Source organism: Arachis stenosperma, chromosome 1, assembly GCF_014773155.1.
Source record: "Arachis stenosperma cultivar V10309 chromosome 1, arast.V10309.gnm1.PFL2, whole genome shotgun sequence".
NCBI classification, from domain to species: Eukaryota; Viridiplantae; Streptophyta; class Magnoliopsida; order Fabales; family Fabaceae; genus Arachis; species Arachis stenosperma.
Window position 1 is genome coordinate 5,234,702 of NC_080377.1, and position 144,179 is coordinate 5,378,880.

The window sequence follows — 144,179 nt, forward strand, 5'->3', positions numbered from 1 at the left end:
AGGACTGGATTAGAATGTGACTGGATTGGAAGATATTTTTTTTTTTGTTTTTCTATTAGAAATTTGACAAATATAAAAAAAAAATAAAAGAAATATTGAGAACAAGTTTTTTGAAATATAAAAAAATATTTTTTCTAGTATTTTATAAATATATTTAAATAAAAAATATTGAGAACAAGTTTTTTGAGAAAGGCTCGAATCATCTTATCAACTCTTCAATTTCTATTGTTTGAATACAATCTTTAATAAGATTGTAAGACACTTGCAATATAGACCATTGTTACTTCTTTTGAAACAATTACTATTATTATTATTATTTTATATATTATTTTGTTAATAATTGATAAAAGATGTCAATGTTTAATTTCAATTACTATTTTAGGACTATGGCTTCTAAAGAATTGGAAACTACATCGTCATCAACAATATCTAAGGTAAACTAAGTTGGGTTGGTTTAGTGGTTAGCTCACTAGTCTGTTTAAGCAAGGTCGAGAGTTCGAATTCCGCTTTGTACATGCAGCAATCCATTGGCCAGCGAAAAACCCTTAAATGGAGCTCAGTAAAAACCATTGCTTTAGTTCATAAATAAATGGTTATATGTTTTTTTTGTTTGTTTTTTTTACTTTTTTTTCTTTTTAATTCTTGTTTTATTTTATTACCCAGGATGCCATTTACTATGGTCCAGCCGATCCAAAAGCTATTCAGAATGTTGAAAATAACCACGCTGTTTTGGTTAATGGTCGAGAAACAAAAATGATTAAAGATAAATGGGAAGAATATTATATAGTCAAAAATTCATGGGGATCAGAGTGGGCAGACAAAGGATATGGAAAAGTAACTCCGAACAAAGGATATGAAAAAGTAACTCCGAATAAATACACAGTAACGGAGAAAGGTGAAGATAGATAATGTGTGACAAAATATATTAACCTTATAAACGTGTAAGTTCACCAAATTTAGAGCTTATTGGCTTGTAAAAGGATCATGCAGCATTCTCTATTCAATTTGTTCTTCATTCTTGTCTTCAATTCATAGTCTCATTTTTTTTCCTTTCTCCGAGATATGTATATCTGCGATTCCATTTTAGCCAAGAATCTCTCTTATTGTTAAATGAATTCAGACTTCAAAAATAAGAATCTGAATGTTAAAATAGTTTTTCCAAATGAAGTTACAATAAGTGGGCCTTCTATTTGTATGCATTGCTTGCTCATACTCAACATTTTTCAGATAATTTGAGTTCAAATAAAAGACAGATTTGGCAGAACTCCATTACAGCATCCTAGCTTTTTACACCTGATATCAACCTTCCCAGACCCTCTTTCAGATTGGGTGAAAGTGCAGGACAATAAATCAAAACATCATATGACTGAATCACACCCTTCTTGGCAAGTAACTGAAGAGCTGATGATACACCCTTAGCTATGAGAACCTTATTCTCCACCTGAACATCAAAGTTGTCCACAAGATATAACAAGAACTCAAGAAGATTGTGTGTTATGTCAATGTACTTCTGAATAGAATGCACCATCAACAAAATTGCAGGCTCTATGTTCATCACACTGTCAACACTTTCATAAAAATAGAGCCAATCATAAAACAGAGCAAGTTTAACACTTTTCTCAACATAGCTGCTCCTACATGACTTCAAAAGCCAGCCTATAACAGCCCATCGAGGAACGATGTCTGATTGAATGATCTCATTAGGTGGATGGTGTGCACAACATATGAATCTAACTATATCAACTATGATAGTTTCTCTATCTGGTTCATGAAGAAACTTCTGAAAAAACCATATTTGGTGCCTCTTTTGATGTCCCAATTTAACATATGTCATCAAAAACCGCAATCTGGTCTCCATCTCAGGATTGATTCTAAGCAAAACATACTTGCTACAAGTCCTTGTGCGGTACAGCTGCGAAACATTTATAAATCTTGAAGTATTGAACTTTGATGGACAAAGCATCAAATCCTTCCAAATATCTCTAACTCAGGACATGAATCAAATCCTGAATCGAATCCCGATTCTTAAAACAAGTGAAACTCTCACTCACAATCTTCACACAACACAAATGAACTCCAACCTCAAAGTCAAATTTGATCACTCGGCTGTTGGTTCTACAATGATCAGCCAAAACTCTAAGAACACATATAAAGACATGACAAAACATTGGGTCTTCTTCCACAAGCACTGCCACTTGTCAAGAAAAGTGTGGCCTTCAAACAAACCACAAATTCCATCACTGAAATCACCTCCATTGATTTGCCTCAAAAGGGACACCAAAAGCGCATCGAAACCAATCCCCAACACATAAATCATTTCCTCAGCAACCCAAAGTAGCTGGCTTTTCACAGAACCAAGGAGCTTTGGGTATAACTAGTGAACTACTTTGATGAGCAAATTGATGAACATTCGCAACTAGTAAAACTTGTCGATGTTCAATTTTCGGGTCAGTTATCTCATCGAAACAACACAGAAATCTAGTGTTTGTCAATTGATATTTTGAAAGAGAAAATTTTGAAGCACTTCCAGTTCAAAACCACCATTCACAAATTGAAGAAACCATAAACACACAACTAGAACATGAACCTAAACTCAAATTCCACAACTTAGGCCTGAGATGTACCCACTTCCTCAGATGTACCCGCAGCCTCCTGAGATGTACAAGCTTCCTGAGATGTACCAGCTTCCTGGATAATACATTGAAAGAGAATCTCAGCATGTCACATTAACTCCAATGCAAATAATCAATGAGAAAATACTAACCATATGAAATATAAGGAAGAAATGTTTAAATACAATACTTAATTAAAACTATGAAATACTTTATGCCAATTATTAAAAAACATATACAAAGAACATGAAGCTAAAACCAAATAAGATATCTTGACGAGAAAAAAATTGAAGCAATATCATTAATAGTTTGGATGCTTACTCATGCAAAGAACTTAACAATCACAGATAATTATGAGTCACAATCTAAGAACCTTATGATAAAGTAATCACAAAGCAAAACCACATTATCAAAGTAAAAATGCATCCACACACACAACAACAAAGTCATAACTAAAATAAACAAATTAAAATGCCAAGACACACCCTAAATATGGATAAATGATGATGGTACCTGCTTAGTAGCCATTCCACAGAACATGACATCGATGGTACGATCTATTTTTTCCCATACTTCGCCATAAAAGGTTTCAGATGCATTACCACCAGAGCATGCAGTAAAAGTAATGTAAAACATATAGCCAGCAACAACTTGACTATTAACCTTGTCAATCTTATCAAACTCAAAACTCGCCCTCTACATTGTAATAACAACAATAAAAATAATCATTATTGAATGAGATTATAGACATAAATAAAACTCAATAAAGCAAAAACCATCATAGACACAACATTTTGGTCATTGTAGAATTTCAAGCATCGCTTAGCCAAATCGGTCACATGTTGCTTACGATCCTCGTTATACATCTTATAGGGTCCAATTCCGCCCGGTATTAAACCCATACTCCGGAACTTTGAATCCCTGGAAGAAAAAAAAAACTAAATAGTCAAATTATGAGATTATATTAAAAAGCATAAAACAGAAAACAAAGAAAAAAAAAAAATAAAGCGTCAATTTAAAAGCACCTCACTGCTTAAGGACTGTCTATAATAATCATAAAGTTGTTCTTCCGAAATTTCCTCAGTAATTACAACCGTTTTATTCGGTTTATCATCCACATCATCCCTACCTCTTTTATCTCCGACAGAACCCATATTTCTCTCTTAACTGTCAACCTGATTTCAGAATCAATCAAGTAGCATTTGTTTTCGGGGTCAGGACATGGAAACATGGACAATACTTGTTTAAAAAGTGTTTGGAAGCAGAGACATGGACAGTGGACATATTGTCTCCGAAACTATTTTTTATACTTTTGTGTCCATTCTTTCACGAAAGACAATGATGGACACGGGATTTGGAAGAGTAGACACCGAACAATTTTATAAATTTTGTTTTCCTTTTTTTTCACTATTATCCCTTCTTATTTTTTCTATTGCGTTGTTTAGAAATACTTTTTTCTTCCTGTTCTTTCTCTATCTCTTTCTTTTTCAGGTACTCTCTCTTTTCTGTAGAATTTTTTATTAGGAGTAGATAATTCTTTTCTTTGTATCGTTTTACTTCAATACCATTTTAACCTTATATTATATTATTTGATTTGTAATAAAAATAATTAATCTTAAAACTTTTGAAAGATAAATATTATCAAAAGTAAAATTGATCTTTTAAAATGCTAAAAAATAATTTATAAATTGTAATTGATTTTATATAATTTAAAGAAAAATCAGTTTTTAGATAAAAAAATTTAGTTTTTTTTTTAAATAAAAATAAAATTTTATATGCAAAAACTAATTATTTTTTCATATAAAAATAGATTTTTTTAATTAATTTTTTATTTAAAATTAATTTAACTTATTAACTTAAACAAAATTTTTTATTAATCAAACTCAAATTTATTTTTTTTTGTTAATCTTAACTATATGTATTTCCTACATATTAATAATAAATTTTAAAATAAAATAATTATATTTATAAATTTTATTTTAATATAAATACTAATATATTTTTTTATTAAAATTTTTTGCCTTTTCAAATATTTTTTTCAAGTTCCGTCTGTACTCCTACGTACTCTCATTTTTTATTAAATTAATTTGTATTGATGTAGAAAATTTGGAATCACAGGACTATTTTAGTCATTTCATATAATATTTTAGTCTTGTCTATGTGTATCCAAACATAATACTAGACATTACATTAGTATATTGTCCTATTGTCTCCGTTTCAGTGTCATGTTCTGTCCTATCTCTAGAAACAAACGCAGAAGTGTATTGTGTTTGGATACGATATAAAAAATTATATAATAAATGATAAAAAAAAACTCATAAAAATATAACATGAGAAATTAGAACACTACATAAATAATATAAAAATATTTATCATATAAATAAAAAATATAATTAAAAAATATAAGTAAAAAATACAATAAAAAACATAAAAATTAAAATATATAAAAATGAGTATTAAAAATAATAAAAAAATTGAAATATTCAATTTGCTAGTGATTAAAATAAATTTGAACTATTTTAATGAAAAAAAATTTGAAATGAAGAACTATGAAGAAGTAAGAAGAACTACAAAGAATTATTGTGAAAGTAATAGTTATTAGTATCCTTTTATAAAAGAAAATAAAGGGTAAGGTTAGTAAAAAAGAAATAAAATTTCACCTAATTTTCTAAAGACAACAAGCAACCATGAATGTGAAACGCAGAAACTACAAATTTTAAACGTGCGTTTAGAAGCAAAATTAATTTTGCATTCAGAAAGATAAAAATAGCCACAAAAATGTGAAACTTTTAAAAAGGTCAAACATGTTTCTTTTCTTCCCAACATGTTTGCCCAACACACCCGAATTCACGGAGGGCTTTTACGTTGAATTCACGAAAGCGTGTTGTTTATTGGGCTTATACGTTGGGCTTTTTATTGGGAACCTCAACATTTTGAATATGCTTGTTGGGTTTATGTTCATGATTTTTACTACTAGGTAGATGTTCTTGTAGGCTTATACTAAAATTTATTTAATAAAAAAAATATATTATTTGATATATTTAAGTTCATATATTTTTTTATTTATGCAAATAATAAATAAAATTACATAACAAAAATATTTACAAAATAATTAGATGAATTATAAAAAATATAGTATACAATAAATTAATATTTTAATTTTTATGAGAAAATATACGTGCACATTTATTTATAAAATTTTAAAACTTTAGTTTATATCTCTAACATTGATCATTTCACATCTATAGATTATATCTTTAATTCTGTATCAAATAAAATTTAAATATTATTTATATTAAATTTTTATCCAACTACAGAAAAAACTAAATTAAAACAACGTATATGTTCTTAATTATTAATTTAAAAAAATTAACGTATATTATTTATTGTAAAAACTTAAAATCTCTTCTCAATATTGATTTATATTCTACACTTTGACTCTTAAATTAAGTTAACTAAATATCAAATGACGTATATAAAAATGTATCACATTTGTTGAGAGTTGTATGTAATAAATAGAGAATAGGAAGAGTCAAAGGATATATATATATATATATATATATATATATATATATATATATATATATATATATATATATATATATATATATTTTGGTGAAAGGTAAATTTTGATAAACATTGAAAATTGCAATTAAAATTTTAATTCAAAAAGAAATGTGTATTCTATAAGATTTTTTATTTTTGTTAATATTTTTTATTGTGAAACAAGCAATTTTTATTCTATATTCAATTTTATTTTCCACAAAAGCATTAAATTACTGTCCAAAACGAGCGTTGAACATCCATATCTGGAGTTCAACGTCCAAAAAGAACCAACCTCCTAAGTTGAACGCCTAAAACTGGTGTTCAACACCAGCTAAGGAGCAGAGGGCAGCGAACTCACCCCCAAATGGGCATTTAACACCTATTTCTCAAGTTGGACACCAAGCCTTCAACCCAAACACTCACCAAGTGAGTCTCAAAGTAGATTTTTACACTCCTTAATTGATTTTATCTCTTTTTTGTAATTTTTAATTAGAATTAATATCTTTTTAGGTCTAGTAATTATTAGATTAGTATATATAGGAGGAGATCACCCATGTTTAGGATCTTCTTCCGAATCATCACATATTACTTTTCTTTTCTATAAGTCATGAGCAACTAAACCTCCTAGTTAAGGATAGGAGCTCTGCTTATTCCCATGGATTAATATTATTACTTCTCTATTTTAATATATGTTTGATTTCATTCTATGATGTATTGTTGTTCTTCATCTTAATGAATCTGGGGTGAAACGGAAGTATGACCCATTGTTTTACATGAGTTCTTGCGAGTCCCTGACCGGATAGTATTGAATTACAGCTTGAGAATACATCACCTAAACTGAGGGTTACCTGGGCTGATTGGGATAAGTGACATGAAATCCTGTCAGTTTGGGGTAATTAAGGTTTCTGTGGTGCTAAGGCTAGAATACCGAGCTTCATTCTCCGATCTGAAAGATCTAACCTTGTCTGTGGCGTTTTAAGTAGGATTAAGAGAGATTGAATTACGTGAGTTTCATCCTCGTTCAGATTAAATGACCACTGACCTTAGCGTTTGATATAGATTAGAGGAGATTCATTGATTACTGACCCTGGCGTTAATCACTCACAGCTTTGCCATAGAATGAATCATTCATTGTTAAAGTAGTCAGTAAGAAGTACGAATCCGGAAAGATAAGAATCTCCAAGGTCTTAACTATTTTCTTTCTATTGTTTCTACACTAATTCTTTACTGCTTTCTTTATTATTTTGTTTTATGCGCTTACAATAAACACTCCCTTTTCTATCCGCCTGACTAAGTCTAGCAAGATAACTATTGCTTGTTCAATCCAACAATCCTCGTAGGATCGACCTTCACTCACCTGAGGTATTACTTGGACGACCCGGGCACTTTCTGATAAAGTTGTGCGAGTTTTGATTTCGCGCACTAAATTTTTGGCGCTGTTGTCAAGAACTGTTCGTGATTGACAACTATCGGTTGTCTTGCTGCTTAGATTAGGTACTTTTTCTTATTTTTATTTAATTATTGTTCTTCAAAGTTTTTCGAAAATTGATTTTAGTTGCTTTCTTTGTGTTCGAATTATTCTTGCTATTTTTTTTCTTTGATTTCAAAATTTTTAACTTTAATGTCATTTAGTGTTTTTCTTTCAAAATTTTCGAAAACAGTAGCATTTAATTTCAAAAATTTTTAAGTTTGGTGTTTTTTTAGTGTTTTCTTTTTCTTTTTGAATTTAAAAAAATAAATCTTTTGTTTTAATTTTCAAAATTTTAATTTTAAATTCTTGAAATATTTATCCTATCTTTATTTAAATTCAAATTTTAAGTTTGGTGTCTCTTTAGTTTGTTTTATTTTTGAATTTCAAAAATCTTTAAAATCACTTTCCTTTTCAATTTTTAAATTTAAAAAATTTTAAAAAATTAAATCTTGCTTCTTTATTTTAATTTTAATTTCAAATTTTAAGTTTGATGTTTCTTGTTAGTGAATTTTAAATTTTCAATTCATATCTTGTTTATCTTTCTAGATTCTTGATCTTTATCTTACTTATCTTTTAATTTTCAAATCTAACTTTAATTATCTTATTTTTAAATTTCAAATTTCAAATTTGATATTTCTTTATTTATTTAATTCTTTTTCCGAAAAAAATAAAAAGAATATTTTGAATTTTCAAAAATTTTAAATTTCCTTTTTCTTTAACTTTCGAAAATTTTAAAGATACATTCTTGCCTCCTAGTTCGAATTTTTTTAACACTTTTTCATTTTTTTTATTTTATTTCTTTTAAAATATCTCACTGGGAGTTCTCTATACTCTGACATAGAAACTCCCATTCTTTCCTTTTCTTAGTTTTTTTTTTGTTGTTTATGAATAGGAACAGGGATAAAGAACCTCTTCTTGATCTTGATCCTGAACCTAAGAGGACCTTAAGGCGGCGTTTGCAATAAGTTCAAGCTAGCAGAGCTAGAGGAAATCTCACAGAATTCTTTAAGAAGGAAGCTGAAGGTACAACTATGGCAGCTAATCCAGACGCTAGAGGAGACACAAGAAAGGTCATTGGTTCCTACACTGCACCCATATTTGACTTCTATGGGCGTAGCATATCCATACCTGCCATAGGTGCCAACAACTTTGAGCTTAAGCCTCAACTGGTCACTTTGGGACATAAGCTTGTCTTGAGCCAAAATGGCGTCCAGAGTGTCCACCTCCATGACTCCTCTCTTATGAGTAGTCCCAGTGTTCACAGGGTTTCTCTCAGAAGTGTACATATATTGATTGTTGGTAACCATCTCAATGAGCTCCTGTGCCTCTTCAGGTGTCTTCTTCATGTGGAGTAAACCACCAGTAGAGTGGTCCAATGACATCTTGGACATTTCAGAGAGGCCATCATAGAAGATTTTCAACATGGTCCAGTCTGAGATCATGTCCGAAGGGCATCTTCTAATCAACTGCTTGTACCTCTCTTAAACTTCATAGAGAGATTCTCTCTCTTTCTATCTGAAAGTCTGGACTTTCACCCTAAGCTTGCTCAGCTTCTGAGGTAGAAAGAACTTGGTTAGAATTCTAATGACCAACTTCTCCCATGTATCCAGGCTCTCCTTAGGCTGAGAATCTAGCCAAAACCTCACTCTGTCCCTTATAGCAAAGGAGAAGAGCATGAGCTTGTAAATCTCTGGGTTCATTCCATTAGTTTTAACAGTGTCACAGATTTGCAGAAAATCAGATATGAACTTGTTGGGGTCCTCCTATGAGAGTCCATGAAACTGGTAATTCTGTTGCAGGGCAGTAGGACCCGATAATCTCCCAATTGAGGTTTGGAAGGGCCTTGGAGGAAAAAGCATCAATTGATTAACTAAGCTTTTTAATGAGATTTTAAGGTCAAAGAATATACCTGATGAGTGGGGAAAGAGCACCTTGATACCTATCTACAAGAATAAAGGGGATATACAAAGTTGCAAAAACTATAGAGGATCAAACTCATGAGCCATACCATGAAGTTATGGGAAATGGTGATAGAACGAATGTTGAGAAAATAGACATAAATAACAGAGAACCAATTTGGATTTATACCAAGTAGATATACCACTGAAGCGATATACCTGTTAAGAAGGATGATGGAGAGGTATCGTAGTAATAAAAGGGGTCTACATATGGTGAGCGTACGATAGGGTGCCAAGGGAGGTCTTATGGAAGGTTTTAGAAAAGAAGAGAGTAAGGATCGCATATATTCGTGCAATTAAAGACATGTATGATGGGGCCACAACTAGTGTGAAGACTCAAGGTGGTGTGACAGAGAAATTTCTTATTGGTATAGGATTACACAAGGGATCATCCTTAAGTCCATACCTTTTTCACATTAGTCTTGGAAGTACTCACAGAGGACATCCAAGAGCCTGTGCCATGGTGCATGCTTTTTGCCGATGATATCGTTCTTATGGAAGAGTCAAGAGAAGACATAAATAAGAAGTCGGACTTATGGAGATAAGCTCTAGAAGTGTATGGTCTGCGCATAAGCCGTAGTAAGACGGAATATATGGAATGTAAGTTCGGTCTGAGAAGGAAAAACCCTAATATAGAGGTAAAGATTGAAAAAAATATCTTACAAAAAGTTAAAAATTTTAAGTATCTTAGATGATCATACAAGATCATGGAGAGATTGAACAAGATGTAAATCATAGGATCCAAGCAGATTGGTCAAAATGGCGGGGTGCATCTGATTTTATATGTGACAAAAAAGTGTCTTTAAAACTTGAAGGTAACTTCTATCGCACTGCTATAAGACCGATTATGCTTTATGGTACGGAGTGTTGGACGGCCAAAGGGGAGCACGGACATAAGCTAAGTGTGGCAGAGATGATGATGTTGAGATAGATGAGTGGTCATACGCGATTAGATAAAATAAGGAACGAAGATAAAAGAGAGAGAATGGGAGTAGCACCCATTATGGAAAGATGATAGAATCGCTTCTCAGGTGGTTTGGACATGTAAGAAGAAGACCGACAAAATACCCAGTTAGGAGGGTGGATGAGATGGAAGATGGATAAGAGGTGAAAGGCAGAGGAAGACTTAAGAAGACCATCCATGAGGTGGTCAAACGAGATCTACATGTAAACGGTTTCTCTGTAGACATGATACATGACAGAGCTCAATGGCGTCGTTTGATTCATGTAGTCGACCCCACCTAGTGGGATAAGGCTTTGTTGTTGTTTGTAATTATATCTGATTTGCTTGTATTGAAAGTTGTTATTGTGAAATTGTTGCTGAATTTGCGCTAAATTTTTTGAAAAATTAACCATCAAAAATATATTTGATGCAATTCGAAAACTTTTGGAATAAAACTAAAACAAAATAAAACTTAATGAGTATTTTTAAAATTTTTAACAAACTTCAAGAATAAAAATATACATTACCCTGTTATTTTATTTGACTTATAAATAGTCTTGTTAATGATCCTTGAAATTTGACTCTGGACTCAAATTGGGTCTCAATTTTCAAAAGACTCAAATTGAACTCCCAATTTCAAAAATGTACTCATGTTAGCCCTTCCGCTCATCTCCATTAACGGCGTGCTTAGTTGGAATATTAAGTGACACGTATTTACTGTGGTGCTAAAGGACACACTAAAAAAAGCTGCTCTCATAAGTAGAAAGCTAACGACATTGCATGTGCGTTGGCTTGTTGCTGCTGCTGCAGCTGTTGTAGCTAAATTCAAATACCAAAATGGAGCTAACCCAAATGTACCTAATGATGTTGCGGCAGCTGCTGATACATAAATTGTTAATGCTCCTAGTGTGAAACATTTTCAGTTCTAGCTTGATTTGGGTTCTTTGTCAAACTTTCATATGAGTAAGATTTGTTGTAGCTTCCAAAATCTTGGTTGGTACTCTCCAACATTTTCTTCAACATCCAAATGATGATCTCAATTTGAGAATTTGGCTCTCATATTAAAATTTTAAATTTATTAAAAAGGACCAAATTGAGCCTATATCAAATTTTGCTATGTCAAATAGGTATTATCACACTATATGTTATCTAACGTATCACTTATCGTTCCAGCTAAGCACGCTGTTAATGAAAATAAATAGAAGAGTTAATGTGAGTAAACTTTTAAAATTTAGGATTTAATTTGAGTTAATTAAAATTTAAAAATCAATTTAAATTCGTAATTAAACTTCAGAAACTATTTTTAATATTAACTCGAATATTAATATTACAATGACTTTGGTATTGATCTCAATTAAAATATATATAATTCAGATAAAAAACTAGAATTACTAAACCAGTATTCTTAGAATATTTGAAATTCTTCCAAATTTTTAAATGGTACTGTCAATTCAATACATGTGTGAGCATGGAAGATTATATATATATATATATAAGCGGAGCTTAGTTGAGATAAAGAGGGGTTATAGCCCCCAAACTTTTGTTAAATAAATTAGTAATACGTTTTTAAAAAATAAAAAATAGTTTAGTTGGCTCAAATATTTTATTATGACTTAAAATATCAAAGTTCAATATTCATTTCTTGCTTTTATTACACCATAGTTTTTAGTTTTAAACATTCAAACATGTTGGATTTGGAATGAATTGAGTGTATTTGCATTTCGCAGCTCCTCTATTCAATAAGCAACACTCCCTCTACCTTTAAGTTCAAATATAAAAAAATTAGGTATTTTTTATTTATGTAATTTAATATTATTTTATATTTTACTGTTAATTTAATTTAATTTTTTATATGATAAAAAATATTAGAATATTCAATAAGCATTGATATTATTGTATTTGTATAAATTAATAAAAAAATTCAATAAATATTATAAATTTTAAAATTTGTTCTTCTAACTTCTTTTTTACATATTTTACCAGATATATATTCAAATTTTTATATAAAATAATCATGAAAAATCAAAGAATTAATGTATTTTTTAAGAGGAATGCTAATATTAAAAAAGAAGAACATATAACTTTTACAATATCAACACTTGTAGATAGTTCTTCTACTTTAATGAATCACGAAAAAAGTGAGATATAACTTTCAAAAATTCAAAGAGTTGCATCTAATGAGTTTGACCTTAATTCTTTGGAACGAAATCTAGAAAACGGCTTCAAATTTGGTACTATCACCCGAATCAAAGAGATGAGGTTAGACGAGCTTATCTTAAATGGAATTCATATGAAAAACATATTGACAATTATCTTCTATCTAGCCCCCAAAAAATTTTGTTTCAAGTTCCGCCACTATATATATATATATATATATATATATATATATATATATACACACACCAAATCTTATTTTGTCTGATCCAAAAAGTGATGTTGTACAACTAAAATTTAATATTATATAATGTCTTTTTTTTATATAATTATTTTTATATAAATGATATATAATATTTATTAAAGTTACTTTTTAATAGTAAAATTTTATTAATTTATTATATAAAATTTTACACACTAATTATATATCGGGTTTATTTAATTTATATCGGATTAATTTGAGATAAAATTTGAATCTTTAAAATAGAATTAATAAAATATTAAAGTTGAATCTAAATCTAACTAAATTCGGTTGCCCTTATTCATGTACCCTTATTATGTGTATAAAAATAGTAAATAAATAAACAAAACACTAAGAAAGTGGCCATCATCAATTTGACTAATCATATTATAAGAGAGCGGAATATTTATTTACCTACCTATATGTCCACAAAATTTCTTTGTAGAGGAGAACCCTTTCTTTCTCATACATAAATATATGGGGTAGGGTTTGTTTGGGATACCATGGCAATAGAAAACTTGCATCTGGTAATGACATTGATAGGGTCACCGTGTCCTCCGAACTTCAATTTTTATGTAAATTAATTTGTGATAGAAATTTAAAAGATGAAGATCCTCCTAATGGCACCCAAAATTGTAATTTGAGAAAAAGAGCCCAAATAAATAAAAAGTTTGGGTTTGGGTTTGTGTTTGTGTTTGCAAACAAAAATTGGATCGCCTTGATTTTACATAATTTAGTTTAAGAAAACTTTTTTCCCAAAGTACTAAAACAAATTGAACTAAATGTCTGACCAAAAATAGCTTAACTAAATTTGAAAAAGACTATAAACCATAAACAACTTGCTTTGGGTTCAAGTCCAATGGGTTTAGAGCAACTCCAAAATTGAGAACGGTCTAATCCATCTATATATAAAAGAAAAGGATATGTGTTCATAGTCTGACAATCATCAATGACACCAGCCACATGTAAAGGCGGAACTAGAATTTTTTTGGAGGAACCAATATACAAAATATAACTTTAGAAGAGAAAAAAGAAATAAAATGGGAGGGAGGAGAGAGGTCAATATAAAAATTAAGAAATTTTGCCAATGAGCCATAGCTCACACGGTGTTCCGCCTTCTCCGCATCTCAAAGGTCTCGGGTTCGAGTTCTACCAGCCGCAACCGAGAAAAGAAAAATTGGTAAGTATATGAGGAGTGTGTGGGTGTGTATTGTGTACCTAGGATTGGGGTTGTCCAATCCACCGACCAAAAAAATTAAGAAATTTTATGCAAAAAAAGAATTTTAATTGGGAGAGGGGATATGACAATATTTATTCATTATTATTTTAGATGTAATTTACAGTTATCTTACAAATTTTTTAAATAAATGAATTGGTTTTTAGTTTGGAAGAGGAATTGTCCCGTTTAATATAGAAGAAGCTTGTCTCTGACTATGTGCATTAGCATCTAACACTTTGTTAGGGTCAGTAACTTTTGTAATTTATAGTTATTAAGTAGTTATTAACTTTTGTGATTTTGTAAAATTACTCATTTTTATTTTACTGGTTATATACTAGCTAAAATTTATTAAAATTGGTAGCCCTAAACTTTTCCTTAACATTTGATTCAATTATGTAAAAAAAGATATGTCTTATTCAAAATCCTCGTCCAAATAATTCATTAAAATACACTAATTTTTATGGAGGTAATCATGAAAGACGATCATGTTCTTTTTACTTTTTATATATTCACTTTTAAAGAATAACAAAAGAGATTTGCCCATAATTTTTAGTGGGAGATCAAGTTCTTCTGAATCATCAAATGAATATTCCTCAATTCAATTGTGTTATTTGGCCGAACTATTAAACAAGTCATAATTGATGAAGATAATTTTGCAGTGGTAAAGGTACTGCCATCTGTTGACGAAATTAAAAATGTAGTATGGGAGTGTGGGTCAACAAAGACTTCAGATATTGATGGATATAATTTAAATTTCATCAAAAAGTGTTGGAAAGAGATTGGTTAGGAGTTCACTGCAGCTGTGATGAGTTTTTTCCAGACTGTTAGAATACTAACAGATTCAACTGTAACATGGGTGGTATTTGCTCCAAAATTTGTAGGGAGCCAAAGAGATCAAAGACCTTTGGCTGATTAGCGTGGTTGGATGCGTGTATAAAGTAATATCAAAGATACTGGTAAGAAGAATGAGGTTAATAATGTCAGAATTAGTAGGGGAGACACTGAGTGTGTTTGTACAGAAGAGAAAAATACATGATAGAACTTTTATTGCGTGTGAGACGATCAGTGGTTGAAGCAGAAAAAGATGAAAGCGGCGATTATCAAGTTAAATTTTCAGAAAGCTTACAATAGGATTTTCAGATAACTCATACACAGTGTCAATGTTATCCCAAACCTTCTCCAACATGCCGTCCACACTCAGTCCAGAAACGTCTTCCAACCCCCACATACATCATCGGCCACGTCACCGCTAAAATCCTGATGGCTCAACTCCTCATAATCATCACTCTCGCTCCCCCCCCCCCCCGGACAATCACTAGCCCCCTTGTTTAGAGTCACTGCCATATGCCCATATGTAATTCAAGATCATATCCAATGCATCGAGTCTTGGTTTTCTAAAGCAATTATTATACTTGTATTTGTTATTTTTTTACTAAAATTTTTTACCTACCTGTTGGAATAACAAAACTAAATTTAATTACAGGGCACAATAAACCAAACTGTCAGGTTTTCGCAAGTCAAACAGGAAAAGGGATCTGACAAGCTATTATTGTTCATGCTATGCTCGCATTGGATTCTACATTTTACATTAATAATTAGGATAATCATTACATTTTAATTAACACAAGTAATATCTTATCAACATTAATACGATCTACTTGTTAAAAATGATCACAATCAACTTTTCAGCTAAACAAAGGCACTAATCATCACGAATCAGAACATCACCAACTCAAAATAAGCAAACATCAATACAATCAGTATTATTAACCCAGCAATTCAAATTAAACCCAACATTTCAAACTTAAACCCATCTCAGCAGCTCAGAGTTAAACAGCGAAAAATATCTTAAAGATAGAGATGTTACCGGTGGCCACGGAGGAAGGATATTAGTAGAAAGACAGGAGAATGGAAACCACGGCGAGAAAGACAACAAAGTAAGTTTGGACGGGGACAGACAGAGACCTTGAAGAGACGATGCCAGTTCAATGTTTTTACATCCATCCAGTCCAAATATCGAAACAAAAAAATTACATTATTATTAAATTTTATTTATTTTCCTAAACCAAACTCTATTATTTCTTAATCTGCATGTTAATAAAGGAGTCTCACACAATCTTTCTGAACCGTGAGACCCTCGACTGAACTACCTGCCTCCAAGTCTCCAACTGCAGCACCTACAAACATAATTAACACTACAACAAGACACGTGTTATGATACGTACTTCAAATGTTCGAGATGTGAAGAGTTCAAGTATTATTTAAAAGATATTAGTTTACATTTTTAGAATATTTTAATTTAATTTGATGTATTTTGATTTTGTTTATTTAATTACTAGATTGGACCTTATATTTATGAGCTTAGGTTTTTTATATTTTAACCTAATAAGAGGTTATAAATACCTCATAAGTCATAAACTAGGGTAGTCGTAGTATAGAATGATTTAGAAGTTTGAAAACCTTTTTTGGTTTCGTGATGAAACCGGACAATTGAGGTTGAAGAGTCCCTCTCTTGTTGTATCGGGGAATTGAGTAGAAGGTTAAAGAGTCCATTCGATTCAATTCCCAAATTATATCCAATTCCTAAATTATGGCGTTGACAAGTTAGGTTGAGGAGTCCCTTTCTTGTTACGTCAAAAAATTAGGTAAAAAGTAAAATGATTCTCTTTTGTATTCAATTTCAATCTATCTTTTTTATTTCTATTTTCAATTTTAATTTATCTTTTTATTCAATTTAAATCCTTATCTTTTTGTTTATTGTTTATTTCTTTATCATGTTACCTCCACCAAGTGACATGCACTCTTCGCAGCTGGGGAAGGATCTTTCTTTCAGCACCACAGCAGCTCCCTTTAATTTTTTATGTTGTGTATGCATGAGAGTATATATAGATAAAAAAAGACCTCCCCATCAAAACTTCAATTTAATTTTATGAGTAGTCCTTCTTCAGTATCAAGTTACACAGGCTAAGGCCAAACAACTATATTCGAAGTTGTGTTAGGACCACCCTCTTGTGAAGTTTCTTGTCTTCATTCACACAATTTATAAAAAGTAGTGAATAAGAAACACGTGACTATTAATACACTGGTGAAATATGAAGACAATAGTATTCTTATAATCTATATATACAAGTGCTATCTACATCACTGCCTGAAGAAATTTGTCAATGATTTACCGTCCAACTCTTTCTTGAAGAACCTTGTCATAAATTCACTGAACGTGAAGTTTCTATAAAGAGGTGGTTTCTCTGCTGATGTTAGCTCCGGCAAAGGTCCAAAGGTTTTCTCCCTCTCACCCGGATTGAAGAAAATAGCAATTGACACTCGAGGATCTTTTGAGCAATTTGCTAATACCCGATGATCAGCACTCTTATATTCCTCGTTAGAAATTATCTGAGAGCCAAAGTAATGGATATTAGATTAGAAATCCAGGTAACAAGGAATGCAAGAATTGAAGAGCATTGAGATATTTCAAAATGAACGCAAAAATATGTGATCAAATTTTACAACATCAGTCCATTGGCTAATCCGATAGTCCATTTAACTTTGTTATCAGAGAATCTAAATATTGTGCAAGTGGCCTGATGAGAAGATTTTCAAAAAGTATTATTTTTGGCTATTTTTTGAAGTAATATTGCTTAACTAATAAAAACATTAAGGCTGTGTCTCACTGTCTCTACTTTGTGGAGGTATTGACTGAAATTTTGTGTCTCGAAATTGAAATTTTAGTTCTAATCTCTATCCCTAAACACAATACTCAATTCCAATCCCACCATCTCAATTCTAGTCCCATGAAATAAACATAGCCTTAGAGATAGAAACAGAAACTTTTATAATATTTTTTTTCTAAAATTACTCTCATTTAACTTTTCAAATTTCAAATTTATTCTTTAATGACTATATTTATCTTAAACCAAACACATTGAAACATAACCCACTCCAATACATTTTACATCAAAACAATACAAAAACTGAATTCTGGTCTCTGTCTCTCAGAGTCTCAATCTCACCTCCAAATGCAGCATAAATATATCACAACTATCACATTTTTGTCCGCATCAAAGTTCTAGGTCCTTATACGGAAAACAGAACTTCCATGGACTATAAGGCATTTGAAATTTTTTATGTCTAGCCCTGCCTTTAACAAATTTTCAACCTATATGTATCTAAGCCTAATGTATTTGCTATGATTAAGAAGAGAATAAGTAATGTTAGATAGTGAATTTTGTTTAGCCAAGTCATTTTTTTTAAATGATTTATTTATTTTAAATTTTACAACCTAAATCATAAATACTTAATAAGATCTTAAATCAGAAACTCTAAACTTAAAAAATAAAATATAAGTCAGCTAATATTGAAGCCCTAAAAGTTAGTTTCCGGTATTTTCCCATGCAAATATACTCAATTCAATCTGGTTTTCAGAAAAGAACCAAAATAAATTTCTTTAGAAGGATGGCATTATTTGTTTGAAAAAGAGAAACAGAGGGTATTGGAGTTCTAACCTGAAGCAAATCTCCAATATTGAAAACCAAAGCTCCCGGAACAGGCTTCACATCAACCCAGCCATCTTTGCTTCTAACCTGCAACCCACCAACGTGGTCCTGCAAGACCACAGTAAGAGCCCCTGGGTCTGCATGAGAAGTGAGTCCCACCGTCAGATCAGGCTCAGGACAAGGAGGGTAATAATGACCAACCATCACTCTCCCTTGAACCAAACCCATCTCCGGTAACTTCTCCGCACCCAATCCCAACCCCTCACTCAACAAACCAATAACTAACTCCCCAACTCTAACCGCCTCCTTATCCCACGCCCTCACCTCTTCCCTACACACCTCAGGAATCTCCTCTGGATCCGCTGCGATTGGCCCCATCCTAATCTGCAGTGTGTCACGCCAGCTGGCAGCCTTCGAGTTATACAGGTCCACGTTCGATATGTACGATACACCCGTCCCCATTTCCCTACGGTACACCCGCGCCCTCTCCTCCGCTGGTTGCTCGTGGAACTTTTTCATGGCGGCGACGGTTCGCTCGAGAAGCTCCGGCGGGATGCCGTGATTGATCACCTGGAAGAACCCGATTGTGCTCGCGGCGCGCCGGATTTGGTCCACTATGGCGGCGCGGGAGGTTTCCACGGCGGAGAAGTCCACCGTGGGGACCTCTGATTCGGAACCGGGTCGGGGTTTGAGGTCCGATAGGGTTTCGGGCGGGTGAACGAAGAACGGTGGGAGTTTTTGGATGCCGGAGTCGACGAGGCCCTTGACTCCGTGCTTGGTTTCGTCGAAATGTTTGACGGCTTTGGCACGGTCGTAATCCGGAGTGGTGGAGGCGAAAACGGTGATCGGAGGCGGAGAAGGATTGGACGACGTCATGATGATGGTGGATTTGGAGGTCAATGGGAACAAGAGTGGTTGAGACTTGAGAGGTGATGTGAGATTGAACATTTTTTGCACTATATGTAGAGAGAAGAAGGGAAGAGAAGTTACATGTGATGGGTTTGCGTGCAGTGAAGTCAGTCAGAGTGAGCAACACCGACACGCAAGTGATGTGTAAGTTGAAATACAGATGGATGTGGGTCGAACTTGTCCCTACAGAATATTGGACCATATGGTCATATGGATATGGTTCTATTCATAGTAAACAAACTTAGTTTGATAGGTTTAGGAGTTTTCTTTTTTCCCTCTTCTCTGTCTCCTCCCACCGTGTCAGGTAGCCATTCCGAATGTTCGCGGCGCATCTTGCGTGCGTAATCAGACAAGCTTGTTTGCGGGAAATCTGAACCTATTGGGTTTGAGACTTGAGTAATTTGATTTGTGTTCCTGTCTAGAACTTCACTTCGAGGAATAGTTCAACGACACTGGGTGTAACCTTCAGCCCCCGGAGCTCGAGTGACTATCTCTTTGCTCCTTAGAGTTCTGACTCCACGCTCAATCAGATATCAATTTTTAAGAATATACTAAAAATTATTATTTTTTTTAGTCATGCTACATATTGTATAATTTTTCATCTAAGTCTATTTAAGCTGACCTAATATCAAAAAAATCTAATACCATTAAATGAGTGTGTATACACGTATTCAAAGCACCGAAACGTTAACATATTCATTTGCGTTTTGAATATGAAACAATGTTTCTTTTTCAATATTGAAACCGCTACTGGAGAACTTCGAATTTCTCTTAAAATTTCTCAAACTTCACTCGTGTTCTCTACGAAAACCGCTACTGGAAAAGAATTGTAAGAAGATTTCGAAAGGAAGAAGAAAAAACGAACGAAAACAAGAACAGAGACTGCGAAAGGTATGATAAAAACTACTGTTCATATAAAATCTTGTAATCTCGCATTTCTCTTAATTGTATTTTAGGTTTACTGAATTGAGTTACTTCGTTTAGTAGATTTAATTTGATTCTATTTTTTTGGCATAACTAGGGCATAGGCATGGAAATGTGTTCTTATTTTCTTTATGTTCAGTGGAGTTCCTTATTTTCATTCATTTGATTGTTAGTGTGTTTAGTTGAGTCCTTTTGCATGCAGAAATAATTTACTTGATGATTGAATATTTATTACGTTTTATTCAGCACATAATTGGTGTTTGGTTCACTGGTGTTTGTTATTTGATTCACTTAGTTGTTAGTGCGTTCAGTTGAGTTCTCTTGCATGCATAAATGATTTATTTGATGATTGAATGTTTATCACGTTATATTTAGCACATGATTGGTGTTCGGTTCACAGGTGTTTGTCATTTGATTCACCTGATTGTTAGTGCGTTCAGTTGAATTCTTTTGCATGCAGAAATGTTTTTCTTGCTGATTGAATGTTTATCAAGTTTTATTCAGAACATCAATGAAATTTAGTTCAATGGAGCTGGTTATTTTAATTCATTTGATTATTAGTGTGTTTAGTTGAGTACTTTTGCATGCAGAAATGATTTACTTGATGACTGAATGTTTATCACGTTTTATTCAGCACATGATTGGTATTCGGTTTACTGGTGTTTGTCATTTGATTTACCTGATTGTTATGTGTTTAGTTGAATTCTTTTGCATGCAGAAAAATTTTTCTTGATGATTGAATGTTTATCACTTTATTCAGCACATGAATGGTGTTTGGTTTAGTTGGGTTGGCCATTTTGATTCACTTGAATAAAATATGTATGATTGTACTTGTCGGTGTATTGAGTGAAGTATTGACCAAATATTTTTGCCTTCAGGCTCGAATATGGTCCAAATATTCTGTTGCACAAACTGAACAAAATAAGAGACCAAGTGATTTGGGCATCTGAAAAAATAAGACTCCCAAAAATATCAGTTGCCCTATCCAACCCTTATTATAAATTCACATCTGGGGATATAGATAGTAAATAGGATATACTTTGTTTGACTGGTTCTAATTAACACTATTTTGTTTAACTTGTTTAAAAAACCAAACAATGTATATATGTGAATAGTAATGTAAATATTAAATGTATATATCTGATTCAAGATGGATTAGTCCTTGTCCTGTTGGTCTGAGATATATATCTGTTGGAACTGTCTGATTGCTATTTTGTTCCAGGTTGACCGTGAATGGAATCGGAGTATTTATCAAATATTAAGAGCCTTAAAAAAATAAATGAACCGAAATTAATACACAAGGTGAACCGAAAAAGTGCATATATCAATATAGCAGAGAGATAATTTTAAAAAATATTGCTATCAGTATTTAGTTTCAAAAACTCCTAAACTCTTTGGAATAATTTTTGTAGAACTTTCCGCCTTCTTCTAGTGTCTTGAAATTCATCCTGATATTTGGGACAAATTGTTTATCCACAACACACCTGGTCTGCAGAATGAACCGAACATGTTATTATGGTAAAACAATTGTATAGTACTAAATAAATGAAACATTATCCATTATATAAATTCAAATTCAAACAGTTTTCTGCATAATGAACCGAACACATCATTATAGTAAAACAATTATATAGTACTAAATGAATGGAACATTATCTATTATATAAAATTAAATTCAAACAACTTTCTGCATAATGAACCAAACACGTTATTATGGTAAAACAATTGTATAGTACTAAATGAATGAAACATTATCCATTATATAAAATCAAATTCAAACAGCTTTCTGCATAATGAACCGAACACGTTATTAAGGTGAAATAATTGTATAGTACTAAATGACGGAACATTATACATTATATAAAATCAAATTCAAATAACTTTCTGCAAAATAAATCGAACATGTTATTATGGTGAAACAATTGTATAGTACTAAATGAACAAAATATTATCCATTATATAAATTCAAAACACCTGTGTCTACAATTGAGAGATTATCAATTCAATTTAGAACACATGCGTACATTCAATTCAATTCAATTTAACAATTGCATTTCATTCAATTCGATTAAAAAAAATCCAAACCTTGTCTGCTTGATTTGTTTCAGAAGAATAATCCAAAACACTCTCATTCAACTGATTTGAAGTTGATCATTCATTGTTTTGATAAAATATTGAAATTTGAAAATAAAGAAGATAAATCCACAAAATCGAAGAAGAAAACAAAGAAGAATAGGATGAAGAAGGACAAGCAGCAGAAAAAAACAACGAGCAGAAGAGAAGAATGACGAACATCAGAGATTGCAGATCCAAAAATTACAATGCAAATCATTAATGTTGAAGAAGAGAAGAAGAAGAATGTTTACGTTAAAGAAGAGGTTTACGTAAATCTGTTACGTTGATAGGAGGAAGAGGGGGGCGCGCGTGTATTTCACGTAACTTGGGGAGAGGTGGGAGACGCGTTAACAAAAAAGTGCTTGGATGACTTGGATAGGTTTTTTATATGGATGTGGAACATTATGTTATTTTTTGTTAGCTTTTGTATCCGATGCTCTCTATATCTATGATGGCCCTATTTATTATAGCAAGATGAGAACTGAATTATACTGGATCTTTCTGATTTGGTTGTGGTCCACTTGTTAGTTATTCGAACTGATTGTTTGTATGGCCGAGATATACACGGATGCAATACAAGTGCTTTGTAACGATTTCTTCTTTAGGAAGTTTTTAATATTTAAATTTTGATTCCGAGATATAGTGTCATTGACCGAAGTATTTGAGTATAAACTAATTTGAATTAAGTTTTTTAAGTAAGAGTAAACTAATATTTATGTCTGAAAAATGAAGATGTCGATAACTTTATGAAAAAAATTGAAATTATATCTATTAATAATGATGGATTTAGTGTGTCAAAATTACTCAATAGTTAGACTGGCATTAATTCCATTAATAATCCTTTTTACGTGACACGTTAAGACATTATGTGACAAATGTAATCATTATGTGTATGGCATGTGTAGCTGTGTGACCATTATAAGCCACTCTAAAATGCAATTTTTAAATTTTATAACATTCCCCAAAAATTCGTTCTAATTAGAAATCTCAACTTTAAAAATTCTACGCACACAATCAAATGCCAAGACGAAGACTGTTTATCCCAATTCCAAATGGGAGTTAGAGTAGATCTGAGAGTTCAATTTTAAAGAAAAAGCAAGATAAGATATTCGATGAGAGATGCTTTTGTGCATTGGATCTTAGATGTGGTGCTGCTGCAATTTAGAATCTCGAATGAATTTTAAGAGGTGATTTATCTACTGTCCTCAATTGTAGATAAATTCTTGTACACTTTATTCTATTGCAAGTGAATATGTCTCTAAAGTTTCCTTTTTTTTTGGTCTTTGGTAGACGTTAAACTGCAACTATTTGTTGTGGGTAGCCAAAATTGAAAGACAATAGAAAGCTTTTAAAATAAATTTATCTAAAAGAAAGACACGTTAAAATGCTTACGAGGCTAATCCCGAGGTCAATATGCTCACGTAGAGAAGAAAGATTGAAGTTGAAGTTGCGAGACTTAAGGTGTGGATTTTGACTATTTCTTTGCTTGTGATGCTTAGTTTTGTTTATAATGTGTATCTAGTAATGATATGAGTTGTATATTGTTCTATGTATGATATAAAAATTCAATGCAATGACATTATCCCTTTTTGTGTTTAGAATGCTTGTATGATATCATTGTGGTTGATGTTGTATGGGTTTTGTGTAATAACACATGCAAGATGTAAAAATTGTCGAATGATGTCATACAAGATATAAAAGTTGGCCAATATTATCCTGAAAATAGGAGATGTTGTGAACCAATTTTAAGTCCAAAACAATAACAAACAATCTGTTTTAAAACATAACTCAGACACTTATACATGCAATATAATTAACATTAAGAGTAATGTATCTCTTTCAATGTTGTTTTGGTCCAAGTAAAATGGCCGAGCTATAGAGCCTTCCTTCCGGGATGATAGTTGATCTATACGTCGGCCAAGATGAGCACTAAGGGGAGGAGTACTGCAAAAAGCACTCCGACGCTCAAGTTAGAGTGAGTACTAGATAATAGAGATGGTATTCAAAGTGAATAGCGTACCTTTTATGTGCTTAGAGTTTTGTATTTATAGAGTTATTATGCTATAGGTGGTTATTCCGTGGTCCTAGTATTTTGGTAATCACTTCTGTACGTGTTCATATGGTTCCATTATAGCAGAGATTCTCTCTAACTGAAATAGGGACGTTTTATTTATTTTATTCAAATTCCAATTTATAGGTAAATTTTAGGCCAAGGTATAGGTTTCATTGGCCGAGTTATAGGTAATGGATCAAGACTTGCTCTCCAAATAACAAGTGGCAATTACCGAGTAATACGGAATTGACCAAATTATAACGGCCGAATTATAGCTTGTAGTTGCCGAGTTATAGTGACCGGATTATAGCCCCCAAGCTTGACCTATTTATTTTTAAGAGAAGCAGGTTGAGCTTTTATAAAAATTAAGTTATAACTTGGTAGGATATAGAAGATATGTGGTTGTGTTATAATTAAGAGATATGAGGATCAGTCCCCCAAGATCAACTTGATAATCTTGAAAATAAAGTTGGGCACGATTGTCATTGGGAAAGGTGTTGCTTATACCAGTATATTGTTGAACGAGATTGTTTGTTAGACTGGCACCGACTTATAGGTGTCGGTATGCTTGGACTGATTTCGACTTATAATTATTGGTCTGTTTGAAGTGATTCCGACTTATAAGGGTCAAATTGTATGAAATGACTCCAACTTATAGTTTTCGGTTTGTTGGAAATGATTACGACTTATAGTTGTTGATGAGTGATTGAAGGCTGCGTTTGCTCTCAGATTGAAAGATGAATTTGTTCTCGGATTGTTGTAATGATTGATTATATAAAATGATAAACTATGTAAAAATGGAGCAATTTGGATACGTGGAATATATATCTTAAAGAAGTTATGATGTATTCAAATTAATGACATCAGATACCTTCACCAGTCGATGTTGAATTCCCTATTTGTGCTGACATTATAAATGCAAATATTGAATTTATTGGCTACAGTTAAAACTAAGCTCCGTCATTCCGAAAATAGATAACTAAAGAAAATGGAAAAAACATGAATAAGACATATGAGCATTGAGATATTAAAATGCAGTTGAAGAACAAAACAATAATTACTAACAATAACAATATAAACAATAAACAGAAAAGTTTTCAATAATAAATGAAAACAATTGAGAAAAAATAAGAAAACGTGTATCTTATTAACATGTTAATAGGAATACGAGTTGTTTCGCTGAAAATTAATTAGAAAGTGTCGTTACCATTGTAAGTTGCTTGAAATTTTTATTGACAGCAACATAAGATGAGAAAAAGGAATCGACATAAGAATAAATGTGGTGAATACAGCAAAGCAATGTAAAAAATAGGGAATAAAGCAAATACTTATTTATGAGTAATACGTAAATTTAAAATGAACATAAAAAGATTCACTATTACTAAAAGGATAGAATAGATGATAAGTTTCTGAACTAGCACATTGAAATTATGAGATTAGTCGTATTTGATTGTTTGGATCTTATATAATTTTACTCTTGATCATGTACCAAAGATAAGAAAATCATTTTTTTTATCAAATGCTTGTAAATTATACTAATATAATTTCTGATGAAAACATGAAAATTGAGCATGTATTATATGCAACTAGAATTATATAACACTAGATGATATTACCAAAAAATTCGAAAAGATTTGTATTGAGTTGTGGGATCTTGCTCATTGTGCTTAATTGTGAGAAAATCAAGTTTGAATCTTCATCTATGCTTTCATTACAGTGAGTGATGTTCATGCCCATGATTTGACGCTTTATCAAAATTTTAACAATGACTAATGCAGTTTTTGATATATTTTATTAGCTTTCAATAATTGATAATGATAGATATAAAGATAGATCGATCATGTAAAAAAACATAACAGCAAAGAATAGATAATAGCAAAATTGATATATTTTATATCATGTTTATTTTTTCACTAATCAAATTACTTATAAAGACATCATAATTTTTTTAATTTATTGAGAATAAAAAATTATCAAATATTGTGATGTTTTACTAGATAGGGCATAAATAAAATTGAGTAGCAAACATTTCCAGAATATGTAAATTGCAAAAATAATGTATATGTCATCTGAAAATTTGTTAAAAAATATTATAAAAAATGGTTAAATTTGGTTAAAAAATTTGAATATAATTCCAACTTTATGAATATAATTCCTCTTTACTTAGATAAAAATTTGTGTGAACTGTTTCCGCTATATTGGTGTTGGTAACCGAGTTAGGTATGTGGATGATCGTAGATGACAATTTGATTGTGGATTTTTCAGTTAAGTATATTTCGGCAAATAAATTGTTGGGTGTGCTTGAGATGTTAAAGATTAAATCTGATAGAGTGGTAGTGAATAAATAAATATTGAAGATACATACTGCTAAAATATTATTAATTGAAATGTGGGTTGTTTTTGTTGCAGGTGAGAAGGCATCTAATGTAACATCAGCCGGGCTTAGGGCCTGGATGAAGAAAAAAAAGGATGTTGAAAAAGAAGGCTCGACCACCATTCATGAAAAGGATAGTGGAGTGGAGGTTACGCAGCTGAGTACTAAGGCCAAAACAATTATATTAAAAAGAAAGAAAAAAAAAGTTGATATGTCTGGGCATGAAAAACTAGACTCTATGTAAATGAAAGGAAAAGTTGAAGAAGAAAATGTTGGGGAGTCATTATCAATTCAGAAAAGTCAAAAATTGCTACACGGCTACTATGGTGACGAAGATTCTGATTCATTGTGGTGCGAGCATTATCAATTTGGTAGTCTTGCCAATCAAGTGGCTCAATCTGCCGGGGATATTCAACAAGTGGAAGGCGTCGGTGATCCCAATATCGATCACTATCTTAAAGTGTTAGTTGATATTGATGTGTTTGCTGTGGTTGGTTTTCAGATTTGCAGTTTGTAAATGATTTTGTATTTTGGGTTTGCGGGTAATGGGTGCAAGATTCCTAAGAATTGGTCGGACACGGGAGTTAAAACATGCGAAGACTAGAAATAATGATGATGAGCTAAAAAAGGTTACCAATGCAATGCTTTTGAAGGAAGAAAGAAAAGACAATATTTGGGATGGCATAGGCGGTGAAGGAAAACTGATGTTGCATGTTCGGTTTATGCGAATAGGTTTGATTAGTGCATTTTGCTTTTGATAGTAGTTGACTATGAACTTCTACGGAGGCTTTTGGTGTTTGTTTTTTTTATTATTATTAATTAGCTATAATTTGATTGGTATAACTTGAATGTTTGTTAGTTACGTATTCGGGGTTTACCGAGTTGCAAAGTTCTATGATTTCATTTGATTGTTAAATGTGTTATTGTATTTGTAGGTAAGGATATACCATGAGTAATTGCAATGATTAAGTAGATGGTATGGTTTGAGCGTAATTTCAATTTTCATTATTATAATATAGAACTTATGGTATTTGAACTATAAAGATGTAACGAAATGAAAAGAGCTAGACATGAAACAATTAAATGCATGCTATCTATTGACCATTAGTATTTACCATTGTAGGAGGTGTAGGTGGATCTTGTGTCTTTTAGGCTGCATTTGTTTACAGAGACAGGACACTAAGACAGGGACACAGAGACACAAAATTGTATTTGACAGAGGAGACATGGACAGAGACAATGTGTTCAGGGACACTGAATTAGTGTATTTTGTGTCCATCCTGACAGGAAGGACACAGAGACACTAACAAGGGACACAACTTATTTTTTATTTTTTCTTTCATTATTCTTGTTAATTTTTTATAATTATATTTTTTATTATTATATTTTTCATCTCAAATTTTTTGAATGAAAAAAAATGAGAATAAATTAGATTTTCAAAATTTGTTCTAGTTTATCACTAAACAAGATACAAGAACACAAAATTTTGTGTCTCTATCCTTTATGTCTTGTTCTCAGTGTCTTGTCTTGTCCTGTTCTCAGAAACAAACGCATCCTTAGATTATAGGGTGATTGGCTTATCATCGGGTTGTGTTGTTGTTTTCTTTATCACCTCGACTATTCTGTTGTAGAAGCTCGGTCACCCTTTGAATTTCAGCCTTAAGGGACTCATTTATAGCTTTTAGTTTTGCCTGAGAGGAAGTCGGGATGATTGGATTTTGTGGTTCTGTCATTGGTCAAATGTGTGTAAAATGAACGAAAATGAGGGAGAGAGCTAGGCAAAAAAAAGAGAAAGAAATAAGAGCTGAGGTGGGGCAAAGTTAAACTCTTCGGCCCCACGGTGGGCGCCAAATGTTATGGTCCAAGTAATATGGCCGAGCTATAAAGCCTTCCTTCCGAGACGATGGTTGATCTATACGTCGGCCGGGATGAGCACCAAGGTGAGGAGTATCTGCAAAAAGTACTCCGATGCTCAAGTTAGAGTGAGTACCAGATAATAGAGATGGTATTTAGAGTGAATAACGTACCTTTTATGTGCTTAGAGTTTTGTATTTATAGAATTATTATGCTATAGGTGGTTATTCTATGGTCCTAGTATTTTGGTAACCACTTCTGTACGTGTTCATATGGTTCCGTTATAGCCGAAATTCTCTCTAACTGAAATAGGCACGTTTTATTTATTTTATTCAAATTCCGATTTATAGGTAAATTTTAGGCCGAGGTATATGTTTCATTGGCCGAGTTATAGGTAATAGAGCTCTCCGAATAATAGGTGACAATTATCGAGTAATACAAAATGGACCAAGTTGTAACGGCCGAATTATAGCTTGTAGTTGCCGAGTTATAGTGACCAGATCAAATATAATCAATTCAAACAAAATACCAAAACAAGCAAAATAAGGTAAAATCAAGTCAACAAACAGATCCATCAAAATAACCTAAACCACACATAAAGAGTCTATTGTCTCTTCTCAATAAAAAAAATCTAAAAAAACACTGAAATCAATAGCCCTATATACAAAATTGAGAAATCAATAACAAAAGAAGTAAAATTAGAAAAAAAAAATACATACCTACAATTGGCACAGCACTACAAACAACTTCAGAGGTTCCAACAGCAGCTATCTCCTCAGCAGCAAAGAAACTATACCAGTCACGATGGTGGGCTCGCAATCGTCTCCAACTAACTTCTTTTATAGAGTACAAAAATGAGGAACGAAAATGGTGGAGGTCAATAAAAAAGATGGACAACTTAGCTCTTTTAGCTGTGCTCTAGAAACACATCAATTCAAAATCCTTATCTAATTTCCAGGGACAAATTATCTATGTGTATAATGTTTAATAATTATATTTTTAATGCAAATTAAACAAAAATTGCTTTGTGATGCCTTGATGTGCCACATAAAAAGGATTACTAATAGAATTAACGACAAACTAACAGTTAGGTAGTTTTAACATACGGAGCTAATTATTGATGGGTATAAATATAATTTCTTTTTTTTATGGACATAAATGTTAGCATTTTTATTTTTTATAGGAAAAAATAATAATCTACTCTTTAAATAAATATTTAAATTAGTTCTTAAAATTGGAGCGACGCTGAGAATTGTTGGAGCTTTTTCTTATATTGTGTGTTGCTTCATAACTCATCACATATATCTTTTATTTACAATAAACCCTAGTTATAGCATGTGATGAATCTGGTGACCTTCCAATTTCTGATGATGAAATTGACGATGATGGGTATGAAATTGTTGAAGATGAGTTATACAAGCTCTACTACCTAAATTTGAAGACGATGATACGGATGAGGAGGAGGTCCTTGCAAGAAAAGTAAGGAAGAAGGATCTAAATGTAAAAGATGTTTCAAAAAAAAAAGGAGAATATGCAAATTGCAAGGAGTGATGTTATTGGCAGTAATAGCAAAGGTAAAAAGTGTAATGGAATCAAGAATATTAGGACTAGGCCAAAGGTGTACACAGCACAATAACATGACGACTCACCTCATGATGAGAAAGTTGATCATGCACAAATGGAAGTTGAGGATGACCCTTTTGTTGAAGCATTTCATGGAAAAATTTTGCTCTCACAATGAGTTTAGTGAGGAGAATTTATTTGATTATGAATATGAGTACTTTCACATTTCTATTGTGCTGCAATAAAATTTAGAAGGCATTGACCTTAAAGATGCTCAAATGAAAAATTTGAATTACGGAGTTGGTATTCTCCTAACAGTATACATAACTATGATGCATAGACACTAACACGACACGGGATACGTCGACACGCGAATTTTAAAATCTTATAAGACACGGGGACACACATATATATAAAATATAAAGTATTTTTTAAATAAATTGTAATGGTATTTGATATTTTATTGTAATTAAAACATAAATTAATGTTTAATTATTTTTAATGTCTTATTTTAATTATATAAAGTATTTAAAATATTTTTTTGTTTTAATAAATAATAATATATACTATTTCTAAATTTATTTTAAAAATACATGTTAAGAATAAGACTGGACGCACTGACACATGATGGTATTTAGGTATATCCAAGCGTGTCCAAAAAAAATTTTTTTATTTTTTATTAAGACAGGATTGGACACAATACACACGCGTGTCGGACGAGTGTTGGTGAGTATTGTGTCCGAAATGTGTCCAACATACGGACACAGTAACTCAGCGAAGTGTCCAAAGTTTACTTTTATAGATACATAAGCAACTTCGTTAACTTTTATATTTGGAAGTTATGGAAGGACAAACTATGTCCAACGTTTGTAATCTTTGAGAACTTATTTAATAACTTTTATTATTTAAAGACTAATTTATTCAAAATTGGTATTCTAAAAAAATTAATTATCACCTACTCTTTTAATTTTTTCTGATTTGAGTCGCAATATATGAAAAAAGAATAAATGATCATTTATACCCATAAAAGATGATAACGCTGACATATGTATTCATAATAGATCAAAACTGATCTTGTACCCACGAAAGTTGTCTTCTGTGTGACAAAAATACCTTATTTTGGTTAAGTGCTTGCTTCGTTATTATCCGAACCTACATGGTACCCCAACCCTCCAAAACCCTATCCCTCTTCAATTCCATTTCTAATTTCAACCACCTATTCCTCTTTCAAGCCGGTAGCTTCCTCCTTCTCTGTCGTCACTGCTGCTCTTCCATTACTTGGCACTATCGTTTCATCCCCGCGCTTTCCTTCCCAAATCTCAACTCTCCGTCTTTCATCAGCATCGATTGGAGAAGGTGGAGGAAGGGTGTAATTATTGTGCAAAGTGTCATATTTGTTGTGATCCAAACTTGTGTGGAAACCATCATCATAGATTGTAATGATTTTATTGGTCTCAACTATAGCAGTAAGGTTCACGCTTTTGCTATTGTTGCCAAGTTGGATCAATTTTGGTGAAGTAGCATTGAGGAGGCAGCCTTGAATGGGTAACAACCCACACTCAGGATGCTCTGCCATGGTGAATGGGTACCGAAAAGTCCCAAGTTTTCCACAAGTAAAGGAGCTTGGACAGTTTTCATGGTTCCCATTGGCATGAGCAGCAGTAACAATCAGTAGAATGTAAGAAAACAAGAAGGAAAAGAACAAGAAAACGTGTACTTTCGTTTGGTTTCGAAATCCAAAATTAGGTTCACAAAATAAAAGTGGATTCATATAATAAATGTGTTCCACTGGAGTCTGGAGTTCCCATTTATTTGAGGCTTCACTTTCATCAGCATCGAAACCCAAGACCTGAACCCCATGATTGCACAAACCTGCCTGAACATCGAAAACCAAAACTCAGGTCTCGCCAACATCCAAAACGAGCTTGTCAAGATTGGCTCCCAAACCCCACTTCTGTGTTGAGCGCCGCACTCGGTGAGCAAAGTTCACCACGTTCTCCGTGAGCAACCGCGAGCAACTAGACATAGAAGACTGTAAAGAGCTTTTAGACTATTCCGTTTCGGAGCTGGCATGGTCCATGGGAGGGATGAGAAGAATACATGGCGGAGATACAAGGGCGTAATAGGGTTGATAGATGGTGTTGATTTTGTGGAAAGTCGAGCGCCAGTGATGGAGAAGGGTTTGAAAAAGAGGGAGAGTTGGGAAAGAGAGTATGAGGATGAGACGGAGGTGCAAAGGGACGAAAGAGCGGTGGTAGTGGCAAAGGAGGAGGAAGCTGCCGCCATGAAATAGGGATGGGTGGTTAAAATTAGAAATGAAATTGAAGAGGGATAGGATTTTGGAGGGCTAGGTGCCACGTAGGTTCGGATAATAACGAAGCAAGCACTTAACCAAAATAGGGTATTTTTGTCACACGGAGGGCAACTCTCATAGGTACAAGATCAGTTTCGATCTATTATGGGTATATATGTTAGCGTTATCATCTTTTATGGGTACAAATAGTCATTTATTCTATGAAAAAATCACAAATTAGATAATCACAAATTAGATCCATATTAATAGATTGTAACGAAGCCCATATTTAGATTTTTTTCTCCCTAAATGACGGGGTTTTTTATTTAAATAAATAAAATAAAAGCATTAATTACTGAAATAAATAAATTTAAAAATATTTACCTATTTACATTTCCCAGTCATATCTCGTTTACAGTGTAAACGAGATAGACCTTATCTCGTTTACAGTATAAACAAAATAGACTTTATCTCATTTACACTGTAAACGAAATACATGGAGTTATGTCCCACCGGCTATAAAAGGATGTGTAACCCTTGGGATTCTTCACAAACATATCGTATCATATTTCTCTCACAAATACAAGACATTAATGGCCAGTAATAGTCCGTACAATAGTTGTGCTTGTGTATCCCAATTGCCGTATGAGAAACGGCGACAACAGAGTGACATTTGAGTGCGAGGATCCGATATTATTTCGCACTCAGCGTGTGAATACATTGTCGGATTTGAAGAGTTTGATATTGAGCAAGCTCGATGGTACAGAAGCGAGGGAGATCAGAAGGGTGGCGTATAGATTGCTGGCTCCTATGGATAACGGAGTCTTCCGATTTCAACTATTCCGACTTCAAGGGGACGAGCATGTGCGAGTGATGCTCAACATCCATGGGAGGATCATGGTGGAGCAAGTAATGGAGCTGTCTGCAGAGGTGGGACACAGTGGCGGTGGTCCTTCAGTACACTCGACCTATGTGCAGGACGACCGACCCCTCGCACCACTGGCCATTCATGTTGCTGTTCTAGTGGATGAGGCAGAGGAGGGTGAGGAGGAGTCGGACGAGGATTACATGGCGGACAATGGTGATAGCGACTTGTCCGATAGTGGGGATGAGAATGAGTGTGTTCCGGAGATACCCGTTCTGATTGCGGCCCGCCATGTCCTGCCTCTAAATTACTTATGTCGGTAAGCAAATCATAATTAAGTCATACACATCTTACACAAGCAAATATTATTCTAAATTCATCATACAGTCCAACTACTAAAGTATTTTACTCAGTGCTTGTTACTACGAGACTATCCTAACAATGTCCACATACTTAGATTAACCGAACATAACGCAACTAACCTCAAAGTCAGCAGCCCTGGCGTAATGCGAGGTCTCGTTTAGTTTGTTGATGTCCCCGTCGTACTCCGCTTGGCGTGTCATCACCATATCGGACTCAAATATGGTAGGAAACGGTTAAAAGAGGGGAGAAAGAGTTTGACTAGATCAAAGTGGTTCAGGAACAGCCTGTAAACAACTTATACTTACAGGCGTCATTCGGTCTTATCTCGTTTCGTTTACACTTACGGTATAAACGAGATAAGGTCTATCTCATTTACACGGTAAACGAAATAACCACGATGTCACACTATCTCGTTTACAGTGTAAATGAGATATGACTGGAAAACGTAAATCGGTAAATATTTTTAAATTTATTTATTTCGATAATTAATGCTTTTATTTTATTTATTTAAATAAAAAATCCAATTACGCCCAATAACCTAGTTGATATTAATCCTATTTTTTTCCATCCTCCATAAGAAAAGATATAGTAAGGGGAAAAAAGGCGAGAAATGTGTCCGTTGGAAACTAAGGAACGTGACTGTTATGGAAGTCATCAAAATCTGACCGTTAGGATCTCCATATGTGTATGACCTTTTATATTCCTCTAAACTTTGTTTTCTCTATCTCACAAAAGAAATAAAAAAAAACTCTATTTGCATTCTCTATTTCTCTAATCTTCTCTTCTTCTCTTCACGCTCTCTCTTTTCACTTCATTGCAACTAGTTCATTTCTTTTGCATCTTTCTACAAGCTCTGTTTCAATGGCGGAAACAAAGAAAGACACTCACATTGTAGAAATCCCGGTGGACCAAGAACACCAAAACAACCACAAGATCCTCTCATGCATCACCTCCAACATCGCCGAAGCAATCGAAGACCACCCTCTGACCGAGATCTCCGACAGCCCCGGTCACCTCCTTCTCCTGAAGCTCTGGCAGAGACAAGAGACTCTCTTCGCTGCCCGAATTGCCCGAAAGGAAACAAAACTAAGCTCTCTAAAATCCGAACTCTTCACACTCTCCTCATTCTTCTTCATCTTCCACTTCCTCTTCCTAACACTCCTGTTCACATCATCTGCCAATTCACCCCAAAAGAACGGCGCTTCGTGCTGCACCAAGTGGTGGCTACCGTCTACGGTTTCTCTCTGCACTTCAATGGTGTTTCTTGTGATGGTTCATGCGAAATTGCGAAGATACTGGAAGGTGTGGGAGGAATTACAAGGGGAGAGGGGTGATGGGAGGGCACTGAGTAGGTGCATTCAAGAACTGAGGATGAAAGGGGCGAGTTTCGATCTGTCGAAGGAGTCGAGTTGGAATGGGAATGGGGTGAAGAGGATGAAGAGTTCAAGCGTTGAGATCAAGTGGCGGCCGGTTAGTTGGTGTTGCCGGAATTCGCTAACTGTTTGCATTTTTTGTTTTACTGGTTTTGTGTTCCCTGCTTCCAAGCTTCTTCTTTGTGGCTTCTGAGTTCTGGAATCTTCTTATGATGAGTTGGCATTTCAGAAATGAGGTAAGCATGGATGATTCATTTCACTGATTTCTTATTTAATTAGAAGGATCTTTTAATTAGGCATATCAATCAGGAGAATTTATCGTAAATCGTTAGTGGGAAATGGGGAGTGAAGAGTGTGAAGGTTTTTTTTTCTCTTTAATTTTTATTTCTTCAATTTTTACATGTTCATTATTGGTTCGTGCCTGTTTTTCTTCTTTTTTTTTTTTGGCAATTTGTTCTAGCAAATTTCAGGGAATGGAGCATTTTTGGTCCGATTAATTAGGAACAACTTTTCAAATTGAAGGTCGCTATGCTTAGAAGTAGTTCAGAATTATAATGCAACCTTCAAATTCTGGGTAGGGAGCATATGTGATGTGACACACCAGCAAGGCCCAGACATAGGAGACTCTTTGTATGAGGCTCGGTTTCAAGACACCATAATCTGAGCTCCTGTGGTTTTATACCAAGACAAGATATTTGTGTTGCTAAGTACTAGGATTTATTCTGAAGCAAGCAACACCTCTTGTGTGCTGAGTCCCTGAAATCTTTCAATATTGTCAACTTATCTGAGATATGCAGTAAAACTGCAAGCTACTCCAATTTTGCCACATTCTATAGGCCTATTCTTTTTCATACATTATGAATAAATTCATTCATTCGTTCAATTGTAGAACTGATGTTGCTTTGCTAGTTGTTGAATCTACAATCTTGTCAACTCTGTATCTACAGATCATTTCTTTGGAATATCAAAGCTGTTATCACTTCATGAGAATGGACGCAAAAGCATTTTCTAATTTTTTTTTTAAGACATATACTGTTGAAGATAATGCAGACTGCAGAATTATTCTCATAAGGAGTAACCATTGGCTTGTAAAAGATTAACTTTAATGATGGGAGATATTGCCACCAATTGATAATACCCATTTATGTTATTTCCAATTTATTCTCAGCTGAAAAGTTTCTGTTATCACCATGGAAAATAAAATACTAATGAAGATGGAAGATAATTTGAAAAATCAGAGAGGTTGCAATATTACTTGGAAGCTAAAGTGGCAATCTATCTTTAACATTAAAATGATGATATTTGAAAAATAAACTACTCTTTTGTCCCTTGTGTTGCGTTTGTTTATATATACAGATCCTGAAAAATACATAATCATGTCTGACAAATAAAAGACATTAAATTAGTATATTTTTTATTTTTCTTTCTAAATCTTTTGTATAGAAAAAATAAAAATGAATTGAACTTTTAAAATTTATTCTTTTTTATATTTAATTTATCACCAAACAAAATACAAAAACACTAAATTTTATCTTTCTATCTTTTGTATCTTATACTTAATGTGTTATTTTGTCATGTTTTCAAAACCAAACACAGCCTTAGAGACAGTTTCTACACAGTGCCAAGTATCACTCTACTGTTTATAAAGAGTTATAAACAACAAAGCAAAATGTTAAATTCTTCAACAGCTTTCATCCTAATCTTCCATTTTGGTCACAACATTGAATATTTCTCAGTCCGGGTAGAGATTAAAAAAACAAAATAAGACAAATACAGTAAGACCCAATGCTTTCAAGGAATCAAAGATAACACATTGAAAAATTTAGAAGTTAAGCTTTCCGAATATCGAGTTGCTACTCTACATATTTTTCACTTTGGATTACAATACAAATCAGCCTCTATGAGGTTGTTAATCCAGTAATGGAAGTCTTCTCTTGAGTTCATGCCACCCCGTCAACTATTCATCCTCAAATACTAGGTATGAATGTATGATACACCAACATAAATTATGCATTTTCAAAGCCGAAAATTCGGAAAACACCTGCAATCAAAATGCAGATAAGTTAACTGCAGCCTCTTGTTATTTTTGTGTTTCTAATAATTTTTCACAAAAGATATATACCTTCATCAGCCTGATACTTGTTTTTGTCATCACCAGCATAAGCCAGTAAATTATATTTAGGGTTCCACTCAACACTGTTCATGGCAGCTCTACAAGGAATCTGATGCACAGTTCGTCCAGTTTGGACATTCGACTGTTTCATAAGCAACAAAATTCTAATGTAAATCTTCGTTGCAAATAAATTATCAGAAAATTGAAAGAAAAAAAAAACAACAGGTTTTCCAATCACATGATAGTATTAAAAGTTGTGTCACGCATAAACTTACAATATCGATAAATAAGTCTTCACTCGCAGAAGCAATCAAATCCCCAGTATAATTGAAACTGATTGTCCGAACAGGCCATCTAAGAAAGATAAAATTCCATTCCATATTTGTCATAACACGATCTATAAAATCAGTATATATATATTAAAAAGAAGTGCCATATATGCAAGCCAAGAAAACTGACTCGAGCTTTGTGAATGTATGAACACACATCATCTCTGAGATATCCCACAAGCTAACAAGGGAATCAGCACTTCCAACAGCAAAATATCTGCCTCAAGAAAATGAGGTTATTGTTAAAGAAGATCTATTTGTTATGTCCATATATAAACATTTTCATGAAATAAAAAAATATAGAACATAAAAAAATCTAAGACACTAAAATATTACTTTTATGAAGAATCAGATATATGGCTGTGCATTTGTCTCCTTCCTATGTAATAGCAAGACCAGAAATACAAAAATGAGAAGCATACCTTCCTACTGGGTCGATTGCGATGCAATAACAACCAGCTGTATGAGCCATGAGGGTATCAAGAGGTCGAAGAGATGGATAAGACAGTACTTCCACAGTCCCTAATGATGGTGAGAATGTAACAAGAATATTAAAGAGAATTTTTTTATATACTTCATTTGGACCCGATGAAGTGAAATGCACTAGAGTTGGGATTCATATTCGGACTTGGTTAGGGAAAAAAGTACCAACTCAAGCAGTGAGCTCACCATTTCCTGTTGTTAGAAAGAACATCTCTCCTGTCATGTTCCAAGCAATCTCATTTACCTAAGTAAACACAGGAAAAGTACAGGATCATTCAGAATAAAATTAACTCAATATGTTAAGATCATTATGTGAATTATAAAATTAATTTCGTGTCTGTTCTCAACTGTATATCAAGTATCAGCCATATGACCAAACTGCAAGGATGTACAACTTACTACTGGAATTACTTAAAATGGATGAACTTTTAAGAAATCACAAAATCTCAGGTATAAATTCGTCCGTTTGAGTAAAAGCATGAGCTCCAGAACAGCATCATAATTGATAATGTTTCAAAATGGCTAAAAAAAGAAGCAAAAAAAAAGGGATTGCAGAGAGCCAGGAACCAGGAAATACATCAGCGGCTTACTTTGGCCGTAAGCAAAACAAAATCAGATTTCAAGGCAAGGAAGTCAAACAATAATGAAGTCAAACCAAACACATAAATATACAAATCTAGCACCAACTCCGATTTTTGAAACTAGGGTTTATAGCTCTACGCCTCTACCCATTCAGAGCAAATATGGATTTAATTTGTATTTCATTGGACTCCTAAATTCGGCCGTGGTTCCTGAACTTAGCTGGGCAGTTTAAAGGGTATGGAAATCAAACAAACATTAATCATTTAAGGAATTGAAAGGATACACACTAGTACACTACATATGTATATTCACATTTTATGCAAAATTTTCAAGGTTCAGTTTCATTTTCGTAATCTTGAGTTAAGTCTTAACGCATTCTCAGAAACAGAACAGACAGCAAGGGTTAAGTACAAAATATATAAACTAGGGTACTACCTCGTAATTGAACTTCCGCCTATGAATTGGTTTGAACTTCCGGACATCCAATATTGTTAACTCATCATCCTACAAAACATAAATGACAAGGTAAGACGCTGAAAAACAATGAGAGAATCATAAAACATAGTCTATTTAGTAACTAGCAAAGCTGATTGTGTAACAGACCCTATTGCCTACAGCTACATGAGTCCCATCAGGTTTGTAGGTAATATTGATGTTCTCCCCACTAAGTTCTGCCTGTTGTGAGCATTTTCCACCTGCAGAAATCAAATATGAGCAGTTTCACTTCAACATTCAAATACATATTCTTGCTAACATAACCATAAAATGCACTACTAATCTCACAAAATATGAAAGGTCATAGTTATCCACCCTCTAAGGCTTGGTTTGGTAAAGCTTTTTGAAGAGATGCTTGTGCTTTTTAAAAGTTCAAGCTCCTTATTTTGTGTTTGGTAAATCAAAAAGATCATGTGCTTGTGCTTGCAGCTTCTAAAAGATCGAGATACTTTTGAAAGTACCTAGGATAGAGCTTTTCAAAGTTGGCTTGTGCTTTTCAAAATTTAAGAGTCTAATATAACCTCATATGTTAACTAATTTTCAAATTTAATGCTTGCATTTATGTCTATTATAGTATTTTTAAATTTTAAAAGCTATTTTACCAAACACAATTGATGTTGCTTATGTTTATTAAAAGCTATTTTTGATTTGATTTACCAAATATAAATCCTACAACTTTTAAAAAGCCATCTTTTAAAAGGTAACTTTTAAAAGCTACTTTTAAAAGGTAAAAGTTTTACCAAACTAAGCCTAAATATGACAAACCAAAGCAAATTGTACAACTAATGTTCACTTACTACGAGCATCCCACAAACGAACGGTCTTGTCACCCGATGCAGTTGCAATCAGATCAGCATGTTTGGGGTCCCAACATAGCTGATCCACACTATCAGTGTGACCCTTCAATTCGATATCTTTGACCTTACCCTATAACAAGTAAAACCATCCCAGTGCCCGAAAATCAGAACATGATACACAAGAATGAGAAGTCAAATTTCCAACCACAAAAAACAAAATAATCTTTACTAATGACATAAAAAATAGCAGCAAAAACTGAAAGATAATCTCTAAGCTAAAAGGTGCCAAGGAGATATTATTGCCAAAATTACAATTCACCAAATATTTCCTGATTTGATAAGTCCTGATTCTAATAGAAACTTCCTTCCCAAACTCCAATATCATTTTCATTCTGGATGGGAGAAGGAACCAGGGTGGCAACTACTTCATTGTACTTACCAAACTGCAGCTACACCTCAAATAAACTCAACTCTTCTTGAGCTATCAATTTCTAAGAATTAACCATCAGTTGAGTTGCATTCGGAATAGTTATATTAGCATCATAATTGAAAGGATATGTTTACCTAAACCCAAATCCTTTGGTGGTAATCAAGTCAAGCCACATCCAACAAAAGATGAAAAGGGGATAGCTTGAAATTCATTGAAATTTTCATCTTTTTTGAAAGCAACAAACCCTAACCTAGTAAGCAATTTTTGTTAGGGAGAGGGAAGTGGACTGCTTTAATTTTTCCTCAAACAGCATATGTATGCATTTCTTTGTAAGAATACTTTCTCCAATCAAAATGACACCATCTATATGAAGATTAATGTCATTTTCAACCCCCATGAAGCCAAATTGAGGTAGAACTAATTATATACTACCCTAAACCTAAGGCTAATGTAGATGACCTTTTACTCCTCTAATCTATGACATGAAACAGCAAGATGATTCTCATCGTAAACAAAACGAGTCAATTATAAGGAAAACAAAATACTATCAAATAATATGCATCAAGGATCAAGCTTACATGGCCATGTGGCTCAATATGCCAGATTCGAGCAGTTTGATCAACAGAGCCAGAAGCGAGTTTTGTTCCAATGCAGTTCCATGCCACAGAGTGCACCTTTTCTCATACGAAACAAAACTTACCCAGTTTCAGAATTTAATCAGAAATAGTGCCAAGGAACTTGTCTTAACCACAAAATTTGAACATTGAAAACTTGATTACCATGAGAGAGAGAGAGAGAGAGAGAGAGAGAGAGAGAGGTACCTTCTTCTTGTGACCAGAGTACTCCCTGCTATGCAGATTCTTGAAGGGGATTTTTTCGTCCATCGTGCGAACTGCGAAGCGAAGAATCTAAAGCCGTTTTCTCTTCTTTGAGGCTTGAAGGGAAAAGAAAAGATTCTAACACAGTTTATGTGATTGCTGGAAGCTGTATGTGTTAGAGCTAAGGGCGTTCGGCGAGAGCAATTTGAAAATATATATTTGTATTTGTTAAAATACATTTACATAAAATATTGATAATAATTTTAAACAATAAAGATTATTATTTTTAATTAAAGTGTTTAGAATATAATTTTTTTATAAAAATTTATTTACTACTAATTACTTAGATAATTAAATCATTTATCACATATAAAGAGAAATTAAGATTAATTATTTTTTTACAATAATATTATTAAAATTTATAAATTTAAAAATAATTTACTATTAAAAAAATATTAATATTAAAAAAAGTAATAACTTCATGAATAATAATAATACACAATATATAATTTAAGAATAATTTTATTTATAAAATTACTTAATATAAAGAAGAACATAGTTAAATTCTATAGTTAACGCCTTCTGCTTCGTCATCCACACATTTCTGTACGAGGGTTTGAAGTGATAGCTTGTGTGGACCGCACCTTGCAAGACCGGAATATTGACAGACGGGTTGGACTGAATCATGGGCAATATCACTCTACAGATGAGACTACTATCTAACTGACGATGGTCTTAAGACATGGTGGGTGCCAGATAGCTGTGTGGTCCACCAAATCTCCGAACCTCCCTAGTGACAACAACAAAATATATTCTTACACAACATGTCGAACCAAAATAACATATCATACAAAACTACTCAAATTCACAATTAAACTTGAACTTACCAGTATCTAAGATTCTGCGAAGGGCCACACAGAGGCTTCATTGACACCCACTGTCGGCTTGACGACACTGCACATGGTACTTTAACCGGTCAGACTCGATCACTCGGTACTCAACACTCCTGCGAATACTGTAGTTCTTCACACCTTGAAGCACCGCCTCTCGGCTTCTGAACCTATATCCGACCCGAAACTCCACAATGCCGTCTAGGTTGTAATCTACTCCACAGGTGTCAGAAACCGGGATCCTCTCATACATGGCGTCCAGATCTAGACTGTGATAGTGACTTAGCACAGCCGATAGTGTCGGAATCGGGTGAGGTGGAGGCAGCACATGGCGCGGCACAGCCCCTGTAGGTGTCTCCGGCACAAACTCATCTTCATCACCGTCATCAGAAGACTCACTGTCTCTATTGTCTGCCACGTAGTCCTCTCCGACTCCTCCTCACCCTCCTCTACCTCATTCTCCGAAATTGCGACATGAATGGGCGGTGGTGCGAGAGGTCGGTCGTCCTGCACATACGTGTCTTGTGCGGAACTCCCACTACCACCGTGACCCACCTCGGCGGCCAGCTCCATTACCTGTTCACACATGATCCTCCCGTGAATGTCGAACATCAGTCGCACATGCTCATCCCCGTGAAGTCGAAATAGCCGAAACCGGAAGACTCCATTTCCCATAGGTGCCGGCAACCTATACGCCACCCTTCCGATTTCTCTCGCTTGTGTCACCCCAAGCTTGCTTAATATCAAACTCTTCAAATCCGACATTGTCTCCACACGCTGAGTGCGAAACAATATCGAATCCTGACACTCGAATGTCACCCGTTGTCGCCATTTTTCATACGACAATTTGGATAAAGCTCCACAACTATGAATGGATTGTTATTGGTCATTCATCTTTGTTTTTTAGAGAAACGAGATAGAGAAAGAATATGAAAATGTGTGTAAAAAATACCAAAAATTACACATTTTTTTATAAATGTTGAGTAAAGTCTATAATATATATATATATATATATATATATATATATATATATATATATATATATATATATCGTTTACAGTGTAAACAAGATGACACTTTTTAATTTAGATATGGAAGGAGGAATGGTGTAGGACAGAGTTATGGAATGTATGGGTGCTTTACGCAGTTGTGATGTCAAGAGCAAATCGGACCGTCCGATTTGTGTTTAAAAAATTAAAAAAAAATTGCATTACACAAATCGGACCGTCCGATTTGTATTTTAATCAATTAAAACAATTTTAATATTGAAATCGGACCATCCGATTTTTGTTTTCAAAATAAAAAAATTTTTAAAAGTACAAATCGGACCATCCGATTTTTTCTCCCTCACAAATCGGACCATCCGATTTGTGTTCAAAATTTTTTTAACAAAGAAATCGCACAGTCCGATTTCTTCATTTTATAGTTCAAAAAAAATTATCCCACATTCATGTCTAGCACCACCCACCTCCACACCTATGCACAACACACACAGAATCTGCATATCCAACAAAATTAGCCACAAGATGACATTTTTACGTATCTCTCATTTACACTGTAAATGAGATATACACGTTCCAGCTATACTAGTCATATCTTATTTACATTGTAAACGAGATACGTAAAAAATAATTTCGTTTACGATATAAACGAGATATGACACGATTATTTAAAATGGTAAATACTCATAAAAATATTTATTTTATTTATAAAAATAAAAAATCCGTGTTTATGATCAACACAAAGATTGTGATTGTTTTGACTTTGAGGCAAGGTTACGAGAACCGGACCGGTCAATAAACCGGTAAAGTCACTGGTTTAATAGTTCATTGGTTCGACCGGGGTTCAATCGGGATTCAACCGGTTTAATTAAATATTAAATAAAATTATTAAAAAACCTAAAAATAATTTTAAATATATAAATTCAATAATTTCTAACTTAATAAAATTTAAAATTTAACATAATAAATTATCCATAACTTAATATTAGAGATTCACAAACAACTTTAAACATCAAAATTTATAACTAAACAACAACAAAAAACGCACATAATGACAAATCCATAATGTTCTACGTTCAAAAGAAACAATTACTAGTAAGTTTTCAACTAATCAAAGGTGCAACTCATGAAAAGAGAAAAAGAATTGAGCCTTTAATGTACTCATGGATGACAACTTGGAGCCAAGATCAGCCAGAATCTTCTTGGCATCACTGGTAAAGTTCTTATTTGATCCTAATGCCTTCACAATATGTCTTGCTGCGGCTATCAAATTCTCTTCTCTTTCTAGTTCAGGAATCACAGGCTCAGATTCCTCAACAGCCATAAAGAACCAAAAGAAAAAACTCCAAAGGAAACAAGATTGATTGAACCCTAAATACAATACCACTTTCTTCTGTAAAATTCTTTCACCACACAGCTTCAATAGTAGTAGCTCACAATACACACCACACAGAACAACGAATTAGCAGCAGAACCTTATCAGGACCAATCAATAAAGCTCAAAAAACAAAGTTTGCACATGGATATGAAGAAAAACCTCCTTTTTCCTGCATAAACCCCAAAAAGTTACCTTTTTTTAGTCAAAGAGACAGAACAAAACCTATTACTACAATAATCAAGTACTTATATACTACAACCCCAAAAATGAACCATGAACAATACCAAAGTTTGAGGATACGATAAATTAAAGGGTCCATCTAGTGTAAAGATGGATATGTACAGATTTTTGTCATTTTGTGGCTAAAAAAGTGTGTCATTAAAAGTGTTGTTTTAAAGAAAAAGTGTTATCCTTAATCGTTAACTTGGCTCTGATACCAATTTTACTATTACTATTACTAATTCTGATTTCATTTTTATAGTTTTTCAATCTTGTTTTAGTTTATAATATTCTTTTTTGCATGGATTATTATATATAAAATCTTTTATCTGTTTGTCTTTTTCTTTAATATAATTTTTCAAATCCTCAAAAACTTCTTTTATTTCTACACTTTCTGTTGTCTCTAAATATCTTTTTAATTTTTCAACTTCATCCTCCATTTTTTCTTTCAACAGCTTTAATTCTTTTATGTCATAATATGGTATTTCAGGCATTTATATACTTTTTAAGTTTAGCTCCAACTTGTTTATATTTGTTTTTATTTCTATCCTTTTTATTATAAGGTCATTAATTTCGAACTGAAGATTATTTAATTCCCTTTTATACTCTTATTTTACTTTTTAATTTTTCGTCCTTTTTCTTTTTATTTTGTTTTCTGGTCTTTCAATCTTTGTATACTTCATTATTTATCTTAGAATTTCTGCAAATTCTATCATCGATTCATCACTATTTTCTAAAGATTCTATTAATTTTTCTAACTCTTCAACTTCTCTTTTTAATTTGTCATAGATTATTTTTAGAGTTTCAAATGCTCTTTGATTTATTTCGGAAAACTGTAAATAATTCAACCGATTTTCTCTTTCAAAGAGCTCTTGTTTCTTGTCTTGATAAGTTACATATATTTTTTCTTTATTTATTGTCATAATTTAATGTTTAGGGTTTCATTTAATTTTTCAACCTTTTTTGTTAATTCTTTAATTTCAGAATTTTCTTCTTTAATTTTTAACTTGGATAAACTTAAAGGGCTATTAATTTTAGATTTTCTTATTTGAAAATTCGATGAAACTAATTTTTCTAATGGTTCTTTTAATAATAGAACTGGGTTTTCAATAGCTTTATATTTTGGTATTTCTGTTTTTACAATTTTCTGAAATAATTCATCAACATAAATTCTTTCTCTTTTTTTAAATATTATACTATGATGGCTATTTGTTAAAGCATAATTTATTGCATATGTAATTGAAAAAGGTTCATCGTCTTGTTCCATTAGATTCTTCCTATGAAATTTATAAGCCAAACTTATAGATCTTCCAAGGTTTTCAGTTGACAAAGGTATAGCATATCCAAGATGGGCATTGAATTTAACATTTACGTTTGCCAAGTTTCCATGAACAATTCCAATTATTTGATCTATTGGATCATCAGTAATTCTTTTGTCACAGATTGCTAAGCTTATTGGTGAATTAATTCCTTTCATATATGTAGATTTGATTAAGACTTGTATAGTACTAATATGGATCCATTCAATTTTATATCTTTTTTGTTGATCCTTAATTTTCTCAATCTGTTTACTCAATTCTTCATCATTTATCAAAGCTATTTCAAGTTCTCCATTGGCAGATTTTATCTTTATAGGGGCTTCAAGTTGAATTTTTCCATAGTATATTATATTTTTTCTATTAAAAACTTCTTTTAAAAGATTTTGTTTATTAAAATTTTCATTTGATTTGAGATTTAATTCTGTTTTTAGAACAGCTTGTTTTTCATTATCTAATAATGCAGATAATCTATAATAGTCAGATTCTTCCGTTAATTCTAAACTTTCTAAATAATTCATAACTAAGAGATTAGGATAAAGGCGTACCTTTCTGGAGAAAAACTTCTTTTATTTAGAATATTTTACATAAGATGTTTTTATCTCCAGAGGGGAGATTGTAGATACTAACTCCAGAGGGGAGTTTAGAATTGGTTTTTCCTAAGGGAATTCTTCTTCAAACTATAGAATCGCCTCGGCAGCTTCCTCCTTGCTCTCCTAGCATATGAGTACTCTTAGCCTCCTGCTTTCTATGGTTTGATGCTTCTACAATTGCCTAAGCAACCTATTTATAATGGTTGGGTCTGATGGACAATTCCCATCCTTACCCTTCTTATGACGTCATTGCTTACGTCATTGTTTATTATCTTGCACCAGCTACATTGTTGGTGCTCTATGACCTAAGCGCTTACGTCACTATGCAATAATGTTGAGAGATGCTTCAGATGTGCTGTCCTCTTCCTTCATTATGTGGCCTTCAGATGCGTTGTCTCCTTCCTTTATCATGTGGGTTGATTCCGTTTCATTATTGCTTTCTTCAGATAACTCTGAGACACATAGCTGGCACTTGTGGTCTTCTCTGTCTTTTATCAAATAGCAGAGATTCCTTTTTATCCCTTCGGGGAGCTTTCTAAGAGTCCAGATAAGTTGTAGAATGCTGATTCAAATTCCACTAAGAGTCTCATCTCTCTTTCTTCAATTTCATTCCTTTTACTGGACACAAGCAAAGTATTTCTGCTTTTATAATTGATTCTTGTGTGAGATTCCCTTGTTATCTTTTGAGTTCTTTCGAAGACCCTTGCTAGTGTGCTGGCTAGTCTTCCTTCATGACTGTAGATTGTTAAATCTTGAACTTGATCAATTGGTTGAAAATTTTCTGGGAAGACGGACATGAAGATTACTTGATGTGCTGGAACCAAGCATTCTTCTTCTTCATTAAAAATAGGTTGACTATTCGTAAATTTTAGGGATATATCCCTTGGATTTACGTTGTCAATCATATTTTTAAATCTCTTTACTGCATCAATGAATCCTGCAGGAAACTCACTAATAATTTTTAAATCATTAAAAATTAAAATTGTATCAATTAATCCATACTGGAAAAACTGATAGGTGTCAAATGGGGAAGCTTCTGGAAATATAACCAGTTTTGTTAACTGTTCTTTGGCAATAGGATAATATCCCAAGATTGCCCTTTTTTCTTCAGTCCAATTTAGGACTATGTTAAGGGTTTCTCTGAGATTTGATCTACAGACCCTTTTCTTTCCTTGATTTCAGCCCTTGTAGGAATGTTTCTTATTATTCCTGTTCTCTGAGTTTGAATTGGAGCTTTATCTGCTCTTTTTAGGGTTTGCTCTGGATGAAGAGCTTCATATTCCCTGAAAGATTCCTTTGCTTCTTCCAGTGTTAAAAACCCTCCTTTATGAATTATCCTTGATTGATGTGTAAATGGTGCTGCTTTTCCCAGGCATCATATACTCCTTTCATGGGGCCATTATAAATTACATAATATTTTTTATCTTGGGTGGATTTTTTGATAATTTCAGCAATTGTTTTATTTTCTGGAATTTTTTCTTCACCTGATTTGTCCACCACGCTTAGCTGGCTGAACTCTGATGGTTTTGGTTGTTGTGTTGATTTCATTGCTTCGATGGCCTTCTTGAGGGATTGGATCTGTGTCCTTATTTGCTGACAATGCTTGCATTTTTCGAGTTCTTGTTCGTATTTCCGAATTTCTTGATCTAATGCGTTGTAGACGAACTCCATTCTCTTGTTAATGTATCTGCAATAACATTTTTGTCACCCTTAATATATTCAATTTTTATTGGATATTGTAACAAGAATAATTGCCATCTTACCAATCGTCCATGATTATAATCAACTTTTAAATTATATCATACGAAACCTGTTAGATAACTTGAATCTGTCCTTAATGTAAATTCTCTGGGTAGTAAATCAATTTTTCATTTCTTAAGAGATTTAATTGCTGCTAGAGTTTCCTTTGGGGAATATTTAGAATCTAGTGATTCTTTTTCTTGTTCCAAACTTTTTATAGCTTTCTTAGCTTTTAGACATCCTGACCAGGTTATGTCTGAAGCATCTGTTTCTACTATTAAGTAGTCATTTTCTTCTGGAATATAAAATTCTGGAAGTTTTTCACATAATTCTTTAATCCTTTGAATTTGCATACTATCTTTTTCATCCCATTTCCATTCTTTTTTAGTACTTATTTTTGGAAATAAGCTTTTAGTGTATTCTGTTATATTCTTTAAAATCCTTGATCCGAAATATAATTTATACATCCTAAAAATCTTTGTAATTGTTTTCTATCTTCTATTTTATTGGGAAATAAATTTACCTTTTCTAAGACATTTGGCTGAAGTTTTAGCTTTCCTTGAGTGGATAGAATTAATCCAAGGAACTCTATTTCTTGTTTTGCTATTCTTGCTTTCTTTTTGCTAAGAACTAGTCCTTTTTCTTTACATCTTTCTAAAACTATTAATAATTTTTGAAGATGATCTTCTTTATCCTGTTTTGTAAAAATTAGTATATCATCAATGTACACTAAAACAAATTCATTTAATTCTTTTAGATTTTCTTCCATAAATCTTTGATAAATACCTGGAGCTTGTTTTAATCCGAATGGTAATACATTCCATTCATAGAGTAACACACTTGTTGATTCTTTTGTTGGGCAAGTAAAAGCAGTTAATTTCTTTGTTTCTTCGTCTAAACGAAGTTGCCAATATCCTGATTTTGCATCAAGAGATGAAAACCAAGTCGCTCCTTTTATTTTTTCTAAAATAGAATCTTTTCTTGGAAGTTTATGAGCATCACCAATAGTTGCTTCATTCATCTTCTTATAGTTAATAACCATTCTTCGTTTTCCCCTTTTAATTTCATTATTGTTTTCAACATAAAAGGCTGGAGCCGCATGAGGACTTTTACTTAATCTTATAATTCCTTTTTCCAAAAGATCTCTACATTCTAAAGAGAACTCTTCTCTATCTCTTGCGGAATAAGGAATTTTATTTGGAACATTTATCTCTTTTGTAGGATCTTTTAATTTAATGCTTACTAATTCGTTATTTGTATTTTTAATATCTAAAGGATTTTCAGCACAAATTTTATCCAAAAGTTCCTCTATCTTTATTTCAAGATTATTTTTTGGAATGTTTATTTGAAAGTATAAATTTAAATAACATGTTTCTAATATAGAAAATATTTTAAATTTTAAGATCTTGTCTATAGTAGTAGTTGGTATTTTTATACGTTTTGATTTTTGATTTACTGAAGAATCATGTGGAGCTTTTAAAACTATGTATGTTAATTCTTGAATGAATGGATGATATAGTTTTAAAAAGTTATTTCCTATGATAAAATCCATTCCAGAATCTAACATATATATAGATGGAACAATAAACCTATAATTTTGAATAAAAATTTCAGTCATCTCTATTTTTTGGTCAATTTTATGTATTGATTTGTCAGCTATTCTAACTCTTAATGGTTTCTTTAATTTTTTCCAATCAAGTTTTATATTTGAACTAGCAAAGTATTGTGTTGCTCCAGAATCTATAAAAGCATTTATAAATTTTTCTGCTATTTTTATAGTAATAAATGTGGCATTATTACTCAGTCTCTGAGTCTGTTTCTGAGACATATTCAAAAATATAGTCTAGGTTATCATCAGATTCCTCTAAAGGTTCCATAAAATAAGACTTAGCAATTTCTATTTGTTTAGTAAGATCTTTTTATCTTTCTTTTTCGGACATTCATTTGCATAGTGTCCTTCTTCTTGGCAATACCAACACTTACAGTTTTCTTTTTTATTTGGGCAATAGTCACTTTTTTGCCTTTTGTTTTTATTGTTATTGCTTGTTCTAAAATACCTCTTTTTTCTCCAGTTTGGATAGTATTTTCTTTTTCTAAATTGATATTTTCTCTTTCTCAGAAAATTTTTATTAAGCCCATATTTTTGGGGTATCTCTTCATTATCCTGACAGCAGATTCTAATTATATTTGCAAATCTTTTTTGAGTTGCTTCTTGCATACAACGTTCTTTTATTTCCTCTCTTATTGCAGCGGTTGCTCCACCAAAATTATTTTCAATTGTCCCTCTATTTATTTCTCTTATAAATCTTCCTATTATAAATTCATTAGCAGGATATGGAAGTTTTGTTATATACATACTAAGATAATGATTTTTATCTTCTTCTTTTAATTTGTAATAATGTATTCTATATTCACATATATAAGATTCCACATTACATAGATCATATATCTGGATATTAGCTAAATGATTTTTTGCTTCTTGATATTCTTTATTATAGACTTCTTGTTTATGATCTATAATATTTTTTCCAAAAAATTCTTTATATAGAATCATCATTATATATAATATCTTATCATAAGCTGTTATTTTTGTTGCTAAATCTTCTATTATTTGGTTTTCTATTGATGTCATATAGTCTCTTATAGTTCCTTTAGTATGAAATCCTATGTAATTCCAAATATCTCTTCCAGACAATTCACTAAGCTTTGGGTTAGTAAAAGCTTCTAATAAAAAAGAATTTAACCAATTTTCGAAAATTTCTTTTTCATTCTTTTTACAGTCTAAATCAAGCATTCTTTCTCCTTCCATTTCTTGGATTTTAGGAACGTACTTTGATGGTATTTTTGTATATTTTGAATCTTTATTTATAAACCCCTTTTTAAAAGCATAATTATCAAAACCTGTTTCCCATTTATATTGAGATTGGTTATCTTTAGATGTTCCAGCTTCATTTTTTACTTGTATTGGAATTGCTGGTTCTTCGTCACTTGAATAATCTAGGATGTGTTCTTCATTTTCTATATTTTCAGAATTTACTAATTCTTCTTCTATTTGAAATCCTTGTTCCATAATATTATTTTCTTGAGCCATTTTTAATTGTTTAAAAAGCATTGTAACTTCTTCTAACTTTTCTTCAATATTCATAATTTTAGTGGTGGTTTTACTTTTAGATCTGTTATGTTGATTATATTTTGAAATTTTTCTTCTTTGGGATCCTCTTTTTCTTTATTTCTTTGAAATTTTATGGATACTAATATTTCTTCAAGCATATCTACTATAGAATTTAATTGTGGGTTAAAAGTATGATAAAGATGTGGGGAATCATTTCCATGATAACATTTCTTAGAAATTCCGTGTGAAAAATAAGTTTTTTCAGGTTTTTGAAGTCCTTCAATAAAACTTATAGTAAAATAAAGATTTTGAGAAAAATCATTTTGTATTGATTTTAAGAATTCGGTGTCATTACAGTTAACATTAGTTAAAATCATTAATTTTTGGTCTATTAATTTTGATAACTTGATTATTTCTTCTCTTAAATCTTCTAATTTACTTTTTTCCATTAGGTGACGCTTTTCTTTGTGAAGAGTTACGATTTAAAGTGTGGCTTTAGAAAGTGTGGTGTAGACAAATCTTTAAATCTGTACCAACTTTGATCTGTATACTAAAATTCTCCTAAATTAAAACATCGAAAATAAGATATATAATTTAGTAGTATTTTTATATTTTACTTGGTGATAAAATAAAATTATTAGAAAGAGATTAAAATATATTAGAGTTAATTAATATTTATAAATACTCTTATATTCTATACACTTGAGTACTCACAAACCCTAACAGCCACTCCCTCTCTCTCTCTCCCTCTCCCTCTCCCTCTCCCTCTCCGAGCTCTACCCCAGCCAGCGTCCAGCGCCGCTGTCGCCGACTCTTCTCCTCAGCCAGTGTCCAGCCCCGCCGTCGCTGATCCTCTTCTCCTGGATCCCTTCTCCTCACGTCGCCAGGTCTGCTCGGAGCTGCTATTGGCGTCGCCGCCTCTGTCCTACTTGTCGTCGGCCGCCGTGAACTCGTGTCTCTGTCCTCTACGTCGAGCCCCCCTCTCTCTCTCTGTCAGAGTTCACTTTCCTTCCTCCCTCACCGTCACTTCCCTTCCTCCCTCTGCCGTCGCCAGCAAACTCTGCTGCCGGCACCGCAACGAACACCGCTTCCTTCAGAAACTTAACTGGAACATAGGACATGTGAAGTCCAAAGCAGCTGGACAAAGAAAGTGTAGCTGACTAAACCAACGCTTCAAATTCCGTAACCGCCATTTTCTTACAACAAAATCCTTCGTTTTACTGCACCCTTCAACTGGGGCGATGTCTTTGTCAAAAGAAGCAGAGCCAACGTTAGGTTACCTCACGCATAAGGACACTGAGGTGAAGCTTCCACGGCCAACGAGGGTCAAGAACAAGACACCTGCTCTGATTCAAATCACAGCGGAGCAGATTCTACGGGAGGCTCGGGAGCGGCAAGAGGCTGAGATCCGCCCGCCAAAGCAGAAGATCACCGACCCCACTGAGCTTGGCGAGTACCGCCTCCGCAAGCGCAAAGAGTTTGAGGATCTAATTCGGCGGGTGAGATGGAACATCGGCGTGTGGATTAAGTATGCAGAGTGGGAAGAGTCTCAGAAGGACTTGAAGCGAGCACGCTCCGTTTGGGAGAGAGCACTGGAAGTTGACTACAAGAACCACACCCTTTGGCTCAAGTATGCAGAGATGGAGATGAAGAACAAGTTCATCAACCATGCACGCAATGTGTGGGACCGTGCTGTCACCCTCCTACCGAGGGTCGACCAGTTATGGTACAAGTATATACATATGGAGGAGATGCTCGGCAATGTCGCTGGCGCCAGACAGGTTTTCGAGCGGTGGATGAAGTATGTGGCATTTGAGAAGCAGTATGGTGATAGGGAAGGGATTGAAGATGCTATTGTTGGCAAAAGAAGGTTTCAGTATGAAGATGAAGTAAGGAAAAATCCCTTGAACTATGATTCATGGTTTGATTATATAAGATTGGAGGAGAGTGTGGGCAATAAGGAAAGGATCAGGGAGGTTTATGAGAGAGCTATAGCCAATGTTCCTCCTGCAGAGGTGAAGCGATTCTGGCAGCGATACATCTATTTGTGGATTAATTATGCACTCTACGAAGAGCTTGATGCTGAAGATGTGGATCCAACAAGAGATGTATACAGGAAGTGTCTCAACTTGATACCACACAGCAAGTTTTCATTTGCAAAGATATGGCTTCTAGCGGCCCAGTTTGAAATACGTCAGCTGAATCTCAAGGGTGCTCGACAGATATTAGGAAATGCCATTGGAAAGGCTCCAAAAGACAAGATTTTCAACAAGTATATAGAGATAGAACTGCAGCTTGGTAACATAGATAGATGCAGAAAACTATATGAAAAGTATCTTGAGTGGTCGCCTCAAAATTGCTATGCTTGGAGCAAGTATGCAGAATTGGAGAGATCTCTATCTGAGACTGATAGAGCTAGAGCAATATTCGAGCTTGCAATCGCTCAACCAGCATTGGATATGCCTGAGCTATTGTGGAAGGCATATATTGACTTTGAGACTGCAGAAGGGGAATTTGAGAGAGCAAGAGTGCTTTATGAAAGGCTTCTTAATAGAACAAAGCACTTGAAGGTATGGATAAGCTATGCAGAATTTGAGGCACAGAACAGTTTAGACTTGAGAGAAGAAGAGCAAAAGAGGGAATGCCTTCAGCGTGCTAGAAGGGTGTTTGAGGAGGAAAGGGAAATGTTATTGGAGAAATGGCTCAACATGGAGGCTGCTTCTGGGGAGGTTGGTGATGTTAACTTAGTCCAGTCTAAGCTGCCCAAGAAGCTCAAGAAGAGAAGACAAGTTACTAGTGAAGATGGTTCTGCCAGAATTGAAGAATTCATAGACTATTTGTTCCCTGAAGAAATTCAGACGACTAATCTTAAGATCTTAGAAGCTTTTTCATCTTTTGTCTTGTTTGTCACATGTATATATGTGTTCAAGTGATTACGGATGGGTCATTGACTTATTGTTAAAATCGAAACTGTTGAATACAATTATTGTAACTACAACTTAGCCAGTTATGTCTTTATAACATTCACTGTTTTATCTAAGGCCGACAAATGTTAATCTACATTTGAAAATATAATTTATTCTTTTTTTATTTAAAAAAATTTAAAAACAAATATGATTATAAAAAAATATAATTATAAAAAATTAACAAAAAATAAAAAATAAATTATATCTTTTGTTAATATTTTTATATTTTTTATTGACATAAAATATACTAATTTATGTTTTATTTATTAAACACAATTTTATATCTCTATATCTTTATTTTAGTATTCTATCCATGAAAACAAATGTAGCCTTTAATATCTTTCCGGCAATGTTTACACATGAATTTCAAATTGATTGAAACAAACCAAATGAAAAACTAAATATAGGAGCACAAATAAACTCATGATAAAATCTTATCCGAAGTAATATATATATATATATATATATATATATATATATATAAAATAGCTCACTATAAAATTCGTTCCACTTTTATATATGAATAGTAAAAGATTGAATCTTAATTTATTTTTGTAAGTATTCTTTCTTTTTTTTATTTGTCCTTATAATTATTAAATTTAACAAATAAAATAACATTTTTAAAATTTATATAATTATTATCACATATATAATATAAATAAAAATAAAAATTAAAAAAATAATATAATATTATTAATTATTTTACATATATTATATATATTATATATTATAAATATACCAGGACAATTAAAGACTAATATTACTTAAATTTGACCCCATCCCATACCAAAATAGATAATTATATGCTCCGAACAGATAAGAACAAAATGAATATCCGTAAATTCAAATAATATTATCATTCCTACTTCTACTTAGAAAAAAAAAAAAAAAAAACCTTACACTCATATTTAATGGTTATTTTTGCCATACTATTTGATTGTTTGTTAACAATAGGAGAGCAACAAAACCTCTAAATTTACAAACTTATACAAGACAAATTGAAAAATATTAGTTATCAACATTTTTTGTTACATTTATCCTATATATATATAGGAACTTTCAAGGATGAATGTTTAAATTCTATACACATATGTGCCTAGTCTTGGAAGGGTCATGGTGAACCATCGATTGATGGTTTAATTACAGTATAAAATAGTGTATTGTAAAATATAGTTAAGAGAACTAGACCACCAGCCACGCTTGTAAGTAACGAATCTGTGATTTCAAGCTTCTGATCCATCTCATTCACTTCTTCTTTGCTGATCTTCATATCTGAAACTGCAAAAATGGTTGAAAATAATCAAAATCAAAACACATTGAGAAAGAGAAATTATATGTTTATATAACTTTAACATTTTACCACTTCATCAAAATTGTCATGATGAGAAACGAGAATGAATATATTATACACCACACATAATCACTTATTATACTTCCATTTTGAACATGAAAAATACTAATATAGTGATGTTATACGTATAATTTTTTTGTATATTTCTTATTTTAAATATTAAAAGTAATTGATAAAAAGTAAGAAAAGGTAAAAAAAAAATAATGATTGAGAAAACCTTAACAAAATAAGCGCTATTAAGATTTTTAAGTTTTGGATTAATGAATAACTTTAGCCATTATTTAAGTAGTTTTTTTTTAATAGAATATCTTAATAATTTTAGTATTAAAGGTCCTTTTTAATAATTAAAGCTTTTTAACGGTCCTTTAGAATAATTTTTCCTATAATTAACTCTTGTCAAAAACTCTATCGGTCAATAATTCTAAAAAAAATTAACTATTTATTTTCTTCTTTTCTTTATTAAATAATATTTGAATCTACAATAATTTCATACATATTACTCAAATTTCTCGTCACACAAGCTATTCTAAATGGATTTAGATCCTCTAAATTTTAAATTTCACTTTAGAAAATAAAGTATGATCTATCACCATTTATTTTATGAGTGAGATCAAGAAAAAACATGAGAAAAAAACATTCAATATAAGAGATCTCACTTTATCTTTTAAAATAAAAATATAAAATTTAGAAGATCTAAATTCATTCTAAATGGCTTTAGAGAGGCAGAAACTAACATCTGAATCATGTTAAATAATTAATATTTTTATAGCTAATACAAAAAAAAAATACAAACATACAAATTAACTGAACAAATATGTTCTCCCTCTTAAAAATAGCATTATTGATTACATATCTTCTAAATAATTATTAATGGATTAGATTTTCTATTAAACCTTTACATTATTAACTTAGTTATATAAATTACCAAGTGATGTTCTATACATAAAAAACAAAAGATACAACCAAGAAAAGAGAGAATAACATACCCCTGACTTTTGGAGAAGAGATTGGTTTATTGGAGAGAGATTGGATTTCTTGATCAAGCTTTTGTAATGCTTCTCTAGCCTTATCTGGGTCTACTTCATATTGTTGTGAATCCTCCTTCACTGCATGAACTATGAAATAATTAGAAGGATTTGATATTAGCCTCTTATCCTTCAATAACAAGCTGTTGTTATGGTCACTGTGCACTAAGTTTTCACATAGTGGTGGCTGCTTATAGAAGCAGAGAAGCTGAAGAGAAGAGAGCATTATTTCAAGTATAATGGGAACTAATGAAGCAGCTCAATTTTTTTTTTGTCACACAATTTGAATCTCATCCAATTATACAACACAAGCGAAGGAGTTGAAGATAATGTTGTGTATCTTCAGGCTAGAGTGTGAAATAATGAAAGTGACCTTCTTTGATATTTTGCATTCTGTTTGTTTGGTAATGCGTGTTAGACTTGGTGCAAATTTCTTGTCCCAATGTTTAGGGCATTCTAGTCATTTCAGCCAAATTTACAAAGTATCGCATAGATATACTTTTTTTATTTTTTATTTTTTTAATAAAAATTACGAGTAAAAAGTGGCGTTAAATATACCACATGCTCAAAGGGCATAAAATTTCACATAAAATTAGACCATGCAAAAAGTGGTCTAAACTCTAAAGAATGCCTAATAATAAAACCACAGGTCACTACATGATTGCGAGTATAATCAAGTCTTTGCAATTGTCGCAGTATCCAAGTTTAGTTAATTGCAAAATTAAAAAAAAAAATAAAATCAATCAGTTCCAGTGTTAGCATAAAGTTCAAATTAGACTATTAGAAATAAATGCTATATCATATATGTTATGTGAGTTGCTGGTGACGTTAACAAACTGTGCTAGCTCCTAATCTAGATATCTATTGTAAAATTCTTAAAACTTAGAGTTGGTGAAGATAATAAACAAGTTTCTAGTTATGTTTTTCAAAATTTTCAAGTTTCAGCAGTTAAGATTATGAGAGATTTATATTATCATACTGTAAAATAAATAAATAAATAAATGAGATCAGATGAATCTGAAACAAAAATATCCTCAAATTAGACAATTTGGAAAGCTGGAAGGTTTGGGGGTTAGGTACATTATATTAGTACAAGAGTGTGTGTGTGTATGAAACATGAGCAAAATCACCATATCCTATGCTTCTGAATCTGACTCTTCATCCTCGTCCTCGTACTCGCCATCACTTAATATCTCTGTCTCAGCCAGCCATTTCAACCTATCATTGTCATGGTCTCCGTTGCTCACGCCTTTCTTTTGTCTTGGAGCCGTAAACCTCCTCAAGTTTTCCATCACAGTTTGGAGGTTCTCTGGGAAAGAAGGAGGCTCTTGGTCCCCAACATCAATAGCATCACCTGTTTCAGAGATGTCTAGCAACTTACCCCATAACGAATGTGGCGGCTCCAATAATGATGCTGGAGGTCCGGAAGGAGGCTCTTGGTCCCTAACATCAATAACACGATGACGTACACGAGGACGTACTTCACACTCGTCTACAAAAGTAAGATATGAACGTGGCGGCTTCGATAATGATGCTGGAGGTCCAAAGAGGCACTCTTGAATTCGTCCTCTGACCTTAAAACCAAGAAGTTTCTTGAAAGCTGACAAAACGGCTGAGAAGCAGCAGCTGCAAGAGTCAGCATAAGGAATTGAATCAAGTATCTTGACACTTTTCGAGTGTGATGCTTCTTTCTCTTGTACAATAGTATCCAATTCTTCCACATGACTTGAGGAATCTGTTCCTGTTGCGCTTCCTTCCTCCACCCCATCTCTTAATACCCTTATCATGTTCAAGTTTAAACCCATAAACGATTGAGATCCTAAGGTAGCTGGATATGGACATGAGAATTGGATATCATCCATGTTTGTTTCTTTCTTATATACATGAACCCCCCAGTCTTTCAGGATGATGTCTGGTTCACACTTCACCTGCATGGACTTCCAACAATTATCATGCTGGAAACGAGCATCAAGCCTCTTCCACTCATCATCTCTGAATAAAACACGCAGATCGCACAACAGCACATGATCTTCTGCTACATTGAAAATATGATGTTGTTGGCTTTGAACATTTACATGCTCATTGTCAATGAATAAGTGCAGGTTAACAGCTTGATAGTTTATTTTGTCGAACACAAAGGCCAAAGCCACAACAGGGAACTTGCCACGACCCCAGAAAATGGGAACCTCACCATGGCCATGATAGTCCAACCATTCTGGAATCTCTGTTTTGGGCATCACAACTTCTAATCTATCAATCTCTGTGGGCACCTGTGACATCCATGGAGAATTGGAGAAATGGTTTAGCGCAATCTTTTATTTGTCATTTTTTTCTTTCAATTTTAATTTTGCTAAATGAAATCAAATGAATGTGAGGAAGTAGTGAACCTGTGACCATAGCATACTTGATGACTCAGCTGTTAAGGAATTGCAGTGTCTTGCATCTACTTTTTGAACAGTAGAGGGCAGTTCTGGAATTTGCTGTAGCTTCAGGCAATAACTCACATCAAGAGTTGTCAAGTTAATAGATTCCTTAATGTACGTTGGGATTGATACAAAATAGTTTGATGAAACATTTAATTCTCTCAGCTTTGGAAAACTATGTACAATCACATAAAGATCTTCATCTGATAGACTGGCATTGCAGAAATGCAAAGTCTCTAGATTTGGCCAGCACTCTGCTCTAGAATCGCATCCTTTGAACTGTGTAAATGATTCCCGAAGTTGAGGGCACTCTCCAATTTTTAATGTGACAAAATTTGGCAACACAAATAGCTTACTTGGTAGATTTTGTAGTTGCTTACAACTTGACATATCCAAGTAGCCAAGTCCACTAAGATTGGCAAAGGAAGGTGGAAGCTCTCTAATAGCAGTATCTTTCATACAAATTTTTAATGGCTTATCCATTGTTCCCACTATGTCTGGAAAGAATGCAAGTCTTCTACACATTTCAAAGGAAAGGAATTCAAGAGACGGCAAAAAGATTCTTGGCAGAAAACTTCTTAGTTGAATGCATCCAGAAGCACTTAAGTGAACAAGCTTACGGAGAAAGCCGGCCGATTCATCAACGTTTACCAGTTTCTTACATTTATTAAGTATCAATTCTTTTAAATTTTTGGCTCCAGAAACATCAGGAATTCTAGTGATGGATTGACAATAGGAGAAATTCATGTAGGTCAAATGCTCAAATTTCTGCAAAGCAAAAACCAATTGATCAATAACAGCGGCATCATAGCTAAATTGAATAAATTTTGAGGACTGCAAGTAACTAGCATCACCAACTTTACCTGAAATGGTTTTTCCAATACAAGAGGACTCCAACGTAAGTTGAAGGCAGCAATTTTCTTGGGATAAAAATCTGGTGGGAAAGATTTTGAAGGGAAACCCTTCCATTCAAGCAGCCTTAACTGGTTTGGTAGATGAATAGGTCCGAATGAGAAGCTTGTGTTCCGTACGATGAGAATTCTAAGCTTCTTCATCTCCTCAAAGGATCTAGAAATCAAATTTTCTTCCAGGCAATCAAGCTTTATCCCTTCAATTTTGCTACTTCCCTTTAACACAAGTATATGTAAGATTAATCACTTATTGCTTGAAGGGTGTAGTTTGGGTTGGTGTTTTGGGGGGGGGGGGGGGGGGGGGTGGCGGGGGAATTCAAAATAAGATTCTGCTGAAGTGCTGATGACTATGATAAATGAATTGGATAGTTTGCATGTTATAAATAGAAAATCTTACTCTATTTTCAGTTAGTACTTGAAGGACATCTTCTCTAAGCCATAATCTACTACGTTCAGCGGCATCTTTTGGCGCCTCCTGCTTTACAACATCTCTACCCATGTCCTGTATTAGATCATGCATCCTCAAGTAACCATCTTCAACTGTTATGAGAGATCTATCAATAAGTATTCTAAGACCATCTTCCGTGTAGAACTCACACCCGTCAAATATTCTTTTCACATATTCCAACCTCTGCCCATTGAAGAAGCACGCGATGTCAAGAAAAATGTCCTTCTCATTGCTTTCTAAACTATCATAGCTTATTCTTAAAATGCTTTGAATATCTCTATGAGGATTCCGCTTATATTTCTCCAATGCAGACTTCCACTCATTTAAATCTTTGCCGATCAAATTAGAGCCTATAACTTTTAAAGCCAATGGAAGCCCTTTGGCATACCCTATTGCTCTAATGGAAAGGCCATCATAGTTTGCTGCAGGACTACTCATTTTGAATGCATTCAGACAAAAGAGCTCAAGAGATTCGTAGACATTTAACACTTTCATCTCATAAATGCTCTTGACCTGATGAGCTATTAGTAAATATTTATTCCTTGTTGTTATAATAATCCTGCTCCCGGAACCAAACCAACCACATTTTCCTGCCAATGCTCTTAATTGTTCCATGTTGTCAACATCATCAAGGACTACAAGGACTTTTTTTCCAGCAAGTCTGTCTTTCAATACAGAGATCCCTTTTTCTACGCTGCTAAACTTGATTTTTCCCTCCTCCAACAGTTCCAACAAGATAGTTTGTTGCAGATGCACTTGCCCCTTGTCTTGATTTGAAGTTTTTCTGACATCGAAGAGAAAACAAGCACCTTCAAACTGGTTGCAGATGGTGTTATACAAAGCTTTCGCAAGTGTTGTTTTGCCAATACCACCAATTCCATAAATCCCCACCATGGAAGTGCTGTCACTAGACTTGAGATCTAGAAGTGACTTCACTTCCTCAACTCTAAACTGCAGCCCGACCATGTCCTCATCAATGTGTAACTGTTTCGAAGATAGTAATTTAGCATCGGCCTTGCAAACAATATCTTGAATGAACTTGTATTCATACCTGCATAGATAATATGCAAATTCTTCTGGAATCATGATGTTGATCATGAAGAATTTTATTTTATTTTGATTAATGAGGATCTATTTCATCAAAAGAAAGACAAAATAAGCTGCGTCAACCTGTAGAAATACATACATAACACAAGATAATCAACTCAAAACAACTGAATAATGTAAAAAATAGTGTATAATATAAAAATACTTTTAAGAAAACATAAGTTACATCAATAGAATTCTTATTTGGCAATTGACATTTCTGTATATCTGAATTGTTTCACTTTATTTGGTCTGTTTTCAATTTGAAGAAAATTGCTCATTTGATTTTGGGAGAGGATAGTTGTTAGTTAAGACTTAAGACTCAAATCAGGGCTGTTTCACATGTATTAATAGCCACCAAAAAGCAAAAGCCTTTATAAATGAGAAAGTAATGTTTCAATGACAAGTTACACTCGCGCTTTAATCGGGTCCTCAGTTTCCATTCACTCAATTTGGTCCCTAACTTGGCATGTATGACTCATGTTAGTCCCTTATCTTATTTTCGTCACACAACCGTTAATGTCGTGCTGAGATAAATTGTCGGCAGTCATGCTGCACTCCTAATGGCCATCTCAGGTTAAACTCTAAACTCTTCATAACCTTCCCTCTCACACTTAGAAAATGTTAAATTTGTTAGAGTACCAACAATTGAGAGAAAACATAATATTTATTACCTTTTATATAATACAATAAACAAAAAAAATTATACCTCCATGATTAAATAATCCTTAAGACAAGGTTCGACTAGTATTTACTTACCCCTCTCTCAAAACATGTCCTGAGATTTGGGATACATCAAACAATGCTGACCTCCATTTCTTCACCTTCTCAGAGCCACAACCATACCTAAGTTCGTGAGCAGCCATGGCTTTTTCATAACTGTTTCTCTGATACCGTACATCAGAGGGAGCTACTTTGTAGAAGATTGGAAACAAGAGCATATTCTTCTCGTTCCGGCACTCGAGGATCTTCACGAGTTCATCAAGGCACCACTTGGAAGCAGCATAATTTTCAGAGAAAACAACAATCGAAATCCTTGAATGTTCAATTGCTTTAAGAAGATTAGGTCCAATAGAGTCCCCTATCCTCAGATTCTCATTGTCCATGAAGGTTTTGATTCCCTTGCGGCACAAAGCTTCGTAGAGATAACCTGTGAAGGTGTGACGCGTGTCCTCACCCCTAAAGCTCAAGAAAATGGCGTAGTTACTCTTGTTGGTTTCAGAAGATTCACCTGCATCTGCATTTGCCATCTCTGTTATGAGGAGAAGAGCACTACAAGCAAAAGAGTGTACTTGTAAGTTGTAATGGTGTGCTTCGTGAAATGATTTGGAATCTGAAATTCTTAACTGAATTGCGTTTTACAGAGCATGGATTGACTCATTGACCAACGAAAGTTTACTTGCAGTCATATTCTGATATTCGACGAACTTTCGTGCTGGACTGCTGGCCACTAGGGCTGGCAATGGGTAGAGTAGGGTAGGGTACCCTAACTCTATTTGTGAATTGAAAATTTTATTAAAATTTTATTATATTTTATTTGTGGGTTCAGAATCTCTCAACCCTAATCCTACTCGTATTCTTAAAGTTCTAAATCCTACCCTACCTGCAGAAATATCAAATTTTTTCAAAATAAATATAAAATTTAATTATTTCAAATTTTATACATATTAACAACATAAAAAATAACAAACTAATGCTCTAAATTACTAAATTAACTAACTAATTTAGTAGTTGTATTACATAAGAGAGGTTGTGTGTTTAACTCTCACTTCTTTCACTATATACCTAATTTTTATGAAATATGTTATATTTGAGATACGGGTAGGATAGGATAGGGTACACCATAAACCCGTACCCTACCCTACCCGCATACATACCTGGACTGTACCCTACTCTACCCGCAGCGGGTCGGATAGCCTACCCTACTCGAACGGGTTAGACCAGATTGAGTACCCGCGGATAGGGTATGATTTGCCAGCCTTACGGGCCATGAACGGTAGGGGTGTTCATGGCCCGGCCCGGCCCCGAACCTTTTAGGGACTAATTTGGTGTGATTTCATCGGGTCTAGGGTCAGGTAAGGGTCTCAAAAATAGACCCGTCATTCTTTCGGGTCGAGTCCGGGCCATAACTCGGGTCACCCGAAATCAGCCCGGTGGCCCGGTCATCGTACACAATTAATATTTTGTGTTATTAGTGATGGATGATGACTATTCTTATGTGAAATTTAAGTATTGTAAATCTTAATATTTTGTGTTATTAGTCATTATAAGAGTATAAGTTAATGTTTTATGTTTAAAATGCATAAGACTTTAGACTAATACATAATATTGTGTTATTGGTATTGATTTAAATATTTGGTATTATTAGACCATATTAGTATTGATTGTGGTTATGCTTTAATTTTAGAGAATGGTTGGTTCTTGTTATATTTTTCTAAGTGAATTTTACTATGTGAATTGTGAAATTATGGTTGAAGATTAGGTGATTTTTACATGCTAAAGACCCGATTTTCACCTGGTTTTTACCCGATTTTCACCCGGCCCGAAGGTGCATAGGTTTCATTGGGTTTAGAGTCGGGTTAGGGTATAAAAATTAGACCCGATCTATATTTCGGGTCGGATCTGGGTTAGGTCAAACCCGGTGTGGTCCGGCCCATGTACACCCCCTAATGAACGGCTTTGACTTCCGAGTTCCGACTTAGACATTAGCATTTATATTTTGGATAAATTAATTTTTTTTTAAAATATTAATAAATTTTTTTAAAATAATAAATATAAATTTATTATTTTTTTAATTAATTTTATAATTAAAATAAAAAAATCTTAATTTAGATTAATTTGTCCATATTTATTATTTTAATAAATTTTATTGATATGTTTAAAAATTAATATATTTAAAATATAATTTTATAAAAATTTATTTACCACCTAATTCTTTAACTTTTTTTTTTGGTGACTACCTAATTCTTTAACTTAATATTCATATGTTGGCTTTTTAGTAGTTATTGTTTTTTCTTGAACATCAAGGCTTGCTACACGACCATCAAGACTGAGTAGAGAACATGGATGCAAAATTTGAAGAGCAAACTAGAGAAACGTGGGACTTAAAAATTAAGAAAGACGTGAATGTCAAAATTTGGAGATAAGGATTCTACATAGTCAAGACAAGGTCATGGCTGAGGAAAAAGAAGAGGTAAGATAGTGGACAACATACTCCATGACAACTCTATTTCCATGGTTTATAAATAGTAAAAACTCAAAAGAGTTCGAGAACTTCAATCAAGAACACTAAATCATCACATAAACTCATAAGATTCTCAGTCTCTGCGATGCAACGGAAGAACATGAAGTGCAAGTGTATATGAGTGTTAGAAGTCAATTTTTAGCTTGTTTGCTTTTGCTTATTTGATTATTTTCGCTTATTTTCTTTGAAGTTTTGTTATTATTTTTCTTTTATCAATATTTTATATTTAATTATTTATTCTTTAGTTGTTTTTTTAAATAATTCTGTCACTAGTAATTTTAACATAAAATTGATTTGACGTCATAATCAAGTAATTCCTAAGTCGAATTTACTTTTTTTTGGAAGAGTCGTATGCTCATCAATACTTGAGATTTTGATTAAAGCTCATTTCGACACTACATGCGAATTCAACCAAAAAATGAGTGAAACAATTTTAAATGTTAAAAATGATTGATAAAAAATAAGAAAAAGTAAAATTGTTTGTATTTGGTTTGTGCTTGTAAGCCGAGTTAATACAAAGGATCACTTAAATAGATTGAACATCATTGAACGCAGCGACAATGTCTGTGTTATGTGTAATAAGAAAATTGAAATTGTGCAACACTTGTTTGTAACATGTGAGTATACTTGACAAGTGTGGTGCACATGGATTACTTATGTGAGTCGTGTATGGAATATCTTAGGCTCCATAAAAGAGCATTTTGAGAGCTAGAGGTCGATGCCATTGAGAAAAAATGTGCAAAAAATATGGTTAATTGGATTCTTCTCAGTTATATGGAATATCTGGTTGTGTAGAAATGAGTTCATTTTTCAGAGTAGGAAAACAAATGTAGCAGATTGTGTTGTTAGGTCGTTTGGTTGTTATAGAAAATGGTGCAAAGTAAACTCATGGTGTTGATGACTATGTCGGAGATAAATTACGAGTTGCTTAATTTCATAATATGTTACGTTCCATTGAGTGTGTTGAGCTTGTTTTTTTCAAAAAAAAAAAAAGAAAAGTAAAAAGATAATGGTTGAAAAAACCTTAACAAAGTATCTGCTATGGTAGTTCTTTTAGGTTTTGGATTAATGAATATCTTTGAGCCATTATTTAAGTAGTTTTATTAATAGAATATAATTAACTCTTAGTCTCTTAACATTCTATCGGTCAATAATTCTAAAAAAATTAAGTAATAACTATATATTTTCTTTTTTTTTATTAAATAATATTTGAATCTACAATAATTTCATACATATATATTACTCAAATTTCTCGTCACACAAGCTATTCTAAGCAGTTTTAGGGAGGGAGAAACTAACACCTGAATCATGTTAAAAATTTAATATTTTCATAGCTAATACTAAAAAAAATGAAAAAAAAAAACAAATTAACTGAACAAATATGTTCTTCCTCTTGAAAATAGAATTATTTATTACATATATTCTAAATAATTATTAATGGATTAGATTTTCTATTAAACCTTTACATTATCAACTTAGTTATATAAAGGGTAAAGTACTAAATTGGTCCCCTAAGTTTAGGCGTTATTCTGTTTTGACTCTTAAGGTTTAAAGTGTTCTATTTAAATCCAAAAAAGTTTCATTTAGCATCAATTTAGTCCCACAGTAAGGTCAAAATTAAATAATTAACAAAATGTCCTACATAACAACAGTACAAGAACAAAATCGATAATTTGGAGAACAAGTACAAGCTCCAGAGGCATAAAATCAACCATTGATGCATCAATACATTTATTTATTATTTTTTTATAATATAAATAAAATATTTTCTATAAAACTAAAAAAATGATAAATAAATGTATTGATGCATCAATTGTTGATTTTGTGCCTCTGGAGCTTGTACTTGTTCTCCAGATTATCGATTTTGTTCTTGAACTGTTGTTATGTAGGACATTTTGTTAATTATTTAATTGTAACCTTACTGTGAGACTAAATTGATGTTAAATGAAACTTTTTTAGATTCAAATAGAACACTTTAAATCTTAAGGATCAAAACAGAATTATACCTAAACCTAGGGGACCAATTTAATAGTTTACCCTTATATAAATTACCAAGTCATGTTCTATAAAAGAACAAAAGATATAATCAAGAAAAAAGAAATAACATATCCCTGACTTTTAGAAAAGAAGAAATTGATTTATTGGAAAGATATTGGATTTCTTGATCAAGCTTTTGTAATGCTTCTCTAGTCTTATCGGAATCTCTCATATTGCTGTAAATTCTCCTTCACCTTATGAACTATAAAATAATTAGAAGGATTTGATATTAGCCTCTTATTCTTTAATAATATGTCATTATTATGTTTATTGTACACTAAGTTTTCACATAGTGGTGGCTGCTTATAGAAGCAGAGAAGCTGAAGAGAAGAGAGCATTATTTCAAGTATAATGAGAACTAATGAAGGAGTTCAATTCTTTCTTTTTTCACTCAATTTCAATCTCATCCAATTATACAACACAAGCAAAGGAGTTTTTTTTTTTTTTTGGATGGGGACCCGGGCCAACAGACTAGCCCAGATCCAGAACAGAGATCCATATCCCATAAACCGACCCGTTATTTCCCGAACCGACCCATTATCCAATGAAGAATCCTTCGATTGCCGGGCAGTGTAAGATTCTGTTTTACTCCTACTCCTTCGTGGTTCCTTCACAGCAGATAGCCGGCGACCTTATCTGACCTTGCATGGTTGTTGATGCCCCCGGAATCAAGACGACGTGGACTCTTCCCATCTGATCTGTCGTCGCACCATCTTATCTCCGAAGCAGTCCATCATCGCCTGGCCAAGCTCCATCACACCGTCTTCCTTCCGGAATTCGGAGCAGAAAGTTCTATAATTACAATTCCCAACTCTCTTACAAAGGCATGATCTTGTGGCCGATAAAAGAAAGTTCCATAATTACAAAGCCCAACAAAGTCCAACATCTCTAGCCATTTACTTTTCTTACCCTCTTCTCCTGTAAAACATGTGAGTTTTGCTAGAGATTATCAATTTATCATTTACCGTAGTTTAGACTCCACAGCCTCCTTAGATCTCAGCCCATGATCCGCACTGTGTCTCCCCTGCCTCATAGTCCCGCAGCCGCAACTTTAAAATAGCCATGTCTTGGGTTGCATGTAGATCTTCTGTCTCAGATCACTGACGATCTGGATGAAATCCTGATTTTCCTGTCTCGTTGCCTGGTTCGTGCCTTTCCAATTCTGCCTAATCTCCACCTTCCTTTTGTTCTTTTATAATTGTTGATTCACATTTGGACATCTTCTCTAATAATGCTTTGTATGTCTGCAGGTGGTTTGATGCTCCAACTCACTCGTAGTGTTTCTGCTTCTGCTGCTTTCGCCGCCGCATGGGCTAGACGATTTCCGTTTCTGGGGGTCCAAGTTATTCCCTTTTCAGGTGAAGTCTCCATTAGGATTTGAATGTCTTGAATTATTGCCGAAACCTCTCCCAAATCTGTCTTGGATTTAATTACTTGTACTAGCTTTAAATTGTCAGATTCAATTAGAGTTCTGCCCATTTGTAAATTGTTTACTATGATTATTACTTGCCTTATTGCCTGAGCTTCTGCCATGGTACTTGATCTAGCTTGAATTTTACCTGAGAATCCTAACGTGATCCTTCCCCTGTGATCTCTTATAACTACAGCTATTGCTCCTGTTCCGGTGTCCTTCTTAAAGGCTGCATCAACATTTGCTTTTAGCCAGTTCTCAGGGGGAGGTCTCCATTTCACCAGGTTAGTTTTCCTTCTATTTGTTTCTGTTTTGTGTGTTTGCTGTTTTTCTTCTAGCCGCTAGTGCTGTTGCCCTGCAAATTGTCCATCTAGGATTAACCTCCTGTTGTTGAAACAGCTTATTATTCCTAGTTTTCCATATCTCCCACATGAGAAATCCTAGTTTGCTAACTCTCTTTTCCTGGTCTTCTCCACCCCCTGCTCTCAACCTCTTTATGCTTTCGACCATCCACTTCCCGATTGAAAAGCATAGTAGTAAAGCATGTTCTACCGTCTCTGAACTTTTTAAGCATATTTTGCATACTGGATCTGATGCCATCTTTCTTTTATATAAATTAGACCCTACTGGTAATATATCATGACATGCTTTCTATAAGAACATTTTGATCTTCTGAGGGACTTCCATTCTCCACACCTCCTTCCATATCTCCCTTTTATCCTCACTTGTTGATGGATTTCCATATTTTCAGTTTTGCCCAATTCTTCTCGCTGCATAATATCCTGTTCTTATTGAGTAATTTCCATCTTCCCTCCATGGCCAATATAAGTGGTCCTCTTTGTTCATCACACTAACAGGGGTTCTAAGAATCTCTTTGCAAATATCTTGGGAAAACATGCTTTCGATCTTCCTTTTATTCCACCCTTCCCCATTTACAATAAGATCCTTAACCCTTGAGTCATCTGTGCTGTTTATATTGAGAGGCCCACTCCTCCCAGCTATCCAATTATCTTTCCAAATTCTGACTTTAGAGCCATCTCCTATGCTCCACTTTGCACTCTCCTTTAATAGCTCTCTTCCCTGTAATATGCTTCTCCAGATCCATGACGCACCCTTTTTGCCCGTTGCTGTCCAGAAGTTACCGTCCGAAAAGTAGATCAATTTCAAAGTTTGCACCCAGATTGCATTTGGGTTCTTCAATGCTCTCCATGCTTGTTTTGCAAGGTGGGCTGAATTTTGATTTTCAAGATCTTTAAACCCCAGTCCCCCATTTCTCTTGCTCTCTGTAATGCTTTCCCATTTCTTCCAATGGATGCTTCGTTCCTTCCCCGATGCTGCCCACCAGAATCTTGCAACCTTAGCGCAAATTCTTTTCAGGCTTGAGTGTGGAATAGTGAAAGTGACTCTCTTTTGATATTTTGCATTCTTTTTTTGGTAATATTTGTTTGGACACTATTAAATTCATAAAATAAAATTTTAGTGTGTTTGACAAATTTTTAATAATAAAAGTAAAAGCACTATAAAAACAAAAAAATATTCTTTTAAAAAGCTACAATTCATATTTTTTTAAAGAATCTTTTTTTAAAATATTTTTTATATAATAAATAAACAAAAAAATACTTTTATCTTATTTTACTTAAACATAATTGATAAATAAAAAAATTTACATAAAATATCTAAATATAAAATTTTTTTATTTTTATAAAAAATTATTAAAAAAATATTTTATGAAAATGGCGTTCAAACAGACTCTCAGCGCAAATTCCTTCTCCCAATGATTAGGCATTCTAGTCATTTCATCAAATTTACAAAGCATTGCCTACAATTATTCTTTTTATTTCTCTTTTTTTTTTATCTTTCACTTTTCGTGTTCAATTTTCAAGTTTCAGCAGTTAAGATTATGAGAGATTTATATTATCATACTGTAAAATAAATAAATAAATGAGATCAGATGAATCTGAAACAAAAATATCCTCAAATTAGACAATTTGGAAAGCTGGAAGGTTTAGGGGTTTGGTACATTATATTAGTACAAGGGTGTGTGTATGAAACATGAGCAAAATCTCCATATCCTATGCTTCTGAATCTGACTCTTCATCCTCGTCCTCGTACTCGCCATCACTTAATATCTCTGTCTCAGCCAGCCATTTCAACCTATCATTGTCATGGTCTCTGTTGCTCACGCATTTCTTTTGTCTTGGAGCCGTAAACCTCCTCAAGTTTTCCATCACAGTTTGGAGGTTCTCTGAGAAGGAAAGAGGCTCTTGGTTCCTAAAATCAATATCATCAAGATCATAATCTTCCGGACATGAACTGATCATATTTATTGACAATCGTCTTCTGCCCTTAAAACCAAGAAGTTTCTTGAAAGATGACGATCCGGCTGAGAAGCAGCAGCTGCAAGAGTCAGCACAAGGACTTGAATTGTCAAGTACCATGACACTTTTTGAGCATGATGCTTCTTTTACTTGTAAAATAGTATCCAATTCTTCCACATCACTTGAGGAATCTGTTCCTGTTGCACTTCCTTCCTCCACCCAATCTCTTGGTACCCATATTATGTTCAAGTTTAAACCCATAAACGATCCAGATCCTAAGGTAGCTGGATATGGACATGAGAATTGGATATCAGCCATGTTTGTTTCTTTCTTATATACATGAACCCCCCAGTCTTTCAGGATGATGTCTGGTTCACACTTCACCTGGATGGACTTCCAACAATTATCATGTCGGAAACGAGCATCAAGCCTCTTCCACTCCTCAACTCTGAATAAAACACGCAGGTCGCACAACAGCACATGATCTTCTGCTATATTGAAAATAAGATGTTGGCTTTGAACATTTATATACTCATTGTCAATGAACAAGTGCATTTTAACAGCTTGATAGTTTATTTTGTCGAACACAAAGGCCAAAGCCACAACAGGGAACTTGCCACGAGCCCAGAAAATGGGAGTCTCACGATGGCCATGATAGTCCAACCATTCTGGAATCTTTGTTTCGGGCATCACAACTTCTAATCTATTAATCTCTGTAAACACCTGTGACATCCATGGAGAAATGGTTTAGCACAATCTTTTTGTTGTCATTTTTTTCTTTCGATTTTGATTTTGCTAAATAAAATGAAATGAATGTGAGGAAGTAGTGAACCTGTGACCATAGCATACTTGATGACTCAGCTGTTAAGGAATCGCAGTGTCTTGCATCTACTTTCTGAACAGTAGAGGGCAGTTCTGGAATTTGCTGTAGCTTCAGGCAATAACTCACATCAAGAGTTGTCAAGTTAATAGATTCCTTAATGTACGCTGGGATTGATACAAAACAGTTCGATGACACATTTAATTCTCTCAGCTTTGGGAAACTATGTACAATCACATAAAGATCTTCATCTGATAGACTGGCATTGCAGAAATGCAAAGTCTCTAGATTTGGCCAGCACTCTGCTCTAGAATCGCATCCTTTGAACTGCGTAAATGATTCCCGAAGTTGAGGGCACCCTCCAATTTTTAATGTGACAAAATTTGGCAACACAAATAGCTTACTTGGTAGATTTTGGAGTTGCTTACAACTTGACATATCCAAGTAACCAAGTCCACTAAGATTGGCAAAGGAAGGTGGAAGCTCTCTAATAGCAGTATCTTTCATACAAATTTTTAATGGCTTATCCATTGTTCCCACTATGTCTGGAAAGAATGCAAGTCTTCTACACATGTCAAAGGAAAGGAATTCAAGAGACGGCAAAAAGATTCTTGGCAGAAAGCTTCTTAGTTGAATGCATCCGGAAGCACTTAAGTAAACAAGGTTAGGGAGAAAACCGACCGATTCATCAACCTTTACCAGTTTCTTGCATTTATTAAGTATCAATTCTGTTAAATTTTTTGCTCCAGAAACATCAGGAATTCTAGTGATGGATTGACAATAGGAGAAATTCATGTAGGTCAAATGCTCAAATTTCTGCAAAGCAAAAACCAATTGATCAATAACAGCGGCATCATAGCTAAATTGAATAAATTTTAAGGACTGCAAGTAACTAGCATCACCAACTTTACCTGAAATGGTTTTTTCAATACAAGAGGACTGCAACGTAAGTTGAAGGCAGCAATTTTCTTGGGATAAAAATCTGGTGGGAAAGATTTTGAAGGGAAACCCTTCCATTCAAGCAGCCTTAACTGGTTTGGTAGATGAATAGGTCCGAATGAGAAGCTTGTGTTCCGTACGATGAGAATTCTAAGCTTCTTCATCTCCTCAAAGGATCTAGAAATCAAATTTTCTTCCAGGCAATCAAGCTTTATCCCTTCAATTTTGCTACTTCCCTTTAACACAAGTATATGTAAGATTAATCACTTATTGCTTGAAGGGTGTAGTTTGGGTTGGTGTTTTGGGGGGGGGGGGGGGGGGGGTGGCGGGGGAATTCAAAATAAGATTCTGCTGAAGTGCTGATGACTATGATAAATGAATTGGATAGTTTGCATGTTATAAATAGAAAATCTTACTCTATTTTCAGTTAGTACTTGAAGGACATCGTCTCTAAGCCATAATCTACTACGTTCAGCGGCATCTTTTGGCGCCTCCTGCTTTACAACATCTCTACCCATGTCCTGTATTAGATCATGCATCCTCAAGTAACCATCTTCAACTGTTATGAGAGATCTATCAATAAGTATTCTAAGACCATCTTCCGTGTAGAACTCACACCCGTCAAATATTCTTTTCACATATTCCAACCTCTGCCCATTGAAGAAGCACGCGATGCCAAGAAAAATGTCCTTCTCATTGCTTTCTAAACTATCATAGCTTATTCTTAAAATGCTTTGAATATCTCTATGAGGATTCCGCTTATATTTCTTCAATGCAGACTTCCACTCATTTAAATCTTTGCCGATCAAATTAGAGCCTATAACTTTTAAAGCCAATGGAAGCCCTTTGGCATACCCTATTGCTCTAATGGAAAGGTCATCATAGTTTGTTGCAGGACTACTCATTTTGAATGCATTCAGACAAAAGAGCTCAAGAGATTCGTAGACATTTAACAATTTCATCTCATAAATGCTCTTGACCTGATGAGCTATTAGTAAATATTTATTCCTTGTTGTTATAATAATCCTGCTCCCGGAACCAAACCAACCACATTTTCCTGCCAATGCTCTTAATTGTTCCATGTTGTCAACATCATCAAGGACTACAAGGACTTTTTTTCCAGCAAGTCTGTCTTTCAATATAGAGATCCCTTTTTCTACGCTGCTAAACTTGATTTTTCCCTCCTCCAACAGTTCCAACAAGAGAGTTTGTTGCAGATGCACTTGCCCCTTCTCTTGATTTGAAGTTTTTCTGACATCGAAGAGAAAACAAGCTCCTTCAAACTGGTTGCAGATGGTGTTATACAAAGCTTTCGCAAGTGTTGTTTTGCCAATACCACCAATTCCATAAATCCCCACCATGGAAGTGCTGTCACTAGACTTGAGATCTAGAAGTGACTTCACTTCCTCAACTCTAAACTGCAGCCCAACCATGTCCTCATCAAAGTGTAACTGTTTCGAAGATAGTAATTTAGCATCGGCCTTGCAAACAATATCTTGAATGAACTTGTATTCATACCTGCATATATAATATGCAAATTGTTCTGGAATCATGATGTTGATCATGAAGAATTTTATTTTATTTTGATTAATGAGGATCTATTTCATCAAAAGAAAGACAAAATAAGCTGCGTCAACCTGTAGAAATACATACATAACACAAGATAATCAACTCAAAACAACTGAATAATGTAAAAAATAGTGGGAAATATAAAAATAATTTTAAGAAAACATAAGGTACATCAATAGACTTCTTATTTGGCAATTAACATTTCTGTATATCTGAATTGTTTCACTTTATTTGGTCTGTTTTCAATTTTAAGAAAATTGCTAATTTGATTTTGGGAGAGGATAGTTGTTAGTTAAGACTTAAGAATCAAATCAGGGCTGTTTCACATGTATTAATAGCCACCAAAATGCAAAAGCCTTTATAAATGAGAAAGTAATGTTTCAATGACAGGTGAAGTTACACTTGCGCCTTAATCTAGTCCTCAGTTTCCATTTACTCAATTTGGTCCCCAACTTGGCATCCATGACTCATGTTATTCCTTATCTTGTTTTGGTCACACAACCGTTAATGACCTGCTGAGAAAAATTGCCGGCAGCCATGCTGCACTCCTAATGGCCATCTCAGGTGTCTCTCTAGAACCATAAACCCTAAACTCTAAACTCTTCAATGACATTCCTTCTCACACTTAGAAAATCTTAAATTTGTTAGTGTACCAACAATTGAGAGAAAACATAATATTTATTAATTATTACCTTGTATATAATACAATAAATAAAAAAAAATTATACCTCCATGATTAAATAATCCTTAAGACAAGGTTCGACTAGTACTTACTTACCCCTCTCTCAAAACATGTCCTGAAATTTGGGATACATCAAACAATGCTGACCTCCATTTCTTCACCTTCTCAGAGCCACAACCATACCTAAGTTCGTGAGCAGCCATGGCTTTTTCATAACTGTTTCTCTGATACCGTACATCAGAGGGAGCTACTTTGTAGAAGATTGGAAACAAGAGCATATTCTTCTCGTTCCGGCACTCGAGGATCTTCACGAGTTCATCAAGGCACCACTTGGAAGCAGCATAATTTTCAGAGAAAACAACAATCGAAATCCTTGAATGTTCAATTGCTTTAAGAAGATTAGGTCCAATAGAGTCCCCTATCCTCAGATTCTCATTGTCCATGAAGGTTTTGATTCCCTTGCGGCACAAAGCTTCGTAGAGATAACCTGTGAAGGTGTGACGCGTGTCCTCACCCCTAAAGCTCAAGAAAATGTCGTAGTTACTCTTGTTGGTTTTAGAAGATTCACCTGCATCTGCATTTGCCATCTCTGTTATGAGGAGAAGAGCACTGCAAGCAAAAGAGTGTACTTGTAAGTTGTAATGGTGTGCTTCATAAAATGATTCGGAATCTGAAATTGTGAACTGAATTCCTTTTACAGAGCATGGATTGACTCATTAATCAACGATAGTTTACTTGCAATCATATTCTGATATTCGACAAACTTTAGTGGTGGGCCATGAACCACTTTGTGTATTTGGATTACCGTTTTCGGGATGGAGTTCGCATAAAATTGATTTTATAAATTTGATTTTGACAAAAAAATAAATTTATGTGATTGTGATTTATATTTGATAATTTTTATATTAAAATAAATTATAAAAATAAATATTATTTAAATTATATTATTTAAAATTATTTTTAAATAAAAATTATTAAAATAAATATCATTTTAAATAATTTTTGTATGTTATTTTATTATTTTAATTTAAATATTTAAATAAATTTTATTAATAAATTAATATTTATTTATTAAAATAAAATAATATAAAAATAAATAAAATATATTTTTAATTAAAATTAAAAAATATAAATTTTAGAAAATATTAAAAATAATAAAAAAATTAAATATTTATCTTAGTAGTAATTGAAATAAATAAAAAAAATTATTATATTTTTTATATAATATATTTTTAGTATGTTATAATTTTTTATTAGTATTATTAACAATTAATTTTTTGTTTAATTTACTTTATCTAATGAGATCAATAAATTATATTATAAACAAATAATACATAAAAGTCACAATTATAAAAGTGTATAATGTTAAATAAATAGTTAATAAAAAATAAAAATAATAAATAATAGAAAAAAAGAGTTCATATAAACAGAAGTAATAAGAATTTTATAAATAATACAATAACATGCATAAAAAATAAAGTTGGTAAAAAATAAATAAAGGTTTAGTGTTGATGACTAAAAGGCCGTTAGTAAAATGCAAAAATTAAAAATTGTTTGTTTCTTGTAAACGTGATTTTGAGGGCACTTCTGCATTCATGAATAAAATAGTTTGTCAAATAAAAAATTGAAACTTTTAAGAAGTTTAAACGTGCTTCTTTCCTTCCAATGTGTTTGTCAAACACATCCTTTGACTTTCGATTATATATTTCAGATAAATTAGTTTTAAAAAAAATAAAATAAAGAATAAAAGACAAATAGGTTCCTGACTTTTTTAAACGCAGACATTTTAATCCCTTAGACCCTCAAAATTAAAAAATATATTTAAACCCTCACCTTATAAAATGCGTGACAGTTATACCCCTCCGTGGAGTTGGGATTCAAAATGGCAACGAAAAATGCTGACCTGGAAGTAACGATGATGAGATGTCCGTTTTTGTAGATGGTGAACAAATTATTGATGGACAAATCCATCCTTATGCATCAAAACGATACCGTCACAATCCCAACGGTTCACACCCATGAAAACTTCGGGAAGTTCTAGAACCTTCCACAAAGGGATTAGAACATTTTTCCTCAACAGATCGCAGACTCTATAAGCATAATACGCCTCCTCGATTCCTTTATATTCAGGGTTACAATTGCAAGGGAATATACTCTTGGCAATAGTCTCGCACAACAACGTTGATCGGTCAAAAGAAGAATCAACCGAAGGGCACCACTTTGTTGTAAGACTGATCTTGGTCAACACACCAGAATTCAGAATATGGAGATCATTTTTTAAATAATTGTCGAAGTGATCCGAGATACTATCGTGGAGGAGCCAAAAATTCTCATCACTGTTGTAACGATCGAAGAGTTTCTTGGCCATGGCAAGCTTCCTCTCTTCCCTCAAAGCATGGGCCTTCTCTTTCTCTGCCACATGGTCCGAAATCTTCTTTAAGAGCTTTGATTTGAATGGCCTCCTCTTTAATCTGTTTCTCGTGCTGGATCGTTTAACGCTAAGCCACTGCAGCTTCTGATTCTTGCGGACATCAGAACCTTCTAGAAGCCTGTAGAATATTTCAGAGAGGTCTTTAAAATATCCAAAATCGGCGAAGGAGGGGACGTTGCCTGTGAGTGTCTTAGGGTGGTTAGAGAATAACCACGTGGCAACAGCGTAAAAGCCATCGCGATTGGACCTGCCGGTGCCACGCCTGTGCCACGTGGAGCCTCTCTCTGACGGAGTCTAGGGGAGTGTCGAGAACGACGTGGAAGAAGAAGTCGAGGCATGGGTTGCCAGATGGCAAGAATGTTTCGGAGAAATTTTCGGTGAATCCCATTGGTGGTTGTGGTTGGATGGTGGTTATGGTGTTGAATTTTGAAACCATTATGTCAATGAAACGATCAGAGAATGCGATTAGGGTTATGGTGGTGGCGGCATTGTCGGCGGCAGTGGCGGTAGAGGTGGGGGTCAGGAAGGATTGTGGTTTAGGATTATAGATTTTAGGTGGGCCTAGGAGAGTGACCATGATAAAATTCGGGCTTGTTGCTGCTGTGTGGGTTGAATTGAAATGGTGACGAAGACAAACGAGAAGCCACCGTCGATGCAAAACTTGGAAAACTGAGTGAAAATGGTAGGATAGTTGTTTTGAGCGAAGAGGTTTGGTGTAATTTTATAGGAAAAATTAGAGGACGGAGATAGGGGAGGCAAGCCTTCCACAGAATAGCAACCTAAGCAAGAAAGGTGGGGGATTGTGACGGCGTTGTTCTAATGCATAAGGATGGATTTGTCCATCAATAATTTGCTCACCATCCACATCATCAACGTTACCTTCAGGTTAGCATTTTTCGTTGCCGTTTTGAACCCCAGCTCTACGTAGGGGTATAATTGTCACGCGTTTTATAAGATGGGAGATTTAAATGTATTTTTCAATCTTGAAGGATTAAAATGTACGCGTTTAAAAAGGTTAGGAACTTATTTATCTTTCACTCTAAAATAAAAGTTTTTAGAAGAGTAGATATAAATATATTATTTTTAAATTAATTTTTATAATTAAAAAATAATTTAAATTAATTTTTCTATATTTATTAATTTAGAAAATTTTATTAATATTTTTTTAGAAATTAATATATTTAAAATGCAAATTTTTAAAGATTTATTTGCCACCTTATTCTTTAACTTAATATTCATATTTCGATTTTTTATTTTTGTGGGTACAGAAAATATTTTTTTCTCGACAAGAGGACGTTTCAACTACCAAAGGTTTCGACTACAAAAATAGAGATGGATAAGTTGAAATCGAAGAAAGATGGTACAAAAAGCGTCGAACTCAAAAAGTAGTTATTTTCTTTCCTTGAACATCAAAGCTTACTATTCGACCATCAAGACTGAATAGAGAACATGGGTATCAAAACCTAAAGATCAAGATTCTTCATGGTCAAGGCAAGTTCATGATTGAAAAAAATGAAGAAGTAAAATAATAGATAACATGCTCCATGGTAAGTTTATTTCCATGATCTATAAATTGTAGAAACTTAAAAAAAGTTTGGGGATTTCAATGAATAACACTAGATCATTACATAAACTCATAAGATTCCCAGTTTTCATGACGGGATGGAAGAACATGGAGTGCAAGTGCATGTGAGTATTAGAAGTCAATTTTTAGCTTGTTTGCTTTTGTTTATTTGATTCATTTTCGTTTATTTTCTTTAAAGTTTGGTTATTAATTTCCTTTGATCAATATTTTACATTTTTATTGTCTTCTTTATTTAATTATTTATTCTTTTATTTTTTTTAAATAATTCTGCCACTGGTAATTTCAACATAAAATTCTTTTGACACCATAATCAAGTAATTTTTGGGTCGAATTCACTCTTTTTAAAAAAAATTGTATCTGCTTTTCGATACATGAGATCTTGATACAAGTTCGTTTCGATATTACTTGTCGTAGTCGACCAAAAAATAAGTGAAACAATTTTAAATATTAAAAATGATTGATAAAAAAAATAAAGAGATGATTGAAAAAAACCTTAACAAAGTATCTGCTATCATAGTTTAAATTTTGGATTAATGAATATCTTTGAGCCATTATTTAAGTAGTTTTATTAACATGATATTTTTTTGAAAGGAGAAATACGCTTAACACACTAAGTGGATTGTACAAAAGACATAACATAAAATTTAGCAACTCCAATGTCATCTCCGACATAACAATCAACAACATGGGTTAACTTTTGCACCATTTCCTAGAACAACCAAACGACCTAGCAACATAATTCACCACATATGTTGTCTTATTCTGAAAGAATTTAGATTCTCTAAATTTTGAATTCTCACTTTAGAGGGTAAAGTGTGATCTCTCACCATTTATTTCATAGATGGGACCAAGAGAAAATATGAGAGAGAAACTATTCAAGGGTGAAAGATTAAACTTTACCCTCTAAAGTAAAATTTAAAATTTAGAGAATCCAAATCCATTATGAAAAATGAACTCATTTCTACATAACCAGATATTACATATAAGTAAGAAGAATCTCACTAACCATGTTTTTTGCACGTCTTTTCTTAGTGGCATCGTCCTCCAGCTCTCAAAGAGCTCTTTTATGGAACTTAGGATGCTTCATACACGACCCACATAAGTCATTTATGCGTACTACACCTGCCAAGCATACTCACATGTAACAAACAAATGTTGCACAGTTTCAATTTTCTTGTGACATATAACATAGACATTATCACTTCGTTCAATGATGTCCAATCTACTCAAGCGATCCTTTGTATTAACTCGGCCTACAAGCACAAACCAAGTAAATAACTCTACTCGAGGGGGTACTAGTCCTTTCCAGATTCTATTCGTGAACTTATAGCTGAGTATATCATATGTCAAAGTCTGTACTTGCAAAACCTGCACAAATGAGTTAGTAGTATAAATGCCTTCTTTATCAAATTTTCACACTACTATATCTTGTGCGTCTTCTATCAATCTCACAGCTTGCAAGATATCAAGCAATTGGTTCAAACTGTCAGTCTCCCATTAGCGGAGTTTCCTTCTCCACTGGAAGTTTTATACCCACTCTATCCTATCCCAAAATTCACAGTCCCCAATCACGGATCCTTTATTATTTAAAATCAAGTAGAGCCTCGAAAAGGAGTCTTTCAGCTTCCCCAACTGTAACAATGTATCTTTCCAAAATCTGGTTGATCTACCATCACCTACCTCTATAGCCAGACCGTTAATCATCTTTTGTCCGACATATTGCTCTTTTATTTGCAAGTGGCATATATCTTTCCACGGACCCCTTTTTGCTAGTATAGCTTGAGTAGACAATAACTGCCCAGGGTTTAGATTATTTCAAGAGCATACAACCTTCTTCCATAAAAGACAATCTTCCTTAGAAAATCTCCACCACCACTTGAACAATAATGCGGTATTACGAATCATCGCATCTCCCACACCTAGCCCTCCTAACTTCTTTGGTGCCTGTATCAACTCCCACTTTACAAGAATCAGCCCAGGTCATCCATCGTCCTTCTTCCAAAAGAACCTCCTTTGCAATGAGATTACTTTTTTTGCCACTATCACCGGCATTTTATATAAACTCAAATAGTAAGTAGGCATACTATTAATCACCGACTTGATGATAACTAGCTTTTCTGCTTTACTGAACACTTTTGCTTTCCACAAACTAAGTTTCTCCTCTACCTTATCTATTACTGGCTTCCATGTTTTAACTAACCTCGAGTTTGCTCCTAGATTAATACCCAGGTACTTCATTGGTAGACTCGCCGCATGGCACCCTAATAATCGGCACATCCGACCAACCCACTCCTGACTACAATTCACCGATATCAAACTAGACTTGTCGAAGTTAATACTCAATCCGGACATCACTTCAAAATACCTCAGAAGACTCTTGTAATTTCTCACTATCTCCTCCCTCGGTGGACAGAACACTATAGTGTTATCAGCAAATTGAATGTTTGATAACTCTATATTATCTCTACCGACTAAAAGACGGATTATTTTCCTATTTCTTACCGCTTCCTTGGTCATCCTATTCAACGCATCTATAACAAGTATGAACAGAAATGGTGATAACAGGTCACCTTGCCGAAGTTCCCTTTCCATCTTAAATGTTTTCGATTATCCCCTGTTAACCAATGGAGACGAATGCTAATCTAATACACTCTATAATCCATTCCCTCCATCTTCTACCAAATCCCAGCTTTTCTAGCACAATATCAACAAAATTTCATTTGATTCTGTCATAAGCTTTCTGGAAGTCCAGTTTGATGATTGTTTATGCCTTCTTCTTCAGTTTTAGCCATTGTACAGTTTCACATGCTATTAACGCTCCATCATGTATCCTCCTGCCCTTTACAAATACAGTCTGTGATTCTCCCACTAACCCTAGCATTACACTCCTTATTCTTCTTGTCAACACTTTTGATATGACCTTATAAACGCCCCCAACTATACTAATCGATCTAAGATCCTTTATCTCCTTCGCACCCACAAACTTAGGAGCCAGTGCTACCCAAGTAACATTGGACTCTGCTGGTAGCCTCGCCGTCTCAAAGAAACTCATCACAACTTTAGTGAATTCCACTTCAATCTCCTCCCAGTACCTTTTTATAAAGTTCATGTTATATTCATCACTCCCCGGAGCCTTAGATGATTCACAGTCCCAAACTGCATCCTTTAGTTCCTCCTCCGAAGGTAACACCTCTAGTGCTTGAGTTTCCTTCATCTCCAACCGATTGACTAGATCATCTCGAAAGCTAATATTTGGCGACTCTTCCTGGTGGTATAAGTTCCTGTAGAAATCTCTAATGGCGACCTTAATTCTTGTATGATTCCTCACCAACCTTCCATTAATCACTAAAGACTCAATCCGATTGTTTCTTCTTCTTGCTGATGCAATATTGTGGAAGTATTTAGTATTCCTGTCCATCTCCTTGGCCTGTCGAGATCTAGACATTTGCTTCCAGTGTATATCTTGTCTCGTATACCATACCTCACAATATCTTACCAACGCCTTTGTTCTTGCTTCTACTGTACCATCATACACTCTGTTGCTAACCATATCATCCACTTTCTTGATCTCGTCCTCAAACTTTTGTATCTTATCAGGTATATTCCCAAAGTACTGCTTATGCCATCTACCCAGTGGTTTTGATAGTGCATTTAATTTATCCAAAAATTGTACATCGCCCAATCTCCTTCATTCTTCCTTTATCATCCTTAAGAAGCCTTTATGTGTGAACCACGAGTCTAAACTACAGAATGGTCTTGGACCCTGGATTATTCTTCTATCTTCCACTATTAAAGGACAATGATATGGTAAGTCTCTCGATCCTCCTCTTATACGAGTGTCTGGGTATGCATCTAACCATTCCAAAATGACCATGCATCTATCAATACGACTGTAGGACTGACCTCTAAATCATGTATACTTGCAATCATTAAGTGCCAAGTCCACCAACTCCATATCATTAATCCATGCTCTGAATTCTTCAGCAGAAGCTGGCAAGCTGGTTGCCCCTTTTCTTTCCTCTATATGCACAATTTTATTGACATCTCCCATGTAGCAAAACGGAATTTGACACAATCCTATAATATAGCTTAATTCCTCCCACATTAAGAAATTTTCATCTCTCACATGCGGCCCATATACCAAACAAATCACACAATGAAAAATATCTTTAGACATCACTCCTTCTATACATAACTACCTATCTCCTTTATAGCAATTTAACAAATTAAATACAGATTCATCCCATATTAACAGTAAATCTCTGGAGCCTCCAGTAGAATTAACACACTTCCAACTAGCGCTATCATTATCCCAAATTCTAGCTACATCATATTTATTCACCACCTTTTTTTCTGTTTCTATCAAACCTAACATATCTAACCTAAACTTATTTTTGCAGTTTTTTTTATCATATTCAATTTCGCAACACCTCCCAACCCCCTAACATTTTAAGAGTTCAAAATCATTTATAAATTTTATTACACACCTGCTTCCGTGTTTTTGGGCGAATTTTTTTTATTTTCTCCTTTTATTTACTTCGACTGTCTTCGTTTTATAACTATTACTTTATTTTGCTCTTGGAAAATTGCCGTAATATCCTAACTCTACTGCCAGTTTTCATGCCTCTTTATTCTCTGCCATTTTCTCTTTCCAATTCCGGATTTGGTTGTCTCTGTACATCATCGCATCTCCGTGCATATCCACCTCTGTGCTAGTCTCTTTTACTACATGGTCTTTATGTTCATTTTCTTCCTCATCTCCAGATCCTTCTCCCAAACCCACCACTGATGTCTCCCCTGCTTTTGACTTCCTGCATTTTGTACCACTCGATACCCGTTTCGCTTCTTGTGCGCCTAAATTTACTATTTTGGTTCTACCATCATACTGTTTTTGTATATCTCCAATCAGCTCTCTTCCTTCCACTTCCCCTGTTTCGGATTCCTCCTCCTCTGGTCAGTCATTTTAAAAAAAATTAAGTAATAACTATATATTTTTTTTAATTAAATAATATTTGAATCTACAATAATTTCATACATATATATTACTCAAATTTTTCGTCACAAAAGCTATTCTAAGCGGCTTTATTAGGGATGGAAAAACTAACACCTGAATCATGTTAAACAATTAATATTTTTATAGCTAATACTAAAAAAAAACAACAAACAAACAAATTAACTGAACAAGTATGTTCTTTCTCTTGAAAATAGAATTATTGATTACATATATTCTAAATAATTATTAATGGATTAGATTTTCTATTAAACCTTTACATTATCAACTTAGTTATATAAATTACCAAGTCATGTTCTATACATAAAAAACAAGATATAATCAAGAAAAAAGAGAATAACATATCCCTGACTTTTAGAAAAGAAGAAATTGATTTATTGGAAAGAGATTGGATTTCTTGATCAAGCTTTTGTAATGCTTCTCTAGTCTTATCGGAATCTCATATTGCTGTAAATTCTCCTTCACTGTATGAACTATAATTAGAAGGATTTGATATTAGCCTCTTATTCTTTAATAATATGTCATTATTATGTTTGTTGTACACTAAATTTTCACATAGTGATGGCTGCTTATAAAAGCAGAGAAGCTGGAGAGAAGAGAGCATTATAAAGTATAGTGAGAACTAATGAAGGAGCTCAATTCTTTTTCTTTTTTCACTCAATTTCAATCTCATCCAATTATACAACACAAGCCCAGGAGTTGAAGATATGAAGATGATGTTGTGTATCACTGTATCTTCAGGCTTGAGTGTGAAATAGTGAAAGTGACCGTCTTTTTGATATTTTGCATTCTGTTTCTTTGGTAATGCGTGTTAGTGTAAATTCTTTGTCTCAACTCTCAATATAAAGAGTTGAGTCCAGCATTTTTATTAAATTTTGACTAAAATTTGACCAATAAAAAAAGCAAATAATTATATATTATTAGATATAATTTTACATCATTAAAAATATTAATAATGACTAATTAATAATTATAAATTATAAAATCTGTTAGTTTCTAATACTTCTTATTCTAATATTTAGATTTTAGACATTCTAGTCATTTCATCAAATTTACAAAGCATAGCCTGCCATTATTCTTTTTATTTCTTTTTTTTTTATCTTTCACTTTTCCTGCTCAATTATTGAATGTAGATTGTCGAAATTAATAAAATAAAAATTACAAGTAAAAGGTGGCGTTAAATATATACCACATGCTCAAAGGGCATAAAATTTCACATAAAATTAGACCATGTAAAAAGCGGTCTTAAAAGTACCTATAATAAAATAAAAATATTATGTGTATATAAAAAAATTATTTATTAAATTAATTATTATATAAAAATTTATATTTTATTTAATTTATTTTTAATATATAATTTATATTCTAATATATATTTTATATAAATAACTGATTATCTAATTTAGTAATTGATATTATATATATATATATATATATAATGATATAAAGATGTGAGCTTTTAATTTGAATATGGAACCAAAAGAAGTGTTAAACTCGAGTATGGAGAAGAGGGGTGCTTTACCTCGTTGTGGGATCAGAGGAAGCAGAACTCGAATCCTGCGAGTTGTGTCCCTCCGGATGTAAAAAAAAAATACCCAGAACAAAGAAAACGGAGGGTCCGAATTCCATGTTTCAAATTTCAAATTCTATCAGCTGCAAATCGGACCATGCGATTTGTGAAGCAAAATTTCATGACCAAAGAACTCGCATGGTCCGAGTTGTGTACTCTGAGTTTTTTCAATTTTTTAACACAAATCGGACCGTCCGATTTGTGTACTCTGAAATTTTTTTTAACTTTTTCAACACAAATCGGAGGGTCCGATTTGTGTACTCCCACAATTTTAAAAAACACCAAAAATTACCATGTTAAAGTATATCACTTATTTTACTTCCATATCAAAATTTTTTTGCCTAAAGATGTTTCATCACGAGAACTTGAATGATCAAGTACCTAGACACGTTTCAAGTATGATGCCTCTTTCTCTTGTACAATAAGATCTGGACATTTAGGTACTGAAAGATTTCTTTTTGATAAGTTAATTGTTTTTTATATTAATATTAAAAATATTAATAAAATAAAAATTAATCTCAAATTAATAACATCAATGATGCAGAGCAAAAATAAATTTTTCTTAGAACATACAAGAAATTTTTAAAAATATGTAATATCTCTTTCTTTGTAGAATTTTGTAAAAAGAAATTCACATCAATTAAATAAAAAATATCCTTGTCATCTCAAGATTTAATTAGCATTGGATTCATCTTAAAGTGTTTTTCTACCTATTTTCTCATAATATAACAGTATCATGTTTTAAACATTAAAATAGATTAAGAGTCTCCAAATCCTTTACATAAACTGTAGCATCTCTAAGTTAAATAAACCACAAAATAAAGTGTCTTTTTGTTTCAGCTATACGTTACAGTTGCATTGCCTCTTGTATACATTTAAGTTTTAACTGCTAACTAAATAGATTTTAATTCTACTTAAGGAGGTTAACTATTTAACTTATTTAATCTAAGGAGTTAGTAATTTTACTTTAGAGATTTTCTGAGAGATGTTTAATACAGAATGATTATCATATTGAAAATTCAAAAGTTTAAATTTTCAATATTTTTTTGTAATATATTTATTAAAAAAAATCAAACTCTCTTTTCTATAAATAACTTTAACAAGTGCATTTTAATAAAATCTTTTATTTTAAGGTGTTTATATGATCCAGCCAATTATTAAATAATAAGCATACGTGAACTTTGGTTTATGGATAAATTCTTTATATTACATAAATAAGTTTTTTATTATGATTACATAAGTTACTTGTTAACTTCAGAAAAAAAGGTAACTTACATATTTAAAACTAAATTTAACATATTATCAGTATAATGAAATTTATATATTATCATATCAGAGAAATAAAACTTAAATTTTACACGCACTATTTGAATTATTATGAAAAATAAAAATGAATAGACATAATTTAAAACATTTTAAACCATTTACCAATTAAGAATTATGACAATGATATAAATGGATTTTTTAAAATAAATAATTTAATTATTTTAATTACCAAAATAAATAATTTGTAGCGTACTTACCAATTTACATCACATTTATTTATCTCGTTATAAACGAGATAAATAAATGTGATGTAAATTGGTAAGTACGCTACAAATTATTTATTTAAAAAAATTCTGATAATAATTAAAAAGAAATTTGTTTTCATACTGACTAAATGAATTATAAAATAAAATGTATTTTAACAGCAAAAAATCAAACAACTAGATTTTACCTAAATCTAAACTGATTTATAGTATTTAAATAATTAAATAAAAATATAAAATAAAATAAAATCGAAGATTTTTTTTCTTAGCCAGATTGCATATGTCCCACACATGGACAATTGGACCCTTGATTCTCATGATGAAATTTCTACCTTTGGAAAAAAATGCATTATTGCAACATTTTCTTTTGCACTAAGGCAAAAGTTTACCATAATCTTCTCATTCACATTTCACTCAATAAAAATCTTTGCAACAAGAAAAGAGAAAAATAAAAAATAAAAATAAACAGCAGAGAGAGAAAAAGAGAGAAAGAGAAAGAGAGAGAAAAAGCGTTGGGGGTGCTGAGTGCGGTGCGGTGCGCGAGGGTAAACAGAAAACTGAAAAAAAAAAAAAGAAAAAAAATGAAGAAATCGTCAGGAAGCGCTGCAGAGAAGAAGAGAGTGCGACGTTCCTCCGCCGCACCAGATCCCAGCTCCGACGCCCCTCTTAGGGTTTATCTCTTCTCCCATTTCCTTCCTAATCTAGGGTTCCATTTTTCCAATTCCAACTTTTATTTTTATTTTTATTTTTTTTAATAATCATGGTTGTAGGATTATGAATTTATGACTTCTTAGAAGATGACATTCTCATAATTTCTTTTAATTGCGAATATTATTATTTTCTTTTGGGATTTTAGGCTGGAACTCATGGGTTTTGTGCTTATGCATCTGAATTTCATGGCTTTTTGTTTTTTTTGTTTTTATTATTGTTGATTGAGAAATTTGTGTTGGTTATGTACAGTCATTTAGTTACTTACAGTGAAGGGTGTGCTTGCACTTGGTTGAAACATTATGGATCGAATTTTATTTATTTGTTATTTATACTCTTTTTCTTGGAGTTTGGATTTCAGTAATGTACTGATTAATGTTGTTGTAGTCGTTCTAGGTCAGTTGGTCAAATGAAGCAGTTGTTTAAGATAGAGTTTTTGATTTAGTTGTCAATGTCTCTCTTTTAGTTTCATCTGTATTTTTCTTAGGATATGAAATTTTTGGTGAAATTAGAAGCTCTAATGTAGTTCTTAATTCTTATTGACATTTAATCTGGTGTGTATTTGAACTTATGTGTTGATCTAGACTTCATGTCAATTTCTGATTTTCTGGAACTATTTTCATTCCTAGATAGTTTTACAGGGTATATTTAGTGGTTCTCCATTTTTTTTTTCGGCCCCCCATTTTGTACAGCAAGTTAAAATTGTTTCTGTCATCTTTTGCATTTGTGTTGAGGCTATTTTGTTTTTCAGAAACAAGCTGCCAAGAAAGATGTGTTTCAAGTGTTTGCTGAGAAGGTTAGGGACCATAAGGATTTGGTTTCTAGGTGGGCCATTCTACAGGAGACACGTGTTGAATATTTTAGAGGGAAGGATTTTGTGAGCTTCATGAAAAATCATCCAGAACTCAAAGATGTTCTCGAATCGGACAAGAACTTAGAAACAGAAGATATTGCTAACACTCTACTTGCCAAAAATCTTCTAGTGCGCTGTGATCGCGTAGTAAAAACTGTTCGCCCCGGGAAGAAAAAGCTGTCTACTTGGCCTGCACATTTAGAAATTTTCCCTGTACGTACATTTTATTTTGGCGCGAGCTTCTTTATTGCAGTAATTGAATTGCAATGGTTATGATAGAAAGTTTAACCTACACGTAATTTTTAGAATTCTTCATCCACTGCATTGCTGCTCTGTTTAAATATTATATTCATTTTTGGTCCTTATTGCTTATCGGTTGTCTTGTTTCTTCTTTCTCTGGTTTTTGCACGCCTTTTTTATGTAACTTATTACAGATGTATCTAGGGTAAGTATAGAACAATGTTTGGACTCTAGGGAGTAATAATAATAAATTGATGATGGGTTTTAAGTGAATGCTAGAACTGGCTGAAGTTGTACCTAAAATTTAAAAAGAATCTATCGTCACCATTAATGGACATATGTGTCTGCTTTACATGGTTACTTGTGCTATGCTAGGAAATGAATAACCTGATGGTTTAATCCATGCATGTCATCTTATTCTTGGGTTTATCTTTCATAGGTATGGTTTCAATTTACTGTATGAACTGCAGTAATCAGTAGCCGATGCATTTTTAGACTGGTGCGCTTTTGTCCTATCTGTATTTCATTGATGTATCTGTGGTTATATTGAGATATATTTACATTTATCTTCTATATTTTGGCGGTCAGGGTTTTTTATGTCTTTAAAAAGAACAAAATAAATAATATTTTGCTATTTTTTTTAGAAGATTTATATACAAGCATTGTAAACTGTATATAAATTTTAAATGCATATTCGTTCATATCATCTTAGCGTCCAGTTTTATCTTTGCATTAGACTGAAGTGATTTGATTTCTTTGGTTTTGAATCTGACAGAATTAAATTGTCTTTGGCAGGAGCAAGTATTTTCTGAAAATGATGCTTTTTTTGCATGGACATTTGTAAAACGCCATCCACTTTGGCAGACACTCCTCTCATTCTTCTGGCCTGTGTTAACATTGGCTATTTGCTTGTTTCCTGTGTATCCTCATCGCTGCAAGCTACTAATACTTTACTCGTGTGCTGGGATCCTTTTTCTAATTCTCTCTCTACTTCTGAGTAAGTTCTGTTTTTCTTTAAAATTTGATTGTTTTCCTACTTTCTTAACTTTTCTTGGAGTTTTGATTGTGGCTTTACTGTTTTAGATTCTTGTTACCAATTTTCACTTCTGAAGTAAATATTATTATAGCCCTGGAGTGGTTAATGTTCATATATAATATTTATGAAAATATAACAATTAAAGACTATTTTTTTTGCTATATACCTAAACGCTGGATTTTTATGATTTGTCAATTCTATTCTATGTTTCATCAATGCATTCCAAACACACTTAAGAGTTTAAACCCATGAAATACATATGGAAATGTTGTGACATTATAATGAGTGTTTATGGGTATGTTTATACCTGATATTAGTATTCTGCTTGCAGTTCTCCTAGAACACCTAGTTGTATGATGACCATTTTGTTTTTTCAATTTCCTGGTCATTACTTCATAAAGTGAAGTTGTCTTCAGTGGCTTTTTCCAAGAGTGGACTCAATCTATAAATGTCTTAGGTTAAATGGTCAAGTAACCATCTCATCATATTCCTCTATCAAGATATGTATTTTTTGAATTTCCCTTATCATTGTCGTGATCTAAGATGACCCCCTCCTCCCCTTTCTTCCTTGATTAACTGTTTTAATTTTCCCAATACATTTGCATTTATAAGTTTTGGTTAGAAGTGGTTCTGTGATTTATGCTTGAATAGTGACCTTAGTCTGCTTTAGTTATTCATAGGGGACTAATGTCTATTCTTTATATTGTAGTAAGAGCTGCAATGTTTGGTGTACTCTATATTATACTTGGAAAGAGGGTATGGTTTTTCCCTAATATCCTTGCCGAGGAAGCAACACTGCGAGAGTTGTTTAGATTTTGGCCCAAGAAAGATGAAGAGGAAAGACCTAAGTGGACAACTAGGATTTTCTATGCCATACTGGCTGTGCTGTTCATATTGTTGCTGAGGCATCATGCACCTGATGAAGCCGCCAGAGCAAGGTGTGTTCCTTGACTTGATGGAAACTATTTACTGTTCTTTCTATCGCTTACTACCTCGTTGCATTGTACAAGTCATGGTTTCTTTTATGGCATGCTTGAATGAAGTTTTTATATATATTTTTTAAACTTTCTACAGGTATCAGAAGAGGGTATCTAACATCATTGATGATGTTCTTGAATGGTCACCAAGTTTAGCCCTGTCTGGAATGATGGATAAGCAACAAAATGTGTCTAATGCCACAGGATCCCCTGATCCTGCCTCACAGCCAAACAGAACTGCTGGTGAGCATAGCGCTCCACCTGATGGTGATGAAGATGATATAAATACTTCTGCGGAACAGTATAATACTGAAGTAATTGATAACAACATAGATGATGCAAGTGAAGATGATAAACATCAGCATGATTAAAAGTGAAAAAAAAAAACTAAATTAAATATCTCTAGTCACTAGAACACAATTTTCCTTTTGCTTTAAGAGTGTAAAAGTACCATGTATGAAATAATATAACAGTAAAGTCCTTCCTTCTTGAATCTATGCTTTGTAGAGGATTATATATGGCGTAATGTGAGTTTTTCAACGCGATTAATAGGGTGGAAGATCACACAATTGTTTTATAGTTAAGATGGAAATACATATTAGCTGATACACAAGTTGATAACAAATTTATTTATGGTAATTGAACTACCTCTAGTAGAGAGGTATCAACAAGATTTTGGTCAGATCGCTGCAAAGAAATATGTTTCAGTGCCATTATATTTTCATTTTGCGAAAATTTTTTGTATATACTTCTTTGATGTTTGTAATTAAAACAAAGGATCATAGATCTGCCACAGCAGGTTTGCGATGGAAGTGGAGAAATTCGGCTAATTTTTTTTTGTTATGGAAGTAAAAGTGGTGATATACTTTAACATTGTAATTTTTTGTGTTTTTTAAAACTGTAGAAAGTACACAAATCTCTGGGTCTGATTTCTATACTTAAAATTTTTTAGTCCGATTTGTGTACCTTTCAAAAATCGGACGGTCTAATTTCTGTACCTCTACAAATCGGACGATCTGATTTCTGTTTCTCTAGTTAAACGATTTCACATTTGAGTATAACACCCCAACAATCCACATTAAAAAAAAACACTACTATCACTCCAATATTAAAAATAAAAAGTTCAAGAAATTATTTCACCTGCCTTGACGTAACCAGTTTGATGTATGTCGTTTTATGATTTTTTTATTATAATAAAATTATGAAGGATTTATTTGTCAAATAGTCTATTAAAATGTTTATTAAAACTTTGTTTAGTAAAACGATATAGTAAATACCTTTGATTACACGATAGTATTAAATGAATTTGGTGATATTCTTTGGTTAAAATTTTTTTATTAAATATATTAATATTGATTTTATATAGCAAAAAGTATAACAGTGAAATAATTAAAATGATTATATAAATAAATTATCCGAAATCGATAATCACATTCTAATTTAATATGTAGTTTTGTTATAAATGTACTTTGTATTACGTGTAATATGTTCAAATTTGAGAGTAGCAAATCTGATGTGTCTATTGACATTCATAATTTTTATATAGTCTGATATAAACTCTTGGTTAAAATATGTATTTTTAACATAATATATAGTAAGACAAATTATATTTTTTTTTAGAATTGCTTTTATAGCCAATTCAATATGTATTATACTTTTTTTTTTCAATATGTATTATACCTAACTATACAAAATGTTATTGTGACACCTAGTTAAACATAATAGGTTGTTATAAAACAAACAGTTCTACTTTAGTTTGAAAAAAAAAATACTCTTCCATTCAGGCTATATAACCTTGGTAACTCTATGAAATAAAATTACAGTTTTAGACCGAAGAACATCACTATATACACCAAATACTGTTATATGCTCAATTATATTTACCGTTCTACCAAAATTTCAACAAAAATTTTTAATATACATAATAAACAAATTAAGTCCCTAACATCGATCACAAAAAAAAATCCTTATAAGAAAACCCTTCAAAAAGTCATTTTGTAGTTCTGATTTCTAAAATAAGTAATAATGTATGAAGATTAAATCGAACATCAGTTCAATTGAATTAATCGAAAACTGATTATTATACTAATTCGGTTTAAATAAAAAACCAAGTGGTAATGAACTGATAAAAAATCGGTCAAACCGACATATTTTTTAATTATTAATCGATCTAAAATAATAAAACACAAAAAAAAATTTCTAAAAAAACATATGCAACCTTCAAAATAACTTTGTTAGACCTTGTCTTTCCCGTCAAAATATAGTATTTTTACTATTGGATAAACTACCAAAAATATATTTGAATAATTTTTTCACTAACAAAAATATCCCAAAATTTATTATCAACAAAAATATCCTCAAATAATTTTAAAATGCGACGAAAATGTAAAAAAAAAAACTATTTTTTTGTATGTGACAAACGATTTTTGTATTTAACAAACCGTTTTTGCATTTGAACCAAAATTCTATATAAATATTTAGATAACTGTTTAAAAAATACACACAAAAGATCGATCTCTATTTTTATTTTATTTTTTAAAAGTATTATTAATTGTTAAAAAACATAAAATATATACTAAATGAAAAATTATTAAATTTTAAAAATAAAATACTTCATTTTTTAATTATATTTGCAAAAAATTATATCAAAATTCAATCTCTAAAATAATTTTTTAGAATATATATTTATTATTGAATATTTTTATCATATTTTAAAATTATTTGAAGACATTTTTTCAATAACAAAATTTAAATGCATTTTTCATGGTTTAAAATTTTCAAAATCATAGAAACCTATTTGTCCCAGTCTCCAAAACTTGACATGTCATTGTGACAGGCACTCAGCTATTTTTCAGGCGTTAACGAATCAAAGCAATAGAAAAAACCAATCCGTTTAAGATTAATTTTTAGAAATGACATCACAAAAAAAATTCCTTCTTTGAATAATTAGTTACATACCTGAGTTGTATTGCTAGTGACGGATTAAACACCAAGTTAATTGATTTCTGTTACCGTATTGCTGATAAAAAAGTTACTGATCTACCACTGAAGAATACACCCAAAACTTTCATTTAACTCCTACTCAACTATAGAAAAGATATAAACTACATGAATAAAATAATAATAATCATAACTAATGCCAATATTTTGTTATTTACACTACTATATTTGCACTATTAAAATCTAAATATCTTCCAATTTGTGCACTTGTAAATTTTCTACTCTGTAATTATCCTCCATAACTAACTTCACCAAAGCACTGCTAAAACTTTATAACACAAGCCCAACAAATAATGTTATGTGACCAGATTCATGAGTCAAATTGTCCTATGATGTCTCATCACGTTAACATTAAACAACCGGTGAGGTTACACAAGCTAAGAAAACCAGTCAAACTGAGAGTTGGTACATCAATAGTTTTGTTCCCATCAAAGTCTTCTGATCTGACCATCCATCTCGGCTTGAGCTCTCACTAACACTATTCACTCTGTACAAAATGCAAAAAGAATGAGAAAAGAATGGAGGATTGATTTTTGACTTCAACAGAAATCACATACCCCAATCACCATCATTCTTTCCCCAAACATCATTTCACACCATAAACAGAAACAAAGCCAAGAATGATTTGCCGCTTGGCATGTATATTTGCCAAGAATGTTTTACAGATAACCAAGGTATTCACCCAATATATGACACTAGGATACAAACCAACCTTGGCATCTATACCCCCGCATGCAGGGGTCTACTGAATAGCAAGGCGCCTCGCCGATGCGTGCTCGTTGGTGATGCTTCCCCGTTGCTGACCCGAACAGTCCCCTTCGTCCACTCTGTCACCAGAATGCAAATGATAAGATTGCAAACCATTATGACTGTGGTAGGAGCCACTGCCATTTTCGTATTTGTCGTGCACTCTCGATCCCCTTGCATTTAGTTGCACATTGGGAGAGTTCCAAGTTTGATTGGAATCGCAAGGCAAAGGTTCAGAACCAGATGAACTGATTGACTGTGATGACAGGACTGGACCTGAACCATCCTTTTCCTTGCCCTTGTTTGAGCCCTCAACTTCAGATTTCTTTGCAAAACGCCCTCCGGTACCCCTTGCCCTTCTCATAGCATGCTGATGCCGAGATTCATGAAGATATGGCTGAGCAGAACAGATGTTAACACAGTGTGAAGGAGGATGCCAGATGTGAATGTAGAATACATAAAAGCATGACCATAGAACTAGTAAAACCAAATTCTACATGTTCTTCAAAACATACTTGAATGGTTCATGAGCAGAGTTTATCGAATATAAGCTCTTAACTCTATAATTGCTTTCATCGCTTTTTAAGTCCATATACAGGTGACTTCTAATGATGTCAGAATTCTATTTGCAATCACAACCATGGTTCAGGAAAAAGCTACAAGAGTATTTTGAAAAACCAATTAGCAAAGAACAAATCACAATGACAAACCTATTGCACTCACAGATTAAGTCAGTGGAGTGCAAATTATGGCAAACTCATTTTTTAGGATTCAAACAAATGTTGAAGATTTGAGGTGAAGGAGCTTTACACTAGGTTCTCTTATTTTAACCTTGTTTAATGGCCAGCAATTACTAGGCTTCCTTTCTACTTATCTTGTGCTATGCCAGACATTCTCAGATAAATTGAAATCCCTTCATGTCCTAACAAAAAGTTTTTAGCCAAACAAAGTGCAATATGAGGTTTAGTGTTGTAGAAGGCAACATAGCAACACTAAATTCTCACACTTGAAAACTGTGATTAGGTAGCACTTATACAATACAAAGGCAGTACCACAAAGATAAGAATAGCAAATATGCACAAAGGCAATACCTTTCTGGATTTTATTAGCTTCTTTTCAAGTTCTGCTTTTGCTCGAGCCTGTCTTCGCCTCAGAATTCCTTGGTATTGCTTAGCATTCACATAAACAGGCTCTTGTGCCATCTCAAGAGGCAATGGCATTCTGGCATGGGGCATTCCTATAAAAGGAGCAAATCCCTGATGGTAAAAATAAATAAAATATGGTTACTTATCTCACTGTTACCTGCATATTACCATTGCTTTAAAGAAACAGACAAATCAACGAGACATGAGATTACTATGAACAAAAACAAATCATGATGCTAGTTATCACCTGCACATGAAGTAACATTTAATCACATGTACCAACAATGATAAACAACACATACCAATTGCTGGGGTCCATAAGCTGCCATCATGCCCCCATAGTACGGATCTTGATAAGGATTTGTAGCACATGCCTGCATTGAAAGAATTTAAACAAAGTTAGGAGTTCCATTCTTCCTAAAACAGAAAAGCCCACATCTATAAATTCCAAAATAACAAAATCTCCATAAAAGAGATATGTAATAGGCACATATTTATGCCATTGAAACAAGTCATTGATATTTACAACATCCATGTTTTATATCTTTATAACAAAAAAGGAAAGTACATACAATTGAATGACCAACGAGTTCCAGCTGTGGAGCCTGAGCGAGGCCTTCTTCGCGCATTGAAGGTGCAGAATGCTGCATCCCTTGGTTTTCTTGTCCATAATTTCCTATGGAAAAGACGCATGATATTTAATCTTACATATATTTGCATAACTTCATGAAAAAAGTGCATGATTATAATTTTAAGTGCCAATTCATCTTTTTTATCTTCTCTTAGTTTAACGTTTGTAAATAGCTAGAAATACCCTCAAAGCACCTGATTGATTAGGATCGGCAGGTTGTGAATCCTTGGCAGCATCATCATCTTCCTCATTCATCCCACTATTGGATAAGGACTGACCTTCCTCATTGGATTCTGATTCACCATTAGGGCATTCAAGAGAGGAGGAATTGGATGCATTTGCACCAGGCATTGCTTGAGGGATAGCACTGTAGCCACCACCATGCCACCAAGGCTCAGAACAAACACCACTAGGTTGAAAGGAATGTGGATCCGACCTCAGTCGATTTGCAGTTTCAGACTTGGACTGCATATCTTTAGATCACACAACTTATACCAATTACATAAATTCCATTCCTCATACTAAATCAAAGCTGAATAATACTAGAAACAACAAGAAAGAAATCATTGGGATAACACAGATTTTATTTTCTACAGAATGTTATACAAGAAACTTGACAACCCAGTGAAATAAATTATGATTCACTATGAAATAGCAAATTATAAATCCTTGGCCAGCACAAATCAATAAACTTATTCATATTAACCTTAGAACAACATCAACCAACAGCTTCAGTAAAAGATATAAACAAAAGGAGCATAATTCTGGACTATGTTACAAATCCTGTTAGTCATATTCAGTGAGTTAACCAAACAGAACCACAAGACATGCCAACGCATGCAACCTAACTGTCTGCCAGACAACGCAACACACTCCCCACGAAGCACCTAGAATTTCCCCAATTTTCCCACCTAATTACACTACCTTAATAGACCCAATTTCACCTTGTTCCCCCAAATTCCCACCCAACCCTAGCTCACATAAATCCTTAATCCGCCATAGCAAACAAAAAATAGTCGTTTCATGATTCCTCACAATAATTCTCACAGCACAAGCCATGCAGCTACAGAATTATTCAACCCGGATTGAAAAGACCTTAAACGCACAAATTTCACCCCCTCAAGTACAAACGCAATCCCCAACCAAAGAAACGAATCAACAAGACAAAATCAAACCAAATTCACCTAATCAATCAATAATTTTCAAAAGGGAACAACAAAACAACGGAAATTGAGCCAAAATCAAAGCAATCGACTCACCCGGGAAGAACCACAACCAGAAAACCCTAGATTTTGGGTCCTCAGAATCTGACAGAAAATTCAAAAGCGCTAATCTGATTCCCCTCTCTCTCTCTCTCTCACACGCACCCGCACTCGCACTCTCTCTCTCTCTTCTCCTCTCAGTTACTCTCAATTTAGCAGAAGAAAAATATTAATACAAATAATTAAAAGAGAACATAAAAGGATAAGAAAATAAATAAAATAATAATTTGTAACCCTCAAAAAGTCTTGGTCTTTTAAAAGTCTCTAGTCCCCTTCCTCTTCTTCTAAAGTGCACGTTGCGTTACTTAAATCTTTCTTAGTAAGTGACAAAGGTAATGATGACGTCACCTAAATGTGGGGTCCATGAGGTTCTACTGCTGGGGGGCACGTGGCGCTTAGCGGGAGAAGGGGGACCGAGTGAGCCGGTGGAAGAGCGAAGCGTTTGGTGTGCGAGAAGCTGTGAAGTGCAAGGGGGAACCGGCGATAGCGGGTTGGAGAGTGGGTGAGGGGACTGATGACTGCGGGTAAGGGTATCAGGGCCCCTTCTATGAAAGGAAATTGTGGCCCACGTGACACGCACTTGACTAGCAGGAATCCGCGAAACGCGTGGCCTCTATGGGGGGACCACATCGTCCCAAACTTGACAGCAACCTTGACCACGTGTCCTCTTCTTGAGCTGCAAAAATGTCTTTCTTTTCTTTGTTTTTTATTTCTTTATAATTATAAAATGTAGTATTAAATTAATTTTCTTGGAAGCCATTATTGATTGAATTTTTTCCGTTTATATTGAATTTTTTAAATAAATATTTCTTTTTTTATTTCCCAATATACGTATTTACAAGTAAATTATTAATTTAAGTACTATTATTTATCTCATTTATATTATAAACGAGTTAATAATATACGATAAACGAAATAAAATACGTAATTGATAAACGTGTCACGGGGTGTACACGTATTCTGAGAATGCGCTTATGTAAACGAGATAAGCGCAAATAACGTTTATATATGTAATTCGTTCACAACAAATAAGTTGGATTGTATGAGAGATATGATGACACTATAAATAAAATTATTATTCAATTATCGATGATCTTAAGACATACTAGAGCTAAATAAATATGCGATTCTCCAAATTTATGCACCTCCCTCTCAAATTAAGATAAAATGAGATCGTTATTTCGTTATACCTCCATCACAAACCAGCCATAAAAAGCAATAAAAGTGTAACTTCATTACTTCAAACATCATAAATTGACTTACAAATACTAAAGATTTTGACGGGTGTAATACAGAGACTCCAAATACATCTTGATGCGGTTTGCCTGCAATGTACGTGGTATTTTGCTCGATAAGACTCAACAACTCTATACTCAGCATTCCTCTTAATACTGTAATTCTTTATACCCAGCATGATAGCCTCCATGTTTTTTAATCTGTGCGTAATGTAAAATTCTACACCATTGTCTGTGTTATAATCATCTCCCCCGTATTAAAAAATGAAATATCCTCATGTATCGCGCCAAGATTCAACGTGTGAGAGTGGCTAGGTACAATAGATAACTCCAAAATTGGCTTCAGGACAGGTAGAAGATACCGAATTGTTCCACCGATCGAGGTCTCTAGTACAATTTCCTCATCATTCCAAAAAAAAAAACACTTTCGTTGCTCTCGACAACGTATTCTTCATCCGACTCCTCACTATCCACCTCCATGTGTTCCACTAAACTAGCACAATATAGAGGTGGTGGTGCAAGAGGTGAGTTGTCTTGGACAAAAGTCGACTATCCGGAACTACCACCTATGGCACCAACCTCCGCAGCAAGCTTCATCACTTGTTGGACCATGATTCTCCTATGAACATCAAACATCAATCGCACATGCTCATCGTTATCCAACCAAAAAACACGAAATCAAAATACTCTATTTTCCATCGGTGCTAATAGCTTATACCCAATTTTTTCAATCTCATTTATTCTATTAGCACCCAAATTCGTCAATATTAGGCTCTTCAACTCAAAAAAAAAAAAAAAAACCTAGTCGACGAGTGTCCAGTAGGTTAGGATTTTCACTCTCAAAAGCAATTCCGTCGTCACCCATGCTCATGTGACAATTAGAATATACACTCACAAAAAATATATTCAAACATTCTTACTAAACCTTTTGAGAGAACAAAGAAGAAAAAAGAGTAAGAAGAAGTGATTTGCTTGTAGCCAATACCACTACTTGCAGATTATTTTATAGCTGAATTATATTTGTCGTATTATATCTCGTTTACAGTATAAATGACTTTAGTATAACTTTATCTCGTTTACGGTATAAACGAGTTAGTAATACACGTATCTCGTTTACATTGTAAATGAGATACGTTGAAACTCAACTCCGACATTTGTCTCATGTGCACCCAATTTCTTTGGATAAATTATGAGTCTTATCTCGTATAAATGAGATATGTAAATTACCAACTCATTTATACCGTAAGTGAGATAAGTAAGAATGCTTAAATTGGTAATTTATCTGTAAATTATGTATATCGATAAATAAAAGAAATAAAATATTTATTTAAAAAAATTGTTTTATTCCATCACCATTTTTTACTATTTTAAAAGGTGTAGTCCAATGGGGTTGGTAATAGAGTAAAATAAAATTTAGACTCTATCTCAACTCTGTTTACAAATTTAAAATTTTTTAAAACCCAATTTTACTCTACTCTTGATTTTACGCAGTGTTTGGTTCAAAAGAATATGGGGGGAAAAAAAACACAGGAAAAGAAATTGGGTAAAAAATTAATTTTTTCTCTGTTTGGATCCCCCAAAGAAAATGAAGAGAAAATGAAAAGAGTGGAGTGTCGTACAGCATAATATTTTCTTTTCTCCTATGAGATGAAAACGGATAAAAAAGAACAAATAAAAACACAATTATGTATTTGCCCTTTTAGTAAACAGAGAATTAAAATTTTTCAATTCATTTTCATCCAAATCTGAAAACCTATCTCATGTCTTCACTCCATTTTCTGACCAGCGCCACCGAAGTCTCATCGTCGTCATCCACAACGCCACCGCGGCATTATCATCGTCATCACAGATCCATCGCAACTACATCTCTTCCTACTCAAGATGAAGGTGAATTTTCCGTCGTTTTCTTCGTTTCTCCCAAATTTTCTTCGAATCGATGCTTTGCTTCTTCAGCTGAAGTTGTAGAGGTTTTTTATCCATTTTATGGGTTCTGTAATTATGGATTCTTCTTTAATTTGAGTTAGCTTAGATGGATCGTCGTAGAAAGCGGTCATGCAAGCACGTTTTTGTTTTTTTGGAACGCAATTTTTCTATTTTCTTTGAGTTGGTTCATTGTTTTTTACGTGTGTGAGAGAGGTCTATGTTAAGTTTAATTCATGCTGCAACTGATTTTGGGTGTAAATAAATTCTCCCAATGATGTGAAATATGGCAAATTGGTTATGGTTGTATACAATGCTGCAGTGGTTGTTCCATGATTGAACTAATTCATTATTAAATTAATTGATTATACATACTAATGATTACTTTGGATGATGTTAGACTATTTGCTATATCTGACGCAATAAGTTTATGATAATATATGTGAATTATTTGAGTGATTTGTGGTTGGATTACTATGTGGAGTAATGCAGAGATTTTTTATTTCATATGAGTATGCCTAAATGTGAAAGTGACCAAAAATGGTGATTTATTAATTCTGAGTATTTGGGGCTGATTTAATATTTTCAACAAATCACAATAGGTAAAAGAAAATTAGAATGCAAGATTAGAGTGAGTAAAAAGTTAGGAATCAAATTTTGTTCTCTCAAAATCCGAAGTTACATGTTGCAGTCTTGTAGAATTATGCAGTTTCGGACAACACTTTGTGAACAAAATTGGGAGCAATCTAGCTACTTAAAACGAGGGAAATTATTTTTCTATGAAACCTTCAGATGTCTATATTGTTCTCCTAAAATTTCAGAATTTTTTGATATGTAGTTTGGGAGATATGATTTTTAGAAAATGGACATTTTCTTCAAAAATAATGTTGTTCAAATTCTGAAACAGCAACTTCAAAATCACATATCTCGAGACTCTGAAACTGTTCATATCCGGGGTCGAGCTGTCCGATCCGAAATGTTCTACAGACAAAGCGACCGACCTGTTCAGGTCAGGACAAACTGACCTCTTCTCAAAGAGCTCGGCCAAATCACGGGAAAGCCCAAAAAAGGGCCCAAATAGAGGAACATGCCCCAAATCCTAAGGCAGCCCAAGCCTATACAGAGAAGGGCGGTTCCCTCGAAGATAAGATAAAGATAAGATAAGATAACTAACTTATCTTACCTAAGAAGGTCACTCTACGCCATTATAAATACACTGGAGCACCCAGGTATAACTCATACTCTAATTATACTCAATACTTGCTTAATACCCTTGCTAACTTAAGCATCGGAGTCCCTTGCAGATACCCCCCACCCTCCGAAAATGAAAGAATCAGCACCTCCATCAAGTCCTACAAATCGGGTACCTCCGTTCCGACCAGTACAGAAGATCTCATCCGAGATCGACCTACAGTTTCAGGTAACCCCCGGAACAGAAACTCTTTTGAGGGGCAACCAAAGAGGACTGAAATATTAAAATGTGTAGTATTTGATATCCAAATTTCAGGGCAATTCGAGTTTTGTAGAGAAAGGTGTGTCTTTTGGAAGCAGGGTTGTTCACTGCTATGACAACACCCTTTCCTTAAAATAAAATAATATTTGGAGAGGCATAACTTTTTCTAGAGACATGAAAATGCTCAAGGACTTAAAATGGATAACATATTGGTAAGTGTAGTTCAACCACACCAAAATTTAGGAGAATCCAACCAAAGATGAATTTTATATGATTTTTTTAAATTGGTTACTGCTTGCTATTTTTTTGAAGTGTACTAAATTAGTAGCTGATTTTCAAAAAATCATATGAAATTAAATTCTTAGAATGCAGTTGCGAAACGAAAACAAAATAAACTTTAGGATTCCTATTTGAAATAAATAATAATATATTTGGATTTTCTTTTTCCCCTTTATTTTATATGTATATTACATTAGGTACATGTATAATATGTTATACCTCTTATATTTACATATATGTGTAATAATATATTAAGTATATGTATAATATGTTATATCCTTTTTGTCACTTTTTGAGTGCTTTTATTATTGATATGTCCACTCTGAAAATTATATTTTCATAGATGGATACTAAAAATTTTTAAGATAAGAATTTTAAAGATAGAACGAACGTCATACATGAAACAGACTTTTAAGTAAATCAAATCACTTCTATTGACCAATATCATTTTGAACCAATACAAAACTTAACTCGTGTTAGCGAAGAGTTAGAAAAGAGACTACATATCTGTGTCATATCTGTTTCATGTGTTACCGCGCATGCATTGTATACTATGGAATTATTGTCACAATATAGGCCTAGGCAAATTAATGACAACAACTTGAAAAGAGAAATTAGGCGTACTCAGCTATTGACACGGTTATTGAAATCTGAAAAATGCCGAGATGTCACACGTATGGGCCCTAAAGCATTTAGGCAGTTGTGTCAAAAATTAAGAGAAACTGGTAGAGTAAAGGATTCTACTCGTTCTACGGTTGAAGAGCAAGTAGCTAAATTCCAACATATTATAGGGCACAATGTGAAAACTAGAACAATGTCTTTCTTCTTTCACCGTTCAGGAGAGACAATTAGTCGTCACTTTCACAACGTCCTACATGCTATTCCATCATTAGAGGGAGACTTCTTCAAGCAACCATCTAGTGAGGGTGTTCCTTATGAAATATTTCATAATAGTCGATTCTATCCGTTTTTCACAGTACTAAATCTTTTAATTTACTTACTAAATTTTATGTAACTGTCAAATAAATAAGTATAAAATTGTTACATTAATATGTTAACATACTTTCTGAAAAAGGACTGCATTGGAGTCATAGATGGTACTCATAGTCGTGTGAAGGTACTAAGGGTGGAAGCCCCTCGTTTTTACGGAAGAAAAGATCACCCAACACAAAATGTGTTAGCTGCCTGCGGGTTTGATATGAAATTCACTTATGTGTTGTCTGGTTGGGAAGGAATTGCCTCTGACTCGAGAATTTTGAAAGATGCTCTAAGTAGGGAATATCCACTTCGAATCTCCGAAGTTCTGTGATAGTGTAATTTATAAAATTGTCTACATAAATTCAAATTCATAGACACAGTATGTTATACTTTAATTTGTGTATGCAACTGTTGTAGGAAAATTTTATCTAGAAAATGCTGAATTTATGCTAAAGCCTGTGATATTTACACCATATAGAGGTGTTCGGTATCACCTAAAAAAGTATTCAGTATGTGAGCCCCAAAATCCGAAAGAACTATTCAACCATCGCCATTCTTCATTACAAAATGTCATTGAAAGAAGTTTTGGAGTTCTAAAGAAAAGATTTCCAATTATAGCTGGCGACACTGAACCTTATTATTCATTTGAAACTATGAGAGATTTTTTTAACATGTATATTGCATAACTTTTTTATGGATGTGGATGTTGATCAATTTATAATTGATGCAGTTGACCGAGAATTGCTACAAGAATGCAACATAAATAGATCACAATCAAATCAACAACGTGATGAGGAATATAGATATGCAGCAATGTTACGAGATAATATTGCAGCTGAAATGTGGAATATGCATCAAATTTTATGAGTGATTATATGTTTCATATATATAAATGTGTATATATATGTATTTTACAGTCAGAATTGTTTAATTAGATTTTTTTAAGAATTTGTTTACAGGTTAAATAATGCCAAATAAAGAAAATAAAACAATAGAAGCTAATCAACCTTCTAAAGACAACTTAAGATGGTCTGATGAGATGGATGAAGTTCTACTGAATACATTAGCAGAAGAAGCATTGAAAGATAATAGACACGATGGTTCATGGACAACTGAAGCATATGACAATGTTGTGAAGACTTTGAGCATAGCAATAGGCCCAAACATAACAAAGAACTACATTAAGAATAGAATGAAGACATTGAAAGATCATTTTGCTGAGACATATGACTTATTTCATCACTTAAGTGGATTTGCATGGAATCCTGTTACTAGAAAATTTGAAGCTGAAAAAAAAGTGTGGCAAAACTTTATTAAGGTATCTTATACTTTTTTATTACTTATACGAATGATCAAGTTAGTCACAAAATAATTTTAACATTTATTTATGCAGGAGAAATCACATGCAAAAAAATGAAAGAAAATACAAATTAAGCATTATGATACTTTGAAGGAGTTGTTCGAAGCTGATAGAGCTATCGGTAAAGGGGCTGCTACTTCACGAGAAAGAATTCAACAACTTGATAGAGATCCCATTGATTTGAATGACTCATTTGAAAATATTGAATTTTCTGACAAAGATGTTAATATGGGATATGATACTCCTCCGTTTTCTGCTAATTTAGATTCACTAAGTGCTCCTCATAGTCAGCCAAATCAATTAGGTGGGACTTCGACGTTAAGAGGAACAAAGCATAAGTCTCCTATAAATGATTTTTTGGAGGCACAATATGAGAAAGTTATTTTGGGAATTACTACCATGGCCGATGCTGTCAAAGAGGGTAGTTATCCGTTTAGCAAGCTACATGACGTGGCTCAAAGGCAGGTTGAATCAACTGAGAGACAAGCTTCTGTGGCTGAGAGGCAAATTTCGGTTGCTGAAAAATAAGTCTCATTAGTTGAAAGACAAGTTGCGATTGCTGAAAAAAGTTGGCTATTATGCAACAAAGTAGGCCTCGCCTTTATAGCGAATCAGATGTATGGGATATATTGACTAAATTGGGTCTGATAGGTTCACCTCGGATGCAGTGTTATCAGTTTTTATGAGAAAATGAGCAGAAAAAGCGCCAAATTTTTGGAATCCCACCTGAAATGCGATTGGATGCTCTTTTTCATTTCATGACAGCTACTGGTGTTTACTTAGGAGATATGGTACTTTAAGAAAACATTCACCATTACAGGTATAACTTTTATACACACTTAATTTTTGGTTAATTTGAGATTATTGTTTTCATTAATTGATTATGTGTTTCTGAGTGTCGTATACTATGGGCATATCTTCATGTATTTAAAAAAGATATCAGTTTCTGTTTTATTTATGTTAACTATGGTTGGAAATCACTTAATGTATATATACTTTGAGATTGATTGATTGTTTAAATAGAAAGATATGGATAAAATAGATTATCATGATCAACTCTATTTTTGAATTAATTTGTCTTTGTTGTATATGCTCGTGCAGGAATCATAATACTTGAAAATGTTTGGAAACAACGAGACACTGCTTAGTACAAGTAGAAATCGATTATGTGTTAATATCTTTAACTCGGAAAAACTTTATTTTTTTGAAGTAGATGGGTACAAATGGCTCAAGTTATGTAGAATTGATTTTTTGGAAGTAGGCGATGACTCTGACCATGAAGAATTACCCTTTTGAAAAGTATTGTGTGGTGATTAAATATTACTCTCTAGAAGTCCTGGTCGTTGTTACTTTTTTAGCGTTTTGTTATATGTTTATAAAAATTGTATGCGATTTTTTGTCGCACGTAATAAGAAAGAAATGCTACCCATTTTTAATAATATTTTATTTTGTAAATACAATTTAGTGAAATTTTATCTTAAATATGCTTAAGGAGATTAATGATATAAAATATGAGTAGTTTTTATTATTCTTTTACGAAATTATTTATTTTATATATTTTTAAAAAGAATAATATATATTTTAATTTATGACATTAAAAGATAATAAAAAATAATAAATTCAAAAAATATTATTGTTAATAAAAATAACACGTTAAGATTATGAAATATAATTGAGATATTTTTTATTAAAAAAATAATTTAAATACATTAATATATTATAATTTATATATAATATAAGGAAGGGTATTTATATAATTTTACTTGATTATGATTTTCTCTTTTCTTATTTTTTTTTTTATCAAAACAAAAGAAATTTTTTTTCTATTTTCTTTTTATTTATTTTCTCTTCATTTAAACAATATAAAAAAATCAATTTTTTCTTTTATTTTTTTCTTCCATTTTCTTTTCTCTCATTTTTCATTTTCCATCCAAACGAAGTATTAAGATATCTCGATTTTAACTTTATTAAAATTTTCTATTGGATCGTACTTACAATGAAATCAATTTGTTTTAATTAAATATAATATTTAATTCTTCTATATTTTATACTAATAAATCAAAAATATAAAATTGAGTGTATATAAAAATTAAAAGCAATAAAATTATAAAAAAGAGAACATATAGATTTCATTCTCATCAATTTCATGATACATGTATAATAATTTTTAATTATATACTATAATATTTTAGGAGTACAAATAAATTGAATAAAGTTAGACTTAAACTCGCATTCAATCTTACTCGTAATTTAACCTGTTTAGCTTTTAACCTGATCCAATGCGAGGATCGAGTTGCCAACCATATCTAAATAAACTTGATCAAGTTTAAATATTCTTATATAGGATTAATATTAAAAGTCCTAATCTGTCACACTAAAAATAACGCAATTTTATTTGTTTTTTAAAAAAGAATGACATTTTCTTATCTTGTTATTTTAGACAATACAATTGTTTTATTAAAACTTTCGTCAAATACTAATAAAAATCAATCTAGTAGTATTTTTTTTTGTAACAAAAGAATTAACCACTACCACTTCTTATCTTATACTTATCATTGTAATTTTTATCTCTACTATTTTATTATAGCATTGTGCAACTATCACTATTTTTTATATCACCACCAATATCATTACTATAGTTATAGTGGTGTTCGCAGTATTGTTTGGATCAATTTTAACAAATATATATATAATTTGTTGTAATTTGAATTTTATCGGTTAATTTTATTTTTAAATCCAATCCAATTCAAAATTTTATATTTAGGATTGGATCGATTTATTCATCTTTTAAATTATAAAATTTTAAGATTTCATTATAAAAAAAAAGAGGTAAGTTTAAGTTGGCAAAATAAATGAATTAATAAATGTTATTATATATTCACAAAATACTCACTAAATAATAATAATATATGAATAAAATTAAAAAATATAATAAACTAAAGATATTATATGTAAAAAAGTTTAAATATAATAATAAATAATAATATTATATTATATTATATTTTACTATTTAAATTAGATTAATTGAGTTTTAAAAAATTGATTTGAAATTCAATTCATATATTTTTGTCAAAAATAGGATCTAATCTAATCTAAATTATTAATGCGATTTTGATTAATTTTTGTTTGAATTAAATTGAATGAATGATTTTATTTAATTATTTTAAATTTCTCCTAACCATAATTATGTCCCTTTTTTCCATTCATTTTCTCCTTTCTTCAGTCTCCACAGAGAAAATATCATCATTTTGTTGCTCCAATTTTCATCTGACACTATTTTTTTTGGTTCGTCTTTGTCTTGTACTTGCTTTTTTTTCCTTGCAGAATTACTTTTAATAATGGTCTTTTTTAAGAGCATAAGTCAAGAGGAAGACACTTAAGTAAGTTAAGATTCCAGCTAACTTTTTTTTTCCTTCTATCCTATGGTTGACCGTTGACATATTCCCACATACATGGGGAAATTTACTGCATCATGCGTGCTCCAAAAGTATCTATAGTTACTATGTTATGTAATTACATTTTACTTTTACATAATATATTAAGAAACCATGTAAAAAAAATTAAAATAAGCAATAATATTGTATCCCAAAGCCTCATAGAGAGAGAACAATTCCAATAACAGTAATGCAAAGTCATTTACAAAGACCAAAGGCGGCGTTTGTTTACAGATAAGACAGAAGTCAAAAATATAAAATTATATTTGATAAAAAAAATATAAATAAAAATAATGTATTTAGAGATATTAAATTAATATATTTTATATTTATTTTAATAAAAAATATAAAAATATTAATAAAAAATATAATTTATTTTTTATTATTTTTATTAATTTTTAAATAAAATAATAAAAAAATAATTTTTTATAATTTATTATTAAATAAAATATAAAACACAAAATTTTATATTTTTATTTTTAATATCTTATTTTATTTTATTTTTAGTGTCTTTGTCTTTTTTTTTTTTCGTAAACAAACGCAGCAAAAGAAAACCCTACTTCGAAGTTCGACTCGAAATAAAAGTCAACTTGAATGAGGTCTGAATTCTGAGATCATGTGGACAGGTGTCATCTGGGGACTAGGAATAGGAATATCCGGCTACCACAAATGCCAACCCAAACAAACATGAATACTTATCCACCTTTATTCCAATACAATAATACCTTCAAATATTCAACAACTAACAAAATTTATTATTTTTGTTTTTATTTTTAATTATTAATTTAATTTTTTAATTTTAATAATTTAATAATATATTTTTAACATATATTTTTATACATTAATAATTAATTATTAATTAAAAATAATAAATTTTATTGATTCTCTAAATTTTTAAATTAGAAGTATACATATCTTATAGTTACAAAAAAAAAAAATTTACTTCCCCAAATTTAATTTTACATCTAATCCAAATAGAGTCACCATTGTGCAATTTCTTCCCCAAGTAATTACGCGTTGTTTCTCGAGTATTCATATGCTAAAAACCAACGGCCTATCATCATTTTAGAAATTCATCTTTCCGTAAATTTACTCACAATCTTTTATAATACTATAATTAAAATGTTTGGAATTTGATCTTGATTAATTTAAAAAAATATAAATTTTATAAATTTACAAAAATTAAACAAAAGAGATTTTTATATGAAAAGATTCATATGATATAATTATTTAGGTTATGTTTAGAAAAAACACTAAAATTAAAAGATAGAAACGAGAAGATAAATAAAGAGATAAAAATTAAATTAAATCTTTGTGTTGTGATTGATATAAAATGTACATTATTGAATTATATCTCAATATTTTATTTAGTTTAAAATAAATATAAAAAATAAAATAATTTAAATTATTTAAATACTCTTTTTAATTAAAAAATAAAAACAAAATAAATTCTAATCCCTCTTCATCATCGTCAGAATTAGTCTCACCTTCATAAATACAATATCAATCTTATTCTCTCACTCTCATTTTCAGTGCCAAAAAAAACAACCTTATTTATTTCTCTATTTATTTATTTTTTTGGACAAAATATTTCTCTATTTATTTTCGAATAAATAGTTTGATGACAAATTTCTTCTTAGGTGGGAGGAAACCAGAATCACTGGGTCACATGCTGGCTGGTGAGGTTTCTTTATTCCAGTTTGGATTTGTGTACCGATCTATAATGTTAGACACGTCATGAGTGATTGGTGCCATGATTTTTTTTTCTTTGGAGCTGAAAAAAATATTCGAGATTCTCTTAGGATAATTTGTCATCTTAATTTTATTTTTAAGCCCAGAAATGAAATTCTGATTAAGGAATCATGATATTGATTAAATTATTTTAAAATATTCACCAAATGATTATTTTAAAAATTGTCCATTGCTGATTCCTCATGATATGCTCATAGTTTACAATATTATATCGCAGTTCAAGACATGAATTCAGATATGAACTCCACGTGTTACTAAAGATGGGATCAAAATAGCATAGTCCTTTTATTTTATTCATCGTAGTTGCCTAGTTGGGACTGTGCTTTGTGGTTATGTGAGGATCTTCTCGACATTATTGCTAATTGATTTCACTAATATATTATACTTTACTGCACAAGTTAAAACATGAAAGAATTATTAAAAAAAATGAATGCATCAATTGTATGAATTATGATGGATGCATATACAATCTACCATTTTATATGATGCAAGCAACCAAGATTGTCAAACTCAAACACGCATGTTTTGATTTATTTATTTATTTATTTTCACACGTCCATTCATATTGCGAAGATACTTTATAAGATAATAAAGAAAAATACTATAATTTTGGCCAGAGCTTTTGAATAAATACACTATTTCTAAAATAATTTATTCCTACTAACTTAAATCATTTAACTACTACAGTAAACAATACCAATTAAAAATAGAAAAAAAACTACTACAAGTAAATGATAAATTCAGGCATAATAGGGGGTTTCTACCCATCAAATGAACTTGAATTGCAACATTCCTCTTCTAAAAGTGATGTTTTAATACCATCACCTCACCTAACATTGATGAAGATGATATTAACTGGACAAGAAATGTTTCCACAAAACCAAAACATTCTGTTGTTCTTTCACCATAATTTGAGAGGTTTGATGAGAATACATAACCTAACTAATTCTAATGCTGACAGCAATATTGGATCCACTATTTGTGCATTATTTACAACTTGGTATCAAATTACATATTTGAAAGTTTAAGGTGTAAATTTTACATGGACTGTAATTTAGGGGGCTTAATTATATTTTTCTTGATAAATAATGGAACAAATTTTGAATAGGAGAAGTTGCACTAAGATATCAATAAAGATTAACTGGCAAGCTTGAAGGCATCAATGAAGAGACCATAAGTGAAACCCATTTTGAAATTGTTCAGAAGAGCAATAGGAAAAGTAACTTTAGGCCTGCTGTAATAGAACTTAGTCACATACTCTGTAAGAAGAACACAAAGCACTGCTGCAATGACATCATTGACTCCTAGAGCTCCAAATGATAGGGAGATTGTCTGTGCAACATAGAATCCACCCAGCAAGGAGATTCCACCGAATAGAGTCCTGCGAGAAGGGCTCTTGAAGTAATTCCTTGAGAGTTCAGGCACGAGTCGAATGATGTCAACTAGTCTCCGTGATCCGCCATTATCTTGGACAGCTCGAACACGAAGCCCTGCTGAAGATCTGGACATAAAGCTTCCAGAGACCCCAACTTTGGGTTTAGTACTCAGGTGAAAGTTGAGACCAATATGGATCAGGTTCATTGACAGAGCCATTGTTCTCTTGATCAGAAATCAGTAAGTTTGAACCAGAAAGATAGCCAGCCTAGGAAAGTTAGTAGATGCAGAATGTTATATAACAGATAATCACATATTCAGTCCAGCAAGAATAACACCAATACAAAAAATAAAGCGAAAAGATATCAAATAAGTAGAACAGAATTAGTAATACCAGGGATTTAATGTGGACTAAAATTTGACTGTAATATTTTCAGCTACACGTGGTTCTTAAATTTTAATCTTAATTTCTACATATTTGCATTAGATTAGCACATAGATCATAGGTGCAGATCATCCACTGTAAAATTTCCTCAAGCATCTAAAACTTAAAGTAGACGTTTCAAAGCAACACAAGTATTTAAATAGGACGGGTCTATAGCAATATTCAGATGAATAATATGAGCTAAGGTGAAAAAACAGCGCAGAAGTTTAAAGACATGAGTGCTTCCTTTCAAATGAAAATTCTATCTTACAGATAACTTCACTTAGAAAACCTGCTAGTAGGTCAGATTATCACAGCCTCACAAATCACAACACAACAGAAGCAACATTTTTATAGAAACAATATATGTGTGTAAGTTTGAAAATCATTGAGGCATTATATCAAACACTTCATGAGCATCTTCTACCACACTGTTTGCAACGAAGATACCCAATAAAGTTTCTTTGGGCCATCATATGAAAAAGTTCTCCAGCATCGCTAATCCTACCAGTATCATCAAATCATGAACACAAATATCATGGATTTGTTTATTTCTGTTTCTTGAGCACTTCATAGAAATTGGAACTACAAACAGAATTTCAAACTTTATTATTATTATTATTATTAGTTTATAAATTTGAATTAGTTAAGAGGGCAAGCAAGAAAAGGAATGTGTAAATATTAAATAATGATTGAATGAATATGAAATAATGACTTTGAGAGTTGATAGTGCGCTTCACTGACCTAAATCGAGGAAAAAGAATAAGCTTTCTGCTATTCTGTGGACTCTGGAAACTAGAGACCCCAACACCAAACTCAGAATGTTTTTTCCTTCCATTTTTGGGCTCAAGAAAATTTTTGTTTAGGTTTCTGTGAATATGCCATGGGCTATACCTTTTGGACCCTTAAATTAGTTTGTAAATAGTAAGCAACTCTAATAAAATATTTTTAGAATATTTTTAAGAAGTAAATAAATTTATAATTAAAATTTGTATTGAAATTGATAAATAAAATAAGACCAAATTTATTTTATAAAGATGATATCATCTTAATAAAAAATTAATACATTATTTTAATAAAATAATATAAAATTTTAATTGAATTAAGATCAAATATTAAAATAATAAATCATACTTTTAATTTTAAATCATTATTTATGACATATGATCTCAAAAATATTAATTTATTATTTTATAAAATTTAAAATTAACATTAGTGATATCCTAAAAAATTAATTTATGTTCAAGAATATTCAATCTCTTATAGAAAGGTGAATTTAGAAAGGACTACTTATTTGTTTTCGGTTTATAGCTTTACAAGTAGTGAAAAAAAAAATTGTGTTGAGAAAAAATAAAAGAGATTTATTTTTAATAACTTTTTTAATAATAAAGACAAATATTTCAAACTAACAAAAAAAACTCAATTTTAAACTGAACAAATTATTAAAATATAAAAAATTTTAGTCTAAAATTAATATTTTAGACCAAAAATTAATTTTTTAATTAAATTTTTTATTTAAACAAAATATAAAAAATAATAAATAAATGAACCTATCCATTTAGTTCGATAGACTTCCTCTAAATATTTTACACTTTTTAATTTGAAATTTTGAAGACTCATATATATTTAATATATAATTTACTCCCCTCTTTAAATATGTACAAATAAAAGTTCTTTAAAATGTTATATTATATTATAACAACGTATTTGTTAGACTTGTTACACTCCATTTTGTGCTTATAAGACTAGACTAAAATTTACATAAACAATGACATCTGGTCATTCTTCTATATTATACTCTAATACTTCAAAACAAAATCTAGATATGAAAATGAATCAGCTAATAAATGTTTCAAAAGCATTGGTTAATAAATAAAGTAAAATATTTTATTTATTTTAATGTATTAAAATTTTAATATTTTTTTATATTTTTATTAAATTTTTTTATATAGTATAGTAATAGTAGTATAATAGTATTAGGGATTTTAACCAATAAAAAGGGACCCTAGCATTCGAGCAAAACCAAACGAAATAACGACGTTAACAGCACAAAGAAAAAGTACTAAGTCACGAAAACTGAACAGAAGAGAATAGAAATTTTTTTTTTTTTGCCCTATCTTCAAAACTTAGCTCCAAACTAATAAGATTCACCTTCGTTGCTTCAAATTCTTCATACAATGTTCTACAGAGGGTAACAACACTTTATCTACCTCTTTGTTTTCTTATTTCAATTCTTTCTTTCTTTCCGTTGTTCTTATTATTACCTAATTAGGATTGGGGATTTTTCCCCCTTTTCTATCTTATGCAAAGCGTGGCTTAATTTCTTAATTCTATTGAATTTTCTTTTCTTTTTTTCCCCTCTTTTTATTATGATTGTGTTGAAATGTTTTTAAATTGTCAAAATTTCAGCGACCCGTAATGGTAATTGGTTGATTTCTTTTACGAAATTTTGAACTATCTTCCTTTTGCTCTCAAATTCGGAACAAATTATATTTAATTATAGGTGAATACTGAATAGTGATGAATGATGAGTTACTTACAAGCGTTGTCTCAATAAAGTAATGCAAAAACGTATGAGGGGGAATGCTCGAGTTATAGGTTTTCAGATGAATGATATGATTGCAATTATAGCTGTAATGTATTCCTTGCATTATGATAAAGCTGTTGCTGCATAAAACTGAATGCTGGGAAGATCAAACCCTTTACTCTTACTAATTATTTGTTTTGGAATGAAATTTTATTCAATGTGTTATAAGTAACCAAGGGGAGAATTTCAAAGTCATAATAACTCTTATGAATTAGGAAGGCATGGAGGGGTGTATGCAGAATAGTTTGCAGCTTATGGGGTTTCTCTATAAGTTTAGGTCTTCCTTAAGTTCTAGTTTTTAATGCATGAAATAGTAGAGGTCCACCTTTTTATTACTAAGTTCTTTCTGCAATATTACTATTTTTAAAGAATTCAAGATATTCTAATTGATTGTCATTTTACTCAACACAAATAGAATTTCTGATACCATTATTATCTTTGCTTTCCTTGCATTCATTTTGTTGCCACGTATTTTAGTGACAGTGATCAGTGATATGATGTGTAAATTTCTCTTTTCTACTTGGTATTTTAGTCATTTAGATCTAGAGCACTCTTATATTTTCTTAATCCTAGTGCATAACCTTAAAAGACTAACATTGTGAACTAGAGAGACTAATAGAAATGTTTCTTGAAATGCCTCAACTTTACCATCACAAATTACTTAACAGGCATAATTCAGAATGCAAGTGATTCAATAGTTAAAACATTTGGCCGCATCCTAATGTAAGGTGTTATACACAGACTTCATATTTAATATTTTTCATAGTTATTCAACAATGTGATTATGGACTATTGCATTTCTTAAGTTCTTATGGACTATTGTTTTCCTGATTGTTTGTTATGGATTATTGGCTGTACTAGATGAGAATATGGTGACTACTGTGGTCTTTTGTCTTTTTTGCTTGATGATATTATGCATAATATTGGGATCCTCCATCTCTTCCCTCACACACATATAACAGGTTCACTTAAGAAACCTGAAGGGATAGTATCAACTGGCATACTGCTTCTTGTGACTAAATATTGATTAATTTGTCAATTTGTTTGTAGTCATTGCTGATGGCTCATCATGCATTTCTATTAGTCCATCTGCTTATCACTATCTGAGTAATTAAGTCAAAGAGCAGTTTGTTTAAAGATGCTGTCTTGCATTGGTGTTCAGTCATTTGTTTGTGTATGCTTCATGTTCAGAGCTTCCTGTTCAATGAAAATAAGTGAACTTTTTTCATTAATAACTAAATAAATAATGAAAACAAGTTCTCTTTGTTTAAGGTATTTCTGCACCTTTTGTGTTGAACTTAAGAGATTGTTTGTGCTTCGGTATTGTTATTTGTTATGAAAAAATGCTTAATGACATGATTAAGCTGATCCTCTAATTTAGATGTGTCAAGTGGTAGCGTAGTAGGTAGTAACCAAGCATTTATTAGGTTCCCTTTGAATGAGATTTTAGACCCAAACTTTAGATTAAGAATTAAGAACACTATCAAAAGTCTAAGTTGAACCACGTGAGAAGTAATTTGTTATTTGTGCTGTCTTTTGCTCTTTTGTTCATGGCAACTGTGGTTTATGATATCCTTTATTTATGATATATCTATAATCTATGTCTTCTATAGGATTATTGGTTGTCATTCTTCTTTTTACCCTTTTGCACCAAAAAGTAGCATGCCAATGTAAAAGGAATTTGTTTATGCAAGTTTATTCTGCTTTCTTTATCAGTAACTTGCTTTATAGAAAAATTCCTCTATAGCCTTCTGATTTCTTGTTTTATGATTTAAGTACATCCCAAGAACTTCAAGGATGGATTCCATCTCACTTAGGCATCCGTCATTGATAATTTCATTTGAGGATTGAGCCATTTATGGGGTTCGTCCGTCCATTTTCAGTAGGTTTAAATCTTAATAGGCGACTGACTTGTCTGCCTTATTTATTTATTGATGTTGACATGGCTTCCTTCTGTTGCTACTTGATGCCATGTAAAAGTCTAGAGGCATGGATTTGAAACATCAAAAAAGTTGGGAGGAAGAGCGAAAATGATTTCTGCCTAATGTGGCAGAGAGAGGGTAAAAATGAAGAGGGGGAGGGGCAGTGGGAGAGAGAGGATTATGATTGCCTTATAGAAGAAGGAACAAGATGGTTTATAATGTTATAGAATAGAAAGGCAAGAGTGAAGTTATATGAGACTTATTAACATTCACAACATGATGCAGTTTCTTGGTTTGGCAATGAGCATGTTTGATTTTGGTATTAATTTTCTGCATTCATTTTCAGATTTTTTTTATTAAGAAAGATGTGAAAAACGGTGAAAACAACAAATTTGATCTCTGTTTTCATTTCCGTTCTCCCTTTTTCCATCACAAATGCTAAAAACGTAAAAACATTGAAAAAGAAATTAGAAAAGAAAATAGAAACCAGAAGTAAGATTTTGATATCTCCTTATAATTATTCAAGACCTAATGTTTATACTAGAGTGGATTATGTTTGAAGGATTAAAACAGTCACGTATCTTTTGAGGACTAGTTTGAAGTTTACACTATTTTACCATAGTGTATATTTGTTAACTAATAACGAGCTTCTCAATTTCTGTTATGGTTATGGATCAAAATTGCAGTAAATATGCTGATGGTGGCGATGGGCGTGAAATGGCTGCAAAGCGTCAGCGGACTGTAGATCCGGGATCTTCATTCTATGGTACTTCCCCTGGTTCCAGTTTTATGTACAATCCAACTCCATATGGATATGTCAGCCAACCACCACCACCTCCACCTTTTCCTGTTGTTCGATTGCGTGGCCTCCCATTCGATTGCACCGAAACTGATGTTGCCGAGTTCTTCCATGGCCTTGACATAGTTGATGTTCTTTTTGTTCACAAAGGTGGAAAGTTCACTGGTGAAGCCTTCTGCGTTCTGGGTTATCCTCTTCAAGTCGACTTTGCTCTTCAAAGAAACAGGCAGAACATAGGTAGAAGATATGTCGAGGTTTTCAGAAGCAAGAGGCAGGAATACTACAAGGCAATTGCAAATGAGGTTTCAGATACTCAAGGTAGTTCACCCCGTCGAAGTGCACCTCGGGCTAAATCATACGATGATGGGAAAGACTCAGCTGAGCATACCGGGGTGTTGCGGCTGAGGGGATTGCCCTTTTCTGCTAGCAAGGATGACATAATGGACTTCTTCAAGGATTTTGTGCTGTCCGAAGATTCTGTTCATATTGTAATGAATTCCGAAGGCAGGCCATCCGGGGAGGCTTACGTCGAATTCACAAATGCCGAAGATTCTAAAGCGGCAATGGCAAAGGATAGGATGACCCTCGGAAGTCGCTATATAGAGTTATTTCCTTCATCACACGGTGAGATGGAAGATGCAGTTTCAAGAGGACGGTGATTCCCTGTTGACTCTCTCCCTTTCTCCTTTGTAGTTGTAATTGTTAGCTTGATCTTTTATATGATTTAAGATTTTGTTTAAATAGACATTGCTTTACTATATTTGTTTTAGGATATATATATGGATATGCTTTTCAATATGCTGATTAAAATATGAGCATTTGCCTGGATTGTGAATTATGTGGATTATTTTTCTGGTCACCTGCCACCAGATTCTTGTGACTAGTTCGGTTTAGTCTACATAGAAGCTTTGAAATTGGATTGTAGATGGTAAAATTCAGTCATTTTAAAGGCCGAGTTTGGAAATTAAGGAGCAGAAGAAGGGGATAATTTTTCAAGGAACTTTTATTCTAAGTTTTCTTATTGGTTTTTGGAGCTGAAAATTTCCTTTTTTTTTGGGTGGATTTTTTCCAACGGGCACATGGGCTGAATATTGCTTGAACAAGTTTTTTTAGGCAATAAGGGAAACAAAAACCAAGACACACAATGCTTACATGTGCTTTTTATAATATGTAGAATGTTCTGTTTCTTATTTTTTGTTATTATTGCTGCTTGAAAGATTATTCAACGATGCCAATTGCCAAAGGAAATGGGATTAAATTATAGTTCGAGTTTGGTGGATCAACATGAAAATTAGTTTACTTTACAACAAAACATCAATTTGTCACTAGTGTATCAAATCATATGATGCAGTGATTTGTCGTTCGACATTAATTAATCACTTCCTAAAAGAGAAATGATTTTGCCCATATTTTTTTTATTCATCGAGTTGCTAGTTCTTCTTAATTATTGATTGGTGCAGAAATGAATATATTTCTTATTTCTTAAGTCAACTCGATATAAAAAAATTGAGACTATAAATAACAAAACTCATCATATCAAATGTCAAATGGACTGGCCTTTAATAGCCCTTTATATTTTAGTTTGCTCATTTCAAACCGAGCAAGTAAGTTGAGTTTCAACTTGTTGAGTTTCCAATTGAGTTTGAAATAACTCATGATTTAGTATAAACTCTAAACTAAAATTGTCAAGTGTTGTAATTTCCAGGTAGCAAGCACATCTAACTACCAAAATTTGTTGTGTACCACATATTGCACATAAAATCTCTCCAATAATTGCAAATAAAATTCTTTGCCAAATTAAATGCTTTTATTTAATAAATGTATATTGACATGTGTATGTATCATAAGTATATCAAACCGGAAATAGATCCTCTCCATTTTTTTTGTCACCGGAGAGAATAAAGTGTAATCTCCCACCTTTAATTTTACAAGTGGGACCAGCAATAAATGAGAGAGAAAATGTATTGAATGGTGAGATCTTTCACTGGATACCATCCAGTTTTTTTTCCACTGGAGAGGATCCACTCCCTAGGAATATTTTTTTAATAATGCAAATTAAAGTAGTACTATTATAATATTATGATTTAACTTATATTCTCATTCTCTATGCTTCAAATGGTGAATTCCTTGCAGCATGGAATTTTTCTTTCATCATTATTGCAGCTGAATGAAACTGGTAATTTGGCACGTGAATTTTAGGGCTCTCTTGTGCATGGTTATCGGTTACCACCCATAACAAATCAACCTTGTTTTCAACTCAAAGATTTTGTCAGTCCGAAAACTCAGACATATGCAAGCCTGACATTATTTGCATGGAAAATTAAATGAGCACCTTAAATAGTCGAACCGGGTTAACAGGAACCGATAATTTACTATTTGGTTCGATAAAACATCGGTTGAACCAATCAAAATTGGTTAAACCGCATTGAATCGTGGCATTTTTAACCATTAATTGGTTCAAAAAATTATAAAATAAAAAAAAATATTTAGAAAAAGAATATTTATGTGCATTTTATTTTAAGATATATTTTTGCTGGAAATATATGTCAGCTATGATAATCTATTTTCTATTTTGCAATTTTTTTAAACAACAAAAAAGTACACATAAATAGGAAAATAGTTTGAAGAAAATTGTAAAAGAAAATTACATAATTGAAAAAGATAAGGTAAGAACATTACATAAAGGTTAACTTGTAAAGTATTTAGCGATGTTCCAAGGTCAACCACCTCCTCTTTGCTAACAATTTCATCTTATTTTGTAAGGTTAATCCTGAAGTATGTTTAAACATCTTACATTTATTGAATTCTTATGAAAGTATCAGTGGTCAGAGGGTAAATCTAAATAAATCTGCTGTATTTTTTAGCCACAAAACTTCCTCCATTATTCGTACATTACTGGCTAACTTTATGAATATTAATCATATTGGGGCTCAGGATAGATACTTTGGTTTGCCTTCTACAGTCTCTAAATCGAAAAAGGTTTCTTTTAGTATGATTAAAGAGAAGGTTCGGAAAAGAATCCAAGGGTGGAAGTGCAATCTTCTATCGTCAGGTGGTAGACAGATATTGCTTAAGCCAGTGGGAGAAGCTTTTCCTATTTATACATTGTCTTGCTTCAAATTGCTTGATGGTTTAATTTCGGAAATTCACTCTCTACTTTCTCAATTCTGGTGGGGACAAAAAGATTCTGAAAGGCGGATGGCTTGGATTAGTTGAAACACTATGACTCGTCCACGAAGAGAAGGAAGCCTCGAATTTAAAGATCTTAGAATCCAAAATCTGGCGCTTTTAGGCAAACAGTTTTGGCGACTCGTAACACAGCCTACTTCCCTACTATCCAAAAGCCTAAGAGGTAAATACTTTAGCAATGGTAATGCTATAACGGCAGAAATTGGAGTCTTACCTTCTTGGGGATGGAAGAGCATACTGGAAGGTCGAAAGATTGTTGAAAAGGGTCTTAACTGGACTGTGGGTACTGGAGAGAATATCCGAACCTTTGAGGATCCTGGCTGCCTCCTCCGTATCCTTTAATGATTTCTGACATGTCAAACAGACAGGCTATTTCTGAGTTGGTTCCAAGAGTTAAAGATCTAATTACTGAAGATAGGAATTGGAATCAGAATCTCATTTAAGAATTATTTTTCCAAGACGTTGCTGACAGAATTTTGTCAATTAAAATTCAGCATAGTAGGGACAAGTTGCAATGGAATTTGAACAAATCCAAATAATATGATACAATTTTAGATTACAGAATTGGCTATTTGTTTTACCATCTGCCTCTGGAGCTTTGCCTTAATTATATGCAACAGAAAAAGCCGTCGATTGATCTATGGAAGTTAAACTTGCCTCACAAAATTAAGCTTTTTATTTGAAAAGCTCTCCATGGCCGGCTTCTGGTGCTTGTTCAGATTCATCACCGCATCCCACCTATATCGCCAATATGCCCCTGCTCCTGCTGTCATGAAGCAACAGAAACAGTCACTCATTGTTTGATCGATTGCTCTAGAATTAAAGAAGTATGGTCTCAAAGTTATCTTCGTGACTGTCTTCCCCCTCAAAGTCCTAACGACTTTTGGACATGGTGGACTGCATTAATAGAGATGTTTAACCCGTTGAAGAATGCTGACCGTAATCCTCAATTGCTTGCCATCATTTGTTGGAACTGCTAGAAACCTCACAACCAGTTAACTTTTGAAGGTTCTACTTCAATGCCGTCTGCCATTCTAGCAAACTCTGTCAAGTTGCTCCGTAATATTCAAAGAACTTTCAATTTAGATCGTCATCTCCATGAGGCAAACTCTTAATTTTATTCAAATTGATTTACCATTCTTTCTTCTTTAAGATTTTTCTTCGTTTTTTGACCATACACCGTTGGATGAATACCTTCAGAGTATTGTTTTAAAAAATCTCTACTTTTTATTATGCTGTCCTTTTTTTGGACATCTTTATATTTTATTTTTCAATAATTAATGAAATATAACCCTACTATCTCTGAAAAAAAAATTTCAACCTTTTAATAGTATAAAAATAATTTACTTTTATCTACTGTTAATGTAAAAAAAATTATATATAAATTTAATTAAATAATTGTATAAAATTTTTTATATTATTAATATATTAAAATTAAACTTTTCATCATCCCTTTTAACACATTTTTTTTTTCAATACAGAAAAAAAAAACTAGTGTCCAAAATCTTATAATTCTTTTTCAAATATTAAACTCAATGTAGGACACACAACGTATTAACCCTCCATCGTAGTTATCATTTTTTTTTCAACTTCAATAATAATTTTCTTATGTATGCTCTCAAACATTCTCACATATATCTATCTTCAGTTCTTACTCGTTCCTACACATATTTTACTATAAACCAATTAATTAAGGGGATTGTTACCTTAACTATGCTCCTCCTCATCATCATCATCATTATTCTCCTAAAAAAATTCTATATATATATATATATATATATATATATATATATATATTTCTCGGTTGGTTCAAAGTTTGGCGTAAATAATTGTCATTAGCAACCTATCACACTCTTTTGACTTGTATATGTTTATCCTATTATTAATATATATAGTACTAGCTAAGATTCCAACTTCAAAATATTCTTTGGTGGTAAAATGTGCATGCATGAATAAATTACTCTATTTCATTTTGCATTACACGAGTGAATGAATAATAATATAAATAAATAATATATTGATGTAATAGCCTGAGTGAAAAACAGAGCAAATTAAAATAAATAAAGAGTGAATACTCAACTCCACTTTGATAATTCTTTTGCAGAACTACGAAGTTTTTAAACAATTTTTTTTGTTTTTTAATATTTAATTTAATTAATTTTTCTGTTAATAATTTTTTTAAAAATATATTTATATGACATGTTAATTATTAATATATTTTAAATTTAATTTTTATAAATAAAAATAATTTAAAAATCATTAATATTTCTTAATTTTACATGATAAATTTAGTTAATGTATTTAAAAAATAATAAAAATTAAATAACTTTGATAATTATTTTTAAAAGGCAACGAAATTCCAATAAAAAAAATTTGTTATTTTTAGTTAATTTTTAATAGATAAATTAATAGTTTAACATGTTATGTATATTTATTTTATTAATATCAATAAAAAATATTAATAAAAAAATTAATTAATTTTATAAAAATAAAAATCAAAAACAAAAAATAATATTTTTTAAAATAATTATCAAGTATCGTTTAAGATTTTTTCTGGTAAATAAAAAAGGAAAGGATCATGTAGCTATAGGGAACAGAGTTTCTAGGATCCTATGAGGACACTATACAAAAATGAATTTCGTTCATCAGGGGTCTGATCCTGATAAGATCATGTGAAGCTATGATTTTGGGCTAAAAGACAAAACAGTGGGACTATTAAAAGACAAGAGACTCTGAGAAATTGAGAACCCCTCCTTCGATTTTTCAACTCCCTAATAAATAATAAATTAAATAATTAATTACCAAACAAACACATCAATTAGTGGCCGCACAAATAATAATACTTTTATAGATTATATTGAGAGAATCTTAACTATTAGTACCTCTTCCTCGGGCACCGCTACTACAAAAATATTAACAAGTATATAACATAGGTTTCAATCAAGCAATTTTGGTAGTATATTAGTATGTATAATTGTGGCATTATGGATAAATTATGACTATGCAAAACGTCGTTCCATATTTATAATATATACAAATTAAAACTGTATATTTGTGCTCATATATATCTCATAAGTTAACTAGAACTCAATTTAATTATATTAAATAGGCTTGAGCTTATATTAACTCTCGACCTTTTAGAATACAATAATACTTCACCGAAAAACCCAATTAAACAACTACTTGAAATAAACTAACCCAAAAAAAAGGAAGAAAAGATTGTATTAGAATAGATGAAATAATAACTACTATTTTTATAGTTGTTTAATTAAATTGTTGATGTAGCATTAGCCTTAAGAATATCATTCATATATATTTTTTATTTTATTTTTAAATTTTTCAAAATAATCTATGAATTTTTATTTTATGAATAATACTATACATCTAAATCCTTTTATTAATTAAGTTCAATCAAGTTGATTTAATATATATAATAAAAATCAGTTATAACTAGTATTATTCTAAGTTTTATATTATTTAATTTAGCTAGACTTAATTCATAAAAAAATTTAAATAATACTACACACACACATTAAAAAGCTTATGTAGGCTTAATTTTGTTAATTTAAATATGGGACATTTATTGATGTATTCTATATATTCACCTTTATTCTCTTTAAATTGTGTGTTTTTTATTTTGTCAAATGAATTAAAAGGAAGATAGTATTATATATTAGGAGGTAATTACCTCTTAATTGATAATGCTATTTTCTCATTATATGTTATTCTTAAATTACAATTTCTATAGAAAATAAAATATGGGGATAAGTGATAATTTGAAAAAATCACACGGTTAAAAGGTGAGTGGCAACTGCCAATATCAAATTCGAGAGTCACAATATCACTCTTTTAGTATATGATATTGAACTCATTACTTTGTTAGAAATTATTGTTTGATTATTTAAGATCAGAGTATCTACCTTAAATTATTAAGAAATAAATTTAAAGATAAAAAACATATCCAAATTCATAAATATAAATAAAATTTGGGACTTTCAAATGTTCACTTACAATAATTACTTGATCTTGAATAGTAGTGACTTAAACTAATCTCAATTAATTCTATATTTATTTAAAAAATAGAAATCTATTTTAAATACATTTTAATTAAATAATATTATTTAAATTAAAAAACTGACTAAAAATTAAAATTTAAAGAACAAGTAGCATTTTTGAATTGCAAAAAAGTGATTGATCGTAACTTTTTTTGAGATGTTGTGGAGTCATTCGATATTTTCATATATGTAGTGGCATATATAGTGGCTATAAAGGTTGATTTTATGGAGTTTCATACTCTTTAATTTACATAAATAACTTATTTAGGTTTATTAAAAATTTCTTTGTTTAGTGGTAACGATAATAAAAGAGCAATAAAATTATCCATACATACTACATGTCCCTACTTATTTGAATTTTATTTTGGTGAAGCGAAAATTTGAACATTAGAAGGCATGTAACAATAAGGTAACACATTATATAAATATTATGTGGGTGATTAAAACTTGAAACAAAAGAAGATTCTGTATGATTTTAATTAACTAGTAGTAGGTCTCCTTTATATGCTTTTGGCAATTGATGAAATCCCAAAAATTGAAGTCATGATCCATGAATAAAGCTTTAATAACTTCTGGGTCCCAAATATTTGAATGAGCCACTCTCTCCCTCCCTTTGACTGGTAGCTATTGGGGCAGCCCTGCCCGCTGCCCGTCATATTTATCTAGCTTCCAATATATATTGCCCTAAGAATTTTTTGCACACGAGTGTCAAAATTCCATTCCCTCTTTAATTTCTCCTCTCTCACTACCTAGGGTTTATTATTACAAAAGAAAAAGTATAAAAAATTAAATTTTAGTTTGTTAATATTAATTATTTATAAAATTTAAGATTAAATATTTATGATTAAAAATTTAAAATTTAATATAAATAAAATAATTTTAAAAAAATTATTTATTTATTTATTATTATTATTATTATTATTATTTTGATGCATTTAGTCACTTATAATATAAATCGTTTTATACGGTTGTTTAATTGTATTTATTTTTTTTGGATGATCATTAAAATATAATTTTTTTTACCGATGTAATGTTACATAATTAAATACATGTATAAAATTGTATTTTATATTGACGGTGTATTAAAATTAAATTAAATTATTATTAGTTGAAAAAATTAGGAAAGCTATTTGGTAACCTTGGTTGTGTTTGTTTAAAGAGACAGGATACTGAGACATAAAATCATGTTTGACAGAGGAGACATGAACAGAGACAATGTATCCAGACTCCAGAGACACTGAATTAGTGTATTTTGTGTCCATCCTGATAAAAAGGATATGGAGACACCAATAAATTACATAATTTATTTTTTATTTTTTCTTTTATTATTTTTGTTAATTTTTTATAATTATATTTTTTATTATTATATTTTTTATCTCAAATTTTTTAAATAAAAAAATAAAAAAATTTTTATAATTTATTTTAATTTATTACAAAATAAAATATAAAAATATAAAATTTTGTATCTTTATTTATTAATATTTTATCTTATCTTATTTTTAGTGTCATTGTGATGTCTAAAAACAAAAGCAGCGCTTGTGATAGAGATTGTTACTTGCACTGAAAGAGTTTTGGTATTTTAGTGTGGAAGCAGTATTATTATTACAAGAGTTTCTTTTGAGCATTTCAAAGTCCAATAGGATAAGGCTTTGTGTGTTGTGTTGTGTCATCTCAAAATCTCTCTTCTTCTCTCTATAACCCTCTCAATTTCAACAACCTTCTTCTTCATACCAAACCTTGCTTCTCTCTCATGGCACCTTCTGGAAGCACAATAACAACATCAGAACCAACAAAACCAAAGACAAAGAAAAGAAGAAACTTGAAGAAGCAACAAAAAAGAGAGAACAAGAAAAGGAAAGAAGAAGAAGTTGATGAGGTCATTGATGACGTAAGCGGTAGTTGTTGTTCAACACCAAAAGGAGAGAAATTTAGAATACCAGAGATTTCAACGTGTCCTCCAGCACCAAAGAAGCAAAGGGTAATTTCGTCATCTTCAAATTGCTCTTTGCGTAGGTCACCACTCTCATTCTTTTCTCCCCCTGATTTGGACCTCTTCTTCTTCATCGCTCTTTCCAGAACAGATGTCTCTGTTTGATTTTCTTTTTCTTTTTCTTTTTATGTGTGTTCATAGATACCATATATTATATATTAATAATAATATAATAAGATCATATATCACACTACTTTAGAGGATCCACTACTTTTGGAGTGCTTTTTTATATTCTATATTTTTTGTTTTTTTTTTTCTCTCTTCATATATAGCAAAATTTGAGCTACATATATATATGATTTGAGAAATTTAGATTTTTGGTGTGGTTGATCTTAGGAGAATAGGTAGTTATTATTATTGCTTTCCTTTCTTTTTATTTCCACTAATTTTATTTAGGAGAGATATATATATGTGTTCTGACTTTTTTGGTGTAAGTTTAAAGTGTGGTGAGTGCAAATGTAATGGGTTTGGTTTTGAGAGTTTGTGAGTGTTCAAGCTTGCAATTAACTCTCTACAGAAGCTTTCACTTGTTAATTCTTAATTATTAGTCAAACTTTAATTTCAGAGAGAAAGTAAAGTCATCTATGTACTTCTCTCTTCTCTATTTATTTTAAGGTGAGTTTTATAGTGTCTTTGTTATGGTGTTTATATTGTCTAACTTTTTTTTAAAGTAAAAAATAAAATGTTTAAAGTAAAAAACAAATTATATAAAATTTATTAAATATTATTTATTTACTTTTTTTAATAACTTAAATATAAAGTAACAGGTACTATAGCATTCACCTTATTTTAATTTCTTTCCTACTACTATCTCTCTTAATGCCCCCACTACATAATAAGGATTACAATAATGTTTGGAGACTAAAAAAAATTAGTCAAAACAACTAATAAAATTTGTATTAATAATAGTTATAATTAATAAGTGTTAAATAAGACAAATTAAATTTAAACTGTTTTTATTTTTTTTGTTCTCTAATATTAGCGTAATAATTATATGATTTAATTAGTTTGGGAATGTGTTAAAAATTGCATGTATTAAAGTTAAAGGTAGTGTTAATCAATGAATCCTTAGATGTCTTAATTAAGGTGGGTTCAAGCCATGTAAATAATAAGTTGCGTTAACACTAATAAAGAACTTTGTCCTCCAAATAGTTCTATTTGATTCGAGTAAGATTGCCTCAAATTAGAGCCACTTGTTTTGACCGGGAAAAAAAATTATCTATCATATACCCACCCTTAAAGTACATATTAAAATTATAAAATAATTTTTTTATTAAAAATATAAAAAATTTAAATTTTTAATATATTTATTAAATAAAAATATTTAAAATTTTTTGTTAATAATAAATTTATTATGTACGCTAAAAACACATATTTAGCTAATTAAACTCTATTTAATATTTATTAATTGTTAATTCAATATATACTCTTTTTACATGCACCGCACTTTCCATGCATACAAACATGTATGGTATAATAAATGCAAAACGCATAGTAGTAGCATCTTTTATTTAAGTTGACATTATTAAACGGGGAATTGATTAAGAGTTTGATTTTAATTGAGCAATTAGTATTTAGTAGTAGTTGTTGGTAGGCCTAAACCCCACTAATCATAACACTGCGGCACTATGTTTGGTCTACAACATTAATTAAATGAACCAAGCTAGTGTATAACTGTATATTATAGTCAAACTTTGGGTCCACCGTCTCCCTTATACCCCTGCTATAATAAGGTCACTTCTCATAAATTTTTCTTAACAAAAATAATTAAGGGGGAATATATATATATATATATATATATATATATATATATATATATATATATATATATATATATATATATATAACACTTACATTTTCATAGAAGGCTTTCTAACTTTTGCTAGCTATTGCCCTTATTTGGATCCAACGAGGATGTGTAATGTATAAATTCTACATTACAGATAGGATATTATATATGGGAATGAATCTTTCTTCTTTTTTTTTATGTAAATTATATTCATATTAATATTGTTGCTATATGTTATTTTTATCATTAATTGGAAAGAAATACCAAATATCAGATCCAAAAAAATTCGATTTATAGTATACTAAAATCAGCTATTAGTATAAAATATATATTAAAATATAAATATATATATTTATATAACAAATATATTAATGACTGATTTTAATGACAAATTTTAGTGTACGAATAATATTTTTAAAAAAAATTATATATAATAACATCAGAATAATTAAGAGGGAATATAATATAAAAAAAAACACACTTACATTTTCATAGAAGGCGGCTTTCTAACTTTTGCTAGCTATTACCCTTATTTGGATTCAATGAGGTTGTATAAATTCTATATTAGAGATATATATGATATTATATATGGGGATGAATCTTTTTCTTTTTTTTTATGTAAATTATATTCATATCAATATTGTTGCCATATGTTATCTTTTTATCATTAATTGAAAAGAGAATACTAAATATCAGATAAAAAAATTACATATAATAACATCATCATAAAACCATAATTTAGTTTTCAAAAATTGAAATATTGACAATTTAGTCTTTAAAATCAACTAAGCAATCACGTGACACACTCAAAAAATAAAAATTTTTCACTAAACATAATCAAAATCTTAATTTTGCTAATGTAGTACTTAGATAAGTTTAGAAATTTTTATCATGCAAACTATTTTTTTAGTTTCACAAAAATATGTTTTATTTTTTTTCGAAAACTAAATATATTGTACTATTTTAATCCTCGCACATCGCACATCTAGATTTATGAAATATGGGAGATAGTGGTTGCAAATATTGGAAGAAGCCCTGAAGAAAATTCTCAAGTGGAAGTAGCAAAGACAGGGTTGTTAGGACAATTTTGGCTTTTTCTGTCCAAGTGGGAACACAAGAGATCATGGGTATATTTGGTTTTTTCTTCTCAACATCATTATTTCTAAGATCTTACTAACAAATAAAAATTTAATTTTGATGCACTGCCGGAGAAAAATAATTTTATATATTTATTTAATTATGTAATATTACATCAGTTAAAATAATTATTTTTTATATTTATTACGTTAATTGTTATTTAAAAAGATAAATATAATTATATAATTGTATAATTTTATATTGTTAATATATTAAAATTAAATTCAAAAAATAAATAGAAAATTTTAATAAAAAATAAAAAATTAATTTTGATATATTAACAGTGTAAAATATTTTACACTGTCGTGTAATCATATCCGTTTTTTGGATTATCATTCACGTGATCGATCAATATAAAATGTATAGTTATTTTTACTATTATGACATTGCGTAATTAGATACACGTTTAAAACTACAACGCATCAAAATTAAATTTAAAAATAAAATCTTAAAATTTCTTAAACCTTTCATATATTTAATTTACTGGGAAACATTTTTTAATTTTGTTAAGTAATATTTTTAGGATAGATTGTTATTGTTATTTGCAATGGAAGTATTAATAAGGTTAAGGTTAAGGAGTGATGGATGGAAAATAATAAGTTGTCAGAAATGTGGGAGTGTCGTGGCAGAGGGCGGCATCTGTGACTGAGAGAGAATCCAATGAAGCCACTCTCGTGCGGCTCTGTCACTTTCACATTACAGAATCTCAAGAAAATTTCTCATCATGTTTTTCATATACTTTTTCTCCTTCATCATTATTCACTGCTCACTGCTCCCCATCCTATTAATTCAACTTTTATTCACAAAACTTACACATAAGATAAATGCCAAATTACTCTAAATCAAATTTTGATATTATATACATATATATAAAAAATATTATATACATACAAAAATATCACTAAATTAATTATTATATATTTATATATAAATATATCATTTAATTTATTTTTAATATATAAATAATTAATTTAATAACTAAATTTTAATCTGCAAATAACTTGATATATATAATTTTAGTAGGTAAGTGAGCGTTAGATTTGTTCATAGAACCCACACTAGGACGATTTAGTAACACAAATTATTCTAAACTTACCTCACTAATTTTTTTATTTTAGTCCAACAATATGTATTTCATAAATAACTGAAAAAAATTGTGTATTTTGATACTGAATTTTTTTTTCAAGAAATCTATGCGTGGTTTTGGACAAAAATAAAAAATGAATTTTAATCAATCATATAATGTTTTATATATTAAAATGACATTAAAATAATATATTTATATATTCCAAAATTCATTAGTATCAAATTATTGTAAAAAAATTATATAATTAAAATTAAAATTTAAAACATTTATAAAAGTACTTGTATAATATGTAAAAAAAATTAAAGAAATTAGTGAATTTAAAAATGTAAAGAATTTTAAATTTATAAAGAAAAATAAGATAAAACTATTGTATAGATCAATTTAGCTCAAGATATTTAATTTTAAAGATTAAAATGAGTCACTTAACACAAAAATAGAAATCAATTAATACAATTAGATATTTTTTAAATATTGTCCTTTATTCGATCTTTAGAGGAGAGAAAAAATAAAAAACAGATAATTTTTTTAATTTTTTAAATAACTAGTACGTACAAGTGGATATTCAAATTAATTAAATAATAATAAATCTTTAAAAAGATTAATCAAATGCTTAATTTTAAATGTTAAGTAGTATTTTTTGAGACCAATTTGGTGCATCTTCAATTATTACATGATGAATGATACATAGATGAATAGTATTACCACATGTGGCATAACCGTCCACACTTGTATGTAAGCATGTCACGTATCATTATCAATGCGTCATTATATCATTATACGTGGCTAAATCATGACATGACATATATTACTATAGATCCACGTCTTTACAAATAACGTTGCAATACGTGACATAACCGTACATGTAAGCATGTCACATATTATTACTGTTCAACGCGTTATCATATCATTATGAACTCCGTTAAGGAGACAATAAGGAATCTTAACAATTTGTACAATGAGCTGGTAATTTATCCCAAATACATATAAAAAATAATATATTCTTTTGTACAATGAGCTGGTAATTTTAATTATATATTCTTTTATATTAGCTTATGTTCTCCAACTTGGAGATTAAACTATTTTGAAGGTTAATAGCTCATTTTTTACATCTAATTAGAGGTAGAAAGTGAGTTAGTCCATCTCACTCCATTATATTTATTAAAGTGGTTCTAAATTTTTATTTTGTCTCGTTTGATGGTAGATTGGTAGACTAAATTAGTTAGATTTTTTTATTTTTAAATAAAAATATTAAATTATTAAATATTAAAAAGAATATATAATTTCACAAATATTTTAATAAATTTATAATTTCTAAAGACATAAAAAAATATAATTTTTAAATTTATAAATACTAAAATCTTTATAATTTTAAATATCTGATAAACATAATCATCAACTAAGTTTTTTAAAATAAAATAACGAAACAAACATCGTTTAAAGTAAAACAAGTATTATCCAAAGAAAATTTCTAATTAATCAAACATAGTTTAAATTATAGCTTAAAGTAAAACGAACAAACATTCTAAATACAAACACAAAATAGCGTTTCAAATTCAATTATAAAATTAAAAAAATCCGTAAAATAAGCCCGCCCCGCTCCACCGAAATATGCAAAAAATCCGTGGATTAGGCACTGGTTCAAATTTTTAGTTCAGCTTATTTTTTTGGCCAATTACACATACAAGTCGTCTGGTAGATTTTAACTTGTTTGCCACCTCTATTAATAATGCTAAAAAAAATCTAAACTTGTCTTATTTAATATTTATTAATTATTATTAAAATTAATAAATATTAAATAAAGTAAATTCTGACAATTTTTAAGTTAATTTTTATTGCTAAACATTTTTTTTTTACATTTCACAACTTCTTTATAGGCTTATGGTCTCCAACTTTGAGACTAAGCTATTTTGAAGGTTAATAGCTCATTTTTTACATTTCACAACTTCTTTTCTCTTCATCCAAAAATGGGTGAAAAGAGACATAATGAATGAGATTAGTTAAAAAGATAATAATTCTGACCCTGTTTTAGGTGTTATGAAATCTGAACTACGGCCAATGAATTTGGGATAGAGGTTTTATTATTGGCATCAAAAGTAGGATCTCTTGATTTGATTTAATTCCAAGAAAATTGGATTATTTTTATACTGAAAATCTAATTAATAAACCACTTCACCAAGCTAAGGTAGTTCTTATTCTCTTTCTAACCATGCTTGAGCAATAAAAATCATACTTAAATATATATCCGAAGATATATATATATATATATATATATATATATATATATATATATATATATATATATATATATCTTGTCTTCGGATCATAAGACAGCTTTAAAATTGAATGTTCCATTTTGAAATTTCTTAAAATTTGTTTATGGAAAAAGTATAAAATGAAAAAGTTATCGAAGAGAATAACCTGTTACTTAAAAGTTTCGAATATTTCATTTTTCATTCTTTTAAAGTTTCTAAATTAGATAAAAACAAAGTTTGAAGCTCTTTCAATTATTCTTATCTCCATGATTCACTTGAACTACTTTGCTCTCTGCACTTCTTTGTTTCTTTTTCCATACTAACAAAATATTTGGCTGCTAAGGTTCAACTTATATTCCTTATTCCTCCTGAATTATTCAAAATAAAAGGTGATGAAAAATGTAATTTAAAACTTGAAAGTCATAAAGTTAAAATTGTATATTCTATACGTGATTTCATTTGTATCCTTGTTGTTAGTCTTAATGGTGTGGTTTAATGATTACTAAAACCTAAAATTTTATTTATATATATGCCTTTATATAATATATTATCAACACAAATAATCATGATTTCAACATATTATTAATACAATTAATCATATAAACATAGTTTATTAAAAAAAAAGAAAAAAGCGGCTTCAATTCACAGGTGGGAAAAGTGTCTGATAGCCCACTAATAAGTAAAGATAAAATAAAGGTGAAAACTCAGGTGAAGTCGACTTCACATGAAGTTAATATCTCATAATCGTTAAATAAAAATTTAGTCAAATCAGTCAAATTATCTAACGGCTCTCAAGTATCAACTTCACGTAAAGTCGACTACATTTAAGTTTCCACCTAAAATAAACAATATGAATAACAAATAGCTATATGGATATAGGATACAATACCATACAAAATATGCAAACACAACAATTATTAAAATATAAAATATTTTTTAAATAAATTGTAATACTATTTCAGATTTTATTAATATTAAAATATAAACTAATTTTTAAAATAGTTTACTTTTCTAATTATATAAATCATTCAAAAATATTAATAAATATATAATAATAATATATATCATAAACTCATTTATTTTAAAAATATAAATTAAAAATAAAGTTCGATACATTAGTATGGAAAATATTTGAGTGTATCTTAATGTGTTTAGAATAATATTTTTTATTAATATATATACAATTTGACACCAAAAAAAAAAAAGACATGTATATCAAATAAATCTTAGATAGATTTTTAGTTCATTTTTTTTTTTTCATGAAAAGGAAAAGTGAACACATTCATTAAAATCACTCAGGATTATTATAATATGAAGATCACTTTGAAATAATTTTATTCCTTTATTTTGCCATAGAGTAGTGAATATTGGTGAGATATGATAAAACTGATTGAAATGATGATGAGAGGACAATGGCATAAAGGATAATGATAAATCTTTGGTTAAAGCATATACCTTTGAGTGTTACAATATCTTTTGCACATTTTGGAATATACATATATAATTGAAGAGAGTGAAGAAGGACATTTTGCACTCATCATTATTATTTATTAGAAGCCCTCCTTTGATATGTTGTATGTGATGCTTCCCTTTTCTTTCTCGCCAACCTTTCTTTACTTTCCTTTTCTTCCACACGGCTTTGTGGTCCCTAATTTGTTCACTAATCTTCATCATCATCCTACACTTATCTCATCTTATTAGCTTTCATATATATAAGTCTCATAGCGATTGAAGAGTAGTCGAACAAAACATGATTTATAAAAATGTGGATATTTTTTTTATTATAGACGTATTTTGATAGGTGAATATAAAATAACGAGGAGTGTTATGAGACTAGTAAATTTTGTGACTTGTAGTTATTAGTTAGTTATCATTAGTATTTTTAATGGTGTGAGATTTCATCTAATAATGTGGAATTACTCACTTTTCTTTTGCTGGTTAAGTGCTAACCAAATTTTAATAAAAATGCTGGCCCTTAGATTTTTTCTAAAAAAATTTGTCATCACTTATATAGAATAAAATTGTAAAACTAGTGTAACAAAGTAGATAATAACTATAAATGTGTGGACTGAACTATTATAGATAGTATTAGAGTTCAAATCAATGGAAGAGAGGAGTAAAATATCTTATAAAAATATAGAGACTTATCTCTTCTTTCTGAACGTATTTTGGGTGAGTGTAAGAAGATTTATCATCATTTCTATCATTAAGAATAAAATTTTGAGGACAGAATGACAAAGCAAAAAATATCTACAAATGAGTGAACTAAATTGTTCTATATAGTATTAAAGTTTATATCGATTAGAGAGAGGAATGAAATATTTTTTTCGAGAATGTAAAAGTTTTGTTTTGTATATATATTTTGATGTGTAAACTTAAATATTTTTATCATTATTTTTTGTTCAAATTTTGACTCAAAAATATATAATCAAGCCCAATATGGATAAAGGTCTATCCAAAAAAGGTGGCCTCATTCACTGCACGATAAGAATGGTTTAACTTTATTTATCTGAATAAGTAATCACTTTTTAAAATATCTCATATTATCTTTACTTTATCTAGAAGGGAGATCTCAATAAACTCCCAAAATAAAAGAAATAGTTATCCATCCATAAAAGTTAAATTACTCTAAAAAAATAATTATTTTTCTATTATAAATACACTGACACACTCATATATATTTAGGACCCAATATACCAAAAATTTGTTTAAAACTCTTACTAATTTAAACATCGGAAACTCAGAATTTCTTGCAGATATCACCCCACCTCCTCACAAAAAATTCGGACAGCGGCACCTCGACATTAGAACAAGTTTAACGCTATCTCAAAAGAGGTATAAATCTCAAGTTCAAACCCAAATTATCGTTTTAAGTAATCCTCGAAACATTTTCTATCATCAAAAACAAAATCTTGAGACCTCAAAACAAATAATATTTACAAGTGAATGGACTTGGGTGTTACAAACCCAATTCTGAATTTCTTATTTCTCAATAAGGCTGCAAATTAAAAATCAATCTATATTGAACCTAGATGATGTATATAATGTTGCTTAATCACAAAACACTTATTAAAAGAAACTCATATATAGCCAAGACCAACTCTTCTATGATGTAATGTCTTAATTAGCAAATCATGTTTGTTATTAACTTATTATAATAACTAAAATTAATAATGAGCTAGCAACCAACAATTATTTCCTTTCAGGAGATATATTAGTTAAACATGCATTTTTTTTGCAAGTTCTATTTTAAGATTTTACTACATCAACAATCATTTAATTTGCATGTGAGTATTTAACTGCAACATGTGCAGTGTTAGCTAGAAAACAGAAACTGTACATTTATTTTTCTTTTTTTTTATTTGTACTAAAAATGGATGTTAATTATTGAAAAAATATTAATATTAAAATAATATCTATAATAAAAAACTGTAGACACAAAGTAAAAGAAACAAAAATATTAATTAAGGCATACAATAAAAATTTAGTTAAATATACACACAAAAGTTGGCGACGGTTACTAATTCTTCGCAAAATAAACAATAAAGTTTTAAGCCTGTTGACATTTTCCGAATATAGCAACCGATATAACTGTCGCTAAAAAATTGGCAGTAAAATTTAATTTATAATGGTTATTTTAGTAGTTTTTGAAAAAATCACCGCTAAAAATTTAGCAATAAAACAATTTGAAAACCACCGTTATCTGATTCAAAAACTGTCGCAATCTGCCAAGATTCTTGTATTGTTAGATCAATTTGTATTTTACTATTCCTTCAAAAAACTTCTATTCTAAAAGAAAAATGAATTCAGTGCTTATAATGGTTGAAAAATAAAAAAAAAATCTAAAGAAAAGAATACTCATAAAAGAGGTGGTCGAAACTGACAAAACAGATATACATGGAAAGACAAAAACAAAATTAGACACGTTGGAATGAGGGAAGACAAAACCCAAGGTCTTTTTAATTTTTTATTTCTTTCGGTATTTTTTAACTTCAGTATATTAAGAATTAATTTATTATAAATTAAAATTTTATTTAAAAATTTATTATTAATTAATAAATTATTACACATATAAAATAATATTCAAATTTTTTATATTTATTTATTAAATAAATTAAGAAATTAATCATAGATCAACTCAAATTAATTAAAAGTCTTTTTAATTAATAATTTTGGTAAGGATCCAATTCTATGATCTACTTATATTGAATTAAGATCTTTTAAAATAAAAAAATTAATAAAATATAAAAATATAAAAATGAACTATTTTTAAATTAAAATAATAAGACACATATTTTATAGAATATATAAACTCAATAATAATTAAATATTCGATCATTTTATCATTTTATTAATTTTTTATTATTTATTAGAGTATCTAAATTCACTTATATTGTGTATAGATGAGACACGACGTTATACTTATTATATTTGATTAAATGCCAAACCTTTTCATAGAATCCTAGGTTGGTCATGAACAGAATCCTTCACACATAAAGTAGAAATTAAAGCTTATTAGACTTGCATGTTTATATCAACTTTTTGTATTAACAGCAACGAACTTAATATATTTACCCTAATAGTCATAATTTAACTTTATGCTTCATTTACATAGCAATCATAATAACTTACTTGCTTTGTCTTGTCAACTATTATGACACACCTTATTTTGGACATGTCCCCATATAAATTTAATAAGATAGTGTTTAATTTGAAGGACTTCAATTCAAGGCATCCCTCATGATAGTAATTAATGGACAAACGCGCTTTGGATTATATTTTTGCATGTCACCAATCAAGGGCAAATAATATTTTCTTTTCAACTCTCATCATTATATTGTTTGCTAATTAATAATGCTGCTTCCCCCCTTACATTTAGGAGAGCAATGGATCTTATTAATTTTCATGTAAAATTTTTTATCATGATATATATATATGATGAGACCCAAAAAAACATCCAATTAATAATAAAGGTGTACACACAATACAAATTACACGAAATTCTTACACGATAATTTATTCTAAATATAAGAGTTTACATGATGAAAAATGATTCATCATTACAATAGATTCTATAAATATTTCATCACAAAGGGAATTTTTTAAAAAGACTAAGAAATTATCCTGTTTTGTATATATGTACTAAACTTATCCACCATATTCATTATTTATATAAAAAAAATAATATGTGTATATATACACGAATCTATAATTTCAACAACCAAATTAAGACATTATAGTACACACACAGAAAAAAGCCCACTGCTGGGAGCACTCGCACACCTTGATGCATATGCATACCAATGTGCATACATATACAGGAACAATTATGCATGCTGCTGGGAGCACTCGCACCACTTGGTGTGTACGATTCTCTTTGATTATTACGTAAGTGTGTGCACGCACACATGTGTGCACGCACACATGTGTGCGTACGCACACACCCTGTTTCTCAGCACATGTATTTTTGTGATTTCAAAATAATTTTAAACTTCTAAATCTCTATCTTCATTCTTCTAGTCATAAATAATAGTATTAAGCCTAATAATCAGCTGAAATTAGAAAATAGAGATAACTTGGAGGTGAAGTAAAACTGAAAAAGTGATGAATTGAATATAAAATGTTATAAATGATTATGTATAATACTTGGCTTAAACAATCAAATTATTTGAGATACGAAATTTTTTGGGTAAAGTACCGTGGTTTGTCACCACGTGTACCAGGTCAAAACTCGATACTCTATTGACTCTACGTCGTAAGGATGACCGGACACGTATAAATTCCCAGGAATGACACCCCCCATTGAGCAATTGATATTTATATATGAGAAAAAGTTATGCATAGACTCTTGGGGCTGCACGATGAGGGACAGTCCAAGGGTTTAACAAACAATTATTGTCAAATTGGCTTGATAACCGACAGATGAGACTCATCAGCCATAGGACAGGCATGCATCATGTGCATATTACTTGAATTATTTATTTGTGCATTAACTGGGTGTGCCTAAATGTACTTACTACGTTAAATGTATATTTGTTACCTGCAGTACTTGTAACCTTCTTGTGCTTGCCTTTATCTACTTATTTGTTTGTGATATGTTGTTGGAAATGGAGTTATGGAGGAAAGGCGGTAAGATTTAGAGTTAAGACTAAGTTAAGTTAGATTTAGATACTTTTAGAAAACTACTTTTTATGATTTCTATTTAATACTTTAAGCTTTATAATCTAAGTTTCGGAGTTCTAGGATTGCCTCTGGCATTCCCAGGACCTTATATCTTATGTGCATGGCACCTTTACCATTTTGAGAACCTCTGGTTCTCATCCCATACCATGTTGTTATTTTTTTCAGATACAAGTCGAGAGGCACATCGCTAGGCGTCTGGACTTTTGAAGCGAAGTGGTTTCTAGGTTTCTTTTTATTGTATAGTTTCTGTGTATTTAGCCTTAACTTTCTCTCTCAACAACTTGTTATTTTGTCCCTCTTAGAGGTTTAAGGAGAGTTAGATTTTTTTCTATGTATTTTGGATTTTTGGGATATGTATATATGTATGTAAATATTTTCCGGCCAGCCTTAACTTCGCAGATTGAGTTAGGAGCTTGTTATTTTGTACTTTTGACCTTCTGTTTCTACTTTTGTTTAATTACTCTTATGAAATTTAGTCTTCTTCTCACGCAAGTAATCCTTATTTCTGAGCGTTGCGTTTTTAATTTTGCAACTTTGCCTTACTTATTCTTCAAGACTCCTAGAATACTCCATTCGTTCAATTAATATACATAGTACATTTTATTTTAGAGCACATAATATTATGCTACTTCTATTTTACGACTTAAGCGTAAAACTCTGTGCAGTAGGGTGTTACACAGCATGCTGCCACCAACTAGACCGCTGCCACCAATAGCGACGCTGCCACCAGCAGGGATGATGCTAGTGGTGCACGTCTGAGTCTGGTACACATCCATCTGAGTCTCGATCCGTTCAAACTGCTCCAGCTGCTCCCTCCATCCTAACCTGAGGTCATCTTTATCCATCACGCGAGCGAGGATCTTCTGATACCTCTTTCGATAATCTGTCAGCTTCTGAACCTGCTGGTGAAGACCGTGGGTAAGCTCCTGCACCTGTAGCCTCAAATCAATGCCTTCCTCGAGGTCAATGGCTTGACTGGTTGCAGAGACGGACGATGGTCTCAATGTGAAGGTGCGGAGGCTGCTAGTGAAAAATGACCCCAACTCGTATACGTGGTTCTTATAAGGCGCTGAGACGGTCTCGCGCCAAACCGCATCGGGATCGACGACTGAAGTAGCAGAGCCATTACAGTGTCTTTCCTACTTTGCTGAGATTGCTGAGTCGCAACCTCTAGTCACTTGTAACCTCAAATCAATGCCTTCCTCGAGGTCAACGGCTTGACTGGTTGCAAAGGTGGACGATGGTCTCAATGTGGAGGTGCGGAGGCTGCTAGCGAAAAATGACCCCAACCCGTATACGTGGTTCTTATACGGTGCTGAGACGGTTTCGCGCCAAACCGCATCGGGATCGATGACTGAAGTAGCAGAGCCACAGTGTCTTTCCTACTTTGCTGTGATTGTTGAATCGCGGCATCTAGTCTCTACATGTAGGACTCCTATGTAACACATGTTATAATGATTACTACGACAGCTATATAGTTAATCTCTAATTTATATCACAAGATCAGATGTTTACTCACATAATGATCCTGAGATCGCTGATTAGCAAATCTCTTTTTGTTCTCCTTCAAAGTGTGGGTGTACTTGAACGTCTCCGCCAATGTTGCATTGCGATCCAACGACTTCAGCTACACATGTTGCATTGAAATAATATGATTAGGATAACCAGTAATGATATATACGTAAAAGAATATAACTAAGTTAATAACAACATTAAAGAAATTACATACTAGCCTGACCTTAGTCATCATGAAGATCGCTAAGCTACTGGTATACTTGGATGAATGCCAACAATTAACTTAAATAACACCGAATGTCAACATCAATGAACAACAGGAAATAATCAAGAATCAATATCCATAAATCCACAAAACTAGAATCAGTAGTCAAACACTTTCAACAATTCAATAATTAGAAAATATGAAACACTTCCAACAATTCAAACATACAACCCTAAATCCACTAAAACTAGATTCAACTATCAAGAATCACTAATCACGATATATCAATAACGTTCATTAGTTCAAACCTACAACCCTAAATCCACTAAACTAGAATCAATAGACAGACACTTCAGCATATAGAAGACTTAAAGTGATATTTACCTCATTATGCCATCAAACCAAATCGTCAATCGTATGATGGGAGGTGGTGGAGGTGTATCAGCTGGCTCATTTTCGTGAGAGGATTCTAGGGATGCGGTATTCGTCGCTGGAGGTAACATCACCATAGCATTGGGCTGCTAAGCGGATGGAAGCGGCGTCGTTGCCGTAGACAGATGGATGTAATTGGGGTTAGGGACCATGATGAATGGTTGGTCCAATAAACCCACAACCTGTGACATCATCCGGGTAGTTAAAATAGAAGGAGATGATACAGAATTCTCGAGATCATCGGAAGAAACTCTCCCTCTACCATGACCACGACTATGACCACGACCAGTGATGCAGGACAATAGATGAAACAGAGGAGAAGGAAAAGAGGGGTTGCAACTGCACTATGTCATTGCCGAAGCGAGAATCCACGAACGTTGATCGCCGAAGGCTAGGGAACTCACTAGGAGACTGGGACAAGGGATTCACTGTTCTGCTGCACTGAAGGATGGACTCACGGCGAAGATGGACAGCGGTGGCGCGATGATGATAGGGATAATGGTGGCTTGATGGCTTGCCGATGGTGGCTTTATGGTGCAGCTCAATGGTTCCGAGAAAGGAGAAGATTAACGGTGAAATAGCAACGAGAGAAAAAGGAGACAAAGAAGAAAGGAAGGGTCTTGGTGGTAGGTTGACAGTGACGGAGAGGGGGCTGTGATGGTGGTAATTTCGGTGGCGGCAAATGGTGGTGTTGGGGAGAGGGGTGGAAACGAATGAGTGAGAGAGAGAGTGAAATCCGAATGAGGGGAAGAATGTTCGCATTTTGAATTCCTACGGCCCTTTAGGGTCGGATTTATCATCGGAAAAATCTGATAGTAAATAATTGCGAGTCACCAAAACGTAACGTTTCACTAAGTGGGTCTACTGTCGGATTTTTCTGACGATAAATCCAATCCTAAAGACGCGCCAATTTATTTTTGTTTTCCTCCAAATATTATTAACGAATTTATCATCAGAAACCAAAATCCGCCGATAATTACTTAACCTTACGAATTCGACGCTGTTACTATCGATAAATCTACCACTATTCTACGAGGTTAAATCTAATAGTATTCATTGTTTTTTTTTTTTGGTAGTAATAACAAACCTATTCTTTAATTAGTTGGCTCTAATTGACTATATTTTTAGTTAATTGACTTAATTCCCTAATGAAACCGGTAAGTTTTTTAATACAAATGATCCATCCATATTTTCCAAGCACCTATTGCTTGTAACGTCCCTTAAATTTTTGCCCACTACTCTCTTTGCTTTGTGTGGAAGCTCATTTTAGTTAGCACATTTTTTTATCTCTTATCTTCTTCTGCTGATCGATCTCATAGTATTGTACCTCAATCTTGGTCTTTAAGAGGTTATTGGTATTAATCTCTAATTCTTTTTGACATGTGCTAGTTTTTTCATTTGTATCACTTTGGCTGTTTTTTTTTTTTTGGTCGATATGCATTTTTTACGAGTGGCTGATTTTAATATTTTTTAGATGTGTTAATATTTTTTTTGTTATTTTTATCATTGTACAAAAATTTTCTCTTGAATAGATAGATTCGTATTAATCAAAAAGACTTTGACCACACTCAAATAATTATTGATTCAATTTGTATCAAAACGTTATGAGCAGTTGAGCACATGTGTTTTGGACTCTTGGAATATTATATATAAATCTTTTAATTTGTTTTCAATCGGCTGCTCAAGTCATGCTTTCGTCCTCTTGTGTTTTTTGTCCAATATCATCCCACTTCCTCTTCTACTTTGTGATAAGAAATTAAAATGTCAATAATCACATTTTATAATAAATTTAAGATTTAATTACTTTATTGGTCTCTATAATTTCGCGAAATTTTTAATTAGGTTCTTATACTTTTTTTTCTTTTAATTGAGTTCTTGCACCAAATTTTTTTTTAATTGGATCCTTATATTTTTTTTCTTTTTTTTAGGTCCCTGTACTAATTTTTTTTTAATTTGACCTCTATAAAATTAAGCTGATTACTGCTAAGAGGATCTAATTGAAAAAAAAAATTGGTGCAGAGACCCAATTAAAGGAAAACAAGTATAGAAACCTAATTGAAAATTTCGCAAAACTATAGGGACCAATGGAGTAATTAAACCTAAATTTAAACAAGTGCTTTAAATTTTATTAATTAAATTGGATTATTGTTTCAAAAATTATATTTACAATTTTTGGATTATATGAAAATTAAAATATAAATTTAAAAATAATATTTTGAAAAACTGAAAAAACTATCTATAATTCTAGGGAGTTTACATCAAAATTGTCTAATAATAAATTTTTCCTTGAATAATTTTGAGTAAATGCCCTTTTTGAACATTTTTAATTATTTTTTAACCATCTAAATAATTGATTTAATTAAGTGGCTTCTATAAATAATAGTGACCTAATGATGCGTTAAAAATTATTTAGAACTAACTACTTAGATGACTATAAATCAATTAAAAATTTTTAAATTATATAAAAAAATACTTTGTCATTTTCACAGAGAAAAAAATATTTACTCAATAATCTTTATTCCCGTTCCAACTCACCCCGAATAATGAACTAAATTAGAGAATCCTATGAGTAATGCAAAAAAAAAAAAAAAAAAAAAAAACTCATCAGCTGCTCATGCAAGTCACTCGCTAACAAAAGAAAATCAAATACAAAGCTGATTACAAAAATTCATATATATTTGAATTAAAAAAAAAAAGCAAACTAAAATTGATTTTTATGCAGATTGAGCTGTTGACGGCATAGAAGACGGAATCGAATAAAAGTAGAATCCTATGCGCCATATTATATTCTAACGATGCATACTTATTATTATTAATAATAATATATATCAGTGATTGTTATTAGCATTTTGTTAATCCATTTCTTTTGCACACTTATAAACAAATTAAAGGGTTTGTGAAAAGGTTTTTCTAATGTATGTTGAAATTACAGGAGTCAAATCCCATTAAATCCAGAATATATAGGTATCACTATATATGCTGACTTATTGACTCTATGCTTTATTTATTTATTTATTTTCCTCCATTGCTTCCTTATCTTCCACTAGTCTATTTTATTATTTTTTTTTTTTCAAAGGTACTAATTAAGAAGGGTTTGATAATTTTAGTCATTTCTTTTGCAACAGTTAATGATAGGTCACAAATCATAATTAACAATAATGCTGATGACACCCACATTTTTAAAAGAAAATTATGTGCTTTTCATACACAGAGAGTTCTATTTAAATATCTAATTGTTTACTTAACAAAATTATTAA

General features: G+C 31.9%; 15 protein-coding genes and 1 pseudogene across 30 annotated transcripts; 7 read left to right on the plus strand and 9 right to left on the minus strand.

Annotated features, from left to right (window-relative positions):
• Positions 1–1,279: 1,279 nt before the first annotated feature.
• On the minus strand, positions 1,280–3,575 carry LOC130974054 (uncharacterized; annotated as a pseudogene).
• A 13,578-nt stretch (positions 3,576–17,153) lies between these two features.
• Positions 17,154–20,019, minus strand: LOC130935711 (1-aminocyclopropane-1-carboxylate oxidase homolog 4-like). Its single transcript, XM_057865589.1, has 2 exons — positions 18,644–20,019; positions 17,154–17,534 (listed from the first exon to the last, which is right to left on the minus strand). Exons 1-2 carry the CDS (start codon positions 19,580–19,582, stop codon positions 17,286–17,288), a joined length of 1,188 nt encoding a protein of 395 aa, XP_057721572.1. The 5' UTR covers positions 19,583–20,019; the 3' UTR covers positions 17,154–17,285.
• Positions 20,020–34,695: 14,676 nt separating this feature from the next.
• On the plus strand, positions 34,696–36,277 carry LOC130944428 (uncharacterized). Of its 3 annotated transcripts, none has more exons than XM_057872761.1 (2): positions 34,696–35,556; positions 35,781–36,277. In XM_057872761.1, exon 1 carries the CDS (start codon positions 34,809–34,811, stop codon positions 35,511–35,513), a length of 705 nt encoding a protein of 234 aa, XP_057728744.1. In that variant the 5' UTR covers positions 34,696–34,808; the 3' UTR covers positions 35,514–35,556; positions 35,781–36,277. The 3 variants fall into 3 exon arrangements, with proteins under 3 accessions (XP_057728744.1, XP_057728737.1, XP_057728750.1); XM_057872754.1 differs by having other exon boundaries at positions 35,791–36,277; XM_057872767.1 differs by having other exon boundaries at positions 35,899–36,277.
• A 651-nt stretch (positions 36,278–36,928) lies between these two features.
• LOC130972701 (THO complex subunit 3) lies at positions 36,929–41,555 on the minus strand. Its single transcript, XM_057897192.1, has 11 exons — positions 41,371–41,555; positions 41,128–41,223; positions 40,120–40,249; positions 39,431–39,522; positions 39,263–39,331; positions 38,432–38,489; positions 38,185–38,284; positions 37,893–37,979; positions 37,709–37,787; positions 37,443–37,575; positions 36,929–37,361 (listed from the first exon to the last, which is right to left on the minus strand). The coding sequence occupies exons 1-11, from the start codon at positions 41,431–41,433 to the stop codon at positions 37,327–37,329; spliced, it is 942 nt and encodes a 313-aa protein (XP_057753175.1). The 5' UTR covers positions 41,434–41,555; the 3' UTR covers positions 36,929–37,326.
• Positions 41,556–42,291: 736 nt separating this feature from the next.
• Positions 42,292–43,022, minus strand: LOC130974060 (uncharacterized). Its single transcript, XM_057898809.1, has 2 exons — positions 42,701–43,022; positions 42,292–42,629 (listed from the first exon to the last, which is right to left on the minus strand). Exons 1-2 carry the CDS (start codon positions 43,020–43,022, stop codon positions 42,292–42,294), a joined length of 660 nt encoding a protein of 219 aa, XP_057754792.1.
• A 9,346-nt stretch (positions 43,023–52,368) lies between these two features.
• Positions 52,369–54,640, plus strand: LOC130960156 (uncharacterized). Its single transcript, XM_057885498.1, has one exon. The coding sequence runs from the start codon at positions 52,858–52,860 to the stop codon at positions 54,547–54,549; it is 1,692 nt and encodes a 563-aa protein (XP_057741481.1). The 5' UTR covers positions 52,369–52,857; the 3' UTR covers positions 54,550–54,640.
• A 940-nt stretch (positions 54,641–55,580) lies between these two features.
• LOC130942995 (uncharacterized) lies at positions 55,581–57,271 on the minus strand. Its single transcript, XM_057871045.1, has 2 exons — positions 56,920–57,271; positions 55,581–55,860 (listed from the first exon to the last, which is right to left on the minus strand). Exons 1-2 carry the CDS (start codon positions 57,182–57,184, stop codon positions 55,694–55,696), a joined length of 432 nt encoding a protein of 143 aa, XP_057727028.1. The 5' UTR covers positions 57,185–57,271; the 3' UTR covers positions 55,581–55,693.
• A 673-nt stretch (positions 57,272–57,944) lies between these two features.
• Positions 57,945–63,076, minus strand: LOC130967528 (TMV resistance protein N-like). The gene is made up of 5 exons (XM_057892428.1): positions 62,586–63,076; positions 60,690–61,791; positions 60,245–60,508; positions 59,346–60,149; positions 57,945–59,228 (listed from the first exon to the last, which is right to left on the minus strand). Exons 1-5 carry the CDS (start codon positions 63,074–63,076, stop codon positions 58,095–58,097), a joined length of 3,795 nt encoding a protein of 1,264 aa, XP_057748411.1. The 3' UTR covers positions 57,945–58,094.
• A 4,609-nt stretch (positions 63,077–67,685) lies between these two features.
• Positions 67,686–84,774, plus strand: LOC130967544 (uncharacterized). Of its 10 annotated transcripts, none has more exons than XR_009081377.1 (5): positions 67,686–68,251; positions 68,358–68,465; positions 68,715–68,802; positions 69,618–72,319; positions 72,456–72,683. XR_009081377.1 is itself a non-coding variant. In XM_057892451.1 (4 exons), exons 2-4 carry the CDS (start codon positions 68,366–68,368, stop codon positions 78,664–78,666), a joined length of 309 nt encoding a protein of 102 aa, XP_057748434.1. In that variant the 5' UTR covers positions 67,686–68,251; positions 68,358–68,365; the 3' UTR covers positions 78,667–79,034. The 10 variants fall into 10 exon arrangements, 1 of the variants encoding a protein (XP_057748434.1); XR_009081376.1 differs by having other exon boundaries at positions 72,406–72,641; XR_009081374.1 differs by lacking the exons at positions 69,618–72,319; positions 72,456–72,683 and adding an exon at positions 84,433–84,774.
• Positions 70,591–75,554, minus strand: LOC130967537 (disease resistance protein RUN1-like). The gene is made up of 5 exons (XM_057892440.1): positions 74,943–75,554; positions 73,012–74,113; positions 72,568–72,831; positions 71,669–72,472; positions 70,591–71,559 (listed from the first exon to the last, which is right to left on the minus strand). The coding sequence occupies exons 1-5, from the start codon at positions 75,431–75,433 to the stop codon at positions 70,591–70,593; spliced, it is 3,630 nt and encodes a 1,209-aa protein (XP_057748423.1). The 5' UTR covers positions 75,434–75,554.
• Positions 84,775–87,420: 2,646 nt separating the features above from the next.
• LOC130933597 (uncharacterized) lies at positions 87,421–91,281 on the plus strand. The gene is made up of 5 exons (XM_057863252.1): positions 87,421–87,643; positions 88,432–88,746; positions 89,569–89,770; positions 90,519–90,747; positions 90,884–91,281. The coding sequence occupies exons 1-5, from the start codon at positions 87,554–87,556 to the stop codon at positions 91,155–91,157; spliced, it is 1,110 nt and encodes a 369-aa protein (XP_057719235.1). The 5' UTR covers positions 87,421–87,553; the 3' UTR covers positions 91,158–91,281.
• A 2,610-nt stretch (positions 91,282–93,891) lies between these two features.
• Positions 93,892–97,825, minus strand: LOC130964876 (nuclear transcription factor Y subunit A-1). Of its 2 annotated transcripts, XM_057889908.1 has the most exons (7): positions 97,569–97,825; positions 96,504–96,782; positions 96,251–96,354; positions 95,981–96,052; positions 95,625–95,789; positions 94,499–94,930; positions 93,892–94,273 (listed from the first exon to the last, which is right to left on the minus strand). In XM_057889908.1, the coding sequence occupies exons 2-6, from the start codon at positions 96,778–96,780 to the stop codon at positions 94,529–94,531; spliced, it is 1,020 nt and encodes a 339-aa protein (XP_057745891.1). In that variant the 5' UTR covers positions 96,781–96,782; positions 97,569–97,825; the 3' UTR covers positions 93,892–94,273; positions 94,499–94,528. The 2 variants fall into 2 exon arrangements, with proteins under 2 accessions (XP_057745891.1, XP_057745890.1); XM_057889907.1 differs by having other exon boundaries at positions 93,892–94,930.
• A 5,186-nt stretch (positions 97,826–103,011) lies between these two features.
• LOC130974068 (uncharacterized) lies at positions 103,012–103,767 on the plus strand. The gene is made up of 2 exons (XM_057898820.1): positions 103,012–103,434; positions 103,534–103,767. Exons 1-2 carry the CDS (start codon positions 103,012–103,014, stop codon positions 103,765–103,767), a joined length of 657 nt encoding a protein of 218 aa, XP_057754803.1.
• Positions 103,768–104,475: 708 nt separating this feature from the next.
• LOC130974076 (uncharacterized protein At2g29880-like) lies at positions 104,476–105,324 on the plus strand. The gene is made up of 2 exons (XM_057898827.1): positions 104,476–104,754; positions 104,890–105,324. The coding sequence occupies exons 1-2, from the start codon at positions 104,476–104,478 to the stop codon at positions 105,322–105,324; spliced, it is 714 nt and encodes a 237-aa protein (XP_057754810.1).
• A 5,392-nt stretch (positions 105,325–110,716) lies between these two features.
• On the minus strand, positions 110,717–112,660 carry LOC130961637 (uncharacterized protein ycf20). Of its 4 annotated transcripts, XM_057887620.1 has the most exons (3): positions 112,525–112,643; positions 111,751–112,365; positions 110,717–111,624 (listed from the first exon to the last, which is right to left on the minus strand). In XM_057887620.1, exon 3 carries the CDS (start codon positions 111,573–111,575, stop codon positions 111,120–111,122), a length of 456 nt encoding a protein of 151 aa, XP_057743603.1. In that variant the 5' UTR covers positions 111,576–111,624; positions 111,751–112,365; positions 112,525–112,643; the 3' UTR covers positions 110,717–111,119. The 4 variants fall into 4 exon arrangements, with proteins under 4 accessions (XP_057743603.1, XP_057743612.1, XP_057743618.1 ...); XM_057887629.1 differs by lacking the exon at positions 112,525–112,643 and having other exon boundaries at positions 112,231–112,509; XM_057887635.1 differs by lacking the exon at positions 112,525–112,643 and having other exon boundaries at positions 112,289–112,356.
• Positions 112,661–113,812: 1,152 nt separating this feature from the next.
• Positions 113,813–118,226, plus strand: LOC130967169 (uncharacterized). Its single transcript, XM_057892299.1, has 2 exons — positions 113,813–113,971; positions 116,976–118,226. The coding sequence occupies exons 1-2, from the start codon at positions 113,958–113,960 to the stop codon at positions 117,745–117,747; spliced, it is 786 nt and encodes a 261-aa protein (XP_057748282.1). The 5' UTR covers positions 113,813–113,957; the 3' UTR covers positions 117,748–118,226.
• Positions 118,227–144,179: the final 25,953 nt, after the last annotated feature.

Coding starts and splice junctions, on each gene's coding strand:
- LOC130935711 (XM_057865589.1), bottom strand. CDS start 19,582: ATGTTCAATCTCACATCACCTCTCAAGTCTCAACCACTCTTGTTCCCA. Junction 17,535..18,643: donor ATATTGGAGATTTGCTTCAG/GTTAGAACTCCA, acceptor TTTGGCTCTCAG/ATAATTTCTAACGAGGAATA.
- LOC130944428 (XM_057872761.1), top strand. CDS start 34,809: ATGGCGGAAACAAAGAAAGACACTCACATTGTAGAAATCCCGGTGGAC.
- LOC130972701 (XM_057897192.1), bottom strand. CDS start 41,433: ATGGACGAAAAAATCCCCTTCAAGAATCTGCATAGCAGGGAGTACTCT. Junction 37,980..38,184: donor GCAATCGACCCAGTAGGAAG/GTATGCTTCTCA, acceptor TTCTTGAGGCAG/ATATTTTGCTGTTGGAAGTG. Junction 37,788..37,892: donor CATACATTCACAAAGCTCGA/GTCAGTTTTCTT, acceptor TATCTTTCTTAG/ATGGCCTGTTCGGACAATCA.
- LOC130974060 (XM_057898809.1), bottom strand. CDS start 43,022: ATGTCGGATTTGAAGAGTTTGATATTAAGCAAGCTTGGGGTGACACAA. Junction 42,630..42,700: donor GGAGAATGAGGTAGAGGAGG/GTGAGGAGGAGT, acceptor ACGGTGATGAAG/ATGAGTTTGTGCCGGAGACA.
- LOC130960156 (XM_057885498.1), top strand. CDS start 52,858: ATGTCTTTGTCAAAAGAAGCAGAGCCAACGTTAGGTTACCTCACGCAT.
- LOC130942995 (XM_057871045.1), bottom strand. CDS start 57,184: ATGCTCTCTTCTCTTCAGCTTCTCTGCTTCTATAAGCAGCCACCACTA. Junction 55,861..56,919: donor CTCTTCTCCAAAAGTCAGGG/GTATGTTATTCT, acceptor CCATTTTTGCAG/TTTCAGATATGAAGATCAGC.
- LOC130967528 (XM_057892428.1), bottom strand. CDS start 63,076: ATGGCAAATGCAGATGCAGGTGAATCTTCTGAAACCAACAAGAGTAAC. Junction 60,509..60,689: donor AAGTACTAACTGAAAATAGA/GTAAGATTTTCT, acceptor CTTGTGTTAAAG/GGAAGTAGCAAAATTGAAGG. Junction 60,150..60,244: donor TATTGGAAAAACCATTTCAG/GTAAAGTTGGTG, acceptor TTTGCTTTGCAG/AAATTTGAGCATTTGACCTA.
- LOC130967544 (XM_057892451.1), top strand. CDS start 68,366: ATGCTCCAACTCACTCGTAGTGTTTCTGCTTCTGCTGCTTTCGCCGCC. Junction 68,466..68,714: donor CCAAGTTATTCCCTTTTCAG/GTGAAGTCTCCA, acceptor TTATAACTACAG/CTATTGCTCCTGTTCCGGTG. Junction 68,803..78,545: donor GGAGGTCTCCATTTCACCAG/GTTAGTTTTCCT, acceptor TTGTGGGTACAG/AAAATATTTTTTTCTCGACA.
- LOC130967537 (XM_057892440.1), bottom strand. CDS start 75,433: ATGGCAAATGCAGATGCAGGTGAATCTTCTAAAACCAACAAGAGTAAC. Junction 74,114..74,942: donor GGACATGTTTTGAGAGAGGG/GTAAGTAAGTAC, acceptor TTATATATGCAG/GTATGAATACAAGTTCATTC. Junction 72,832..73,011: donor AAGTACTAACTGAAAATAGA/GTAAGATTTTCT, acceptor CTTGTGTTAAAG/GGAAGTAGCAAAATTGAAGG.
- LOC130933597 (XM_057863252.1), top strand. CDS start 87,554: ATGAAGAAATCGTCAGGAAGCGCTGCAGAGAAGAAGAGAGTGCGACGT. Junction 87,644..88,431: donor GCTCCGACGCCCCTCTTAGG/GTTTATCTCTTC, acceptor TTTGTTTTTCAG/AAACAAGCTGCCAAGAAAGA. Junction 90,748..90,883: donor GATGAAGCCGCCAGAGCAAG/GTGTGTTCCTTG, acceptor AACTTTCTACAG/GTATCAGAAGAGGGTATCTA.
- LOC130964876 (XM_057889908.1), bottom strand. CDS start 96,780: ATGCAGTCCAAGTCTGAAACTGCAAATCGACTGAGGTCGGATCCACAT. Junction 96,355..96,503: donor TGCCGATCCTAATCAATCAG/GTGCTTTGAGGG, acceptor TCTTTTCCATAG/GAAATTATGGACAAGAAAAC. Junction 95,790..95,980: donor CTTATGGACCCCAGCAATTG/GTATGTGTTGTT, acceptor TTTTACCATCAG/GGATTTGCTCCTTTTATAGG.
- LOC130974068 (XM_057898820.1), top strand. CDS start 103,012: ATGGAATTATTGTCACAATATAGGCCTAGGCAAATTAATGACAACAAC. Junction 103,435..103,533: donor GATTCTATCCGTTTTTCACA/GTACTAAATCTT, acceptor TTTCTGAAAAAG/GACTGCATTGGAGTCATAGA.
- LOC130974076 (XM_057898827.1), top strand. CDS start 104,476: ATGGATGAAGTTCTACTGAATACATTAGCAGAAGAAGCATTGAAAGAT. Junction 104,755..104,889: donor TGTGGCAAAACTTTATTAAG/GTATCTTATACT, acceptor GATACTTTGAAG/GAGTTGTTCGAAGCTGATAG.
- LOC130961637 (XM_057887620.1), bottom strand. CDS start 111,575: ATGGCTCTGTCAATGAACCTGATCCATATTGGTCTCAACTTTCACCTG.